This window comes from Aquarana catesbeiana, linkage group LG01, assembly GCF_042186555.1.
Source record: "Aquarana catesbeiana isolate 2022-GZ linkage group LG01, ASM4218655v1, whole genome shotgun sequence".
Lineage (NCBI taxonomy): Eukaryota > Metazoa > Chordata > Amphibia > Anura > Ranidae > Aquarana > Aquarana catesbeiana.
The window spans coordinates 604,175,653-604,319,831 of NC_133324.1; the positions used below are offsets into that span (position 1 = coordinate 604,175,653).

Below are 144,179 nucleotides of genomic sequence, written 5' to 3' on the forward strand. Positions count from 1 at the left end.
TATCTTTCACAATATAAAAAAGAATTGGTCTAACTTTACTGTTGTCTTATTTTTTTTTCCAAAAAAAGTGCGTTTGTAAGACTGCTGCGCAAATACGGTGTGAAAAAAAGTATTGCAATGACCGCCATTTTATTCTCTAGGGTGTAAGAAAAAACAAAATAATATCTAATGTTTGGGGGTTCTAAGTAATTTTCTAGCAAAAAAAACTGTTTTAAACATGTAAACACCTAAAATCCAAAACGAGGCTGGTCTTTAAGTGGTTAACCCTTTTGATCTCCTTGATGAAAAAAGAAAAAATTCAATTCATGACAAGATCACCAGTGCCCAGTCATCTCCACCAATTAAAAAATATCTTTACCACCACTTTCAATGCTTCCATCTTTTGACCCTGCTAAACTTTTCTGACACCCACCACCCCACCACCTGACCCCTGTATCCTATTCCTTTACAACTACTCTAATGACCCAATTTGTCTTTTCAATGCCCTTACTCACATCTTCAACCTCTCTCTATTGGCATCTACCCTTCCCCTCTAAAACATATACTGGTCATGCTCATACCTAAAAAGCCCTCACCGAACCTCACCAGCCTGAACACCACAAGACTTATTTCCTTGCCCCCATTTACCTGCATAATCCCAGAACACCTAGCCTACAATAGTCTGAGCTGCTGCCTCACTAATAACTTTCTCAACCCCTTACAGTCTGGCTCTAACCAACAACAAGCGCTGCTAAATAACAGCTGCTAAAACGCCAGTCGATTTTGCAGTGCTTTAGAGGAGTGCTTTTTTTTAAGGTCACGTGACAATGTGATCTTAAAAAAAAAAAAAAAAAAAAAAAAAAAAAAGTAAAGTAGTTTTGCGGCGATTTCGAAACGATTTTAAGCACTGCCCATTCATTCCAATGGGCAGGGGCATTTTTGGAGCGCTTTTTACAGTGCTCCAAACATGCTTCCAAGATGCTGCTTAAAGGACTTTCTACCACCCCAGTGTGAAAGCACCCATTCAAATTAATTTTTTTCAGACGCTATTTTTAGTGTCAAAACGCCTGACCTGAAAATTGCCTCAGTGTGAAAGGGGTCTTAAAGCAAATGGCTTTTTAGTACTCTATTAGACTTTTCTGCTGCATTTGACACAGTTGACTACTTGCTTTATCAAAAAACACACACCCCTCTACTCCCTTGGCTTCCAAGGCTTGCTCCTTTCTGGTTTTTCTATCCAAGTGCCACAACTGCCACCTACAAATGTACCGTCTCCTCTCCTCTTTCTGAAGGGGGTCCCCCCCCAAGGCTCTGTTCTTACACCCCTGCCATTTTATTCAAATCTCCTCGGCTCTCCCCTTCAGTCCCCTGCACATCATTAGCCACATACGTCGATGTAAGTTGGCACAATGGCATGGATGGGCAAATGGGCGTACAAGTACATCCCCTTTAAATCGCGGCATTGTGGGCGGGCGCGCGCCACGTACTCCGTGACCATGCCAGAAATCATGTCAAGGAGCGTCAGAACGGGGAGATGCCTATGTAAACAAGGCATTTCCCTGTTCTGCCTAGTGACATGACAGATCTACTGCTCCCTGTCATCGGGTGCAGTGATAGCTGTCATGTCAGGGGTAGCCCATCCCCCCCACAGTTAGAATCACTCCCTAGGACACACTTAACCCCTTGATCGCCCCCTAGTGTTTAACCCCTTCCCTGCCAGTGTCTTTTACACAGTAATCAGTGCATTTTATAGCGCTGATCGCTGTATAAATGACAATGATCCCAAAATAGTGTCAAAAGTGTCCGATGTGTCCGCTAGAATGTCGAAGTCACGATAAAAATCGCAGATCGCCATTACTAATAATAATAAAAAAAAAATTTAGAATAAAAATGCCATAAATCTATCCCCTATTTTGTAGAGACGCTATAACTTTTGCGCAAACCAATCAATATACGCTTATTGCGTTATTTTTACCAAAAATATGTAGAAGAATACATATCGGCCTAAAAGAGAAATTTTTTTTAATATATTTTGGCGGGATCTATTTATTATAGCAAAAAGTAAAAAATATTGCTTTTTTTCCCCAAAATTATCACTTTTTTTTGTTTATAGCGCAAAAAATAAAAACCGCAGAGGTGATCAAATACCACCAAAAGAAAGTTCCATTTGTGGGAAAAAAAAAAAAAAAAAAGACGATGTCAATTTTGTTTGGGTGCAACGTCGCGCAATTGTCAGTTAAAGCGCCGTATCGCAAAAAGTGCTCTGGTCAGGAAGGGGGTAAACCCTTCCGGGGATGAAGCGGTTAATTTAGATCACTAATTTACTAACTGACATAAGCATGGATGTCACACTTTCTAAAACTCAAATTTTTCTAATTGAGCTCATATTATTTATCATTGGGCACCTTAACCTATGATAACACATAATAGTTGTGTAGGGGCCCTTACACACTGTCAACTTACAAACCACATCTGAACTTACAGACCACATGTGAACATCATCAAGCGACAGAAGAACATGGTTTACAAGCCACTGGTTTTTGACTACTACACATGACGACTTCAGAATAATAAGTGATTAAATGCCATGTCAAATATAGTTTTATTATTCATCTACATTTATTGTCATTTGTCAAATACAACATATGTAGTGTAAATAAAGACAGAAGAGACATTAACACATTAAATTCAATATAATCCAATATTCACTTTACAAGAAAATAAAATGAGTTACAAAGACCAAAAACATGAAGCATTGTGTCAAAATGGGCATCATATGTATATTTACATTACTGTGAAATTAGTCAAATATATAGTGTATTTCATTTACATATGAAAATACAGCTTGTATATGTTATTTTAGAAAAATAAAAAAAGGAATCGCATTCCCAAAAAAACACAAAAGGTGTACACAAGCATGTAGTCTCTTTGAAGCCTGGGAAACCTGAAGTCTGTAAAAGGCCTGAATTAGACTGTTTCTTAGTGAAATACTGATGTAATCTTAAAGAAGAACTCCAGGCAAACGCCTATTAATCCTTGCGGTTATGTTTAAAAGTTACGTCTAATGGATCCAATGGCTTGGATCTCTGCCCATTCTTGTAAATTTACAATTTCTTTCAGCTGATAAAGTATAGCTCATTCTATGGTTCAACAAGTACAAGCCATTCTGTGACTGGGGCAATAAGAGAGGAGGAGCAGATAAATAACAATGTGGGAGAACTACAAAGCCAGAAGTATATGGTGTACTATACACCTGAATGAAAAGTATAAAGTTTACAAGAATGAGCAGAGATCTTGGCTGATACACCATATTTGAGGCAACTTTTTTTCTTACAGAACAGTAAGGACTAAAAGCCACTTGCCTGGTGTAACTCAACTGGAACAACTGTTCACTTATGTTTATGGTATATATGTGTATAAAAAAAAAAAAAAAAATCAACGTACACTCACAAGCACTCTTTCGTACATTTCAAAGAACCTTAAGAGGTGTCCACATTTTGTAAACCCCACAGGAAATTTCTCATGGTTTAAAAGAGCACCAGCCTGTTTATTTAACCTTTGCATGATATAGGTCAGGTGCTTCTATAGGAGGGTTGCAGGAAGGGGAATGCTTGCTACCACTTAAAGGCCTATTTACCCAGGCTTTATCATAAAAATGTTATGTAAAGAGCAATGCTTACAACAAGCACTGCTACACTCTCTAGCACTTCAAAACAGATAGCCTCTGATGGCACAATGGCAAAATGGCCTCTATGATGTAAACTACATAAGTAACATGTAGTAGCGATGTTGAATAAGCATACAATGCTATAGTTGTGTGAGACTAATAGCTACCACAGGCCACTTGTGTAGTTTACACCACAGTATAATTTTTGTTATCTGTAGTAAAGGTTTGCTACTATTAGCAACTAATCCCTAGGGATTGTAGCAGATTCAATAGACAAGTATGGTAAAAGCGGCGTTTGATGTTCCGTTTTTTTTTTTTAACTTCTGAAATTCCCAGGCTTGCAAAGTATTAAACAGAAAGGCAACTACATACTCCTAAAAAGGGAAGGGGATACAAGGCCACATGGTCACAATTGGGTGGGAACAAAAGAAAAAACAGGGAAGAGTCCTGTTACAGGATCACCACTTTAAAATTTCTAAAGTTTTGATAATTTGCAGTGATAGGTCATCTTTAATTTATTATAATGCTGACTTTTAAGCATTATATAACATTTCGGTCAAACGCTAGATAAATGTTTCTTTATTTGCAAATAACTAGGTTTCAGATACATCAGGTGAAAACTATAAGCAACATTTTCACCGAAACACTACACAATATACCACTTTTTGAGCATTTCATACATACTAATTTGTAGGTCATTTTCCAAACTACTGCATGAGCTCTAAAGCTTTGAAGGGTTGTGTTCAAAAGACACTTTGTGTGTTCTGCTGTCCTGAGTTCTGTTCATATGGTTAACACAGCTGAGCAGTTTCTGCAAAAAAGGAAGCCGTGCTTTTTTCACTTCGTCCACATGCACACCTATTTTTCACTCAGAATAGCAATCCATAAAATGCAAATGTGGCAGCTAAGTTCCTAGCACTCATAGAAACACAGTGCCCATGCACACAAGCCCATGGGCTACCCATAGGCTTGAAATGACAGTCAGAAGATTTGACCACTAAACCACCACCATGGAACAATTATGACACTGACTCGCATGCTTAATGTGTATGGGGGTATACAGGGCCGGGACAAGGGGTGGGCAAGAGGGGCAGCTGTACTGGGCACTATAGTATCATGTGAGGTGGGAGAGGGTGCCACTAGGAGATGAAGTGGATTTGTGTTGCAAGGGGGATAAGCATTTTCTAGGAGGGCAAATTTGGGGGGGGGGGGGGGTCGAGAAGATGTGTACTAGAAGGGGACATTTCATTGGTAGAGGTTGTGTGCTAGGAGGAGGCGACTTTATTTGGGGGGGGGGGGGGGCATTTGAGCTGGGGGCAAAGACTTGTGTTAAGAGGAAAGATTTCAGCAGGGGGGCAGAGGGGGAATTTATACTTAGGTGGTAAGCATGCAGATTAGTGCTCAGTGTTTTTGTGCGCAGTTTGGCATGTGTGCTCTGGGCTCTAGATGACCTTGTCCCGGCACTGGAGGTATATGCCAATCAATCAAGCATTATCTTAAGAACAATGACCAATAGTCTGGGAAAATCTTTTGACAGATTGAGTCTCAGAAATTGGTTGGTCAAAGGGGAGGTCTTCAAAGGTTACAGAACAATCATAAGTATATGATTGTTCCTCCAATCGCCAATCTTCTCAGATCTATGGGCACCTTTAGAAAAACCTGTGGCCTCTATTATTACTTAGATCAACATGTTACCTGCTTTATTCACAGAAGCCACTAGGCTGATATACATTAAAATAAAATGGTTATAAAAAAAAAAGATATAGTTAAGCTGGATAAGGCTTAAATATACCAGCTGTTTTATGGACCAGACGCCAAACACAAAAAACACAAATAAGCATCAACAGAGGAACAGGGAGGATTGTGGAAAGGCAGGTTCAGATATACTAAGGCACTGAATTGTTAAACTGGTTCTTTAAATGCCAAAAAGGAGCCAGGAAAACAAAAAACAAAAAAACAAAAAAAACAAAACAAAACAAAAAAAGACACTGAGCAAAGACCAGCACAAATCTATCGCGTTACAGATACTTTAGTCAACAGTCCTTATCTGTTTAAAAATGACAACTAAAAAAATACAAATATCCATAACTGGATTCTAAAAGGCACCACAGCAAAAACTAAAAGGGGCCTGCCCAAATTCAGCACAATCAAGTCTCCCAAATAAAAGGCAAAACCCCCTTGTGCTTTGCCTACAAGATGCTTTGGTATCTAAACAAGTCAGAACAGCCATGACTGAGCATCCACCACTTTAAAGGGAATCTACAATGGGTTTTCTTTTCTTCTTATATGTGTATTAAATACTATGTTTAAAAACTGCATCGCTTTCCATAAAAAAAAAAAAATTAAATTAAAAACAAAAATACCTTTACACTGGGTACCTTAACTGTTCATTATTCACACATTTTTTTCTATTTGAGCTGCACAGCCATGTACGTATATATATGTATGCATGCATGCTTGGAGGCAACCCCTACCAGTATTGATAAGGCAGCTGGAAAACCTGCTTTGAGTCCATGTTTTTGTCCCTGGACCAGTTTAGGATAGCTGGTTATGCACCTTAGAACATCCCAGGGTGCTCGAGCCATTACTATGTGCACTACAAATAATGCTAGCACTGCCTGGGACTTCTCATAACCATCTCACAAATGTGATTCCATGGCAGCAAATGCACTCACTGGACGGGGCAATGGCAGCTTGGTGGGACTCACCCCTGAAGGCCCCTAGTAGGAAAAATTTAACTAGTTTCAGAGAGGCACACAAGGAGGTTTTTCTGGCTGGGAAAAATAGCAGGCATCTTGGCTTTTGTTTGCTCTTAGGTAGGAATTTTTAATAAAATAGCATGGTTGACAGGTGGTTTGCCATAATCAGAGAAATATGCCAGCTCACTACACTCCTTTTTGTTTATTTTTGCATAATACAGTATTTTAAAAGACTATATAATAAATACCCTACAAAAACAAAAAGATTTTGACAGTAAGGTTTGCTCCATCCAGCTAATTGGCATCAATAAAAGGATCTAAAAAAACAAAACAAAAAAAAAAACAAAAAAACAAAAGCAAAAAAAAAAACACACCACAGAAACGTGTCCTGAAGATAAACCAATAATAAAGATATTGTGATGTTACTGAGTGTTGTAATCTACTTGGCATTGCTCACCACACAAGTTATCTGCCAAATCATGCCCTGCTCTCAGTTATGTCAATTTATTAAAATGTGTTGTGCTGGTGATGTGAAGCACTATGTAATATAAGGACAATTCAAGTTAAAAGCTAGAGTGCAGTGTTGGCCTGGATACCAAGAAGAGTCGAAATGACTATTTTTACAAGTAATTAATGTTTCATCTTTGTTTTAACGGTTTTAGTTAAAAGTGATTTTTAAAATCACATTCAGTTCTTTGCACTGGCTCTAGGCAACAAACGACTTCCCTAATGTTGCAGGCATACAGAGTTTTCATAGTTGCTGTTTTTTGCAGCTATAAACCCAAGTAATTACGGTATGTCTTAGAGATTTTACACCCGTAAGACACACAGTGCCACAAATCAAGACCACATAGTTTAAAGAGGAAGTAAACCCTAATGGATTTTACTTCCTCTTTTTCCCCCTGCAAAGTAAAAGCTTCATGGGCTAGTATGCATTGCATTATGTGCCACTTACCTGCAAACAAAGCCTGCGATGTCCCCGCTGGTGACCGCATGCATTATCGCCCCTCTTCCTTTCCGGGGTCACGGACTCTGGCTCTGTGACTGGCCTGAGTCACATGACCACACTCCTGCGCATGCACGCAGGAGCCATCAGTCATGGCACTTGCTAGTGAAGGAATGACACGGAGGACCGTTTCTTCAAAGCGCATGTGCCGATGACATCATCGGGGCACTACAAGATAAATATCTCCTAAAAAAAAGGCGCACGTTTGGGAGATATTTACAGTACCTATGGGTAAGCCTTACCTATTAGGTACAACTTCCGCATTGGGGGTATACAACCACTTTAAGTTCAGTATTTGTGACTGGCCAATCAGCTGCTTTTCTGATGAGGTCCCTTGCCCACTCATGACTGCTGGCAAGTACAAATACTAAATATATTATATAATTTAATTCACACAATACACTAACCATCATGTTGAGAAATCAATTTTTTCGCACTATAGATTCCCTTTAAACAGATAAAATAAACTTTCATTTGCAAGAATATAAGCCAGTGTCATGCCAGAAGTGTACAGTACATGCTCCTAAAGGCTGACAAAAGTGTAATAAGCAGATGTTACCAGAGATATAGGCAGAGAAAATCCTTCAATAAGTTGTCACATCTTTGTTAATGAGCATAAAAACAGTGTCATTTCATACTCTTGGCAAGCACACGCCGCAGACTACACTACTTAATAGAATATCATGAGCTATTATTTTTATGTACAGTAATTTTGTATCATTAGATCTCCAATCACAGCCATGCATTGCAGGTACTTATTTTATTGTGTTTAAAAGCAGTATGATTTGGCAAAAAAATGCCCAGTTCAAAATAACGAGGTAACAGAGCCATGGTGCAGTTAGGAACCCAACAACGTACCTAACTGAATTAGGAGAATGGAAAGCCTGAGCTATAATTCCTAAAGCTTCCAAAAATAAATGGAAACATCTCCTAGAATCTAACTCAGAACTCAGAAATGTATTTAGGAGTGAAAAAATGTAAGGTAAAAAAGGATAAAATTAGCACATAGCACACGTCTGGAGTGAGATTGTCAGGAATGCGGTGACGTCACATTTGTCCCATGCCAAACTTCGCTTTTCAGGACTCAAACACTGAACTTCAATGAATGGCAGAGTTCTTCCAAAACACGTGTCATGTGTGGCAGAGGCACTAAATTCACAGAGTTCTTGTTTGAGGCAGGTGTGCCTTCAAACATGAGGTGATTCCATTACGGGGAGCAATAAGGCGCTGGCAACTTTTTTTGCATTACACGTCCTGCAGGGAGTGGTTCAGCTCCACACGTTCCCTCTTCACCGGCGTCTCGCCGGATGCATCGTCACTGCCTAGTTCACTCATGTTGTCTGTAAAAAACGGAGAGAGACCATAAATAAAACTACAAAAAAAATAAAATAAATAAAGCCACTTCCACTAATCTCTATTTACCAATAAAGCATCAACACAGATGAAATACAGCTCCTAGAAAAATATGTATCCGCTTTGTATATTTTCATGTTTTATCATCATAGAACATAAATGGTTAATTTCATTTTAGTTAAGTAAAAACATGTGTCTGCAATGTGACCTAAATTAACAAAAAAAAAAAAAAAACACAAAACAAACTAATTACTTCTTGCATAGACAGTCTTAAAATGACACCCCAAAATTAATGGCACAGCCAATTCTTTTCCAAAATCATATAATAGAGGAGATCACCTGTGTAAGGAATAGGTTTTATTTATTGAGAGGATCCAACTTGTGTGAGTCAGTATCATAACCTACATCACGAGGACAACTCGATGACAAGAATTTGCCAGCCTCCATGGTAAGAATGGCGAGGCTATACATACAGCTGTAGCTTGAGAGCTTCACCAATAATTGCTTTATTGGAGAGAGTGGTAAAATAAAGTCATTGTTAACTAAAACTCACATCAAAGCTTGCCTGTAGCTTGCCAGAAGGCAACAGGGGGACTCTGAAAATACGAAGAAATAATCTTAGGATCTGATGAGACCAAAAGGCGAGTTTTTTGGCCATCAGAATAAGGCCTCATTTACACAGGCGTACCTTTGCAAACATCCGTGTGAAGGGCCATCTTTGCCCACGTGGAATGCACAGGTGTTCTGAGCATCTGCATGCAGACAGTCTAATACATGGCTATTTGGACGTTGCGGCTGCACGCCCAATTTGTCAGCCATGCGAGTGTGTGTCCCTGAATGCACACCATATGTGTCCGAGGACATGCACCTACACGAATGTCAAATTGGGACCAGCAGCTGTGGGGCTATACGTGAATAGGACTGCCTAAATGCAGACACTAAGAACACCCTGCGTGGGCAAAGATGGCCTTTGCACGGGTGTACGCATCAGTATGCACCTGTGAATGTGGCCTAAGCACCACATACTGCACATCATCAAGCCAAGCGTGGTCGTGACATCATGCTTTATTTATTTATTTCAGTTACTTATATAGCGCCATCAATTTACGCAGCGCTTTACATATACATTGTACATTCACATCAGTCCCTACCCTCAAGGAGCTTACAATCTAAGGTCCCTAACTCACATTCATACATACTAGGGACAATTTAGACAGGATCCAATTAACCTACCAGCCTGTCTTTGGAGTGTGGGAGGAAACCGGAGTACCCGGAGGAAACCCATGCAGGCACAGGGAGAACATGCAAACTCCAGGCAGGTAGTGTCGTGGTTGGGATTCAAACCAGTGACCCTGCTTACTACTAGGCGAAAGTGCTATCCACTAGACCAACGTGCCCCCTATGCTTTAAGATTCTTCCACGTGGAAGGCTTGTGAGGGTAGAATGACAGCAGAAAAATACAGAGAAAAGCATGAGAATACCTGATGCAGCCGGATTTAAACATGAAACAATGGAAGACATTTTGTATTCCGGTAAAACAATGACCCCCAAGTATAAAGCCAAAACTACAAAAAAGTAAAAAGGCTTAAAAGCCCAAGAGGAAAAAAAAAAAAAAAAAAAGTGTGGTGTCCCAAAATCTTTGGATCAGAGTACGAATTCCAATCAACTTCCAAATCAGATCGGGGCCCAGAGTGAACAAGGGAGGCAAGACAATTTGCAAAGTATCACTGACCATTGCACATCCTGGGAAATGGACCAGCACATTGGCAAATTTTCATAAGGATCCAAACTTCCGATACAGAAGCAACTGAAATCCATGCACACACATTAATATCCCGCCATTGTGACTTGCTACGTGGAGCAAGCATGAAAAAATAGCTTGTTTTGGGAAGGCAAGACAAGGCTGTGAAACCGCTATCACAGCATACAATACCTCCAGCCACCACTAGAGGAAGACACATACAAAATCTACCTGTCATACAGACAGATGCAAATTTTGCATACAATCTAGTGAACTCTAATGCAGGTCATAGATGTGATTTTCTTGCTCGATTTCCCCATTAACACAGTCAGTCTTGATGGGGGAATACCTCCCACAGCGCTATTGTGTTCTCCCGACTAGGGGGAAGGGGCACGGGGAGCCGTCCCTGCTGGGATAGCGGCTATAGCCGCTGGCAATAATCGCATGTAAAAATCTGACATGCTGGTTCAACCCAAGTCAATTGATCGACTTGGGTACAATCAGCCTGCTTATAGATGGTTCAAATCTCAGCCGGTCCCTGATGAACTGGCCGAGATTTGAACCATCTATGGCTGGCTTAAGCCTGCATGCACACCTTGAAGTGTAAACTAAACCCAGGACCCTGTATTCACTATATCTTTTCTCCCACAGTACACAGAACATGGAAATGGAATTATTTTAGTAATTTTTTTTTTTTAGTAAATATAAACTGCTAAATACCTTTTCTCAGCAGTTACAGCAGTCATGTGACTTCTATCAGTGTGTGGTTAAAGCTTGTAGGAGTGGTTTTCATTCTCCTCTGACTGTCCTATGAGGCTGCAGGACCCCTGACCTTTTATGTCTGGGCAGTGCTGATTGGCCCTGTGCTGATCACATGCACTCTCCCAAGAGAAAAAACAAAACAAAAAAACAAAAAACAAAACTCTAGCTATACACACCAAACTGACCATGTGCAGAGTAACTCCATATCGGGAGATGAATTGGGTACAGTAAAAGAAGGGGAGGATCAGAGAACACAGTATCAAAACAGCCTCTTTACGCAATGTGGAGGATTAACCCCTTAGGTTCCACAGCGAGTATAACAAGCATGCTTTACTGCATAAACAGACTGATTTTACTATTGTGGGTTTAGTAACAATTTAAGGTTCACACCAATGCATTTTTCATGCTTTTTGCAGAAATGCAGAGTATTTTTTTAAACATGGATTCCAATGGAACATGTTCAAATAAATGCACTTTTGTGCCTCTGCGTTTTTGGAAAGGGTCAGGGATTTGAAGCGCAAAACCATGCTTTTTTTGGTTTATTAGATTTCAATGGAGAAGCTGCAGAAAAGCATGTAGTGTGTTTTTAAATCTGCCCAACAAAAAATTTAACCGAAAAAAAACTAACAAAAAAAACGCAAAACCCACAGCAAAAAGCACTGCAGAAATTCTCAATAGCAACATGCATAGATGGGAATCGAGCTTAAAGAGGGATTAGTTTTCAGTTTAAAATGAAAGCAAGTGAAAGTGCCTAGTTCTCGTGAGAAGTGTAAAAAATATAAATCTAATATGACTCCATGTTCTATGACAATAAAACATGAAAACGTCAAAAGGGTAAATAATTTCAATAGAAACCCTACACTCCCTCAGTACTCAGACCAATCTACTGTGCAAAATTCCAAAGTGTTCAAAAGAAGAAAGAGCTAACCAATGAGAAAAATTACGATCAAAGCAGCTGTTGGAATATGTGTCGATTCTGCACATTGTGGAGTGTTTGCGTGGCAACAATAAAGTATATTTAACAGTGGTGAGTACTGGAGTTTACTTCTTTTGTACACCTAAGATTACGGTTATCAGAGCATCAGGGCTGCATCACATGAGCCCATTTAAAGGTAATCCAAATTTGCAGAAATATGGGGGGTGTTCTTGCTGCCCATCTGAAAAAAAAAGCAAGTTACCTAATGGTTTCTGGCCTTAACAATGATGTAAAATCCAGGTAAAGCCAACTATACAAATTTCAGATCTACCAACTACTATGGTAATGGCCTGTATGCCTGGACACACATTGAAAGGATTTTTTTTAGATTTGTCCTCATTACATAATTTTGGTGAATTTAAAGAAGATTATACAATCAGATTGTAGTGTTTATGGCCACAAGTAATGAATTCCAAGTATTGAATTTGTATCAACACAACAGCCAGGAAACAAAGTATATTCAAAAGAACAGTTCAAGGCCAGTCTGTTTTTTTCCAGTACAAGCTTTCTTTAAAGAGGAAAAATGTAGCTTCCGTTATAGGCCTTATGTATTATGCTGATGCATATCCATGATCTTTATTTTTAACCCGCACTATACTGTGTTAACATTCAGTATTGCACTTTCGTTTTCCTTTCGGAACAAAGTCAGCTTAACCTGAAGATTTTCTTTTCACCAAATGCCTGATGCTCTTAAAGCTCAACTTACCTTTATCCATTGCTATCGGAGACATAGTAGACAGGTCACTGAACTACAAGAGATAAAAATACAGTTACATTAGTATATAATCTAAAAACACATGTGCTACACAAAAAAGATAACCATTTGAAAATCTGTGAACTCACCTCGCCCATCACTGCAATAGGTGTCTCTCCTGTTGCCTGAGCCACTCTGTGCTCTACTAAGTAGAACATGTACTCATCATACAGCAATCGGATTAAGTGGAAGGATCCAAAACTGGCAGCACTGCGCAGGGTGAGATCCCGGATAACCATTGAACTGTAAGAGAAAAGAAGTTAGGAAAGTTTGAAGAATGTTAGGCTCACAGAATGAATACTTAAAGTGGAACTTCATCCAAACATTTTCCCTTTTGTTATAGATAGAATGGCAATCATTTCCATAAGGAGATATTAGTAATGGCAGCTTCCATATTTTCTTATAAGCAAGGCAATGAAATACATTACCCTAACACAGTGGTAAATTATGATGATCCAAGATCAAATCTGAAATGAAAAAACTGTATGTGGCCATTTTAAAACTACATAACCAGAACAGCTGGGTTCCTACCAGAAATGCAACAAACATAGGCCACTAGCAGGGGAAACGGAAGGGGCTGGCACGTCCATATTGGCGAAAGCACCTTTAGACCCCTTTCACACTGAGGCATTTTTCAGGTGCTTTTGGGCTAAAAATAGCACCTGTAAAGCGCCTGAAAAACGCCTCCCCTGCAGTCCCAGTGTGAAAGCCCGAGTGCTTTCACACTGGGGCACTGCATTGGCAGGACGTTGAAAAAAGTTCTGCAAGCAGCATCTTTGGGTTGGTGGAGAAACTGTGTATACATCGTTCCTGCCCATTAAAATGAATGGGCACCGCTGCCGATGCACCCGCAAAGCGCTTCGGCACCACATGGGCGCAATTAACCCTTTATTGGGCCGCTAGCGGGGTGAAAAGTGCTCCGCTAGCGGGCCGAATAGCACCGCTAAAATGATGGTAAAGACCTAACTTGCGGCGTTTTACTGTCAGCGCCCACCCGCCCCAGTGTGAAAGCAGCCTTACAAAGATGTCCCAGTCTGAGCCTCAAGAAAAGAGTGATATTACATTTAAAGGCCAATTCTATATAAGAGAACTTTTCCATATGCATCTATTTATGTATTCATATGTGGTCAACCTAAATGTAGAAAACTATAAAATTTTAGAGCATGGTAACGATTATCCTCTAACCTGTAAAAAGACCACTTTAACAGAAATTGTCTGGCAGCCTTTGGAAAACTGGGACTCCCTTCGTAAGGCTTCAGCACCTGGGTGACTACATTATCCAACCAATTTGCCCACTGGTCCAACGAGCTCTGCTGCTGCAGGGTTAACTTGAAGTCTTGTTCCAGCTTCTGAACCATGCCTTCCTCACACTGGCATACCCAGGATGCCTGTTCCTGTAAGCAGCAAAGACGGAACAATGGCATAAGTAAACTCATTTTTAATATAGGATTCATAAAAAAAAAAAAAAAAAAAAAAAAAAAAAAAAAACCAGAACTGTACCGTTCATGGCAAACAATAAAAACATGATGGATTTTAGCAGGCATAATGTACAGGAGAGGAGTCTGGGAGATTTCAAAGTGTTCAGTATTTGCTGGAAAGGCAAGCGGATGGTATGATGGTGGCCAGTTTATGCAGGAGTTGGGTTATAATGGCAGGCTATACATGTAGGGTAGGAGAAGGGAGCATATGATGGCTGCCAGTATGTACAGGAGAGGAGTGTAGAGAGTATGACAGCAGGCAATATATGACGAAGTGGCGTGCAGACAGTAGGATGGTGGGCAGTAAGTGCAGGCTATGAGGACAGCCAGGAGAGGAGTATGAAGGCAGGCAGCATGGGCAGGAGAGGAGTATGAAGGCAGGCAGCATGTGCAGAAGTGTAGTGCAGATAGGATGGCGGGCAGTATGTGTAGGAGGGGGGAGAACTGATGATAGCATGGTGGGAAGTCTGTGTGGAGGGAGGACTTGTTAGGATAGGAAACATTTTGTTATTATTTGGTATATTATCTTTAAATTTGAACTGTGGTTGCAGGTGCTCTTTGGAGACATTAGTGCTTATCAAATCTCCCAATGCCCCATCTGGGCTAATCAATTACAGATTCAGAACAGAGTCCCTGATCTGTAGCTGAACTGGCTCTTATTACCAGCACACTAAAAAGGAGAACCTAGAAGTACTTAGGAGCTGAGCACCTGCAGGTTCTGTGGTTGCAGAGGACATTGGGTTTATGCACTGCTGTGCCTGGTGGGCAGTAATCAGAAACACAATACATGTGGCAGTTTTTTTTTCAGAGAAAGTGGCGTTTCTGACCACTTTCCTTTTCCAAACTTTATTCAACACATTAGACACACTTTCTAATACAATCTTGGCAACAATGCTTTTTAAAAGAATAAAATCTATCTGTAACAGTTATTAAAATGGTTGTAAACCTCAGTCATGAAATCTGAACAAAGCACATACATTATATGTCTGTAGTATATACTTGTCTCTTTTCAAAGCTCCGAGTGTCTTATCTCTGGAGCTTTGTTCATCTGTTATCAGCATGTGTCCCTTCTGACAAGTTGTCCCGACACCAGAGATAAAATGGCAACGGGGAGGAGAGATCAGCACACAGCTTGTCTATTCACAACACAGCTCTGTATGTTCCTTGCCATGTGTGGAGGGGGCGTGTTCCTTTCCTCCAATCAGCTTTCACACACTGTACAAGAGCTCTAACTGCAGCTCTCTGCCCCCTCCTCTGTGATACTGACAGATGCATAAGGATTTTCAGCAATATGAAGGGATGTAGAAACAAGAAGACTGCAGATGAACAAGTAAAACTTATGTAGGAGGATTTGTTTAATCTCGGTGTATCATCTGAAGCTATTTACTGGGTATATAAGAGGGTTGTCCTGGAAAGAGTTGAGCTTTTTCCATTTGATGCAATGAGGCTGTTCAGTGATCTACAGTTTTCAGCGCCTTCAGGTCTGTAGAAAAGACAATGACTTTAGGTTTTAGCCTTTATCAGAGATCACCAGTGCTAAAAATACACGTTGGACGAGATAATGCTCAGGGTCCTTCTGAAAATAAATATGCATCTTTAGCAGTATCTACTGATACCAGCGGTCTGCCTATGGATTGCAAATTTCAGACTTTGAACAACCCTCAGTTCTATTGGAAGGTAAATGAGCTGCCTGATATACGTCACTGAGTCATATTCGAGTTCAACTGTTTACCAACATCCCTCAACCCAAAAGGGATGAAACAGAAAGAAAATTTAAAAATCAAAAACCATATAAGAGATAAATCAGTTCAGTTATTTACCTGAACGTTTGCAAAATCTACTCTGTTAAGATCACTGAGCATCTGATTGATTTGTGATGTATTTTGCAAAACCGCACGGGCAGCTTGTGCCAAATGATTTAAGGAGGTATATCGACGCAGAGTCTGGGCAAAGGCACTGACAACACCAACCTACAAAAAAAAAAAAAAAAAAAAATACAATATATAATAAAAAGGTATCAATTTACTGTTGATTACTTTAGGAAAATATTTTTGATATACCTTTGCCTGGACTATTTGCTGGGGAAAATCAGTCATGGCATTTGTTAGCCATCCTTCCAGACTCTTTGCAAAATTCCGTATTGCCTGGGTCAGAGTACCTAAAAAAGGAAAGAACGTGCAACCCAAACATTTAATTTAAAAAGTCATTAGAATACCAAAACAGTTGTATGAATTCTTGATAAAAGGTCCCTTTTACACAGGACAGATCTGTTTTTTTTTTCAGCAGGGAATTTGCCCACTGATCCCCTGCTGAGGTGAGAGCAGGTGGATGACAGGTCCCAGGCACAGACACAGCCTGCACAATGGGCAGTCGAATGTTAACGGACCAGTTATCCATTTATACCTGACTACCCTCCGATGCAATCTGGCCAGAGGTGAACCCCTTTCGTTTGTTTTTGCTGGATCGGATTGGAGGTAGGCAGGTTTAAACAGTATGCCTGAGAAACAGACAGGAGGACCCAATCAGACCGCTAATGTGAAAGGGGCCACACTCCACTAATAATTCTCTCAAAAGCTCCATCAAGTTAGATATCTGTATAGGAATCCCAGCTTCGCCCACCAGGCTTCCCTCTCACCACTGGGTACTTTCAGAGTGGGAAATAAGTCACTTGCAAGGCAATATCATGGTCACTGATTGTAAGGAAGGGGAAACTCTGCTAAGGTGTTCATTGAGATATAAAAAATAAATAATTTAAAAAAGGGGTTGTAAACCCTTAAGGTTTTTCACCTTAATGCATTCTGTGCATTAAGGTGAAAAACCTTCTGTATTTTAGCAACCCTCAGAGACCCCCCTTTTACTTACCTGAACCCGATCGTTCCAGTGTCAGGGACGAGCACAGCAGCTCCAGCCGCTGTCTCGGATCGTCATTGGATAGATTGATAGCAGCAGGAGCTATTGACTCCAACTGCTGTCAATCAAATGCAGTGACACGGGAGCCAGGGGGCAGGGCCGAGTCTGGCTGTCTGTCAATGGACGCAGCTCTGTTTTGGCAGCTCTGTTCTTTTTGTTATTTAAAAAAAAAAAAAAAAAAACGAACCTTAACAACCCCTTTAAGAGGCATGTGAGTGATTTAAATCACCAGTGTCTGCTCAACACTGAAATATCAGTTTGAAGACTTTCGAACATGTTTTAGATTGTAAAACAGGAAAGAACAACTGGCTTTCTAAATAACATTTAATAAAAATCTTTTTTTTGGTATTAACTGCATAGGACTTTACATCGTACCTAGAGGGGAATGTCCAAATTTTGCTGGTGAGTAAAGTTTATTTCAACGTCTAAATATTTCTGTCCATTAAATATATAGCTGATAATTTGTAGAATTTGAATAGCTGACTAGACACAGTGGATGCTTCAAAAGCTTGACGTGGGTAAAGAAAAGAGCCAATGAATCCTACTTACACGGTTACAGATCTTACAAAGGATATTGTGGGCCAGTTCCCGCCAGAACACAGTGCAGGAAACCAGTGTTCCATGCGAGTTTCCTGCACTGCATTCAAAATGCACTGGGTGCATAATCTGCTGTGGATGTCAATGTATTCCTAGTGACACCCAAACACAGATCACAAATGCAATGCGTTTGTCTGCAACAGATCGCATGGTACCACAGTTTAGTGCGTTTGTTTTTCGTATCAAAATCAGTAACCATTTAAAAAAAAAAAAAAAATTATAGTGTCTCGCTTTTCCTAACCTGAAATAGGAACTCTACAAAAGATTCAAAGCAGTACTGGAAAATTTTGACTGGAACATGAGACTATACCTTGCTTTAGGCAAGTCTTATGGAAGATAGTTTGATAAATTAGAACTGTGAATAGGAACAGGAGAGAACATAACCATAATTATATGTATGCTCAACTTTGCCAGTCCTTTGGAAAAGGGATTCCAGAGGTAGCAAGAGAACATTTACTTTATCCTCAAGTAATGCCAGAGAATGTATAGACAACCATAACCCTGGAGTAAGGATGAGGAATGCAGTGCACTTTTAAAAGTAGTGCCTCTAGATTTTAGAAAAACAAAAATTACAGAAGATATTGACCAGACGCTACCCAAAAAATAAAAACAAAAAAGGTTTGAACAAAGTACAAAACTATGTACTATGAACAGCACCCAGTTATCTATAGGGGTATTTAAAGGGGATCACTGCCCTTTAAGCTTAGCCACACAGAAATTATATTAATCTAAAATGAATTAGTTTATTTAAAAAAGTAGTATTTATATTACAGTAGGCATAATTTAGATTTGTTTCAAAATAAAAAATAAAAAGTTTAATCCAAAATAAAGTTTCTATATCAGTTTCAGCTCTGCTAATTGTACTTTTACATTCTAGTCATGAGGCCCTCTAGTGGAGAAAAATAGTAGAAGATTCAAATTTGAACTGTGTAAAGAGATACTGTTTATAATCTTCATAATCTCAGCATGGTTTTTGAAAAGGAATGTGCAGTTATTTATTTGATATATTTTTACCAGCAAGCAGACTCGACCCTTTTTCTTGTTCTACTCTGTTGGCATTTTCAATTTCATCCCCCCGCCCCCCAATACACTGATACCACTGCTTGGAAATGCTTACAGAAAAGCGTTTGTGACACATCAAAATCAGCCAAGTGCGGGATACATTTCTTAAAGCAGTATTAAACCCAAAATAAAGTGCATTATATTGTAGCTACCATTTCTTAGATGTGATTGCTACATTCATTTGCTTTTTTAAGCTTTTCATCTATTTTCATCTGGTGATCTGGCCAGTAAGTAAGTGTGCTTAAAACGATCATCTTTTATGTACAACCTCAATCCCAAAATGTAAAAGAAAAAAAACGGGTTGCTGTAACTGTTCATAAAGTGTTAGCTGGAGTTTGGCTTCATTTTGTTAGTGTAGCTAAATCTGGTAGTCCATCTAAAATCCCCCCCCCCAAGACTGATAAAATCCCCCCCCCCCCCCAAGACTGACAATGGTGCGGTCCAAAGATGACCCCTTTGCTCCTTCCGTCACCAACACAGGTGTTTTAGGCTACTTTCACACTGGGGCCGCCCCACGTTAGTGGTAAAGCACCGCTCATTTTAGCGGTGCTTTTTGGCTGCTAGCAGGGTGCTTTTAACCCCCGCTAGCGGCCTAAGAAGGGGTTAAAACTGCCTGAGTTGCGGCACTTCTGAAGCGCTGCCCATGCATTCCAATAGGCAGAGGCGGTTTAGGAGCGCTGTATACAGAACTTACAAACCGCCCTTAAAGATGCTGCTCCCGCAAGCGCACCGCCCCAGTGTGAAAGCACTCGGGCTTTCACACTGCGGTGCATGGGAGGCGCTGAAAAGCGCCTTCAGTGTGAAAGTAGCCTTACTGGCTGGATCACCAGGTAAAAACATAGGGAAGAAAGCCTAAGAAAAGAAAAAAAAAACCAGAGGCAGTCACCACATCTAATGATTGGTTAGCTGCAATAAATTACATTTTTGGTTTAGTACACCCTAAATCCCCCACTCACCTGTGGTGGCAGAGGCAGATGGCTCTCCAACCGTATCAAAACTGGTGACCCCAATACCAATCTGTCTACTCATGACTAAATGTTATTTAATAAGCGCATATATAAAAAAAAAAAAATGGTACCCAAGATCAGCCTTTTGCCTCCATGTACCCCCTTTTGTTTCCTTTTCTTTTTTGTATATTTAAGTTGAAATCCCCAAACATTATTCTTTTAAAAATTGCTCTATACATTTCAAATAATGTGCATCTTTGCTTTGTACTCACTTGGGACAGGCCGCAAAACATCTGGAATTAGAATTTCCACTAGCGCTTGATATAGAATGTGGTCACAGCCCCTCATCCACCTCATAATAGGCTCATATTTACACAGAACCATCAGTATCTCCTTGGGGATGACGGCTTCCTGCTCCTCCTCACTGTGTTAGAAGACAAGGTATTAGTCAATAAAATGTCAGTGTGATCTGCTATTAAAGTTCTAGTAACCAGCAGCAAAATCAAGACAATGCATCTCTTTGAGCGATTTCAGACAAAAAGCAACAAAACAACGTGGTTGATAAATACATTGAATGAAAGTGCCAGGAGGAGCTTCGCTGGCATAAGGCTGTTTTTTCATTTTCACTCTACTATGCTATGTATGAAATGCTGCAGAAGAAGCCATACACATGGGTATGAAAGAAGAAGAAAACAGGATTTTGGTACTTCATGTAAAAAACTTTTCTTAATGTATATTGAGGGACACAGGAATCTAGGAATTCGTAGGTCCCAGTCACACTTGCGGACGTGGCTGTTTGAGATGGAAGACCCAGTGGCGTTTCTATGAGATTAGCAGCAGAGAAGAAGCTCCATTGAAAGCAATTCGAGGCTGACAACTCCCACAGCTATTCGCAGCCAGTCCAATGGAATCGCTCATGCAGCGACTACCTGCAAATGATCGGCCCTGGACACAGAGTATGCTAACAGGGGCTGGCTTTTCTGTTTGCCAGTGCTCCAACCTCCTGAAAGCAGCATAAAATACTAAAAATTGCTACATTCCTGTGTCCCTTATTGAACAATAAGAAAAAATTTCTGTCCTTGTACTCTGCAGTTAGACTTATGGGGGCACTGCAAAAACATAGCAATCCAACTTAGCAAGAATTGTTGCTCTCACAAAATTGTACATCTTAATAAAAGGCCTCTTTAAAAAACTGTCCTATTAGAGAGAGATATAGATTTATATCTATATAGATATTTTTTTATATACTAGGAACATGTTAGTGATCTTATAGTGTATTCAAAAGGTTCAATTTTTTTTGTTAACCTCTTAAAGACCAGCCACCGCAGTTATACTGTGCGATGCAGGAGCTGATGCCCGCCGGCCACCCGCGATCGCTCCTGAGAGACAGAACAGAGATCTGTCAATGTAAACAGACAGATCTCCGTTCTGTCTCGGGAGGAGAGACAGATCTTCTGCTCTTAAAGATTAGAAACAGCGATCGGTCTCCTCCTCCAGGCAGTCCCCCCCCAGTTAGAATACACATGAGGGAACACACTTAACCCCTTTATCACCCCCTAGTGTTAACCCCTTCCCCGGCAGTGACATTTATACAGTAAATGGGTGCCCCCATGGAATGCGGCTCTCTCCGTGGGGGCACCAGGAGCGCCGCTGAGGGACCCCAGAAGAGGAGGGCCGCGCTGTGCAAAACCCTTGCACAAAAGGCACAAAGGTGGCAAGTTTTTTGTTCTTTTTTTAAATAACAAAGACGAACCTTAACAAACCCTTTAAGACGCATGTGGGTGATTTAAAATCACCAGTGTCTGCTCAACACTGAAATATCAGTTTGAAGACTTTCAAACACGTTTTAGATTGTAAAACAGGAAAGGACAACTGGCTTTCTAAATAACATTTAATAAAAATCTTTTTTGGTATTAACTGCACAGGACTTTACATCGTACCTAGTGGGGAATGTCCAAATTTTGCTGGGGTAAAGTTTATTTCAACATCAGTCTAAATATTTCTGTCCATTAAATATATAGCTGATAATTTGTAGAATTTTAATAGCTGACTAGACACTAGACATAAGACACAGTGGATGATTCAAAAGCTTGAAGTGGGTAAAGCAAAGCCAATGAAGGTAATGAATCCTACTTACACGGTTACAGATCTTACAAGGATATTGTGGGCCAGTTCACGCCAGAACGCAGTGCAGGAAACCAGTATTCCATGCGAGTTTCCTGCACTGCATTCAAAATGCATTTGGTGTAGAGGTCGACCGATATATCGGCCGGCCGATGATATTTGGCGATTTTTACTTAATCGGCATCGGCCGATTGTGCTGATAAAAAAAGGCCGATTGTAACTTCAGCCATGACTTGCAAATGACTTCTGTAATAGAAGTCAATGCAAGTTGCCTGTGGAGAGGATTCTCTCCTCCTCTGGGCAGCCTGCCAAGTCTGATAAGAAAGATACATTTGTATCTTTTCAAGTTCTTTTATCAATAGACTGAACTCTGCGTGTAGAAGCTCTCAGTTTAACCATTTAAAGACTCAATCTTTTCTGACACTTGTTGCTTACAGGTAAAAATCCTGTATTTTCTGCTAGAAAATCCCTTAGAACCCCCAAACATTATATATATTTTTTTTAGCAGAGACCCTAGGGAATAAAATGGTGGTTGTTGCAATATTTTATGTCACACGGTATTTGCGCAGCGGTCTTTCAAACGCAATTTTTTAAAAAAAATACAGTAATGAATTAAAAAAAAAAAAAAAACTAAGCAGTAAAGTTAGCCCATTTTTTTTCGTCCAAAAGTTTTGATTACCTGTTTTTGTGTATTTAAATATTTAAGATAGTTTTTTTTTTTTCTAAATTATACTTACAAGTGAACTGATCGGAGGTTTGTTTTGTTTAATGTTTAAATGTAAAAAATTTTCTGTATCACTTATTACTTAAGGCTGCTTTCACACTGGAGCGGGCAGGAGTTGATGGTAAAACGCTGCTAGCTTTAGCGGCGCTTTACCGTCATTTTAGAGGTGCTATTCGGCTGCTAGCGGGGCGCTTCTAACCCAGCTAGCGGCCGAGGAAGGGGTTAAATGCGCCCCTGAAGCGCCGCTGCCAAAACGCTTTGCAGGCGCTTCGGCAGTGGTGCGCATTCATTTCAATGGGCAGGAGTGGTGGAGGAGCGGTATACACCGCTCCAAAGATGCTGCTCGCAGGACTTTTTTTTTACATCCTGCCAGCGCATCGCCTCAGTGTGACAGCACTCAGGATATCACACTGAGACTGCAGGGGAGCCGTTTTACAGGCACTTTACAGGCGCTCTTTTTAGCCCAAAAGCGCCTGAAAAATGCCCCAGTGTGAAAGGGGTCTAACTGTTAGATTTTATGAGATGAAGGGAAAAAAAAAAAAAAAAAAAAAAAAAAAAAATCGGTCAAATATATCGGCCCAAAAAATCGGCATCACATATCGGCCATCGGCCACCGCGATTTCTAAATATCGGCATCGGCCAGTGAAAACCCCATATCGGTCGACCTCTAATTTGGTGCATAATCTGCTGTGGATGTCAATGTATTCCTAGTGACACCCAAACACAGATCACAAATGCAATGCGTTTTCCTGCAACAGATCGCATGGTACCACAGTTAAGTGCGTTTGTTTTTCGTATCAAAAAAAAAAAAAATTATAGTGTCTCGCTTTTCCTAACCTGAAATAGATAGGAACTCTAAAAAAGATTCAAAGCAGTACTGGAAAATTTTGACTGGAACATGAGACTATGCCTTGCTTTAGGCAAGTCTTATGGAAGATAGTTTGATAAATTAGAACTGTGAATAGGAACAGGAGAGAACATAACCATAATTATATGTATGCTCAACTTTGCCAGTCCTTTGGAAAAGGGATTCCAGAGGTAGCAAGAGAACATTTACTTTATCCTCAAGTAATGCCAGAGAATGTATAGACAACCATAACCCTGGAGTAAGGATGAGGAATGCAGTGCACTTTTAAAAGTAGTGCCTCTAGATTTTAGAAAAACAAGATTACAGAAGATATTGACCAGACGCTACCCAAAAAATAAAAAAAAATGGTTTGAACAAAGTACAAAACTATGTTAAAGCCCACAGCACCCAGTTATCTATAGGGGTATTTAAAGGGGATCACTGCCCTTAAAGATCAGCGACCGCAGTTATACTGTGCGACGTCTGAGCCGATGTGCGTGGCCGGCGGTCGCGTTGCCCGCAGGCTACCCGCGATCACTCCTGACAGAGACAGAACGGAGATCGGTCAGTGTAAACAGACAGATCTGCTGCTCTTAAAGATTAGAAACAGCGATCGGTCTCCTCCTCCAGGCATTCCCATACCCATGAGGCATACCAATACACATGAGGGAACACACTTAACCTCTTGATCGCCCCTAGTGTTCACCCCTTCCCTGGCAGTGACATTTATACAGTAACCAGTGGCTATTTTTAGCTCTGATCGCTGTATAAATGTCAATGGTCCCAAAAAAGTGTCCGATCTGTCTGCCGCAATGTCGCAGTCCCGCTAAAAATAGCTGATCACCGCCATTACTAGTAAAAAAAAATAATAATAATGAAAATGCTATAAATCTTATATTTTGTAGATGCGTTAACTTTTGCGCAAACCAATCAATATACGATTATTGAGATTTTTTTTACCAAAAATATGTAGATGAAAAAAGTAAAAAAATAAATAAATAAAAAATAATTCTTTATTATAGCAAAAAGTAAAAAATATTGTTTGTTTTTTTTTCAAAATAGTCGCTTTTTTTGGTTTATATCGCAAAAATAAAAACCACAGAGGTGATCAAATACCCCCAAAAGAAAGCTCTATTTGTGGGGAAAAAAGACGTCAATTTTGTTTGGGTACAACGTCACAAGACTGCAACGCAATTGTCAGTTAAAGCGATGCAGTGCCGTATTGCAAAAAATGGCCTGGTCATCAAGGGGGCAAATCCTTCCGGTCCTTAATTGGTTAAAATAAACACCTCATACTTACCTGCTCCGTGCAATGGTTTTGCACAGAGCAGCCCCGATCCTCCTCTTCTTGGCCCCCCCCACCAGTGCTCCTGGCCCCTCCCCCTTGAGAAGTGCTGCTTGCTCTGGAGGCACTCATGCGTGCTCGCTCCTGAACCACCTCTGTTTCTATGGGACACACAATGCATGGCTCCCACTGCTGTCTCAGCCAATGAGGAGCGAGAGACCCGTGAGAGCCGCTGCTCTCATGCACATTGCTGGATTGGGATTGAGCTTGGGTAAGTATTAGGGGCTGCGGGGGAAGATGCACACTGAAGACTCTTTTTACCTTCATGCATAGAATGCATGAAGGTAAAAGAAAACCTTCACCCTTTAAAAGGGTTTTAATACCATTGATGTTCCCAGTAGGGAAATAACCACCCCCCCCCCCCCCCCCCCAGCCCACTCCCCATCCCAAAAACTGCCATCAATAAGCTTTAAAAAAATAAATAAAAAATTATATATATCAGCAGTACTCCAAACCTTAACTTCTTTGGCTGTATAGATTGAATGTCAGCAAAACGACTGCATACAACATTTTTCCACCCAAAAACCCGCCCTCCTTGATACGTTTAACCACTCCTGGCTTGCTTATGTATATATATATATATATATATATATATATATATATATATATATATATATATATATATATATATCCCCCAGTGTTTCATTTTGCCTTTATCAGTTTTCAGCATGCAGGATAAAATGCTAAAGATTACTGCAGGGTTTACAGCCACATTATATGAGGTTGACTGTCAGATGGGACACACAATATAAAGAAACTGAGTGCAGACCATTGCTATGTTTGCTTTTATAGGATACTATATATCATTGTTTGTCTGTGATGATTTTAGTATTACTACAGATGTATCATTTGTGTCCCCATTGGAAAGATTTCCCCTCCCTTTCAGCCCCAGTGGACACCAGCCATCGTAACAGAACGGGAGGGTAAATCTCTACATCTAAGAAAAAAAAAAAAAAAAAAAACCACACACAACACACACCTTTTAATAAAGAGACTACTCTGCTCATAATCAAATGAAGTGGCTTTCTCACCTTGATAATGCTGTTGAGCCATCCGGAGAAGACGGTTTAGAGTTCCAGAAAGCCAGCCACAATTTCTCAATATATTGGAACTGTAGATTCATCACCACATCTACAGTTGCCTGTAGGATTAAAAAAAATATAAGCGTTGCATCACTGGTCTCTGGATAAAATAAATTTATACCCCAATAATGTTTACCCCCCTGCTTTGTTTTTTTATACACAATGTTCTGGAGGACAACACCTGTGTTACAAAGTAATTTTAGTGACAAAAGCTACCATTAATGCTGTGTAGAGGTAAGGGCTTACTGGGAACACATTTCCCTAAATATTGTCAAATGCATTTAACTCTTTTACTGCTGGAGCCATTTTTCTTCCCATTTTTTTGCACACATTAAAATGCACATTTCAGGCCTGAAGATTACCTAAAACCTCCAAAACATCTATTAAAAGCAGAGACCACATGGCATAAAATGGCAGAGGTTGTAATTTTTTTATTGTTTTATTTCACACAACATATTGTGCTACGGTTTACCAAATCTATAATTTCAGTAAATGCAAAAACAAAAATATAATACACACATTTTTTTTTTTAACAAACTATAAAAGATGGGGTTGCATGGAGTAAACGGATATCATATTTCAAGCTTCAAAACTACACGGAACCATCAAATGGCAAAAAACTATGGTACACAAAATTGTCCATAGGCGACGGTTTAAAAGCTTTTACAAAAATGTTCCGAGTCAGGGCTGTTGAGCCTTATGTGATGTACTTGACTGTTTCTCATTCTATGAAAATTCTATAAAATGTTAAAAAAAAAAAAAAAAGTGCCTTTACAACTCATTATTTTAGAGTCAACAGTGAATGATGGCTTTGGAATTATTGCTCTCACTTGGTGTGTGTCCAGATACACAATTGTCATTTTTATACACTTGCGCACCCAAAGCATGCTTTTCTGTTTATATTATTAGGTATGTATGTGGGGATGGAGGCTTAAAAATTTTGGGGTGTTGTGTTTATTTTCTTAAACTTTTTTTTAAATGTTTTACTTAAAACTTTATTGCTATCACAAGGGGATTGATAAGCCCCCGTGAATATAGCATAGTGCACACGTGACAGGTTCTATTTAGGGAGACATCATCCCTACTGTCCCCTCTGCACCCTGCTAAAGTCGATTGAGCATAGACTGTGCCTAATCTTCTTCCCTGGCCATAGAAGCTGTAGTGTGATAGCTCTGAACCCGGAAGTGCATTCCCCACAGTGTAGAAGTGATCGAGCGGATTTACAACTGCCCAAATCTAGAAAAAGGTAGACAAATTCCTTTAAAAAAAAAAAAAAAAAAAAAAGGAAGCATTGAATGTACCTGAATGTGACTTGGCATTTGCCCCTGCAGTCTCTGTATAGCAGAGCTCACACCTGATCTATGTGAACTCACATCCTCCCGCCTTCTAGTTCCCCATGTGTGTCGGTGCTGTCAGTCAGTGTGCTATATCACTTGCCACTGATTTCTCACTTGGGTGCACAGTCAAAGCACATTCACATCCCAGTATGGATCCTGAACCATATTTTAAGGAACACTGTGGTTGATTTACCAAAACTGGAGGTAACAATATGGTGCAGTTATGCATAGTAACCAATACGCTTCCATTTTTTTTTATAAAAGTGAATAAGCTAAAGTTAGAAGCAGATTGGCTACAAAGCATGCTGCACCAGATTTTGCACTCTCCAGTTTTAGTAAATCAACCTCACTGCTCTAAGCTATGGCGTACACAGAAACATTGCTAAGATGGGCACTACAGCGTTAAGGCAGCAATGAATGTCAAGTTTACTGTCATAAAGAAAGCAGAGATTCTGCTGTAAGCCTATATTGGTACAGTTCCTTATTCATCTAAAAGGAAAATAAAATTCATACCACAAATCCAAATTTGCAATGAACAGGACTGTTACTCACCTCACAGTGTCGTCGGTACATAAGCTGCAAATTCTTTACATCAGACATAGTAATGCCATCAGGTAGCATCAGACCACCCAGATCTGGATCAGGAAAGTCTGGGAACACATGGGAGGTATCTATGCAATAAGAAAATAATAAGATGTGAATATTAGTGAATTTTTCCTCATTCATCCACCATTTTTATTTAGTCAAGGGTCTACACATGCAAACATAAGTGTACACTACCTATGAATTGCTGGTGGTGCTGGCTCTGAGCAGCAACGGACTGCTCTGGAGAGGTGTGCTGGCTGCCGAGCGAGGTATCCATCATGCCATCTGTCTTGTGTGTAGGTCTGTACCTGAGCATTGCAAACAGATAAATGATTTAACACCCAAGTAGCAATACTCCCGTTCCATCAAGAAGGTTATTACTTTTGCAAAACAATAAAATCTTACCGAATATAATGAACAGTTGTCTGGTGCAGTTCCAGACTTGGAAACCCTCTGCTTTCAAGCAGGTTTCTAACCCTGGCACTATGCCACATATATTGGGCCCCTGGTATAAGAGGGGTGTTGCCCCTCCAGCATAAAAAAAAAAAATACAATCTTCTTTTATGGTAGAAGTGCGAAAGAACCAAATACAAAAAAGGTGGCATTTCCACTTTGATACCTGGTGATTAACTATTTGAAAAAAAAAAAAAAAGCCATTCGTGGGCCCCTTTCACATCGTGCAATTAGCACACACTGAAATCCAGTGGCTAGAATCTACAGATCCCTGCTGCTGCAATGATAGGTGTATGTCAAAAGTTTCACACACAATGCCATGAAAGGCTGATGGTGGCTGAAGCGATCTAGGATTGTTCGCACATTCAGGAATTTCCTGCGTTAGGGACAGATGATCACGGCTGGACAGTGTCAGCCTGCACCCAGCTATGTCCATTTGTCCGTAACTGCAGCTATTTGCGCACACCTGTCATTCTAGCTGCAGGTATTCGCATAAGAGAATGTATAGCCACAAAAACACCCTGACCATTCTAGTCTAAAAAGAGGCAATGAGAAATACTGTTGGCATTCAATCTATAAAGGTTTCACCCTCCATTAGAAAAGCTGTATTTCAACAACATAAAAAAAACTTTATTTCTGAACAGGCAAGACCAAAGCGCTTGCAAACCTTTGTTTCTGATGGATTGGCTGCTGCCTCATTGCCATATACTGCATATCTTCTTGAAGCCTGTTAAGTGGGGAATCAGGTTTCAACCGGATGCCATAATAGTGGTATTTGGAGTTACCCCTGTCACACAAAAAAAAAAAAAAAAAAAAAAAAAAAAAAAAAAAAGTTTAGGTAATAGATAGATGTAACATGAAGTATTTTGGAGGTTAAAAAGTAAAAATATATCATTTCAGCGAGTACATCGTTTATGTAATTTTGTACGTGAATTTTACATGCTTTTCAACATTTTTGTTGATGTATTAAATCTTTTTGGGATTGATTATAGATTATTGCGAGAGGCAGCAAATAACTGCTACTACAACTGCCTAGCTATTTAAGTTGTTGAGCTATCAGCCGCACAATGGGTGCATTGCTTTCAATGAGGTTAATTTACTAAAGACAAAAGGACAGGCATTTAACTAAAGGTAAATGAGAAGTAGCACTTTACAAGGAAAATTTCCCCCGATCTTAATGAATAAGGTGAATTTCTGCGGATTTCCATCATCCAATCACGTGCAAGCAAAAATGCTGGGTTTTTTTTTGTTTCTCCTTGCATGTGATTGCATATTCTTTGAAAAGTGAAATTTCATCACATTAACTAAGCTCTGGAGAAAATCCCCTTGCACGTGCAACTTCTTTTGCAAAGCCACTAGCCTATTTGGTAGGGTTGGCGATACTAAGCATTTGCATGAATATCAGTACTTATGCAAATGCACAGATACTAAAAACTGATACCTTCAGGCTCGGTTCTTTCAGCTGTCAGCGGGTTTCCACCGCTGACAGCTGAAATGTAAACAAAAGAATGCCGGCAATTATCAGTTTTTAAGGAGCGGGGCCACTGCATCCTTAACCGATGACTTATTCAGCTGTCAGCAGGGTTCCCCTGCTGACAGCTTAAGTGTGAACAAAATCAGGGGTGGACTGGCCATTCGAGCACTTGGGCTTTGCCTGAGGGCACAGGGCCAGTAGAGGGCCCCATGACAGAAAAGGTCAGCGCCCATGGATACAGCAGCTGAGGTGTGGTATGACAGATTCCCCCCTCCCCTGGTCCATCTAGATCCTGGGGCTCTACCTAAGACTGCCCTGACAGCTCAGTGAGTGGGAGGATGTGACGGATCGGCTCTCCTTCTCCCTGCTGACAGTCAAAAGGAAAGCAGCACCAATCCCAGGCCATCGCAGCCACTTACCCCTGGCCACCTGGGACTTTAGCAGTCCCAGTGATGGTAGCGGTGCTCCGGGGGAAGAAAAAGGGGAGGAGGAGCAGGCAGACACATTGTACACGGATGTTCTCCCTCCTAAAACAGGACTTACAGGTGAGGCTCTGTAGATAACCATGATTGGTGCATGTCTCAGGAGCAAGGAGGCGAGAAGCATCAATTAATACAATAAGGCCAATTGTAGTGCTGAAAGAAGAGAAGGATGGGGCACACTGATGGAGACCCCCCTCCTCCCTGCTCCTCTTCTTCTTGATCTCCCTAATTGCTGGCAATAGGTATCGGTAATGGGTACTCACGCTTCTTGCTAAAAGTGGATTTGATGCATCCCTACTATTTGCCTTTAGTAAATCGACCTTCATGTGTCTACCTACACCGAGTTGCATTGTGAGAAGACAAAACAAAAGCTTAGCATAAACCATTTTTTTTAAAGGTACTGATGTCATCTTATATATTTGTACACTGTAATTATTTCCACTCTTATACAAGTTTTCTGGGTGAAAACCGCAATCTGTGTAAATCGATCCTCCTGATCAGACATTATAATGAATGCTACATATACCAAACCGGTTCAAATAGCATCAGTGTCTTGCGTTCTAAGGCTCTGCAATGCATTGCACCTTTCCATTGTTTTAGAAATGATGGCTGACATTGTATAGCCACTAAACAAACTTTTGGTGTGCCAAGTAAAACCATTCACACCATGGATTAGCCTATAGTACACAGTTAACCAAAATAATAACTTCTTTGTTATCAAGACTGGTTTGCCCCAGACAATGACCTTTAAACAAAATTAGTACAAATCCAGCCAAAAGAAATAAGCCCACTTTAACAGGATACCTGTAGTGTAAGAAATATGGGGGCTGGCAGTGCTAACCCCCATTTTATTTTTTCCACAACAGCAGCAAGATTTACATTTGGAGTCGTGGAGAAACAGTATTCCAAATATAATATAAAAGTCAGCCTCCCTACATTTTACCCATATATAAATGAATTACTTGCAATTCCCCATAAAGTGGTACATATCAACACTGGGGAAAGCTATAAAGCTCCTCCTATCCAGTTACAATATGCTAACCTGGTGCCAAGGCGTCTCGTTCGCAGTCCCATAAACACCGAGCGTATTAGTTTACCAAATGAAGCTGCATTAACTGGATCCAGCTTGTGCTCCTGGCAATGCCGTAAATAATGGTTGTACAATGAACTTCTGGGAAGGCTAACACCGTCTGCTGTCTCATAGTTATCCAACAGCCATTGAAGCTAAAAGAAAGAATCATCAGGCAATTAAATAAACAGAAAAGTAATAGGCCTGTATCACACAACAGATCTTTATCCTTACCAACATAGACCATTGTCTCAAATCATGCTTTTGCAGCATTAAAGCAGAACTAAACCAGTCGTTTTAATGGTTTCCCAAAACAGCATTCAAGGCACGGCATGATGTGTACATATGCTCTCAACCAAACTGTCAAGCCATGAAATAGCTGGTGTCACAACTGATCACGTGTGGCGCACCATGGCAACTGCAGATTAAAGCAAAGGCTAAGATGGCAGCTTCCTTGGCTGTAAAGGATTGGAGGGTTTAGTTCTACTTTAAGGCTGGGTTCACAGATGGGCAGTGCGAATTGAAGATCTGTTTTCACAGCTAATTGACAAAGTAGTTGTTCAGTGTTTCACATCAGTTTTTGATCAGGATCAGGTCAGGATTGCATCAGTATTAGGTCAGGTTTATATCAGGATTTTATCCTGTTCACAACGGAATGTATCTGCGAATCAGATGCGTTCCCATAGAAGATAATGTGCTTGCAATTCGCACCGCGATGCCCAGAAAATGCAACTTTTTTGGGCAATGCGGAGTGCGAATGCAACACACATATGTGAACCAGCCTCTTTCAAATGAACGTATTTTAAAATGTCATGCGAATTGGATGCAGTGTAAGCAGCATCCAATTCGCATAGGTGTGAACCCAGCCTCAAGCTGAAGTTTAGTTTATTAGTGGGAACTACAGCACCAAAACACATAGGTTATGTTTAATGGTGTGTATCCTATAACCTGCAGACAGCTGCTTTTGCTAAAAAATCGTTTCTGAAGTGCCTCCTCATTGCTGCCGAATACAGTCCTGAGAGCCAGTCATCTGTTGCTTAACTGCAGAGAAACGTTGCACCACCCTCCTTCCCCCTTCATCATTCAAAAAAACTCCTATTATTGTCCCCACTATGTGCTGCATTCTGTGAATGGGCGGTGGGGGTCTTGTTATTCAACTGCTCCAAAGCCCATTGACAGAACATGATGTATTGTGGGAGTATAGCAAGACAATTTCTGTGAATGGAGGAGAGGGCAGAAGGATGTCTCAACATTTCTTGGTAGCAGCAGCTGCAGTTCATTCTCACAGAACCAGAAGGACAGTATCCAGTGGCAGTAAGGAGGTGCCTGAAATTATTTGGAATACACACCATTACATTATGGCGCTGCATCACAAAAAATAGATACTAAACCTCAACTTTAAAGCATTTGTTAACCCAAGAGAAAAAAAAAAAAAAAGGATTTTGCTCCTTTAAAGCATGTTATATGACACAGTGCTTGTCTTGTGTCATTTGGCCCCCTGTAACACCTTAAAAAACCTGGCAGATCCTGCCAGTTTCTCCCCACCCCTCTGACCACGGTGTATCATGGGCGCTGAGCCCTTACACCCTGGTCAGTTTATGTGCCTCCATTATCAGCAGCATGCTATCTGCTCTCCTCTCTGCTCCTGTGTCCTCCACCCCCCCCTCCCTGTTTGTGTGTGAGCCGCCACTCCTGCCGCACCATCAGCACTGTCTCCTATTGCAGTGTGCCCCTCTGTGAATGATTTATAAATACAAATGCTGCTAATACCTCATTTAAGAGCAGAGATTGCGACCACATGACCAGTCAGCTCTCTCCTCCTCTCGACTGACATCAGCAGAGAAATCTCAGCCCCACCCACTGCATCTCTCAGAGGAAGAAAGGAGAAAGCTGGTTGGTCATGTGATCGCAATCGCGGCAGTGAAATGAGGTATTTGCAGCATTTATTTTTATAAATCACACACACACACACACACACACACACACACACAGGAGGATACTACAATAGGAGGCAGTGCTGATATTGTATACAGGTTAGAGTGGCTTAACAACCACTTTAAGCAGCCAAAAGGAAGAAAATCAAGATTCTTAGGACTTGCAATAACAGAGCAGTTAGCCTACTAAATAGAACAGTGATGATCCAGCAAGACTGTCACTGTTAAAAACCGTGGCAGCATGCTTGCAGAAAATTTGCATACTGCATGTAATGGAACGCATCATGGGTCCTTATGCCTAACAAAAACTAAAATCAGTTTTAAAACTTTATAAACATTTTCCAAGATTATGTAAGGGATTGAGGATTCTCTCAGTTGGCCAATGGGACCCACCAATAAGTTGTTTGGGTTTGCTTTTAAATTACAACCCAGGATCGGCAAGTGGTTTAGTTATCACAGCTAGCAGACAGCCTTTTTATTCTGGGAACAGTAAAGATAACTGAAAAGAACTGGCTGCATTTATCGACAAAGCTGATTATTCTAATAAAGTTTAACAATAATAATCATCAAAACCCCACCTATTGTACTCAAACAATAAAATTGGAATTTAAAAATTAAAAGAGATAACATCTTTGGTGTGCTATTTCCTTTAAATGTGTACTCTTTGATCATAGACTGTTAGGCTGAAAAGGACACAAGTCCCATACATCATAGGGTTATAAACATGCACACTCAAAGCTCCTATCACAAGCAGAGGACTTTGCGAGCAGACTCAAGTTAGAGGTGAACTTACATGGCTGTTGAGCAAGCTGCTTTTGTGAGAGGTGATGCCTTCATTTTTTTGTAGATTTTCAATCGCCATTTCAAGCTACAGAGAGAGCATGCAAAAAACAGAGGAAATGTCAGACAAAGAGCCCTGGTTATGTGCATCTGGAAAGGTGAACTGGTGTTGAAAGCTTTGTTGGCTCTGTGACATGCGCCAAAAGATTTAGAAGAATCTAAGTATGATTACAGTAGAAGCAGGGAGATGCATGATACACATACAATATGTTACAAGGAGACAAACTAGTAAAAATAAAATTGGATTATAGCAAGTGAACTGTTCCCCTTTATGAGAGTTCCAAAGATAGTTTTAAATATCCAAGTGGACGGTGCTGCCCCCTCTACACTATGGTTAGGATATGCGAATTAAATGACATTATTAATTACCAGCTGCCCCTTTTTAAGGTGTAATACACCATTGGTTGTTCAGAGAAAATGGGTAAAGGAAGGCAATTGCTGGCAGGATCCCTGCAGTTTGCCACTAAGGCCCCTTTCACACTTGTGCGACTTTTTCTGCGACGTTGGACATCAGAGTTGCATGACAAGTCGTACCCCATGATATCTGTGCAACTTCAAGTCGCACCGACTTCAAAGTAGTCCCTGTACTACTTTGGTCCAACTTTGATGCGAGTTGAGGTCCACAGACCTCAAGTTTACACAGGCATTCCCTGAAATCGCATCAAAATCTCAGCTGCAAAATCACAGCAAAATTATAGTAAAATTGCACAACTTTCAAGTTGCGGTAGTGTGAAAGGGGCCTTAAGGGATATAGCACACCAATATTGGATGCTACCCATATCCCACACCAAGTGCCTTCCTTAGCCATTTTGGCCAACCAAAGATAGCTTTGTTTTTACGTAAATAAGTGTAACCACACAAGAAACAAGATTTTCAGATTTAAAAAAAAAATAAAAATTTAAAAATCCAAAATGTAAAATTATTGTTCAATTATATATTTCTAGTTACTTTACAAATAAGAAACATTACAAGAAAAAAAAAAAAAAACAGCCAAAAGCATAAAGTGACACATACTGTAATCCTGTTTTGTCAGGGACCTTTATTTCTCCTAAGACCCCTTTCACACTGGGGCGGTTTGCAGGCGTTATTGCGCTAAAAATACCGCCTGCAAACTGCCCCAAAACAGCCTCCGCTGTTTGTTCAGTGTGAAAGCCCGAGGGCTTTCACACTGAAGCGGTGCGCTGGCAGGAGAAGAAAAAATCTCCTGCCAGCCGCATCTTTGGAGCGGTGAATTCACCGCTCCTGCCCATTGAAATCAATGGGACAGCGCGGCTATACCGCGGCTATAGCCGCGCTATACGAGTGGTTTTAACCCTTTTTCGGCCGCCAGCAAGGGGGTTAAAACCGCACCGCTAGCGGCCAAATACCGCGGTAAAACAGCGCTAAAAATAGCGCTGTTTTACCGCCGACGCCCCCTACCGCCCCAGTGTGAAAGCAGCCTAAGAGATTAGTTACAAAACTGAATATTCTAGTGTTATTTTTTTTTAGACCTCTATACACTAGGGTTCAAGTGCATTTTTTTTTTAAACTAAACGATTGAAAATAATAATGAAAAAAAATTCTAAATTCTGAGAATCTTGGTAACAAGCAGTTTGTATATGGTCTGAAATAACTAATCTTTTGCAAGATCTCTTTTCCTGATAATCAGTGTAAAATGTGAAAATATACTATAGTTTACGCCTATAGACAGATTCACAAGCTGGTTTTGATATCTCTTGCAGACTCCAGTAGAGGGCTTTATCACTCACCTTGGAGTCTTATGCCTCCTACTACAACAGGGGAGCCGAAAAAGAGACAGTTTCAAAACTCCTGCTGTGTGTTTCATATAAAATAAAAGTAAAAAAAGAAAAGAGAAACTTCTGCGCCAACCCAACAAACCAATAAAAGTGAAAATAAAATGTAGTGAAACAATAAGCAGCCAACACCAACAATTAGACAAATTGTGACAATAAATAAAGAAACAAAAAAGTGTAGCGCTATACTGTATCAGTTAGCAGCATCAAAAATGTGCTAGGGTGACGAACAGTGTATATCAAAAGTTATATTAGACCATATGCGAAAGTACAGTGAACCATTAAGAAATCTAATATTCCAAAAGGGACATCTGTTCACATATCAGCTATACTTATCGGTTAACACCATCACAATGTGTCAGGATGACAAACAGTGTGTATCAACAATTGAATTAATATTTGACCTCATACAAGAGGATAGTACATCCGTGAGAAATCCAATATTCAAAAGAGGACCTCTGTTAGCATATCCTCTATAATAAAACAATGTGAATCAAATGTGCATCACACAAATTAAAAATCATACATAAGCATGTGTGGATAAGAGTAAATAATAAGTCTCTGAGGTGGGGACAGTTCATATAATCAAATGGAGACTTCTTGGAGCATAGGTATCTATCTCAAAATGACATTTGTTGCTGGATTCCTCCAGTGATCAGCCTGGTGTAATAATATAAAATGCCCTTACCGGACGCGGTGGACTCACAGGCCGTACAGCGGTGAGTCATACGAGCTTGAACCGTGTACCACGGTAGAGTTATAGTTGTTCCTGGTCCACCATCAGATGATCTTGATAGAAAACTCCAATCATAAACGGTCTCCCGGTTCGTCCTCCAACACTCACTTTGGTCTCCGACAATTCAGGACAGGGACAATAGGAGAAGAAAGGCTCCACATAGTGTGAATTCCGAAAGGATTTTATTGCATAAAAAATTCCAGCATAAAAAATTCCAGATAAAAGCAAAATTTATAAAAACATGAAAAAATGTAGTAAGCGCAGTAGATAAATGGTTTGAGGTAGCGTCCTACACCCGACGCGTTTCGTCTGAGAAGACATCAACTGGGGTACAGCTCACCTCTCATCTTCTGCGCTATTTAATAAAAAGTGCTCGAAATTGCATTGGGGACACCTGTGCGGCGTGACTTCCGGGTTTGCATCACATGGGGATATTTTTAGTCAGCTGACTATCTATCTAACCTATCACCAGATGGCTTCCAGATCCAAACCAAACCTCGGTTTGGATCGTCCATATAGCCAATTAGAATCAGGCGATGTGGACATGTGATCACCGCGCTCGCGCGTCACAACCTTATGACGCGGAGCGCAGTACATTCCTCCTGGCTGGCTGGCTATTCTTAGACCTATGCGTCACCGCGTATCTACGCGGTGACGTCATGCGTCGAAACATCCCTCTCATTTAATTGCAATGCATCTAGCAAAGAAGGACCGCTCATCGCGCAGGCGCAACAGCGCGAGACGTCTCATCCACCTGAAACTTCCAAAGACCGGCGCTGCAAATAGGCACCAATTGGAGACGTTTCCTTACTCCGTCAGCCACTCATATTGTTCCTTGTGTTTACCAGGATAATCAGACACAAATCGAATAGATTGTTTGACATCCAAAAACAATAAAATCATTGGGGCATCGGAGTAATATAAATGCACAGACCAATGGAATCATCGAGGGGAATTTTTAAATGTGGAACCATAATAGTCACGACACACATGTTAACCCCTATTTACGGTCATCCATCATAGATGTTTTAAATAATACCGTTATCTTAAAGATATTATATTATATTTAGTACAATATTTAAGTAAGTAAGTATAATCCAAAAGAGGGGAGGAAGGGAAAGAAAAGGGAGGAATAATCCCAAACCAAACAACGAAACGAACAGTCGTTATTAAAGGAATTGGTTATTATAGATTTAGTATAGTAGAGATAGCAGAATCTAATGGAGATAACAGAATCTGATCCTCAATAGGATACCTACGGACAATCTAAAAAATATATATAAATGTCTGGGTAAAACAAATAGAAGAGGGGAACATAGTAAGAATCATTAGGACTGATTAATAAACGCATTGATATCCCACTCGATGTTTAAACCGTGGGGTACATAGCATTTAATTTGGTGTATCCACCAAGTTTCAAGTTTCGAGACCCCCCTTATGCTAGATTCTCCTCTCCAGTGTGGAATAAACCGATCTATGACCTGGAAAATGGTCCCTGCTGGGTTACGGTCATGATGTAGTGCATAATGTTTTGGAACACTATGGTTAGTTTTACCTTTTTTGATTGCTGTAATGTGTTCCTTTACCCTAGTGGTGAAATTCCGTATTGTCCGACCAATATATTGTTTTTTACACGGGCATGTAATGAGGTATACAATATATGGGGTTTTGCATGTAGCAAATTGTTTCATTTTATATTCTTTGCCTGTGGTGGTGGAGTTGAAAATTTCTATTTTCCGCGCCTGACACACATTCCATTTGCACACTGTACATCTTCTGCAAGGATAGAATCCCTTAATGTCATGAAAGAATGATATCTTATTTGGGGGATCTATCACATTAGGTGCGATTTGTCCCTTAATTGATGGAGCACCCCTGAATATAGTCGCCGCCTGTTCAGGTAGCACTGGGCCCAGAATGGTATCACTTTTCAATATTTTCCAATGTTTTTTAATAATGTCTCTAACTTGTTTGTATTGGGTGGAGAAATTCGTAAGGAAAGACCACTTATGTTTAGAATCTCCGTGTTTTATAGGTTTTTCTGATTGAGCAACCAATAGAGAGGCCCGGTCCATTTGGGCTACCTGTAGGATCTCCTTAGAAATAAGGGAATTATCATAACCGTTTTCGCAGAAACGTGTTTTTAAAATTTCAGCTTGTAGGAAGTAGTCCGAAAGGTGAGAACAATTTCTCCTTATTCTCACCAGCTGGCTTTTTGGAATGGATTTAAGCCATAACTCATGATGGCAGCTATCGGTCGGAATGTATCCATTCCGATCCGTAGCCTTGAAATATGTTTTAGTTTCCAAAAGTCCATTATTGGATATGATCTCTAAATCCAAAAAATGAATCCTGGACGAGCTGGCTTCGTATGTCAAATGGATGCCTCTCCGGTTTGCATTCAAGGTAGTAATAAATGCATCCAAAGAGTCCATGCTCCCCCTCCATAGGAGGAGGATGTCGTCTATGTACCTCACCCACAGAGCTAGCTCCGGGGGTTTTAAAGCATAGACGACATCCTCCTCCCATTTAGCCATGAAGATGTTCGCCAGGCTGGGAGCAAATTTTGCTCCCATGGCCACTCCCTTTGTTTGTAGGTAAAATTGGTCATTGTACCAAAAATAATTAGCACATGTGGCAAATTTGAGTAGATCCATAATGAACTTTCTTTGTGTTCGGGGGATATTACCCTCTCGAGAGAAAACACTCAACTGCTTCCAGGCCCTGCGTTTGGGGTATAGATGTATATAAGGACGTGACGTCCGCGGTGGCTAGTATTATATTCCTAGTGTCTGTGACTTTCTGTAATTTCATAATAGTATCTCTGGTGTCCTTTAGAAAGGAAGGAACAGCTTGAACTATCGGTTGGAGGAAAAAAATCGATGTATTTCCCTACCCGGGAAGTTACAGAATTAATGCCGCTGATAATCGGACGTCCTGGCGGGTTAGTCGCATTTTTATGTACTTTCGGCAGATAATACATGATAGGAATACGTGGTGCCACTGGTACTAAAAAGTGTTTTTCTTTTTTATTTATAATACCCAATTGTGACCCAGTATCTACCAGGTCCATTAGTTTCTTTTTATATTCTAACGTTGGGTTTTTTTGGAGGCGGCGGTATGTCTCCACATCACCAAGGATCCTAGTCATCTCATTGTGGTAATCACTTTTGTCAAGGATAACCACCCCTCCTCCCTTATCCGCAGAACGGATGATGAGGTTCTTTCTTTCACACAGTGACTTTAATCCTATTTTAAACTTTGGGTCATTATATATCCTTTTGGGGGGAAGATCTTCAAGATCTTTCAAAACTAGGTCTCTGAATACTTTAATTGGAGGTGCTATAGGAGCTGGAGGGTTGAATAAAGATGGATTGCTCAATCCTGAATGTACAGTGTGGGTATTAGTCTGTGAACAAAGTGGTCTACTTGAATTTGACATAATATACCTTTGAATGTTTAATTTACGCACGTACTTCTGTACGTCAATAAAGGCAGAAAACTTGTTCAGTTTTTTAGGGGGGGCAAACTTTAAACCTTTCTCTAAAACAACCCTTTCAGCTTCCGAAAAGGTTGTTTTACTCAGATTAAAGATGCCTTTGTTTTCTATACCCGCTTTCTTTTTACGGGCGCGGCCTCCCCCCTCTGGTGCCCCGTTTTGTTCTCCATAGTGTGGGGGGGCCTTCGTTCTGTTTGCGAAAACCCTCCATCCTTGGAGCCCTAGGGAACCGTTGATTGTAATTATACGGGGACCTTTCTGGGTAGTCATTATCCCTGGTTCTATAGGAGTAATGAGAATTGTAATTCTTGTTTTGTTCCTCTCTCAGGAGAGAACCTGTTATAGGTCCGAAGGGGTGTCCTTTGGGGATATGGTTCATAGTGATAGTAATCATCATGACCCCTATATCCACCTTGTGGTGAGGAGTCACGGGGACCCTGTTCGTTGTATGAAACACGGTCGTCGTTCTCCTACTTTTGCCCCTACCTCTTTTGCCTCTACCCCTATTTTGGGGGCTGGACTCCTATACTGATATTTGGGTGTATGGGGGTCAGGTGGATAATGACCATGTGACCATCCCTTTTAGATAGGGGGAGGGCCACAGTTGTTTCCAAGGCCCTTGTATTGGATGATGTTGTCACCTCCATCCTATTAGGTTCCATAGACCCCAACGGTCTGTTCCTTGTTTTGCCAAATGAATACATTCCTGTTTTATAGTCATTCATATCTCTACTATATTTTTTTTGTTTTTTAGTTTTTTGTTCCCGTTCCTCTTTTTCTAGATGGTTTTTTAAATTTGTAGATAAATTGATGTATTCTGCTGTGGGCCTCTCTATTGTTGCTCAATCAGAAAAACCTATAAAACACGGAGATTCTAAACATAAGTGGTCTTTCCTTACGAATTTCTCCACCAATACAAACAAGTTAGAGACATTATTAAAAAACATTGGAAAATATTGAAAAGTGATACCATTCTGGGCCCAGTGCTACCTGAACAGGCGGCGACTATATTCAGGGGTGCTCCATCAATTAAGGGACAAATCGCACCTAATGTGATAGATCCCCCAAATAAGATATCATTCTTTCATGACATTAAGGGATTCTATCCTTGCAGAAGATGTACAGTGTGCAAATGGAATGTGTGTCAGGCGCGGAAAATAGAAATTTTCAACTCCACCACCACAGGCAAAGAATATAAAATGAAACAATTTGCTACATGCAAAACCCCATATATTGTATACCTCATTACATGCCCGTGTAAAAAACAATATATGGTCGGACAATACGGAATTTCACCACTAGGGTAAGGAACACATTACAGCAATCAAAAAAGGTAAAACTAACCATAGTGTTCCAAACATTTATGCACTACATCATGACCGTAACCCAGCAGGGACCATTTTCCAGGTCATAGATCGGTTTATTCCACACTGGAGAGGAGAATCTAGCATAAGGGGGGTCTCGAAACTTGAAACTTGGTGGATACACCAAATTAAATGCTATGTACCCCACGGTTTAAACATCGAGTGGGATATCAATGCGTTTATTAATCAGTCCTAATGATTCTTACTATGTTCCCCTCTTCTATTTGTTTTACCCAGACATTTATATATATTTTTTAGATTGTCCGTAGGTATCCTATTGAGGATCAGATTCTGTTATCTCCATTAGATTCTGCTATCTCTACTATACTAAATCTATAATAACCAATTCCTTTAATAACGACTGTTCGTTTCGTTGTTTGGTTTGGGATTATTCCTCCCTTTTCTTTCCCTTCCTCCCCTCTTTTGGATTATACTTACTTACTTAAATATTGTTACTAAATATAATATAATTCTTTAAGATAACGGTATTATTTAAAACATCTATGATGGATGACCGTAAATAGGGTTAACATGTGTGTCCGTGACTATTATGGTTCCACATTTAAAAATTCCCCTCGATGATTCCATTGGTCTGTGCATTTATATTACTCCGATGCCCCAATGATTTTATTGTTTTTGGATGTCAAACAATCTATTCGATTTGTGTCTGATTATCCTGGTAAACACAAGGAACAATATGAGTGGCTGACGGAGTAAGGAAACGTCTCCAATTGGTGCCTATTTGCAGCGCCGGTCTTTGGAAGTTTCAGGTGGATGAGACGTCTCGCGCTGTTGCGCCTGCGCGATGAGCGGTCCTTCTTTGCTAGATGCATTGCAATTAAATGAGAGGGATGTTTCGACGCATGACGTCACCGCGTAGATACGCGGTGACGCATAGGTCTAAGAATAGCCAGCCAGCCAGGAGGAATGTACTGCGCTCCGCGTCATAAGGTTGTGACGCGCGAGCGCGGTGATCACATGTCCACATCGCCTGATTCTAATTGGCTATATGGACGATCCAAACCGAGGTTTGGTTTGGATCTGGAAGCCATCTGGTGATAGGTTAGATAGATAGTCAGCTGACTAAAAATATCCCCATGTGATGCAAACCCGGAAGTCACGCCGCACAGGTGTCCCCAATGCAATTTCGAGCACTTTTTATTAAATAGCGCAGAAGATGAGAGGTGAGCTGTACCCCAGTTGATGTCTTCTCAGACGAAACGCGTCAGGTGTAGGACGCTACCTCAAACCATTTATCTACTGCGCTTACTACATTTTTTCATGTTTTTATAAATTTTGCTTTTATCGGAATTTTTTATGCTGGAATTTTTTATGCAATAAAATCCTTTCGGAATTCACACTATGTGGAGCCTTTCTTCTCCTATTGTCCCTGTCCTGAATTGTCGGAGACCAAAGTGAGTGTTGGAGGACGAACCGGGAGACCGTTTATGATTGGAGTTTTCTATCAAGATCATCTGATGGTGGACCAGGAACAACTATAACTCTACCGTGGTACACGGTTCAAGCTCGTATGACTCACCGCTGTACGGCCTGTGAGTCCACCGCGTCCGGTAAGGGCATTTTATATTATTACACCAGGCTGATCACTGGAGGAATCCAGCAACAAATGTCATTTTGAGATAGATACCTATGCTCCAAGAAGTCTCCATTTGATTATATGAACTGTCCCCACCTCAGAGACTTATTATTTACTCTTATCCACACATGCTTATGTATGATTTTTAATTTGTGTGATGCACATTTGATTCACATTGTTTTATTATAGAGGATATGCTAACAGAGGTCCTCTTTTGAATATTGGATTTCTCACGGATGTACTATCCTCTTGTATGAGGTCAAATATTAATTCAATTGTTGATACACACTGTTTGTCATCCTGACACATTGTGATGGTGTTAACCGATAAGTATAGCTGATATGTGAACAGATGTCCCTTTTGGAATATTAGATTTCTTAATGGTTCACTGTACTTTCGCATATGGTCTAATATAACTTTTGATATACACTGTTCGTCACCCTAGCACATTTTTGATGCTGCTAACTGATACAGTATAGCGCTACACTTTTTTGTTTCTTTATATAAAATAAAAGTAATGATAATTTAAAAAAAAAAAAAAAATTATATATATTTGTTTATATATGTTTTAGAGTCCAAATCCAGCCCAATCCCCCCTCATGGATATAGTGGGGAAGGGTTAGCAACATTTTGAGTTACTGTCAATATTTATGTTCCCTTTGGGAACACATGCCCTAACTTCAGACAAGAAATGAAATTACATCTCCCCATGGAAAACACCTGACAGAGGTTCCAAGTCTTCCCCAATCTATAGCAATACATATAAAGTAATAATAAACAAATAGATTTACAGTGTTTGCAACACAATTTTTTTTTTTTTATAATTAATAATAAATAATAATAATATCCTATATCTTTAAGGCATGCTGTATAGCACAGTGCACGTGTTATGTAATTTTTCCCTTCTCATCTTGTAAAAAACCTGGTTGATCCTGGCAGTTCCTGTGTCCCCCTGTCTGTGCTGACCACGGTAATCATGGCTGCTGATCCATGGTTACTGTGGTCAGGTTATTTGCCTCCGTCATTCCACTGCTCTGCTCCAAAGTCTCCTCCCTCTCCCTCCCTGTCAACGTGAGAGCGCCCCACCCGCCACTATTTACTGTGTACTGCAGAACTACATGTACCCCCGTCTGGTTTAGGCTGGCATCAACAATAGTGTATGATTGATTAAAATGAAGAGCTAAATACCTTTTGCCACACACTGCCACTGTGCAGTCATGTGATCCCCTGTGCTGGCTGACTGACGTCACAGGGGAATCTCAGTCCCTCCCGCTTCTGTCCATAGATCGGGGAAGACCAGCAGAGGGGGAGCACGCGATTGCACAGCTGTGCCTTTAGAAAAGCTATTTAGCCTTTTCATTTAAACAGAAACACTTAAACCATTGTTAATTGCAGTCTAAACCAGAGGGGGTACATGTAAAGCCCTACAGTGACTTTACAAACCCTCTTACACGTCAACATCTACGAACGCAGAAAGCGATTTTGTAATTTGCAATCATAGGCTTGAAGTGAACCAAAAAAAAAAAAAAAAAAAAAAAATCAGGATTAAAATCCACTGCTCATCAGTTATGGAGGTTCTACCGAGATGATGAATAAATTGGATAGACATTGTAACTTATTTTAATCTATTTTTAGGTCATGCTTGCTAAGGTTTAAAAAGTATGAGAAAAAAAAAAAAAAAAAAAAAAAAAAAAAAAAAAGGACCATACCCCATTTCGTGTTCTGCATAGACAACAAGCTCACACTAACCAAACCACATATTAAATCCCATTTGTGTGAAAAATTCCAGGACTATCATGTTTATGACTGCTACACATATTCTTCTATACATACAGCAAAAAAAATAGCCAGTGATATGGACAGTCAGTTGCAGGTTCATGCAGGGTACATTATGATATAATCAGAAGTGTGATGGATTATATTTTCTAATGCCTCGTACACACGGTCGGACTTTACGGCACACTTTGCCCGGCGGACTTTGACGGACTTTCTGAATGAACAGACTTGCCTACACACAATCAACCAAAGTCTGTTGAATTCGTACGTGATGACGTACGACCGGACTAAAATAAGGAAGTTCATAGCCAGTAGCCAATAGCTGCCCTAGCGTGGCTTTTTGTCCGTCGAACTAGCATACAGACGAGCAGACTTTTCGACCGGACTCGAGTTCGACGTATAGATTTAAAAACATGTTTCAAATCTAAGTCCGTCCAACTTTTGAGCAAACAAAGTCCGCTGGAGCCCACACACGATTGAATTGTCCGACGAAATCCCGTCCGCCGGGCAAAGTCTGCCGTAAAGTCCGCTCGTGTGTACGCGGTGTAAGTTCAACTCCAGCTAAAACTTTTTATTTTTTTTGCATATACAGGCATACCTCACTTTTAAGTACACAATGGGTTTCTATGCAGAAGTGAGCCTGATTTTGCACTTTCCAACAATAGTAAATAAAGACCATTGTGTACTTAAAAGTGGGGTATGCCTGTACAAGTTTGGATAGATGGATAAGTGTTAGAGCCACTGCCAAGTGTCTTGACATGATATTCTTTATTGCCTACCCCGGTAATCATGGTCACTGGGACCAAAACTGAGGGAGTATAATCTCCCTATGAAGGAAACTCAAACAGGAATATAAACCTGATAGAGGTTTTACAAATGAAAGCAAAATTATGAAATGTTTCTTATGCTGTTATGTGCTCCTGTTAGAGAGATTTCACTTGCTGCCAACCATAACTGGAACAGTAAATTATAATAAAGCATTGTAGTATTTCTGGGACAAGGTAGTCCCCTTTCTCAAGATGACACAGTATAGCACCATTCTGTAGGTCACCTTGAGAAATATGACCATCATGTTCCCGAAACATTACGCTGGTTTCTATAGATTACCAGTAACGCAAAAAAACTAAAATCTGGCCTGTAGCCATTTTTCAGCAATTAAAACCTGAGAGAATGTTTAACCCTCTCTCACGCCAAGTTACCTTTAGCAATTTAAACCTCAACTATAAGCAAAGTAGATAACAGACAAAATACCAATTTAGACATCCTATACGTACCGTGGCAGGAGAAGAACGTGATGTATGAGACAAAGAATGGCGAGAATTGTCTAGGCCACCATGGATCAGGTATGCTCCAGAGCTAGAGATGATTTGGCTCCCACCCACATCCATGGCAATGCCCACCATACTGTGGGAAGGAATGGCAGTGGGAGTAGAAACTACAGTGGTCACTTGGGCACCTCCACCCTGGGAATCAAAATATGAGGCAACACTACTGGGAGCATATATCTGAGCTTCTGCATTGTAGGAATAGGTTGTCCGTCTGTGCAAATAAAATAGAAAGGAAAAATAAATCCAAATTAAACATTTACAGAAAAAAAAAAAAAAATTAGACAAGTACCCTCACAAAGACTTTTTAACAAATACTTGTTTCATTGTACAGGATATGCACAATGAACACCACTGGACGTATCCATCAAGGTAAAAAAAAAAAATACAATGGTAGCCTGATACCTCATTGGTTACTGCAGAGCACTGCACCCCACACTGCTTTATTGAAGCGGTAGTAAACACTCATACCCGAAAATACACAGAATGAAGTTCATCAAGTTGCTTTAAATCAAAGCGCCGCATATGGAAAATATATGACGGCTTCTTACTTGTAATAAGATTGTATTTGATAAAGCTCTTTTTTTCTTTTGCATCCGCTGCCATACTGACTTCTGTCTTCCGTGTTCATTACTGTTCTTACTTGCGCCCTTATTCCCTTTCCATGCCCCTAATCTCGTGCGTGCGCAGTACTTATCAAGCCAAGCGCTTATTGCCGGGCTAAGTTTCAGCTTGAGAATGGGAAACAGTCTCGTGGGAGAGTTGACGTCAGGCAAAGGAAACGACGTAGCCCTGGCATGTAAACACCATTTTTCTGGCAAGAAGAGCCTGCTGGAAAAATGGGACTAACTGCGCATGCGCCGATTATGTCATTGATTAGAAAAAGACAGATTACACAGAAAGGGATAAGGTAGAAAGCGTTTTACACAGAGCAACAAGTTCACTAGATAGGAAAGCTTGATATGGTGGAAATAGCACAGGATGGGTTTACTACTGCTTTAAATCACCATGCACATTAATTGAACAGTATCGAATTTGGCAGACAATTCAAAAAAGGTTGGACAAAATTTGTAAAAAAATAAAAATAAAATAAGGAACTGCAGTAGATATTTAACAACTGTGAAGCTTTGTAAAATGTTCACATTTTATTGTCATACCAATCACAAATCTTGCTAGACATCTTCTAGTTAGCAATCCCCACAACCTGCCTTATTGCTAAGACATGATAACTGTTGGAAGCTCAAGCTCCCAGCTTTACAGGAGCAAACACAGATGATCTTTGAATCCTAGCAACAAGGCAGGATGTTGGGAAACTGGAAGTTTTTTCGGACTGGCTATCAGGGGGTCTAAATGGCCTACAGGTATGACAAATGGAATGAACATTTTACAAAGCTGCACAGTCTAAAGCCGGCCATACACAGTTCGAATACTGAACTGGCCGAGATTCTATCCATGTATGGGCAGGATGAATGTACAACCAGCCTGTCGGATTTTACATGCAATTATTGCTAGCCGCTGTTACAGTCACAAGCAATAATCACTGGCTCCGCAACAGGGATTCCCCTTGTCAACACTGTCTGTGTTGATGTGGGAAGCAAGCAAAATCTCTTTTCTGCAACCCGCGGTTGCAGAAAAGAAATTCACTCAGTCTATGGCCGGCCTAACGTCTACTGAGGCTCCTTGACTGCATAGGCTATTTTCTGGAAAACAGAAACTTAGCTTTTAATGAATCAAACATATTAGCGCAACTGGCATAGACAACCTCCCCTTTTCAATTATCATGAATTTCTAAAACTGACAAATCATCCTGCATAATTTTAACTTGATCTGCTCTATCAGCTTCTATAGGTTATAAGAAAAAAAATAGAAGATAAAAAACCACCCACACATTTGACTCACATTGCTCCATTGGCGTACACAGTGTCTCCTTCCACGTACTGCACCTGTGCTGGATAGACATGCTGAACAGTCTGAACCTGTTAAAAGAAGATTAAAATTTATGATCAGAGGGACTGAAAAAAACTACCATTTTCAAGGCATTAAAAAAAAAAAAAAAAAATATATATATATATATATATATATATATATATATATATATATATATATATATATATATATATATATATATATATATATATATATAATAATAATAATAATAATAATAGATCAATACAAATTAGGATTTAATTTACACTTATAACCCATTGTGTTTTATAAAGTTGTATTTCCTGACTAGGTAACACTCTGCCCCCAGGACTCATAGGGGTTCATGTATGAAAAACGTACCAAAGAGGATATTTTACAGTTGCCCATAGCAGCGAGTTTTCAGACGCTTTTTTTTTTTTTTTTTTTTTTTTTTTAAGCAAAAAGGTTAAAAAAATAAATAAATAGGATTTTTTGCTACTGGCAACATTTAATGACAAATACATCAACTGCAAAAATTTTTGTGTTGACATGACGCCTTATTTTGACAAAAATAAAAAAATAAAAACACATTTTATAGATTTCTTTAGGAAATACATAAGATAGACACATGCAATAGAACAAAGTCATGCAATTGGACAAGGTTGTAATGTTAGAAGCAGCCCATTTCTCCCTTGTGAGCTTAAGGTTTGCATGGTAAAACAATTTTAAGGTTAAAGCATTCAAAACAGCAATATTATTGTTAAACAGAAAATTCATATGCATTACATTATAGGCATAAGGAAATTCATATGCAATGAGGTGTCATTCACACCTTGGTGTATTGCATTAAGACAGCCTATTCAAATGAACAGGAAACCAATGCACTAAAGTGTCAAAAAAAAAAAAAAAAAAAAAAAAAAGAAGAAAAGCACACGACAATGCACAAAATGCACATGCATTCCCTTAATGCATTTATATACTATTAAAAAAGCATATAACCTGCGTTGCATTACTGCAACACGAAAAAAATTAAAAAGTAGCTACTGGACTTTTAATATTAAAACACTTACCTGTCCAGGGTTCCCGCGATGTCGGCACTCCAGTCGATGTTTGGATCAGCTCTCAGGTGCTGCCACCGCCATTCATGTTAAAGGTAAACTGGCAGTGAAGCCTTTCGGCTTCACAGCTGACTCCCTACTGCGCATGCACATAGCGTGCTGCGCTTTCTTACTGGCCAGATGGTGGGGGGGGGAGGCCGAACTTCCGAGGACCGGCACCGTGGCACTGTCTACCTGAAGTGGGGACAGGGACTTGTCAAAAACAGGTCTCCTCCCCCCCTGAAAGTTGCCAAATGTGGCACCGGAAGGGGGGAGCATATAAGCAGAGGTTCCACTTTTGGGTGGAACGCCGCTTTAAATGCGAAATACATATATTTTTAAATTACAACTAAACAGCCTAATAAATGTCAGTTTAACAGACCTCTTTGTGAGGAAATTGAAATGCTAAAACATAATGATCTGGTAAGGGTCCCGTATATGAGGTTTAATTTGGATTTTACTGCCAGTTCACACCAAAATTGCACAGAACACTCTCCACATTCCCTCGCTATTCAGTGTGATGTGATTTTCGGCCCATTCATTTGAATGGGCTGAAATCGCACTGAAAGTGGCGAGTGCACTGCAACTGGATCACATAGTACTGCAATATCATTTTGTGCAGGCAAATGCACTGGGTTTGCGGTCTGGGATGTCATTAGGAATCCGATACTTGCAGCAGATCGCACACCCAGTGTGTTGTGAGTGCAGTGCAGGAAACGCACATGGACCATGTTCAGATGTGAGCGAGCACTTAAAGTGGAACTAAACCCAGCAATTTATTTAAAACTAGAAATGTTTGTTAAGAAGTGGACTGTCAACACCAAGATAGTTTGCTGCAGGGTTTTCTTTTGCATTCTGCCTGCTAGCACAAGTGAGGTGTATGCTGCATTTAAAGTGGTTGTAAACCATAGACACAGTGGAGTGGATTTACTAAAACTGGAGAGTGAAAAAATCTGGTGCAGTTGTGCACGATAGCCAATCAGCGTCTAACGTCAGTTTGTTCAGTTAAGTTTTGACGAAAAAATAAAAATAAAAAACACCTGAAATCTGATTGGTTTCTATGTTGAACTGCACCAGATTTTGCACTCTCCAGTTTTAGAGAATCAACCCCACTAGTTATTGGTTTCAATTAAGAGCACCAAGGTGTGTGGGTGTGTGTATGTGTGTATATATATATATATATATACACACACACACACACACACACACATACATATATATCTCTCTATCAATCAAAAGCCACAGTGTATATATTAAGACAAACAGTGCAGCGTGATTATACAATTATTGCATGTATACCATATCTCCGTGAAGGAAAATATAAAAAAAAAAAAAAAAAAAAAAAAAAAAGTGTAAAAAAGTTCAATCAGAAATACAAATAAAATATAAGTTTCCAATTAAAATCCAGATCGCATGAAAAGCGCATTCCTCAGTTCATGGGGATCAGAAATCGCAAAAAGAAAAATCGCAGGAAAGAAAAAACGTTCCTTTGGTGCATCACATCAAGATGAAAAGATGAAAGGTGAAGGGACACTTCCAAGCCACCAATAGTTCCGAGAAAGTAGTTCTAGATGTACTCTTACCGAACGTGTTGGACCTCCTATATAGTGAGGTCATACAAGCCTGCAGATATAGCCCTCTGCGGGGACAGATAGGTACCGATGTTCTGGTCCTGCTCATAGGCGCCATCACTGAGAGATGTTTTCACTGCTGCAGCGTCAGGAGGAAGACTCACTCCCCACAGGATCCGTGGACGGTAAGAAAAAAAACTCCAATAGTGTAGTATATTGTAAGGAGTTTATTGCCTCAATTGACCAATGGTCATGTACAAAATTAGAAAATAAAAAAACGTTAAAAAGCCAACATAAAATATAGGCTGAACGCCGGTGCAAAGTAACGTAGGATACGTGATGGCAAGCACTGCGTGGCCACGCCCTACATGTTTCGTCATACGTGACGTCTTCAATGGGGCACGGGCGACGCAATGAACCATCACCTTTTATAAAACAAATTACAACCAAGCCTCGTTTTCGCAATGACCAGTTGCACAACAATTAAAGAAATAAGGTGTATGGATATTTAAAGATAAAATGTATGTGCAGAAACTAGGTTTGTCTTGTGGGATTCTTGTGCCTGGTGTATATATATATATATATATATATATATATTTCTATTCTTTAGGGTAACAATGTAGTGGGTAGCACTCTCACCTAGCAGTAAGAAGGGTCGCTGGTTCGTATCCCGACCATGACACTACCTGCCTGGAGTTTGCATGTTCTCCCTGTGTCTGCGTGGGTTTCCTCCGGGTACTCCGGTTTCCTCCCACACTCCAAAGACATGCTGGTAGGTTAATTGGATCCTGTCTAAATTGGCCCTAGTATGTATGAATGTGAGTTAGGGACCTTAGATTGTAAGCTCCTTGAGGGTGTAGGGACTGATGTGAATGTATAATGTATATGTAAAGCGCTGCATAAATTGACGGCGCTATACAAGTACCTGAAATAAATAAACAATTGTAAAGGGGGATATCAGGGCTGGATATGGCTGTCAGTCCTATATTTAAATATATCATGTTTTAAATATATCTCCTGATTTTATTTTCCGTTTAACATTTTGAAAAAAAATTTTAATGCCAATCTCTTAGAGCCCTTGCACACTGGGGTGGTTTGCAGGCGCTATTGCGCTAATAATAGCGCCTGCAAACCGCCCCGAAAGTGCCGCTGCTTTCATTCCAGTGTGAAAGCCCCGAGGGCTTGCACACTGGAGCGATGCGCTGGCAGGACGGTAAAAAAAGTCCTGCCAGCAGCATCTTCGGAGCGGTGTGTATACCACTCCTTTACCGCTCCTGCCCATTGAAATCAATGGGACGGCGCGGCTATACCGCCGGCAAAACGCCTCTGCAGAGGCGCTTTGCGGAGGTATTTAACCCTTTCTCGGCCGCTAGCGGGGGGTAAAACCGCCCCGCTAGCGGCCGCATACCGACGGTAAAACGCCGCTAATAATAGCGGCATTTTACCGCCGACGCCGCCCCCCGCCCCAGTGTGCAAGGGCTCTTAAGAGTCATTATATTTTGACTATTATATTCGCTGCAATAAAGCGCAGTTTAGTAGTGTAGAGTCAATCCTTTTATATACTATATATATTGCGCATAACATTTATATAAGGATGCATAATAAGAAAACTAAGCTTATATCTAGTATGAGCATCATCCTATATATAAAGTGTTTAATACCGACATTGTTTTTTTTCTAGTTTTTAAGTCTTGCTATTTTTATTTAACTTCCGTAGTTACATATCTGAGCATTTCCTGTTTACATCCACGATCCGCCCTTGTATGCGGTTCCCAATGATAGCCAGGTCGAGGCTTGGTATCCCTCTGCGCATGCCCAGTTGTGTAACTGGTCATTGCGAAAACGAGGCTTGGTTGTAATTTGTTTTATAAAAGGTGATGGTTCATTGCGTCGCCCGTGCCCCGTTGAAGACGTCACGTATGACGAAACATGTAGGGCGTGGCCACGCAGTACTTGCCATCACGTATCCTATGTTATTTTGCACGGGTGTTCAGCCTATATTTTATGCCGGCTTTTTAACGTTTTTTATTTTCTAATTTTGTACATGACCATTGGTCAATTGAGGCAATAAACTCCTTACAATATACTACACTATTGGAGTTTTCATTCCCTTTTTTTCTTACCGTCCACGGATCCTGTGGGGAGTGAGTCTCCCTCCTGACGCTGCAGCAGTAAAAACATCTCTCAGTGGTGGCGCCTATGAGCAGGACCAAAACATCGGTACCTATCTGTCCCCGCAGAGGGCTATATCTACAGGCTTGTATGACCTCGCTATATAGGAGGTCCAACACGTTCGGTAAGAGTACATCTATAACTACTTTCTCGGAACTATTGGTGGCTTGGAAGTGTCCCTTCACCTTTCATCTTTTTATCTTGATGTGATGCACCAAAGGAACGTTTTTTCTTTCCTGCGATTTTCTTTTTGCGATTCTGATCCCCATGAACTGAGGAATGCGCTTTTCATGCGATCTGGATTTCAGTTGGAAACCTATAATTTATTTGCATTTCTGATTGAACTTTTTTTACACTCTTTTTTTATATTTTCCTTTACGGAGATATGGTATACATGCAATAATTGTATAATCACGCTGCACTGTTGTTTGTCTTAATATATACACTGTGGCTTTTAGTATTGCTCTGAGGAGTTTTTACTTGTAAACTTTAAACTTATATGGTATATCTATGCAAGCGCACAATGTTTGATATATATATGGTTTTTGCACTTCACAGATATTTGAGGTAATTTGTTGCAGCTGCATTTTTATAAATATTTGTTTTTTTTTGCTCATTAGCGCAGGTTTCCTTTTTAAAATTTTCTCTCGATTTACTAAAGCAGCCTTTCTCAACCTTTCAACACAGGAACCCTTGAAATAACTTTCCGGTCAATTTTAGTCATCTAAAATCTAGGGCTGTTACCGTTTAAAATTTTCGTATTCGATGAATCATTTTTTTTTTAATCTATTAATTTTGATTAATTATAAAACGCACATACAGATCCTGGATAAATCTATGTAAAAAATGAGTTTTGTCCAGTATGGCATAGAATGAGAATAGGATGCATTTGCTCATATTGTCCATCTGAAGGAGAACTTATTTTAAATTTCAATCATTTTCCTGCAGTATTTGTAATTCATTGAACCTGATGAATAATTCGTTTTTTTTATGACTGAGGACTCCTCCACTGGTACACCGCTGTTTTAGCTCCCCAGGTCTCAGCAGTCCAGGAAGACTGAACCCCCTGGGTGGTGTGTCAACAGGAAGCGAGGTCGGTGGAGCGCAACACGCACAGCGCCTGATCGCCCAACACTTCCTAATGGCTAGATAGCAAATGACGCCAATCACAGAAGGACAAACCTCCGTGATGACGCATCGGCCGGAAATGATGTCGGTGGAACGCAACGCAACGTCAATGTCCGTGACATCACCGGATCTCCGACGGAACTCCCTGAAGCCGGCGGAGAGGTGAGTACTGATCAAAAGAATTTTGATAAATCAAAAAAATTAATCGATTAATCAAGGAATTAATAGTTAAATTTCCACAGCCCTACTAAAATCTAATGGGTAGAGTTAAATTGTAATGCATTATTTAAGCATTTCTTTACAATTTCCAAACTCATTATATACTGCTGGAGTGAAAAATCGAATGTGTTATGGTATTGAGGTATGAACATGTGCTATAGACCAGTGTTAATTTTGACACCAAAATTCAATTTAGTTTTAGTCTAAGGCTACTTTCAGACTGGGGCAGGCAGGCGTCGGAGCTTTACCGTCGTTTTAGCAGCGCTAAAAGTGTTAAAACCGCCCGCAATGCGGCGCTGCCCCATTGATTTCAATGGGAAGGGGTGCTTTAGGAGTGGTGAATACACCACTCCTATAGCGCTGCAAAGATGCAGCTTGCAGGACTTTGACCGTCCTGCAAGCGCACCGCTCCAGTGTGAAAGCTTTAGGGCTTTCACACTGAAGACACAGAAGAGGCACTTTACATGCGCTATTTTTAGCGCTGTAGTGCCTGTAAAGTGCCTCAGTGTGAAAGTAGCCTTAGTCTTTTGACTAAAAATGGCATTTTAGTTTTAGTCTTGACTAAGATGCCATTTTAGTTTTAGTCATCTCAATTGTTTTTTAGTCGACAAAATTAACATGGCATGGAACCCTGGTTGAGAAACACTGTACTAAAGCTAGAGAGTGCAAAATTAGCCACATTTCTGCATAGAAACCAATCAGCTTCCAGGTTTTATTGCCAAAGCTTAATTTAATGAAGCCGATTGGTTTCCATGCAGAAATGTGGCTAATTTTGAGAGGAGGGAACTCCAGCAGACAGCCTCAGCTCTGTTCCTGTGTGAAGGGGTATGTCCCTTCCCTGCAATCAGCTGCCCAAACTCTCCTCGCTGAGCTCTGCAGAGTAACTTTAGCTCTCTGCCAGCTCAGACAATCTTTATGAATTCTGCACTTTGAACAGCTGTAGAGAAGAGAAGACTGCAGATAAACAGGTAAAAGGTATGCAGGAGGATTTGTTTCATTAGTGTATCACTTGAGGCCAGTCACTTCACTGGGTATATGCAACTATTTACACCACTTTAAAGGCATACCTCTGGAGATAACAGCCACAGTTACCAATGTGCTTACATCAGCTTTCAACTGAGATTTCAAGCCCCTAAATACTGGTGTCATAGCTAAATTACATCTTCAGCAGCTGAAAATCTCGATAGAGGTTTAGAAGCAAAAAGAAGGGTTTAGTTCTGCTTTAAATGCAGTCTGTGCTCCCTGGATTTTAATTTTCCAGCTTTATCAGACAGCCTGGACAAAAAAGATGGGGGGACATCTTCCTCTTGGGAATATAGGCAAATACTGACCGAAGTTCTAACCCTTGTTCACACTTTTAGCTGGATTTGAACTAGACTTTATGCATAACAAAAGTTTTCATTTTCAGCAACGAATGCATTTACACCAGCACAGCATAATGTGTACTGAGAGTACATAAGGCTGTTGTAAGCACCCCACTAATTATGTACACTTAACCTGCAATCAGGTCTATAAAAGCCATTGTCCAGATGCCATTGTCCAAAATCCATACTGGTAGAAATTCAGTCGCCACAACAGAACTTCACCATTTTGTCCCTGCACAAACACTTGTTTATTTACTTTTAGAGGCGGTTATTAAAAGCTGGGACTTTAAAACATCTTTTCGACTATTTTCGACTAGGAGAGAGACATTGCGATAAATCAGCATTGTGGCTTTAATGCTTTTTTTTAACAAGAAAACAGGGGTAAAAAGCACAAAAATACATAAATCTTCAGTGCAAACCGTGGTAAGCGTGCTAGCAGGACTTTGGATACTTCAGATAAGACAGGCAGGCAGTATGATTAGTAGCAGCCAGACTCCATGCTTAGACCATCTGAGGCCTGTTACCTGCTGCTGTATCTGGTGAGCTCTTTGCACACCTTGACCATGTGCCCCTTTGGGAGCAGAGCCAGATGACTGAGACAAGCTCCTCTGGAAGGAAAAAGTGATTAACAGAAAAGTAGAGATGGCCAAAGACCATTTTACTTCTACAAAGGTAATAAGACACTTAAATAATTATTTCTATGTACGCAGATAGCGGCCATACAATACAAATCTACCAATTACTGGTCAACTAAAGCCTAGTACACACTCCTTTTTGAGAAAAAAAAATAAAAACAAACCCTGAAGAGCTCGGGAGTGAGATCCTGTACCAACAATCCGAAGTTAGTACAGCGATCTCCCCACTGAGCTATTGTGTCCCGACAGTGGGATGGCCTCCCCCCGCCAGAACACACCGGTCAGCGCTCTCAGCCATTGTCTGAGAGTGCTGATCGGCGGACCTTTTTCGGTCATGCCCCTTTGATGTTCAGCCAGCTTCCGATGGACCTGCTGCCATACACACAGGCCGAAATGTTGGCAGGTTTCTATTGAACCAGCAAATACCGCCCAATTTGTGTGTACTAGGCTTTAGTACACAGGTTAAGCCCACAGGAAGGGGCATCAGCTGTGTTAGACATAGGCGTATTTAGACCAGTCTATACATTAGAGAAAATGGGTCAAACACAAGGCCTGCAAGATGAATTTGGCCCTAGCACCTCCCTTGTAGCAGCGGCTCCCCTCTAGTCTCAGCAGTCGGCAGTCGGCCATCCTCTGCACTTTCTGCTTTCTAGCTCTGTCCCCAGCTTCTTCCTGGCAGCAGCACAAGGTAAGGGGGTGCTCTGTGATACTGTGATAGAAGGGATGGTGTGTGTGTGTGTGTGTGTGTGTGTGTGTGTGTGTGTGGGGGGGGGGGGGTCTTGACATCTAGTCTTACAGATACAACTGGCCCTTTGAGGGCAACCATAATGCTGATGCGACCCATGATGAAACAGAGTTTGACACCCCTGCATTAGAGGGTGGGCCAATGTGCAGAAATGAACAAACTGCCTCCACGTCTGACTTGGCTGAGCGTACAGGTTTATGCTATAGAGGTGGGACAGGAAGCCACTGCCAGAAGCCTTATAAGCCTCACAGAAGTTATAACGGGAAGCGCAGTACATAATTCCAATGACCGATAAGCACCCCAAGATGCAAGCCAAAAGCTGTATACTAAGCTTAATGGATACATTCAAACAAGCATATGGTTAGGAGTTTTGTTTCCTCTTTTTTGCATAGTTGGAACCGTTGCCTGCAATAGACCCTGGATGGTTTCCCATCAGAAGGTCATAGAGATGGGCTGTATTTTATGTTCAAGCCACAATGCCAGCAGAGGGTGCTGCTAAATTAATAATTATATTTTTTTTTTTATATATATATATATATATATATATATATATATATATATATATATATATATATATATATATATCTATATAGATCTATATAGATCTATATCTATATATCGATATCGATATCGATATCGATATATATATATATATATATATATATATAAAATTAAATTATATCTATATATTTATATCTGGAAACTGGTTGAAGTCATGAAATATAGGAGCTGCATGAATGGATAACCCTCCAAGCTACTATGCAGGAATTTTTCACTGAAATTCCATTTAACTACAGCATAAAGATTGGGGGCAAGGTACAGCACTATAATGTAGATAGATGCACACCAAGGATCTTCAATTACGTCCAAATGCTTTTTTATTCAAGAAAGATCATATCACAAAACAGCGTAATGCAATGTTTCGGAGTCGCGCAGGCCCCTTCGTCATCACATGCCCGGCTAAGGGGTCCTGCGTGGCTCCGAAACGTTGCATTACAATATTTTGTGATGTGATCTTTCGTCAATAAAAAAACATTTGAATGTAAATGAAGAGCCCTGGTGTCCTGGAAAATATCTAAATTATCGTGTATGTTCCAGTATTCAGCTGGCGGTCGCTACAGCACCTGGTTTCTTAAGAGCTCATTCCAGGAATGTGTGCGATGGGAATATTGTCTGTGTAAGTTACACACTATAAGGTCAGTCAGCGAGTAAGGCGTCATTCACACAGGTGTACTATAGTGTACACCCTTGCAATCACCATGCTTGCCCACAGGAGGATGCACAGGGAGTCCTATTCATGACAATTGGGAGGCAGCAGCTACAACAGTTATGTGGGTACACATGTAACTGTTACTATTTTTAAATGACTTACCAAGATGTCTCAAATATTTTTTTTAAATCATGTTAGGAAAGCCAGAACCTAAGTTAGAGTCTTCTTTTTGACCCAAATCTAGGGTTACAGCTAATCTATAATGTTGTCCTGGCTAATGTCCAATCACTGTAGACCTTTGATGATCAACATCAAATCAGTAGGGAACATTTTACCTGCTGGGAGGCCGGTACTGGCTGAACTACAGGTGCCTGGGCTGACGCAGACGTCCGTAGAGCGACCGAGGTCGCAGAATCTGAGCCACTGTCTGAACTTTGCATGCTGATGCCTGTATAAGAAACCAGAAAACATAGCCATTAAAATCAACACTTTATCAAATTAGGATCCATTTGTGCTAAAAGACAAATATAAAAAGGCACTTTTATTCATAGCCACTATTCCCATCAATGTCTAGCTACAGTATGTGTCACTGCAGTCTGTCCATTTGCACGATATCTGCTTAGAAATGGGAGGCAAATCCCTCGACTTATTACATAGTACAGGTTTGTGAACCCCAAGAATTGTTCTTGAGGCTAAAGTGGAGAATAAAAAAGGACTGAACAAGAACAATCTTTCAATTACAGGTTATTTTATCATTTAAACTGCTGTGGGATGATTTAAACTCTTCAGTTATACACAATAATTCCCAATGATTTTTTGCACTACAAGAAAATCTATATATTTCAAGTCTGTGCTGTGGCTGCAGACAGCTATATAAATAAGTCTGTATAAATAGAGAGAGAGAGAGAGAGAGCAGAGTTTACAGCTAAGTGTCGGAGAGTGCAAGTCAGACTATGTTTAATCAGCAGAAAAACAGATGCAGATGCTCCATGTGTAAAGCACGGCCTGCCTTGCTTGGCTCTGTTTGCTCTCCCCTGGATTGTTGCTCTGCAAACAACGGTTGCTAGAAGCAACTGCAGTCCACTCCCATCTCCATGAGCTGGTTGCTGAGCAACGCAGAGATTACATCCCAAACTAAACAATACGCCACTCCACTCCCCCCCCCTCTCTTACTGCGTGCCGCTCTGCTCTCTACCATTAACCAGGCAATGTGTCATCTATTATACCAGACTGAGGGAAAAGGGGGGTGGAGGACAGATAATGTTTATTCCGGTTCTCTGCTACAATGAACTACTAGCGACTGTTTCTCATTTCTCAATTAACAAGCATAATGGATCCCAGAATCTGCAACGTACTAGGAGACCTAAACAGATCTGAAAATGAACAGTATGACATTACTAATAATAATTTAAAAAAAAAAAGTTAATGCTTCTGTGGAAAATAATATCTGTTGTGTATTCAAGGTTCTAATAGTTATTACTGGCTAAATATTTGTGCAAATTTTTCCCTCTTACTAACTCGCAAAAACAACAGGATTATACAGATGTCTACTACCCTTTAATGAGAAGTATGGACTTCTTAAAATAAAAATGTATACTCACATAGATGGATGCATTATCAATCTGAAGCTGCATCCTTCCCCCACCGGCTCTAAGACTGAGAACCGAGCGAACAGCGGTCTTTGATTGCTCGGTTCTCAGCCTTTGAACCAGTGGGGGATAGATGCAGCATCCGATTCTCAGCCTTTGAAAAAGTGGGGGATAGATGCAGCATCGGATTCTCAGCCTTTGAAAAGTGGGGGATAGATGCAGCATCGGATTCTCAGCCTTTGAAAAGTGGGGGATAGATGCAGCATCGGATTCTCAGCCTTTGAAAAGTGGGGGATAGATGCAGCATCGGATTCCCAGCCTTTGAGCCAGTGGGGGAATAGATGCAGCATCGGATTCTCAGCCTTCAGTGAGTAGAGAGCCTGTGACTGTCAGTAACCGTCTCTCCGCTCTGCCCCTCGAGTGGTGAGAGCAGCTCGCCGAGAGCCAGCTGCTGGTCCAGTCATTGGGGTGGATCCCGGCCATATGGTTGGGATCTTTTCAAAGCCTGACTGGCCCTGTGATCTCAGCCGTGGTTGCAGGAAAGAAAATCTAATCATCTATGGTCTGCCTAAAACCTGAAACACACGAGCCGAAAGTCGGGAGACATTGGCCGGCAGCCGACCGACTCACGCTCAGTGCTCTAATGGCAGAGAGCATTGACCGGAGTGTCTAGGCTTTACAGCTCACTTAAATAATGCCTCTATCCTCCTGAAAAGTGATGAAATTAAAAGCAATTGTGATAGGTATACCTGCATGCCTTGGTAGGACTAAATACACACTAGTAGTTTTTTTATTTTATTTAGCTCAACCCTGCAGGGCTGAACGTAAAAAAACAACCTCACAGCTCAGGAGGAGCCGCTGTACTAACTACAGGCGGTCCCCGGGTTACAAACAAGATGGGGTCTGTAGGTTTGTTCTTAAGTTGAATGTTCGGAACAGGTACATTTTTTAAGTGTAGCTCCAGACAAAAAAAAAAAATATTTTTAAGCTTTTTGGATAGCATAGGGAAGGGTTAACACCCCTGTAACGTTTGTTTTGCGGTCTGTGCCCCTGTTCAGAAGATTTCACCTCACTTTCTGTCCCAATGATAATTGGATTTTGAAAATTTTGGGTTGTTGTGATAAAGCATCAGTGGAGGTTCCTTTTTCCCCATAATAACTCTTACAGGAATGAATTTCCCTTCCTAGGGGGTAGATTTCCTCTCACTTCCTGTTGTCTCCCTCCGTTTGTAAGTAGGAGTCGTTTGTAAGTCAGATGTTTGTAACTAGGGGACCGCCTGCATCTGACGTTAGTACAGCGATCTCCCCATACGGTGCTATTGTGTTCTGCCTGGGGGGCCATCCCCCAGTCAGAACACTCTGGGTCAGCGCTCTCAGCCATTGGCTGAAGGCACCAATCGGTAGACCTTTTTTGGTTATGCCCCTTCAACAGAAGCCGGCCGAATGGTCGGCTTCGGTCGGACCGATTTCAGTACATACAGGTCGAATGTTGGCCGGTTTCTATTGATCCAGCCGATGCCGCCCGACATTCGGCCTGTGTGTACTAGGCTTAAAGCCAGGAAAGCGTGAAAAGAGGTCAATTATTGCTTATTGTACAAAGATATTCTAACGTGGCCTGGACACATTTGTTGGTGCCCCTAGAAAAGCTTAATAATTGGATCTTAACCATTTTTTGGTAATAAGTACCACAGGTCTTCAATCAGCCTATTTAAATGGAGAAAAGTAGTTGTTGCTGTTTGGCATCATGGTGTACACCACACTGAACATAGACCAAAAAAAGCAAGCAAAAAAAAAAATTGTAGACTGGCACAGATAAAGATCCTTTCCAAGAAGCTTGGAATCGGTCAATACAGTTGCAAATATAATTAGGAATTTTAAGGTCCATGGGAATGTAGCCAACTTCAGTGCATGTAGCACATAGAAGAAGAAAAACATCCACAGATTGAACAGAAGGATAGTGCAAATGGTAGACAAAGTAAGGAAAACTGCCAAAGCGATATAAGGTGAACTCCAAGGTCAAAGTAAATCAGTGTCCTATCGCTCCACCCATCAATTTTTGAGCGACAGTAGGTTCAAAGGAAATAGATCCAGGAGGACTGCACTGTTGAAAGAAAGCATAAACAAGGCGGGCTAGAATTTGCTATAATGCATACCGACAAGACACAGAAAATTAAGCTCCATCGGTGCTCAACTGCTGTTAAGAACTGGCTCTAATATAGATCTGTGAAGTCACGGTTTTCTCTGAGTTCATTCAAGTTTTATCCTGTGTTGAACCATGAGGATTGCCCCCAAAAACACAAGCGTTGTTTTTATACGACAACTTTTCACCAACAATTAAAATGATCTTGGCCCCTTCTTTTCCAATTTTGGTCTGGCACTCCTTTTTGTAATTCTATGGTTTAAGCTATCATTGGTTGGCCATCAAGGGAAGCCTTGCCGTACGGGAGCCACCTCGCCATTGGGCTTGTGTGAAGTTTTCCTTCATCTGACTATACATGCAAGTCTAAAAGTTCCCAGCACCTCGAAGTAGGTTGTTCTGAATTTGTATAAAGAAGACATTCCCAACCCAGGTCACTGTCTTTTATCACCAGCTCATATTTCTGGGGTAACTTTTCAGTCTATAGAGTTTTGAAATTTTTAATAAACCAGACCGATCAATTTTGGCATTACAGTTTGTAGTGTATATTCTTGTCTACACTGAAGGTAGCAATAAACCGAAAAGACTAGTGTATCCCAAGCCATAGGGGATTTATCCACCGATTGTAATGATAATTTGGCGTCCTCACTAGGGGTTGCCGTTAAAGCTCATAATCAGCCGCTGTGCAGCATAAAAGGAATTTTAAGAATGTGTTCTCACAGGAGTGTAGAAAGGAAAATAAGGGAACAAAAACCCTTCCAGAGCATGGCAAGTTGAAACATGTTAAAGAAAGGTAAAGATTACCCTTAACTCATTCAACACTAAAGACAATTGCACATTAATGCAAACTTAGACATTTGGCAAACGTTTACTAAAGACTCCATAGCAACGTAAAGTATTAGTATATCTATTGCCTTTTCCTCCATTTCTCTTCACCATCTTTCTCCATAGTCTCAACCCACCTTCCTTCACAATAACCCCCACCCCATCCACCCTCTTGTAGGAGAATGTGGAGGTAAAGTTTGACAGTTAAAAAAAAAAAAACAAAGGTTGCAATAGACACAAGCAATGTGATCAGAAGGTGTGTATATGATAAAGCAGGAGATAAATGAAGGCAAATTTTATGTTTGCTAATGTTTTAGTAGAGTTGAGGTGAAAAAGGAAAAGTAGATATGGGTTATACAGGATACAGCTTTTCTTATTAGTACACTCAGTAGTATTAGAGAAGGAGAAAAGCCCCCTTTCCAATACACTGTTCAAAAGCCGGGAGGCTAGACATAAAGGTTTTTAACCACTTAAGCTCCAGAAGGATTTACCCCCTTCCTGACCATGCCATTTTTTGCGATACAGCACTGCGTTACTTACAATTGCGCAGTCGTGCAACGCTGTACTCAAATAAAATGTATGCTTTTTTTCCCCCCCACAAATAAAGCTTTCTTTTGGTGATATTTGATCACCTCTGTGGTTTATTTTTTGCGCTATAAACACATAAAAGGAAAATTAAAAAAAAAAAAAACACACTATATATTTTTTATAAAACATACCCAATCATTTTTTATTTTTTTTTTAAATCAAATTTCTTCATGAATTTAGGCCAATATGTATTCTGCTACATGTTTTTTTTTTTTTTTTTTTTTTTTTTTACCAAAAACCCCAATAAGCGCATATTGACTAGTTTGCGCAAAAGTTATAGCGTTTGCAAACTATGGGATATTTTTATATAATTTTTATTGTTTTTTTATTAGTAATGGCAGCGATCAGCGACTTCTAGCAGGACTGCAACATTGCAGAAGACAAATTCGGACACTTTTGACACTTTTTTTGGGGACAAGTGACTAGTGCTAAAAAATATGCACTGTCATTGTACTAATGACACTGTCAGGGAAGGGGTTAACATCAGGGGCAATCAAAGTGTTAAATGTGTCCCTAGGGGGTGCTTTCAAACTGTGTGGGGGGTGCTTGTACTGTAAGAAGACAGAGATCAGTGTTCAGCTTAGCAGAAACACAAGATCTCGGTCTTCTGTCACAGAACAGCGATCTGCCTTGTCTACATAGACAGACCGCAGTTCTGTCTGCCTCGGGAACGATCGGCGGTTCCCGACAGACTTCGGGGCCGCCGGACCCGCTGAATGGCTCCCACTGTGTCCAATCATAGCGGGAGCGGGTCACTGGCGGCGAGTATGCGCGCCCTAGACCCATAAGGGAAAAAAAAAAAAAAAAAAAAAAATACATCAAGTACAGGTCCGCGATTCCGCACTAAAGGCCGCCCTGCTGCAGTCCCTTAAGCGGTTAACAATGGAATAAGCAAAGACAACTATAGCTTAGTACACACTATGGCTACTTACACAGGGATTCAGTGCAAAAATGAATATAAGATTATGCCGCGTTTGCGGTGCGGTTTTTTTAAAGGGCACGTGACTCAAAAACCACACCAAAAAACGCATCGCGGTGCGGTTTTTCCATATTCTTCATGACTTTCAATGAGAAGATGAGTTTTTGGTGCTCTAAAAAAAAAAAAAAATGCCACAAGCTGGATTTTTTTTTTTCACCGCAATGGGTGCGCACCACCCCAGTGTTAACACATTCATTGATTTAAAAGGAAAGCATTTTTCTTGAGCTTTTCCAGGCGCTTTTTTTTTTTTTTTTTTTTTAAACACAAAAGCATGTGAAAAACTCCTCAGTGTGAAAGCAGACTATTCGTTTTTTTTCGTTCAACCCAAAGGGCTGAATATAAAAAATGGTCTGAAGAGCTAGGGAGGAGATTCTGTACCAACTAGCTAGTACAGCGCTCTACCCCCCTGAGCTATTGTGTTTTGACAGGGGGACACCCTGCCCCCTCCCCTCAGAACACACCGGTTAGCGCTCTCAGCCCTTGGCTGATCGGATGCCGATTGGCAGACTTTTTTCAGTCATGCTACTTCGACAGAAGCTGGACTGGCTGCATGTCATCTGGTTTCTATTGAACCTGCAGATATCGCCCGATACTCAGCCCATGTGTACGGCCCTTATGGCTTCAGAAATACTACCAAAAATCTGGGGACTGGATGAGAAATTCTGGAGAATATATTAATCTTAAGCCTCGCACGCACCAGCTTTTTTTTTGTATACTAGTCTCATATCAAAAACAAAGTTACTAGCATTATGAAAATTCTTGTACAACAGAATACAACTTCCCACAATAATGTAAAGTATTCTTTTATTTCTGAGCACTTGTGGTCTTGTTCACGCGGTTTTTTTTTTGGTTTTTTTTATGGACAAATACTGTACTGATTAAAACAAAAAGCATTCGTCCTGTTATCTTGCAAGATACTTTAGGATGAACTGTCTCAAAAGCTGTCTACTAACGATCAGATTTGGACAATTCCCCCAAAAGCTGTATTTTTTATCCAATTTTCTCATCGTGTGTACTATGCATTGGGAGGGTAGCAAAAAAAAAAAAAAAAAAAAAAAAGAAGAAGAAAAGGTTGTTTTCTTTTTTTTACAATTTTAGAAAAGAGTTGCAAGAACGGGGGGGGGGGGCAGGTTGAGGGGCGCTCAGAAGCCCACCCATCCACCAGCTCCTTTCTCCCTAGGCAGATCCAGCGTTAAGGGCTGGGCCGTCCGCCCGCTTCTCCCGGTGTTCCTGCCAGGTGGGGGGGGGGGGGGGGGGCGTTGATCGGCCGCCCGCCAGCTCCTTTCTTCCCATGCACATCTTGCTCCATGTGGGAGCCGCCCGCTTCTCCGGGTGTTCATGGGGGGGGTGTGATCAGCCACCCACCTGCTCCTCTCTTCCCCCAATTAGTATCACTGCAGCACAGTCACAGAGGACATCAGACCTGCACACAGCAGTCATGGCAACGGCCAGACAAGAGGTGACAGGTCTGTTGTGGCTTGCAGTAGATGTACCATGCTGGATTGTTATCAGTTATCATTATCAATTTACATTGTGGTTTTTAGTCGCATGTCATACTCAAAGTTTACATAAGGTCACTTTCATTGTCAGCAGGGCTTGGCAAGACGGGGAGGATGTAAACCACATATATTGCTGCTTTTACTTGGTTATTTTGTTTCTTTGGTCGGTGTTTATCATAGCGTTTCTGCCCCAGGAGTTCTGTCATAGCGTTTTCGGTCGCAGCGTTCGACCTCGGCATTTCTGTCAGAGGCGCTTTGCCGGCGGTATAGCCGCGCTGTCCCATTGATTTCAATGGGCAGGAGCAGTGAAGGAGCGGTATGGGCCTTTCACACTGGAATCAAAGCAGCGGCATTTTCAGGTTGGTTTGCATGCGCTATTAGCGCAATAGCGCCTGAAAACCGCCCCAGTGTGAAAGGGCCCTCAGCGTTTCTGCCCCAGGATTTCTGTCATTTCATTTCTGCCTCAGCGTTTCAGTTTTCAGCATTTCTGTCATAGTGTTGCTGTTATAGCGTTTCTGTCCCAGGATTTTTGTCATTGCATTTTTGCTTCAGCATCTACAGGCAAGTCTCAGCGTTTCTGTTATAGTGTTTCTTCCCCAGGAATTCTGCCTCAGTGTTCAGTTTCACCGTTTCTGTCATAGTGTTGCTGTCTCTGCGTTTCTGCCCCAGGATTTCTGTCATGGCATTTCTGCCTCAGGATTTCTGGCATTTCTGCCTCAGCGTTCTGTCATAGCGTTTCTGCCCCAGGATTTCTGTCATGGCATTTCTGCCTCAGCGGTTCAGACTCCGCGTTCAGTATCAGCATTTCTGTCATAGCGTTGCTGTCCTTGCGTTTCTGCCCCAGGATTTATTTCATAGAGTTTCTGCCTCAGCGTTCAGTCCCAGCATTTCTGTCACAGCCTTTCAGCCTCAGCGTTTCTCAGAGGGGCGTTGTTGTTCAGTCACGGCATATACTTCGGTAGCTGTTTTTATCTTCGTTGTTTGTCATGTCTCATTGTATCTTTGTTCATGTTTGTACCTGGGTCAGTTAGCTAGGGCTCACATGTCGGGATCTATCACATCTACAGATCCATACGGGCTGAGGTTTCCTTTGTTAATTGTTGACCACAATCTTCTCGCCCGTATACCATACGTCATACGATGCACGTTCATTCACACCTGTACAACCACCCACCACGGTCTGTGGGTACACGAGCCCTGAGTTTCAGTTTAATTACCTGTCTCTGCGCTGCAGGTTACTCGGGCTCACTTCCCACTTACAGGAGCGTGGTGGTGGTGGTGGTGGGGGGGGTCCGTCATCAGGTTTATTTACGCACAGTGGTCTTGACATTTCTGGTCACGTTCTCATACTTAGGAAGACACAGAGGGGCGTTGTTGTTCTCATGTCTGGTTGTCTCATTTCTGTAGTTTGTGTTCTCAGGTTGGGCTGTATTGGCATCCATACTGACATCAACCATGCTTGCACTCACTTCCATCAGTCCTGCCCATTGTTAAGGCTAGTTGATTGGTGCAGATGGCGTTTCACCACTGGGCTCACCCTTGGGTCAGAAGCAGTCGTCAATTTTCTTTCAGTTGACGTCCTGTTGCAGAGGCCCTGGTTACCGCCCAGGGATTTATAGTCTCTCTCAGTGTGTGTACTAAGCCACGTCCCCTTGACGGTCCTTAAGTGGTAGGCTTGGGCAAACGTCATCATGATTCTGCATTCCACCCTCGGCTCTGATCTCGTCTAGGACATTGCCTGGAGAACTGCTCAGGGACATCAGTCCAGTCACTTTGGGTACGACGTTATAATGCCATGGGACTCATTTCCCCAGGATGGAGTCTGGCCCTCCTTCCTCGGTTCAGGATTCAGACTCGGTTGTTAGGTTTCAGGCTGAAGCACAACCCGATCGAATCAGGTGGAACCAGTGTTCCGTCTCTGGCATGGTTTCTCCATGTTCGAGGATGCTTATTGCCATAGCGCATGGGCCTTATCCGCCTACTCCATCACATCCATCAGGTATCCAGCATTTCGAACTCCTGCCAGTTGCCTTCTGCACTCACCCTATTACTTCCCCATACAAAGTATGGGTAGGCCAGGGGTTGGGGGGCATTTCAATGAGCTACTTCACTGTTGTCCGTGTGAAGTATTTCGTTCTATCATTTTGCAGGGGCTCCTCAGGCCAGCCCTTGCTCCCTTTCCCCCACGTATCCTCTCATTCACAAGCGGTTCATTCTCATGTCTGGGTTGTCTCGGGCATCAGGCTCATCCAATCTTTCAGGGGACGTTTAGTTGGGTTCTGGGTAGCTTCACAGGTTCTATAGGGGGTTACTTCTCATCACCAAGTCAGGAGTCGGTAGTTTTCTCCTGTCATAGCGGATACTTACCAGATACATACTGTTGCCATCCGGGCGCACGCTACTCCACTTAATGGATTGTTACCTTCCCTTCTTCACCTAAATTTGGTGTATTTTTGCCCTCTTTTCAGGCATACTGACCAGTCAGGCCAAGGCACACCTCAGGCCTTGGTTATTAGGAGTATCGCATTTCACACTTGAAGACTTGGACTACAAGTGAAAGGCTGGTCGGAGGCTAGCCTGCATTTGTGGGAGGAGTCTGAGAGGGCTATTTAAGCCTCCTCCTCTGTCAGGGCCGGTGTTGTCGGCGGTTCTGGGTTCCCTCCCACCCGTTTCCCCTAGCCTTCATACATACTCCTAGTACTTTTTTTTTTTATTCTTTACTTTCAGGGTATGCCCCCTTTTCAGGCATACCTCAGGCCTTGGTTATTAGGAGTATCGCATTTCACACTTGAAGACTCTGACTACAAATATAGTAAAGAACATACTTTCAATAAGTCTTAAACACCAGTGGTTACATTGCCCGTTTTTGGAAGCCCGGTGATATTCTCTGTGGGAAACACTGTGCATCGTGCAGAACAGTGCCAAAAGCCAACCATATGCTTCAGTGTGATTTGCCGCTGGAGCCAAAGACAAAACGTGATTGGCAGCTATAACACCCATTGGGAACGGTTCATCCCACTGCTAGCTCAGTCTATTCAAGAATTTTACACACTTTTGCTGAGCCATAGTAAGAGATAACTTGGCAAACACTCATACAACCCATGTGTGTATACTCAGATTTCAACAGCATATACATGTATATTTTGATGCACACCAATGATATCGCATGCCCATCAACCCCCAAAAAATAAAAAATAAAAACTGCTAAAACCACATCTATGGGAGGCAATGCAGAATACGGTCAGTACTAAATAATGCAAAAAGATGGATTGTGTTACAATAAATATTTGATGTATAGATAGGTGTCATAATGCAGTGGCCTGGGAAAATACCCTGTAGTTACATCCCTATTAGATCCTGAAAAGAATAAAGGATGACAATTTTATGTGACTACACAGCATATGGTTCTACAGTTTGTCTTGCAACTCCACATCCATTGACCTGATGAGGTGCATCACAACAGTTTAGAAAGCTTGGATAAGCTTAGCTTATATCTGTAACTTGTTATTGCTCAATGGCAATCAGAGAACACGGAGATAAACCTGAAAGTAGTCAAGACTACTTCTGTTCAGTCTGCTTCACACAGACTCTTCTTAATATGCGGAAATATGAAAAACTATTTTGCTTAGCAAAGTCTTGTGATCCATCCTGGCCAGACAGCTCACTATACAATGAATAAGCAAAATCACCGCTATTGAAGGGGATTCACCAAGTAGTAAAGTTGAACCAAGAGTAGATCAGTGATCTTCTTGGGTGTGCAGTGTCAGAGGAGTAAAATACAATAGCAACTCAGCAATATTACAAATACTTTGGCAGCTTCTAAGGCAGTAGTTATCAACCTTTCAGACATCACGGAGCACGAAACTCAATTTTGAATCCCGTGGACCCCGAAATTTACATGCCTTATGCACACAATGCTCCAGCTCTCCGCCCCCTCCCTCTGGATCACACTGCTGCCTTTTATATATACACACACACACACACACAATGCTCTGGCTCTCTGCCTCCCACCCCCCAATCACACTGATGCCTTATACATATAATGCGTTGGCTCTCTGCCCCCTGGATCAAACCGCTGCATTATACATACAATGCTCTGACACAGACACATTATTGGATCTCACCTCCTTATCCATCCATGTGCTCAAGCTCTGTGCTCCCTCCCACAGTCTGATCAGCACTGCCACTGGAAGACCTCCTCCTTCACTGCTCTCTGCACTACTCCTGGTGCCCCTCTCTGAGTTCACAGGAGCCGGAACTACAGAGGAGGCATCGTGTATCAATGCGCGCCGTCAGTACTGACTGTCAGCACACATTGAGAACAACACTAGAAACAAGTATCAAGGAGTCCAACCAAAAACTTTCAAAGTTGACCTGTCATGTCAGAAATAGTGAACTTACCACTGCAGACCTCCTAAAATGTTAGTCGAGTGGCCGTTACCCTTACCAACTCTCTTCAGCACTTTCTGGTTCACTGACCCAGAACGATTAAGTCAGAAAAAGTTCATTCTTGTTCTGCTTCTTTTCTCCAGATCAATGATATTGGAGTGAGGGGGTCAACATGACTAGCAATTTTAGAAGAAAATGCCATCAATAGCAACCTTCACGATTTACTTAGGTCAGGTTTCTTTTAAATGAACATCTCAGTCAAAACTGAAAATTGGAGCTTTAGATATACATGCAGTGAAAAACACCCCATCTTCTCAGTGGTTTAAATCCTAAACGCCCGTTTGCAATGTGATGTGCAAATATATTCTTTCTGTATGGACCAAAAAAAATGGACATGTGTTAACGTGTGACAACACATAGTAACACAAAGTGCAAAAATGAACATGTCTGAATGGGCCCTATGGGTTTCACCTAAGCATACGTGCAATGTGATCTGCTTTTGAATACATTCTGGACTGTAACATGTATACCTTTGTCTATTATATTTTGCTAATATGATGTATAATTGTTTGGCAAATAAAAACCTTTAAAAAAAAAAAAAAAAAAAAAAAAAAAAAAAAAAAGCATACGTGCAATGTACCAATCCACCATAGTCATGGTCACTTTTGTTTAAGGGAAAGTGCCATAATGCTTGCAAAATTAGTTGTTCAGAAATGTATGTCCAAATTCCTTGTATGCATTTGAGTCACATCCTCTATCATTTTCATGCATACAAATGTGTCTTTACCTGCTCTTCCCCACACAGATACCTTATTTGTAAAACGAAACAAGGGGGGGGGGGGGAGCCTCTCTAAGTGTAGTATTAAAACAGTATCATTTATTGCACAAGATTAAAAACACTTACAAGATATAAGTGGGAATCATGCTCATCATAAGTATGTAGTCCTGGCAGTTCTACTGCTTCCCATAGGCTCCTCGCACGATCCGGGTACCTGGGAAAGGTTCTGGTGTGATGTTGTGCTGAATAGCTGTACATTCAGGAAAACCAGGAAGTAGTCAGCTCCATGCTGTCCAGCTTGAAGCGGAAGAGGAAATGATGTGGAATGTGGCCAGTAGAAGGAGCTGTGCGCTCAGAGCGAGTAGTCTTTCATTCCACAGAGACAGTCCTGACCCCTTCCTCCCACCCCCTGCTGGTACATACTTATGATGAGCATTACTCCCACTTATATCTTGTAAGTGTTTTTAACCTTGTGCAATAAATGATATGGTTTTAATACTACACTTAGAGGTGCCCCCCAACCCCCCCCCCCCGTTTTGTTTATGTGTTTTGCAGAATTGCTGGACACACTGAGGATGGCTGCCTCTTTTTAAAATCACCCCCTTATCGTGGTTCAACTTTGTTTTTACCTAAAGACTGACTAATCAAATGTAGATTATTACAAACTAAGAGCATTGCCTCCTGGAGCGCCAGATACCCAATTTACCTTCACTTGGATACCTTATTTGTGGGTGTTACTTAGAGCACAACTGTCATATACTGGATCTCTGCTTCTACAAGACCAAAAAGTAGAAGATTAAGTGATATTTGCATTTTGGATCCTAGAGGGTTGTGTCAGCTAAAGAACATAGTGAGGCTTCTTCTGTTTGTAATGCAGGAAATGTATTCTCCAAACACAACCACTGTAGGCTTCTCACTATAACATATGATGAATCAGTACCAACATTTTTTCCTAACCACCAGTTAAAGGGAGATAGTGTTATAATGAACACGAGTCAGGAAGCACTGCGTCACTGAACATGAGAGAAGCTCTATGAGGGTACATAACTCTGAAGTGGAGTGGACTTTTTGCATGACATCAAGTTCACCAGTTGGTTTTATCTTTTGCTTGCAAGTGCTCTTTAAAGGTTTAAAGGCCCACTGAAAGCATTTATTTGCATCTGTGTACCCTTCCATAAGTCCACTGCAATGACATAATGCTCTTGAAGTCGTACCCCATGAATGTACTTTTTTTCTTGGGCAGTCCATAGGACCCCATCATTGGTAAAAAAAAAAAAAAAAAAAAAAAAAAAAAGGGATATATAATACAGCAAGGATGGATGAATCTCCAGCAGCTCCTACTATGTTCTGATAGCAGCAGCTATCAGATTACCTGAAGCCTTTCGGCTTCAGATGGTTCCCTACTGCACATGCGCGAAGCGCGCTGCTCTTTCTAATTTAATTGGCCCCGCGGTGGAAGAAGGAGGAGCCGAAACTTCTGTGGGACCACGCTGCAGCACCATCTCCGGAAGTAGGGAGAGGGACCTGCCAAGAACGGGTACCCGTTGCCCCCTCCCCCTTGAAAGGTGCCAAATGTGGCACCGGAGTAGGGGGGAGCAAATAAGTGGAAGTTACACTTTTAGGTGGAACTTCGCTATAAAATCAGTGATTTTTCTCTAGAAAATTACTTAGAACCCCCAAAACAGCGGTCGTTGCAATATTTTATGTCACACTGCATTTGTGCAGTGGTCTTTAAAAAGCAATATTTTTGGGGGGGAAAAAAGAATACACTTCACTGAATAAAAAAAAAAAAAAAAAAAAAAAAAAAAAAAAACCACAACAGTAAAGTTAGCCCAATTTTTTGTAGAATGTGAAAGATGTTACGCCATGAATTGTGATCATTAAACTAAACAAAAAAATTGTGATTCCCATTTTATCCAGAATCGTGCAGCTCACATGGTACAAAGCCTCAACTAAACCCACAGTATTAAAGGATCGATATAGACAGATCAACTAAACCCACAGTATTAAAGGATCGATATAGCTATAGATATATATTACATTAATTTAGGCCACAAAAAAAAAAAAGGAAGGCGGTCATATTGACTATAGAATACTGCAAAAAATGTATTTCACATTATCCCAATGTCTTCAAAAAGGAAGAAAAAGACAGCGCAAACTTTTATCAACATAGGTTTCACCCATTGTAGAATTTAAACATATTGGGCCCTTTAATAACATTTACTCCACACACCAAACAACCATCAAAAACTCCAAACAACCATCAAAAATACAAAACTGCTGGGATGCCGCTGCAAACAGACAGCAGGGAGTCAGATTTAAAAACGCGCTCGCCTCTTTGTCAGGCAAAAAAAATTCCACGGTCGGATTTAGAAGTTAAATATGTTGAAGGGGGAGTGAAGTGATGCCGAATACAAGCGTGTTACTCTAACCAGTAGGTGTCTCTGCTCAGTGATATACACGGGAAGTCCCCTTGTGTTTAGAATGGGAACCATGGAGACCAGAGTTAAATATGAAAACACAGTGATGCCGGCGTATTTTAAATAGCGCCTGGAGGCATTAGGATACAGGTGGCGCGGAGGAGGTTTATAGCTTGTATCTTCGAGAAAAACAAATATCTGCCCGCATAGACCTTAACCCTTTCAGGGTCTGAATAGGTCATCACATATTTATTTCTTTTTTTTTTTTTTTTTTTATAATAAAATAAAAAAGCGTTCCAGTGTTTAAAATCTAGATATTTATGGGAAAAAAAAAAAAAAAAATTAAAAAACACCACTCACCAGACAGAAATGATAAAGACAAACAAACATACGATTTAGCATTTTTTTTTTTTTTTTTTTTGTTAATGACGAAAAATAACAAAAATCCTGCAACTGTATCCCGCGAAGCTACGCGCCTGACAGATTCAAACTGGACAAGGGTGGGTGTTCCGTCTGTCATGTGACTCACATAGGCAGAGCAATCTTTAGCTCAAGAAAAATAATCTTGTGATTAAAATAAAAAGTATGCAATTTGTTTTTCCCTTTGACATCACCCTAAGCTCCCATTCGCACTATGGGGTTGATTTAACCGGAGAGTGGAGTGCAAAATCTGATGCAGCTGTGCATGGTAGCCAATCAGCTTCTTCAAATAAAGGGTTACTAAACCCACAACAGTAAAATCAGTCTGCATATGCAGTAAAGCATGCTTGTTATACCCACTGTGGAACCTAAGGGGTTAATCCTCCGTGTTATGTAAAAAGGCTGTTTGATCCCATTGTCTCTGATCCTCCCCTTCTTCCACTGGCCCCCAACCATCTCCTGATAAGACAACCTTTGGAGTCACTCTGCACATGCCCAGTTTGGTGTATATTGCCAGAGAGTTTTTTTTCCCCTTTTTGGGAGGGTGCATATGATCAGCACTGTCCAGACAGAGGGTCAGGGATCCTGCAGCCTCATAGGACAGTCATAGTAGAATGAAAACTCCTCCTACAAGCTTTAACCAGGACACTGATAGAAGTCACAAGACTGCTATATACTGCTGATGTGATAAGGTATTTAGCAATTTACTAAAACCATTGCATTTCCATGTTCGATGTACTGTGGGAGACCAGATATAGTGAATGCAGGGTCCTGAGTTTAGTAACACTTCAAGCTTTGACAATAAAAGCTGCAGGCATCACCCCGGTACAACCACTGGAAGCAATATCGGTACTATCAGCAAGTTTGTTACCAGTTCTTGCATCGCTCCTCTCCCGCAGGCAGTTCACACAGCCTTGTGCGAACCACTTCAGGTGTCATTAACAAAGTTATTGACACCCCAAGTTTAGTTCACAGCGCGGGAATCGGATCGCATAGGTGAGAACACCCATGCGATCCGATTCTAGTGCGGGGAAAAACAAGTCCCTGCACTATTTTCTGTGTGAATCCAATGCGACTTCAGCCATACAACTGTATGGCTGAACTTGCATTGCTCAGAGATCGCATTTGAGCGACACCTGCAGTGCAGGTGCGAATCACATGCGATCTCTGAGATCGTAGCAGCGTGAACCCAGGCTTAATAACAACATGTTATTACATTTTTACTCCAGGAGGTAAATAATGAGTTTGGTAATTCTAGAGACATGCATTACAATTTAAAGTGGATGTAAACCCAATGTCATCCTTTCTAAACTACTGCCATAGGGGTTATCTATAAGGATATACATGCCTCCTGCATGTATCTTTACCTGTCAAATGTCTCTCCTCTGTCTGTTATTAGACCCGGAAAACTGCATATTCTGTGGGTGGGTCTGTTGTCTGGAGCTCGGTGGGTGGAGTCGTGATGTCAGTAGACTCCCCGCCCACCTCTACACTCCCCTTGTCAATATGCATTTTCTCCTGTGTATTTCTTACACTGAACTTCTGCTATGATCTCTAACATCCAGTGAAAAGACAGGAAAGTAACCACATGACTTCAGCATGCCAAATCATGCTGAGGTGTGGAACAGCCAATCCTTGCAGAGCTGCTGAAGAAAGGAGTGGGGGTGGGAATTAAAAAATAATGCCTGTGTCTTAGGCTAGTGCACAAGATATGTAAATCACCTGTCACTCACAGCAAGGGGGAGGATTTGACAAAGTTTTTCTCCGTTTGTCAAGATTTATCTCACTGAAGAATAAAAGAGGATTGCTCAGAGCTGGATTAACTCTGTGTGGCAAGACTGGGCTCAAATGATAGGAAATCTTATACTCTACATCAGGGATATGCATTTAGCGGACCTCCAGCTGTTGCAGAACTACAAGTTCCATGAGGCATAGCAAGACTCGGACAGCCACAAGCATGACACAGAGGCAGAGGCATGATGGGACATGTAGTTTTGCAACAGCTGGAGGTCCGCTAATTGCATATCCCTGCTCTACATTATGACATCAAAAAAAAAAAAAATATATATTTTTTTTGGTTTTACATCCACTTTGACTACACCCATTAGATTTCGGCCGACTCCAATGTACTGTACATTTAAATAGGACTAAAACAAGTCAGATGACTAAAATACGATTAAAACAAAAAAAAAAAAAAAAAAAAAAAAAAAAGGCATTTTAGACAAAAGGCTATGACTAAAACTAAATGAAAATTTGACGTCAAAATTAACACTGGCATGTAGGCTGGTGTGAATGCAGGTCCACCTGTTAGTTTTTAGGCGGACCTGATCGGACCCTCCAGTCTCCCCTATGGAGCAATGGATGTGCGCCAACATCTGCGGCTGCGGCTGCTGCTATCCGATCCTGTCCACAAAATCCAGACGGATGGTGGTCCCATTTTCCATTCGTCTGGGGGATCAGATTGGATGCGATCGAATGAAAATGGATAGGCGGTCCCTTTTTACCCAATTTCCCCATAGAGGAGAGCTGGACTGTATCTGCTGATCCCCGCTGAGCAGGCAGGTGACAGGTCCGTCTCCACTCATTGTGCAGAGCGGAGATGGACCCATCATCCGTCTGCTCAGCAGAGTGATCCCCCAAAGAGCAAGCGGATTCTGTTCCATGGAGGTGCCCATGTGAAAGGGGCCTTACTGATGGGACATAGAGCTGATTATGTTCACAGTTGTTTCTGACAATAAACCTTGCCAAGCAGTAGTGATGGGATAGACCTGGTCTACCAACTGAAATGACACAACGGTCTTATTACAGAGCTGCAAATTGATATACGCTGTGCACTTTGCAGAAGGCATTCACATGCTTGAGCCGCCCTACTTGTATTTATGGTCAAGCCAAATTTAGAGTTGCCATACTTCTACACAGCCTTAATGTAAAATATTAAATATAGACTCAGGAGTACTGAAAAAAAAAAAAAAAAGTCCCCAAGCTATAGAAAAAACAAAAAACAAAAAAAAAAACAAAACAAAAACACATAACACACACATATAAAAGCATGACCATCATGGATTACCAGTATGAAAAAAAGGTGTCGGAATGGCTGATAACCAGCCTAATGTGACAAGAGGAATTTGAATCACTGCACGATGCAGGAAAATACATGCCACAACGCATGATAAAGAAGAACAAAATTGCGTGCATTTTGACAACGCAAAGCGTGATTCCAGTCTATTATACAGAAAACATCTGTGTGCCTCTCCGATTTTACTTGGTTAATAGGACTTTTCCATGACTTTAGGGCCAAGCTCCACCAAATGCCATTCCGTGTCTGGAGTGGTCAGTCTTACTGGAACATAGGATGGCAAATAGTGGTGTTTTGACATGATCTCAGGGGAAAATAATGCCTTAGCAGCAAAGTGAACCTAAATCAGAGAGGAGCACAGAGGAGACTTTTCTATATAATTAAATAATTAGTATTTAGCCATACATGCTTACAGGCGGGACTTTAGATGATGCCAGATAGGCCCTTTTAGTGCTGGTCTTCATTTAAAACAGTTGTAAAGTCTATTTTTTTTAATTAAATACACATGTTTATATGTACCTGCTCTGTGCAAGGGTTTTCCACAGAGCAGCCCCTTAAAGCCTCTTCTGGGGTCCCCCACCAGTGCTCTCTGATCCTCCTCTGCTGTGTGTACCCCATAGCAATGGGGGTACATGTGCATCGATGGCCACGCTGCGCGTGTCTCGGCCCCCAGCTTCCTCCTCGCAGGATTTGACTGACAGCTGCTGGAGCCAATGGCTCCTGCCACTCTCAGCAAAACCTGTGAGAGCAGAGAGGAAAGAGAAGACCTGCAGCCGGGCACAGCGCTGGATCAATGGATGAGTCAGGTAAGTGTTGGGGGGGAGAACAGACAACGAAAAGGTTTTTACCTTAAGGAGAAGTACAGCCCAAGCTCGTGTGGCTGTACTTCTCCTGTGGATGACAGGGTGCAGTTCATTCCGCACTCCTGTGACCCATTTTAAGCTGACAGCAGGCCGAAGCCTGCTGTCGGCTGACATCACAGGGCCAGTCCAGGCTGGGGAAAGATCGTGACCATATGGTCAGGATCCACCCACATGCCTGGACGGGCACCCGGCTGAGAGGGAGCACTGAGAACCGAGTGATGCTGCATCCACCTAGGCAAGTACGATTCTGACATTTTCCCCCCCCCATACTTCTCTTAATGCAGAGAATGCAATTTAGGTAAAAAACAAAAAAACACACCTTTAGAATTTAGAACCTCTAACTGCAAATAATTTCTATGCAATTAGTGCGAGAAACCCACACTCCATGTGAATTTCCCGCATTGCGTTCAAAACACACTACACTTGATTGGCAGTGGGTGCCAGTGTTGACTTAACAACACCCTAAACACAGATTGCATTTGCCTGCACCTGATCGCATGGTGCAGTAGTACCTACCGTGTGATCTGGTTTCTGTGCGTGTTATAAAAGTAGGAAATGCACTACTTTTGGTGTTTTCTATCACAATTTCAGCCCATTCAAAATGAGTTTGTGTACACAATTAGGCTGGTAGGGGGCGAGAAAGTGGTTGCAGGAAAGAAATTTGCTCTGTGTATGGCCATCCTCTTTAAATTTTCCATACCAGGCCTATTCTGGCACTCCTTGCCTACATGTAAAAATCATCATCTTTTTGCTAGAAAATTACTCAGAACTCCCAAACATTATATATGCTTTTATTTCGGAGACCCTATGGAATAAAATGGCGGTCATTGCAACTTTTTATGTCACACGGTATTTGCACAGCAATTTTTCAAACACTTTAAAAATAAAAAATAAACGTTTCATTAATTAATTAAAAAACAAACACTAAAGTTAGCCACTTTTTTTGTATAACGTGAAAAATGTTACGTCGAGTAAATAGATACCAAACATGTTACACTTTAAAATTGCGCACACTAGTGGAATGGCGCCAAACTTCGGTACTTAAATCTCCATAGGTGACGTTTTAACATTTTTTACAGGTTACCAGCTTAGCGTTACAGAGGAGATCTCTGGATAGAATTGTTGCTCTCGCTCTAACGTTCTCAGCGATACCTCACATGTGTGGTCTGAACGCCGTTTACATATTTGAGTGCGACATACAAATGCGTATGATTGGTGGACTTTAAATTTTTTTCTTTATTGTTTATTTTATTTTTTTTTTTACACTTTCCCTTTAAATTTTTTTTTTTTTTTTTAATCACTTTTATTCCTATTACAAGGAATAGGGCATGACAGGTCCTCTTTATGGGAGAGATGTCTGTTCTATAAAACCCCAGATCTCTCCTCTAGGCAGGAAAGAAGGAGATAAAAAAAATAAAAAAAAATAAAAAATGATCTCGACCTTTCCAGCCAGCAGTGTTTACATCTGCAGATCTGGACATGACATCATAACGTCGCACCTGGGCCAGACTGCCAGGGATCATCTGGTCCCCGGTATTCTCTATGGTAAACTTCAGCTGCCGGCAGATTCCTTCTTCAGCACTGGCATGGGTGAGCCGGTAGAAGCACCAGATGTCGGAGGGAGGGGGGACGTCCCCTCCCGACACCTGTAAAAACAATCCAGCGGCTGAACAGGCACCATTCAGATATCTCCACTCAAAGTCCAGGACGTCATATGACGGCCTTGGGTGGGAAGTGGTTAAATAAAGTCTGTCAAATGTTACACACCCAACTTTGAATGCTTTATTGAACAGTGTAAAAAAGAAATACACAACTGTGTGTTCATTTTTTTTTTTCCTTCTGATTAGTTAGGCGCACTGCAAAGTGGATAGGAAATGGGCTTCCTGCACACAGGACGTGAAAAAAAAAAAAAAAAAAAAAAAAAAAAACAACCAGCGCTGCTGTCAGGAAAAAGCAGTGCACAAAACGTGCTTTTAATCAGTGTTGAATAATGTTTATGAGCGTCTTTGCACGTTACATAAAAACACTCCCCTTGCTATTTTGTCATGTAAAAATGCCTATAAAACACCAAACGCGCCTAAACGCTGTAGCAAGCTTTTAGCCCTGGCTCACATTGATGCTACTCTGAAATTGCGCTACTTCACTTGACGTAGCGCAATTTCAAAGTAGCAAGGTCAGCACCATTTCAGGTGCTACTTAATAGACATCTGTGTGGCTTCATGCACAGATGTCTATTGAAGTCGCACCTGAAATCGGCAAAAGTAGTACAGAAACTTTGCAAATCTGTGTGGCGCCGCAAAAATCAGTGTCGCACTAATTGGAACAGTGCCATTGCCTCCAATAGGCTGTGACTTGTCATTCGATTAGATCTCTCAAATCGCATTACAAATTGCTCCAATTTGAACCTAGGCTTAGCCGTGTTTAGGTGCGTTTAACGTTTTTACAGAAAAACCGCCTCTGCTCCAGGACGCACAGGCCTTTTTTTTTTTTTTTTCAGCATCTCTAAACGCTTATGCCTCCAAACTCCTCTAAAATTGTATGTGTAAATGGACACATGGGCTAACACATACGCTAAATGACCCTAAAAGCAGCTGCCAAAAAGTCCTGTGTGCATGAGGGCCTAAGTAGTTCCGGAAGTGTCAGATTTTACTCTACACAGACTCCACTGCCACTAGGTCATGGCTCCTAACAAGGCACTGAGCCTGACAGAGGGAAATAATTGCAGACAGCTGTAGTTATTGCACTGTCATTATGCAGCCCTGACAGTTCCAGAGGGACCGTTCTATTCCAGCTCGTCCTGTTTTCGGCCTCTGTGCTATCAGTATCCAGAGCAAGGTTTTGCATCGAGCCACGGCCATCAACAGAAATGTTAAAAGATTAAACATATGTGTGGTGTTCCCTACCATTTCCTTTGGGTATGAAACGTTTCATCAACCTGTCCCTTTTCCTGAGAAACCTTCATCAATTGTTCATAAGCATTTTTACCTACCTCTGAATAAGTACTATATCTAAAACTAGGGTAGGAGGTGTCAACCACCATTCTACCTGCAGACCAACAGAAGTTCAGGGATCTGCTAGCTGTGCTCCTTGGCGAGAATAACTCTAAAGGGATAATTGAGGTTGTAAGGGAGTCGCACAACAACACACATTAGTTGGCTGGAGTGCCAAAGACTTTAAACATCAGATTTAGAGGGCTAGAGGTCACCTAAAGTCAGAGGAGCTGCCCTTTACACTAATAACCTAGCACTGTAGTTAAGAGGATAATAAACAACTACAGGCAGTCCCCGAGTTACAAACGGCCTCAAATGCCGGTCACTTGTGCTCCACTCTGGTCCTGGATACCCCCAGGCACATCCCATACTGCAGTACTACATGTATTGCATGGCCAGAAGAGCCCCAGATAACATAACAAGCGCCCGGAACACCCCACATCCATGCACGTTACACTCACGAATGCAGTGTCCAGACTGGAAGTTACACTTACAAATGCAGTGCTGCGACTTATGAACAAACCTACAGTCCCTATTGTGTTCGTAACTCGGGGACTTCCTGTAGAGGGCCCTGGGATTTGATATTTTTAGCAAATCAGGAGACAGTATGATAAGCCAAACAGTTGACAAGATAGTAAGTGTCAGACTTCAAAGGATCTTTATCCTCTAACTCTCAATTTGTACAGCCGTGTATTAGAATAGCTGAAATGTAATGCGGGCAACACCAAGGTACCAGCATATACCCTTGTCTTACATCACTAGTCCACCATGACACTCCAAAAAGGTTCATCTCTACATTTTCAAGAGCTGGCTTACCCTTTCCTGCAAATCCCTGGTCAAGTGGTGGCAAACCTCAATGTCCAATAGCTACTTTCTTGGCAGATAGGCATATCGGGGATCTCAGGGTATTGCATACATGGGACTGAGAATTTACACTAGATGCTATTTTACCAAAAGGAAAGGGTTACACCAGGGCTTTCGAACCTGCGGTCCAAGGACACCAATGAATGTTGATTTACTTTTTTAAAAATTTTTTGTAAAAATGAGTTTACACTCCGAGAACATCTGCGACCGAAGAGAGATTTGACAGCGGGGAAAAAAAAAAAAAAAAAAAGAAGGACGGACATACATTTCATTAGGGTACGTCGTCAAATAACCGCACAACTGTGAGTTAAAGTAACTCAGTGCCGTATTGCAAAAAGTGGCCTGGTCAGGAAGGGGGTAAAACCTTCCGGAGCAGAAGTGGTTAAAGTGTTACTAAACCTAGGACCCTGCATTCACTATATCTGGTCTCCAACAATACAAGAACATGGAAATGCAAATATTTTAGTAACTATAAACTGCTAAATACCTTTTCTCATCAACAGTATATAGCAGTCTTCTGACTTCTATGATTGTCTGGGTATAGCTTGTAGGAGGATTTTTCATTCTACTCTGACTGTACTATGAGGATGCATGACCCCTGACCCTCTGTCTGGGACAGTGCTGATTGGTCCTGTGCCAATAACATGCACTCTCCCAAGAAAAAAAAAAAAAAAAAAAAAAAAAACACCACGCACACACCACACACCTCTAGCAATTCACACCAAACTGAGCATGTGCAGAGTGCCTCCAAGCCTCCAAGGCTCTGTACTATCAGCAGATGGATTGGAGACAGTAAATGAAGGGGAGGATCAGAAAAGACAGGGTCAAACAGCCTTTTACACAATGCAGAGTATTAACCCCTTAGGTTCCACAGTGGGTATAACGAGCATGCTTTACTGCATATACACACTGATTTTACTGTTGTGGGTTTAGTAATACTTTAAGCACTTCCAATGTGCAATAGGTTATTTCACATACAGACAAAAGAAGTTTTGCTCAAGAACTACACATTTACATTGCTATAGCAAGGACAGTAGGGAAGAGAGAGAGCCAAAAGAAAACCTATCTGCTAAGCCACATTTACCTGGACTGTTGACCACATTTTTAACCCTTTCCTTTCTACCATCCTTTCAACTCTTCGCCTTGGACCGCTGACCAAGTTTGTGGGCTCTATCCAGTCCAGCAGCTTTTCTCACAAGAAACTGTCTTTTTGAATAAGCATTCCCATCAGCTTTTCTCAATCGGAGTCTAGCACTCTACAATTTTGTAGTATCAACCAACCTTCCTAAATTATTGAGAAAGACAGCTCAAAAGAATGGATGTCTTGATGCAACTTTTTGAAAGGATTAAAATGTAACCTAGCCATTTATAAAACACCAAAGACCAAAAATAGCTCAAACCAGTTTACAGAATGAGAGCTGCTTATGGTATGGGTATTGGAGCCTTACTTGAGAAAACCTGTGTCCTTTGTGTAAAGCCTCGTACACACACACACAATCGGATTTTCCACAGACAAAACCTCAGACTCTTGTCCGAAGGGGTGTGCCTGGATTTTGTCTTGCATACAAACGTCAAGGAATTGTCGGCCAACAAACACGAATGTAGTGATGTACTACGTGTTTTTTCGGCTCACCCTTTGGGCTCCTTCTACTAACACGAAATTAACAGAAGTTTGGCGAGTGTTGATTTGCGCTTTTCATTTTGTTTCCGTTCGTCAACCAGACATGTTGCGGAATTGGAGGAGAGAACGTGTTTTTTTTTTTTTTTTTTATGCCTTGGAGTTATTGCTTCCCCCCTACCCCCCAAGTCCAGTTCAGGAACAGAAGGAAGAGGATTTCTTGGACCAAAAATTGTTTGATTTATTAATGGTGACCAATTATGTCATATGCCTTTGCTGCGGGAGCTCCAGGAGAATAATCCGGATAATTTTCAGGATTATCTCCGAATGACGGACCCCTGCTTTCACTAACACTTGGCATTGTTGACCCCCTATATTAAGGAGCAGGACACATGCATGTGGCTTTTATTTTATTTTTTGGTTGAATAATAAATGATTTGATATATTTTCTATATTTTTGGATGCACTTTTTTGTTAAGGTCTATTGGCAGATAACATGTCTAATTTTATTTGTTTTCACATTAAAAAAATTGTGTACAATAATACTTGGCTATGTGTTTTACTTCAAATGACAGTTTGGGAGTGGGCAGTTACATAAAAAAAAAAAAAAAAAAAAAATACAATGTAAAATTAACAAGGGACACCAACATAGTTGTATCTTTGAGCTTAAAAACTACAGGATAATGGTGTTGTGGTAACTTGCACCAAAAAAAAAAACAAGCATAATATTATTCTTGATATCACTAGAAAAAGAAAGCCTTTGAAAATTAGTTTGCAATAACTCCATCAGTATCACCAGCAAAGCAGCTTCATTATTATCCCATTAAAGAAGAGAATTGTGCGCTGCATTTTGAAATTTCATAATTTGCCACGTCATAAATGTTAATTTTCCAATATGAACGCTAGTTTACAAGAACGACTGCTTCCGGCTCATCCTTGCTTCCGAGGATGCGTGTTTGTACTTTGGACTTTTGTACACATGCTCGGAAAATCCGACAACAATTGTCCGATGGACAGTACACACGGTCAGATTCTCCGCCAACAGCCTGTCATCACACAATTCCAGTTGGAAAATCCTATCGTGTGTACGTGGCTTAAGACCCTGCAGTCCACACAAGACTTTTGGCCAGATATTTCATCAAACCATTATGTGCTAGTTTTGAAAAGCACACAAGCTGCCATTCCTGGTCTCCATCTAAAAATGATAGTTACCTAGGTTATGTTTGGCTGTAATCAATTTGATTCACAAACGCCTTGTACAAGCATTGCTATACATTTTCGGGTTGTTGAAAGTAAAATATGCACAAGACACTAGTGTTGTGGTGTGAACAAGACACATAGAAAACAGCCGATTTCTTTGTGCCCTTGCAAAGACATATCTCTGCACATGGTGTAAAAGAGGTCTCAAAAAAGGGAATGCATAAGCATGTCAGCCAGGGAATCAACACTTTCAAAATGAGAGGTGGGCAATGGCAATCTCAGATATTAAGGCTGGCCATAAACGGATGAAAATCCATCTGGTTTAGCAAGAACCGGGCGAATTTTGATCCATCTATGGGCAGGCAGGTTGTACTGAAGCCGAGCCATCAAATCAACTTCAGTACAACCAGCCTGTCAGGCTTTTCTTGTGCAATCACTGCCGATGGCCATAGCCACCAGCGATGATCATCGTTTTCTGACAGCGGGGTAACCTCATGCTGTCAGAATACAATAGTGCAGAGGGAGGGATTCCCTTATTAACACTGAATGTGTTAATGGGGGGTGGGGGGGCGAGGTATTTTCCTTCCTGCACTTAAAAGAAAATTGCATAATCCATGGGTTGCATAAGCCTGCTACTGAAAATAAATACAGACAGAGGAACTTAAATTTGACAGTGGATTTAGTTTTCCAACCTGCAACAGGGGAGTTGGCTTTGCACCGTGAAATTCCTATGAAAAACCTATCATGAGTGACACCAATAACATATGTGGTGAGGGAGTACCAGGCTTGACCCATGAGATTTACACAATGACACAAATGCTGGCTGCAGTTTCCATAGCAACACCACAAGAACAATGTCACTTGGGGTAACTTTGCATCACAACAAGATAATGCAGAGAGTGTTCACTGCCCAAAGGGATATAAAATGACCACTTTGTTAACTGTGGCACCAGTTAGCCCAGGGATAGGCAACTTTGGCACTCCAGCAGTTGTGGAACTACTAGTTTCATGAGGCACCGCAAGACAGACAGCTACAGGCAAGTCTCCAGTCACCATGGGATTTGTAGTTAACACACAGCTTACGTGCCAAAGATATTTACTCTTGGCCAATCTACCCAACCTACCTTTTTATCTCACAAGAGGAATATATGAACAAGCATTTCCACTAAGATCATTCGGATCAGAAGACAAAATTACAGTCAACTGTTTTCCTGCATTATATAGAACATGGTCAAGGCTACAACCATGGGTCTGCCTTGTATTTTTCTCTCCAATGGGTATGATAAAAGTTTTCCGCTTTTGTGTTATAAAACCCAAAATAAAAAAGTAATATTGCAGCTTAACAATCATTAAATATGGTGGCTGCATTAGTTTACCTTTTTTATCCTTTTTATCCTTTATTTTCACTTGGTGATCTGGCCAGTAACACTCCCTGTCTTAGGCCGGCCATATACGGTTCAGCAGGAACCGGCCAAGATTGGAACCATTAATGGGTAGGCTGAATGTAACAAATTGATTGATCAACTTGGGTACAACCAACCTACCAGATTCTCTTGCGATTATCTCTAGGAGCTGTTATATTGGCGCTAGCGATAACCACTGTATTCTCCCGGTGGGGATGGCTTCCCCAGCCAGAAGACAATGGCTCGGAAGGAGGGATTCCCCCATCAACACTGCCTGTGTTGCAGGAAAGAACTTCACTCCGTGTATGGCCGGCCTTAAGGTGTCTCGACTCTGGATGGAAAAGCGACAGAGACAAGTTTGGTCAGCAGCATTATCAATCTGGGGAGAGGGTAGTGTTGGACATGCTAGCAGATTTAGAAAGGACTTGACTAATAAATGAAAGCTCCTTCATAAGCAGTTACAGCTGTTTTTTTCCCCCTTTTGGGATAAAGGCTTTACATAAATACTGATTATTGTAAGCTCCCCTGTCAGTGTTAAATGGTCTTTCTAAACCTCTAATTGCGACTTTTACAAGACAAGTTAAAAGGAAGTTGAAAAATAGGTGAAAATGAAAAGCCCCTTCCATCAGGGTGGCCTGATCGGTTTTAACTGTCACTTTTTAGGTGGACTCGATCGGATCATCCTCTAAGGAGCGGCGAATGTCAAAGGACATGTGTTCATTGACACCCGCCGATTCAATCCGCCTGTCCATTAAATACAGACAGACAGATGGGGATCCGTTCCCCATCATCCATCTGGCGGATCAGATTGGGTGACTGATGGAAACAGACGGTCCGTTTCCATCCGACCTCCCATAGAGGAGAGCGGGCTGTGTGTCACCACTCTGCATAAGCGGAGAAGACACGGACCTGTCTTTGGCCTGCTCAGTGGGGATTAGCGGACAGGTTCCTCGCCGAGCAGGCAGATTTGCAGGTGAAGTCTGCCTGTCTGAAAGGGGCCTAAAATCTAAAAAAAGAACAAATGCAACCACCCCATTCAAAGTGGAACTAATCCCTACTATCATATCTGGCGTTTTGGGATCTTGGGCAGAAACGCTGCGAATCTGCCTACGATTCCAAGTCGCACGGCAATCAATAGTGGCAAAACACACCATGTGTGTTGGGTGCCATTGATTTTCAATCTCACCTAAATGTGGTGCAGTTTTGCTGTGCTAAGTCACGCGGCAAACAGCACTGCGCAAAGCTTTTTGCCCCCTAAAAAGGAGCAGGAGCTTCTTTTCGGCGACAAGCTTTGCACAATGCCGCACGACAATCGCGCCAAAACCGCACCGTGTTTAGGTACCATTGACAATAAACGACACCCAAACATGCATGGGGCGTTTTGCCACTACTGCAGTGCGCTTTGGGATTGCAAGCAGAACGGCAGCGATACTGTCCGAGATCCCAAAATGCCAGATGTGAACGTCGCCATCTTAGCCTCTGTTTGATCTGCAGTTGCCATGGTGCTGCACATTGATCAGTTATGACACAAGCCTTTTGATGGCTTGACAGTTCAGTTAGTAACTGACAGTTGCCCTTTAAGTTAAGTTATTTACTGCATGCCCTAAATGTAACTGCTTTTGGAAACAAAGTAATGGATTTAGTTCCGCTTTAAAAATTGGAAAGCTTCTTTGTTACACCATTTTAAATTATATTACGCGCTATATGAATACAACGGCTAAAGGAATCTTATTGCATCGGATCTAGGAAGGACGAGACCCTCACAGAGCTGTTATTTAAAAACTGCTCCGATGCCATCACAATCTTATAACAAATAGATGACTTTATTGTGAACCAAAAGAGCTTGGGCTGAGTTCTCGCTTCCTGCTATCGCTACAATACAGCTCAGATGTTGCCAATGCACATAGCAAAGCCGAGTTGTGATGTATCCAAGGGCAACAAAAATAAACAACCCTCGCTTGTCGATCTAAAGAGGCTGTGGAAAACACAGGATGACGCCAGGAAGTTACAAAAAAAAAAAAAAAGGGGGGGGAGGGGGGGGCCAGGGGATTGTGCTAAACATATAAATAATAATATAGTACTATCAATACACACCCTCAACATGAAACCAAGAGGACAGAAAGATTAGATGGATAAAACAGAGACGATCGCTCCCAAATTACTATAAACAAATTTCAAGGGGATGCCCGGGAAATTTGCGACTACCGGAAAGCTCTTGGTCATAGTGAGCTCCCAGCTGAATGGAACAGGTGTGAGAAATAAGATGACATCTGCTCATTCGGATGGCAGAAAAATACAACAATATGATGTACTGCGGGACGTGTCCGATTTCTGCTCCTATGAACTTTACCCTGCATGGCTCCTGTCAGTACAAAGTGACTGCATCAGAGTGCTGTACTCCCCCCTTCAGGCCTCATTTACACCTGTGGCTGGGGGGGGTCAGTAAAAACAAGCTGCATTTTTACCCTCCCCAACTGCTAAGGCAGCCATACTAGGGAACATGACGTGGGATCAACGCTTAGCAAAAATGACCCCCATAGCACGTTCAGCAGCCGCCTGCCGGAAGAGAGCCCCGTTACATAAATAGGACCGTGACGCAACAACCTCACAACCGCATGCAATGCACAAGGCTGCAGCACAGCAGTTTGGTCTTTTAGGGTATAAAAGAAGCAGTGAGGAGGCAAAACAAATCCTCTCCACTGCCTTTAGAGTGCCCCCTGAAAAGTGGGCCATTTGACGGGCCACTCTTTAGAGAGCTGCCACTATTGTAAATAAGCCCCAAGGCTTCTTTACTGCACCACATGCAGTCACAGACATTATTAAAGCAGAACTTCACTCTGAATGGGAAGTTCCGCCTAATTCCTTCCTTCCCCCTCCTAAGGAACTTTTTTTGGGGGGGGGAGGAGGCAAGTACCTGGTTTTGACAGGTACCCACTCCCACTTTCGGATGGATTGCCTAGGCTAGTGACGGCAAACCTTGACATCCCAGATGTTTTGGAACTACATTTCCCATGATGCTCATGCACTCTGCAGTGTAGTTGAGCATCATGGGAAATGTAGTTTCAAGGCATCTGGAGTGCCAAGGTTTGCCATCACTGGCCTAGACGACTACCAAAGGTTCTCCAGCCCCCCCACGTGCAACCTTCTGGGACACATCACAGGTCCTTGAAGGCTGTGGCACCATTCACACAGCTCATGCGCAGTGGGAAGCCGGCTGTGAAGCTGTAAGGAGTCGCAACTGCCCTCCCACAGTTAACATGCCACTGCTGGGGATCCTGAAGACCAGGGAAGAACCAGCCTGGGGGGGACACTGGATCCTTGGACAGGTAAGCGTCCTTAAATTGGTTGTAAACTTTAGACATGACATATGAACAAAGCATAGCCGTCTATAGTGTGCAATTGTCTCAATTAAGAGATATAAGCGTCATTTCTGTCTGCTGTATCGTTCCTCTGCTATCAGCATGAATCACTTCTGTTTTCCTGACACCAAAAGAAAAAAGGTGACAGGGGCGGGACCTCCAGCTGATTGACAGCCTCAGCTCTGTTCCTGTGTGTGTGGTGGGTCCCTTCCCTCCAGTGAGCTCTCTGAGCTCTGCAGAGTGTAACTTCAGCTCTTCGCCCCTTTTTTCTGACACCACAGACAAAACCTATAAATTCAGCACTTTGAATAAATGTAGAGAAAAGAAGACTGCAGATAAACAGGTACAACTTATGTAGGAGGATTGGTTTCATTTCTGTATCACCTGAGGATAGTCCCTTCACTGGGTATATGTAAAGGTTTACAACCACTTTTCAATTAAAAGTCAGCAGCTACAGTATTTTTAGCTCCTGACTTAATTTTTCAAACAGGGTGAAAAACCTCTTAGAGGCTGCATCTGTGGCGGTGCGTCCATAAGGGCGCACGGGCGCCACCCCCTCTCTCCAGCCACCCCCTCTCTATCACTGATCGATTAGTGCATTGCATGAATCTATCCATGGCCGCCACTGCCACCCCCTTTTCGGGCGCCTGAATTACAGCGGCGGGGGGGTGTTTTTGAAGCACCTGATTAGAACCATAGGCTCTAATAGACGTCAAAAAAGGTAAACAGTGAGCGCCATGCTTGGCGCTTGCAGTTCACCCTGCTGTGTTAGAAAAGCAAATTAATATTTGCTTTCCTAACACGGACCTGCCTCTCCGTCAATCAGGTGCTCGGGTCTGTTACCCATCACCTGATTGGCTGAAACGACAGGTGCTGTGACTGGACGCCTATCAGGCGTCCAATCATAGGAGAAGACGGGAGAAGAAGACATCGAGGACATTGCTCGCTGCAGTCACCTGCTTCCCCACCGAGAGGAAAGTGCTGTGATGGCACAGTGGTGGTGTTTGATGGGCACAGTGAGGCTGCAATTGATGGCTTTTTTTCAGAATTTTTCAGTTTGTTTGCGCCCCCCCAGCCCAAAAGTTTGAGCACCAGCCGCTACTGGGCTGCATTCACACGTATCATTTTCAGGCATTTTTTTTTAGGGCGTTTTTGGAGGTCCAGAGTTCACCAAATGTGAAAAGCAGTAGAACGCCTGTAATCTGCCTAAAAAGAAGCTCATGTACTTTGAGCTTCAGGCGTTTTGCTTCAGTCGACAGAACGTCCAGATGTGAACAGGGACCATTGAAATGAGTGATGGGATTCACTATTCATCCTACCATTTACATTACAATCTATCCATACAGTCAACTTTCAATACACCAAAACTATGTAAAAGGAGAATCTATGTACTTGCTGGTAGGTCTACAAGAAACTGTGCCATCAGAATGAATATATATATATATATATATATATATATATATATATATATATATATATATATATATATATATACACATATACATATACACACATACACACACACACACTTTTTTTTTTTTTTTAGATTTAACAAAACTATGTAATGGGAGGATAAACCAAACAATCCATTGCATTTACAGAAAATTCATTGCATCAGCTGATGGCAGATCTAAAAGGAGATTGGTGACCATACACTACACAATTTGATTGTACAATCCCTTATAGCTCTACCACCAACTATAAAATGCAAGGACCAGCACATTGGATAAATACTGAACTGGTTATGATTGTATACATATTACATCATTTTACATCTAGAGAAGACTCTGCAGCGACAATACAATTAGACCAGAAGATGTATGGTCAGCCTTAGGCCCCTTTCACACTACTGTGACTTCAAGGTTGCGCGATTTCAGGGAATGCCTGTGTAACGCGGCATCAAAGTTGGACCAAAGTAGTGCAGGGACTACTTTGAAGTCGGCACAACTGGAAGTTGTACTAATATGAATGGTCGTCACTGGAAATCATGGGGAACGACTTGTCGTACAAGTGTGAAAGGGGCCTAAGGCTGCCCATACACTATGTAATCTGAATGGACACTCTCTGTACTGTTCCCTTTAGGTTCAGGTCGCACTGTTGCAATCCAATTTATAGCGCGATTATGTAGTGCAACTGGTGGTTTGTATATTCTATTGGGCCAAAATCTAAATCAAAAGTAGTCAAGGAACCTTTACCAAAATTATGCCATGCGGAGTTGCATTGATGTGAACGGGCGCTTTCCATTCCCATACGATTCTGTGCGGCTCAAGTCGCTTCTGAAATCGCAGTAGTGTTAACGGAGCCTTCGTTTCCAAAAACTACGTAATACAAAATCAAACCTAAACATTCTATTCCATTCGTATCCAATCAGGAAGACCCTTGCACTACATAGCTGTTGGTAGATCTAAAGCTGGATACACACTATACAATTTTCTTTAGATTTACCAAAACCATAAAACATGAGGTCAAACCTAAACACTTTCAAATTTGGATGCAATCAGGCAGGCCCTGGTACTAAAGCCCCATAACACACTATACAATTTTCTGTAGATTTGTTTTCCTTAACCATATAATATGAGGTCAAACCTTAAGAGTTTCAATTTGTAAGCAATCAGGTAGGCCCTTGTACTACATGGTTTTGGTAAATCTAAAGGAAATCTGACAACAAAAAGTTGTATAGCGTGTATGGGGTCTAATGGCCCGTACACACGATCTGAATATCGTAGGACAGATCGAAGACCGTTCTCGCTTAATAGTCGCAAGTTGAAATAGAATAGCTAAATAAAGTCACGAAAATTCTCGAACGACAGACAAAAAAAAAAAAAAAACGTAAGTGATGTCATGTGTTGTAATGTATTTGTATTTTCAGACGACAACTATGCTGACTAAACGAAAATCGTACGATCTGGAATCACACGAGGAAAATTATCGGGTATGTCCGATCTAATAATATCGGATGAACGGTCGTGATCGGCTGTCGAAAGTAGTGTACACACGATCCGAATATCATAAAATCCTTCCTCGGACGACCGTTTTCCTACCATATTCGGATCGTGTGTACGGGCCATTAATCTAAAGGAAATCAAACAACAAAAGTTGGATGGTGTGTATCCAGCTTTAGGGTCACCATACAACCTTTCTACAATGAACTTTAGATTTACCAAAAGCAAAGACATACCTATCCTAGATGATCGATTTGTATCTAACCAGGAAGGCCCTTAAATGATGTAGCTGTTTGCAGATCTAAAAGGGGATTGTACAGATTGTAAAGTGTATGGTGATCTTAAAGGTGATTGTACCGTGTATGGTGATCTTAAAGGGGATTGTACAATCAGATTGTAAAGTGTATGGTAATCTTAAAGGTGACTGTACCGTGTATGGTGATCTTAAAGGGGACTGTACCATCAGATTGTAAAGTGTATGGCGATCTTAAAGGCGATTGTACCATCAGATTGTAAAGGGTATGGTGATCTTAAAGGCGATTGTACCGTGTATGGAGGGGATTGTACAATCAGGTCTTGACAAGTCCAGTACACATTGGAAAGGGAGTGATGTCAGGGTGACCCTGAGAAGGGGGTCTGGTAGGTGGGATGCCCCCCTGAGATCTGAACCCAATATAAACAGATATAGTCGCTGCTATGGCAACCACTAAACTTTAGCAGCGCTATAAAAGTTGCCCTCTACCTATTGGTTGATGTCCAGGCCATGGCTAAGTGGAAGCAGCTGCTGTTGTCTGTGTGTGTTTGTGTGTATGTGTGTGGTAATGAGCGATGTGTATATGTGTAGAGATGATTGGATAGGACATCCGGCGGCAGGAAGGTTTAATAGACAGAAAGCGGCCGAGTACTCCATTGCTCCCATCTACTTCCCTTGCCCTCCCAACCTTGTGGCAGGCTGGGCTGTACGGGTGAGCGCTTCACCTGCGTCCGGCTGGATGCCTGCTGATGTGAAAGTTGTGGGCCCCGCGGTCTCCGGGCTGCTCCTCCGGCCACTGCTGATCGTGTGTCTCCGGTTGGCAAGTAACAGTCTCCACGGCTACAGTCACTATGGCGCCGGGGGTCTCGAGGCAACAGTTGCTATCCTCTCCCTCTGACGTCACCCACGCCTTTTCCCCTGCCCACTTTTCCCTCCCGTTGCCTCCCCATTGGCTCCTCGGGACGTGACGACAAGACGTTCGTCAAATAGCGGCGAGCCAGTTAAAAAAAAGGGGGGGGCGCCCCTCCCGACGCTCACCCTGCTCTCGGTATCAGTTCTCCTTGACACGGAAGAAGGGCGGGGCTTCGGTCTCGGCGCCGGCTGTGGCGCGCAGCGGCGATTGGCTGGGGGTGGGGGAAGGGCGGTTACTAGGGTAACCGCCAAACTCCGTGCAAGCCGAAGCGCCGAATTATTGTGTCGTTCCGCGCCGTTTGGGAAGTGACTGGTGAGGGTAATCCTCCAGGCTTGTTCTAATAGGCCCTGTGGGGAGAGGGGTTGGGTGTGACGTTCTTGGCTATCACTCGGTGGACAGGCTGTGTGGTTTACCTCATAACTTTCACAGACCCCTTTCATACCTCAGCGTTTTGTAGCTCCAATACTCTCAGGGAGAAAAAAAAAAAATCAATTATTCTCTATGGTGGTGGTTCATATCTCCACTCAAAATAGTTTTGGAGCTACCTTGGTAGCTGGATTCAGGCAGGTTTTTGAAACCCAATAGCAACCGATGATGTAACATGATAGTTTTTTTTCCATTGGCTAAAACAAAAACCGTCAAAGCTCCAAAACGATCGGAAAAAGGTTCACGATTGCCCGAAATAAAGCGACATTCAGGTGCAAATGCAACTTTAATAGCCCGTACACACGATCGGAAAATCGCTCTCCCTCTGGCCAATCAGCGGGCGACCGTGCCTCTGGCGGCACGTGCCCCCCACTGCCAATTGTCAAAATCACATACAGGTTCGTGATTTCATGCAATAGAGCAGCCTTACCACAGTCTGTGTACGGCAGGCGGTCGGGAACTGGTTAATGTCCCATACGCAGGATCGGAAAATCCATATGAAAAATACCGCTTTCGAATCGATCGTACGATAATCTGATCGTTAGTACATCGCTCGTATGCAAAATTATCCGATGTGACGAGCATGAAAATTTTTCCTCATACGATACCAGAACGTACAATTTTTTGTTTAACCACTTCAGCCCCGGAAGGATTACCCCACTTCATGACCAGGCCGTTTTTTGCGATACGGCACTGCGTTGCTTTAACTGAAAATTGCGAGGTCGTGCGACACTACCCAAATAAAATTGATGTCCTTTTTTTTTTTCCCACAAATAGAGCTTTCTTTTGGTGGGATTTGATAATTTCCTGCGGTTTTTACTTTTTGCGCTTTAACCACTTCATCCCCAGAAGGATTTACCTGCTTTCTGACCAGGCCATTTTTTGCGATACGGCACTGCATAGATTTAACTGACAATTGCTCTGTCGTGCGACGTTGTACTCAAACAAAATTGATTTCCTTTTTTTGCCCACAAATAGCTTTCTTTTGGTGGTATTTGATCACCTCCGCACTTTTTATTTTTTGCGCTATAAACAAAAAAAGAGCGACATTTTTAAAAAAAAAAACAATATTTTTTACTTTTTGCTATAATAAATATCTCCCCAAAAAAGTGAAAAAAAAAAAAACAAATTTATTCCTCAGTTTAGGCCAATATGTATTTTTCTACATGTTTTTGGTTAAAATTAGTGTATATTGATTCGTTATCACGTCTACAATATAGGGAATAGATTTATGGCATTTTATTTTACTAGTCGTGGCGGTGATCTGCCATTTTTAGCAGGACTGCGACAGTGCGGCAGACAGATTGGACACTTGACACTTTTTCGGGACCAGTGACTTTTATACAGCAATCAGTGCTATATAGCACTGATTACTGTATAACTGACACTGGCTGGAAGGGGTTAACACCAGGGGCGATTAAATGGTTAAATGTTCCCTAGGGAGGTGCTTTCTAACTGTGTGGGGGCATTGTACTGACAGGGAGTAGAGAGCGATCACTGTTCCTAATCGCTAGGAATAGACGCTCACACTCTACTTCCCTGACAGAACAGGGATCTGTCTTTTTACATTGACAGAATCCCCGTTCTGCCTCTCTGTGGCACGATCGTCGGTGGCTGGCAGACATGGAGTCTGCCGGACCCGCTGATTGGCTCCCCCACTAGCGAATGGGCACACGCGCACCCACAGATCGTCGTGTATGTGCCCGACATACAATGACGGCGATTCACGCAGGAGAGCCAACCTGCCACAGTACAACAGCGGCGGCTGGTCGGGAACCAGTTAATAGCCCGTACCACACGATCAGAAAATCGCTCCCCCTGTGGCCATTCAGCGTGTGATTGCGCCCCAGCCCCCCCCAGTGGCTATTGACAAAATCACGTACAGTATGTGTACAGCAGGCGGTCAGAAACTGGTTAATGTCCCATACACACAATCAGATAATCGTATGAAAAATACCGCTTTCAAAGCGATCGTACGGTAATCTGATCGTTAGTACACACCTTTGGGGAGCCGATGAAGGTAATTTATGTGAAATTATCCGATGTGGCAAGCACAATAACATTTCTTATACGACACCAGATTGTACGATTTTTGTTTAACCACTTCAGCCCCGGAAGGTTTACCCCACTTCATGACCAGGCCGTTTTTTGCGATACGGCACTGCATTATTTTAACCACTTCAGCCCTGGAAGGTTTACCCCTCTTCCTGACCAGGCCATTTTTTTTGATACAGCACTGTGTTGCTTTAACTGACGATTGTGTGATGCTGTACCCAAATAAAATTGATGTCCCTTTTTCCCTACAAATAAAGCTTTCTTTTAGTGGTATTTGATCACTTCCTGCGGTTTTAATTTTTTTCGCTATAAAAAAAAAAAAAAAGACAATTTTGAAGAAAAAAAACACATTTTTGTTTTTACCTTTTGCAATAAAAAATACCCTGTAAAAAAATTTAAATTTATTCATCAGTTTAGGCCAATATGTATTCTGCTATATGTTTGAAGTAAAGAAAAATACCAATAAGCGTATATTGATTGGTTTGCGCAAAAGTTATAGCGTCTACAAGCTACAGGATAGATTCATGGAATTTTTTTTTTTAACTAGTAATGGTGGCGATCAGCGATTTTTTTTTTTTCAGGACTGCGACATTGCGGCGGACAAATCGGACACCTAACTTTTCACACTTTTTGGGGACCAGTGACACTAATATAGTGATCTGCGGAAAAAAAATAAAAAATTCACTGTACCAATGACACTGGCAGGGAAGGAGTTAACTTTAGGGCCGATCAAAGGGTTAAGTGTGTCCCTAGGGGGTGCTTTCTAACTGTGTGAGGAGTGCTTTGACTGGGGAAAGATGGAGATCTGTGTTCCTGCTTAGCAGAAACACAAGATCTCTATCTTCCCTCTAACAGAACGGCGATCTGCCTTGTTTACAGGCAGAACGCTGTTTTGCCTCACCTCAGAAGGACGCAATGTCCACTGGACCTGCTGATTGGCTCCTACTGTGTCCAATCACAGCGGGAGCGAGTCGCCAACAGCACGCGCTCCCCAGACCCTGTGCTGAAATCGATGAGATTCTGCCCACAATTCCAAATTGCGTAAAAAATGCAGAAGGCGTTTGTGATGCTATTCTTAATGGCACCCCAATTGTGGCAGGACAAAACACGGCAAAATCAAGCAAACAAAATTGCGGGATGCCTGTCATCCAAAGTTCTTTTGGGCAATGCGTCCCATGATTTGGGTGCCATTAAGAAGTAATGGCATTGCCAACACGTTGGAATGGCAGCAATTTCACTCGCGATTCTAAACGCCTAGGTGTGAATGTAGCCTCAGTAAATGCTTCTTTTTCGATCTGAAACTAGAATGCAAAAAAAAAACCACACAATTATTCGTCCGATAATCTCATCGTGTGTACCAGGCATAAGGCCCGTACACATGATAAGCAAACCGTAAGAGGAACATTCGGTCGATTACCTGTTCATTTGTATTAGTGATGCACCAAATTTTTGGCCGCCGAAACATATGGGCCGAAGATGGCCTTTTCGGCAAAATGCCGAAAAGGAAATCTCGCCGAAAATGGGGGCGGGCCCCGTCCCTGGTGCTGCCCATTACAATGGTGTCCTTCTGGGGTGGCGCGCCGCAGTCCTCTCCTCTCCTCCTCCCCTCCCTCCCTCCTCACCGCGATCTCCGTTTTGTCACGGAGCTTAACTACACAGACCGCAGTAACAATGTTCCGCCTCCTGTAACAGACGGCACACTGATCCAATGGTGGGACATTGAATCAGTGTGACGTGACTGCAGGAGGCGGAACATAGTTACTGCGACCCGGGCAATTCAAATGCAGCTCCGTGACACACGGAGATCGCCGCGCTTCGAGAACTGGCAAGCTGCATGACGGGCACTGGCAGGCTGCATGACGGGCACTGGCAAGCTGCATGACGGGCACTGGCAAGCTGCATGACGGGCACTGGCAGGCTGCATGACGGGCACTGGCAGGCTACATGACAGGCACTGGCAAGCTGCATGATGGGCACAGGCAGGCTGCATCTTATGGGCACATGTGGGCTGCATCTGAGGGGCAAACGTGGGCTGCATCTGAGGGGTAAACGCGGGCTACATGACGGGCAGTCCGCAGTCTCTGACCCTCTCCTGTACTATGTCTGCAGTCTCTGACCATCTCCTCTACCATGTCCGCAGTCTCTGACCATCTCCTCTACCATGTCCGCAATCTCTGACCATCTCCTGTACCATGTCCCCAGTCTCTGACCATCTCCTGTACCATGTCCGCAGTCTCTGACCATCTCCTCTACCATGTCTGCAGTCTCTGACCATCTCCTGTACCATGTCCCCAGTCTCTGACCATCTCCTGTACCGTGTCCGCAAACCTCCCCCCCTCCGGTGTCACATTTGGCACCTTGCAGGGGGGAGGGGGGTGCAGATACCTGTCTAAGACAGGTATTTGCACCCACTTCCGGCATAGACTCCCATGGGAGTCTATGCCTCTTCCCGTCCCGACCGCACTGTCTGCTGGGAACACACAGCTCCCAGCAGAGAGTAGGGACGCGCAGCGCGACTCGCGCATGCGCAGTAGGGAACCGGGAAGTGAAGCCGCAACGCTTCACTTCCTGATTCCCTCACCTAGGATGGCGGCGGCAGCTGCCGAGAACCGAGCGGGTTCTCGGCGTCCCCTGCCGTTATCGCTGGACCCTGGGACAGGTAAGTGGCCATGTATTAAAAGTCAGCAGTTGCAGTATTTGTAGCTGCTGGCTTTTAATATTTTTTTATTTTTTTTGGGTGTGGGTGAACCCCCGCTTTAAGTGGATCCCAATAAACCTCACATATATACGCGTGCATAAGAATAGCATTAGGAAAAAAACCTCACGGGGTCCATCTACCATCAAAAACCTATTGTTCAAAAAATAGAAAATGTATATACATTTTATACATTAGAAAATGTGCAAAAATATATATATATATATATATATATATATAAAACCCAAAAACCAGCAAAGTCCAGTGACACATTTGTGTAGTCATAAACTGTAAAAGAAAAAAATCAGCATAAAGATATAAAATATATGTAAGAAAAATATATATAAATATTAGTGAAGTTCCAAATTAACCAACAAAAAAAAAAGTCCAAAGTGCTCAAGTGACTCTTGTGTTCAGAGAATCAAGTGACTTCTGTGCTCCCCCTGATGGGTCCCTACTCACCAGCTCCCTGCACCCCTGCAGGGGTAATGGGCATGTATAGAAAGCCTGGGATAGTTCCTGGTGTCCCTCCTAGTAGTCCGCATGTGGTATCTGTGGTCTGTAGGGCCTCAGGAGCTCACTCCACCCAGTAAGGGTATCCAAGGGAGTCTTCCTGGTCAATTTTCCCAAAGTTAATTCATCAGCTGTTCATAGTTAGATCCTCATAGAAAGAGATAGGGCTTCCATTGTGTAGTATTTAAAAAAATAGTATTTATTAAAAATTAAAAGCAAAAAGTGTCCCTGTGCAGGGAAACCTATAAGCACAATGAAACAGGCAATATGTAAAGGGCACTGGTTCGCAGATTGCGCTCCACCTGCATTCCAGACCCCTACTTCCGTACCGGAAATGACATAGTAGCGTAGCCACGACTTACGTGTTTTGTCATTGGACGTTATCAAATTAAAATGTACAGAAGGTATATAGATGATCTGATCATTATGTGGGATGGCACACCGGACAGTTTTAAAAGATTCCTTGGAGATCTAAATGCCAACAAATACGGAATCACCCTTACAGGCAAATGGGATTATCAGAAAATCGACTATCTGGATCTAGAGATTTTCAAAGTGGAGGACACCTTATGCACCTGGACTTTTTTTTAAAACAACTGACCAAAATAGATACATTCCCACGTCCAGTTGTCACCATCCTAAGTGGAAGTGTAATATCCCTAAGGGGCAACTATTAAGGATACGTAGGAACTGTAACTCAATGGTAGACTTTGATGCACAGGCTGATATCCTCATACAAAGATTTCACGAAAAAGGATATGTACTTGACAACCTTGTGAAGCTAAAACTGGAAATTATGAAAATGGATAGAAATAAAACTCCAGAAAAAAACTAACAATAAAGACAGCCAAAGGGATATAACTTTCATTACTGGGTTTACCGGTCAATACAAGGCCTTTGAACGTATTATGAAAAAATACTGGCCCATCCTAAAAGAGGATTGGGTGTTATCTAACATCCTGCCTAACAAACCAATATTCGTGTATAGAAAAGCACCTACCCTGAGGAACCATCTAGTGCATAATGTTATCGACCCTCCCAAACCGGTGAAAATCTTCCCTGACATGAAGGGGTTTTACAGATGTCAAAGATGTTTACCCTGTAAAGCTAGCAAAAACAACCGAGGAAGAAGGAATCTTTCAGGTCACTCACTGATCATAGAGAGTACCAGATAAAACATCTAATCACATGCCATAGTACCCATGTTACATACGTCATTGAATGTCCATGCCACCTCCAGTATGTAGGTCGAACAACTCGGCCTCTGTTTGTCCGCATAAGGGAGCACATTAAAAATATCAGAAATGGATTTCCAAAGCACAATCTATCTAGACACTTCGATGAAGTACACCAAAGGGATCCGAGTGGACTCATTCTATGGTATTGATTTTGTTAAAGACCACTGGAGAGGAGGAAATAAGCAAACCTTAATCTCCAGGAATTAAACCACTTGGATATACCAGCTAGGATCACTTGCCCCCAAAGGGCTCAACCTAGATATAGATTTGAACTGCTTTATAGCCAACCCTTAACCTTCTATAATAGGGGGCACGTGCACTCTTCAATTTGCTCTCTTTCCCTTCCCACGATCTTAACACCAAGTTTTACTAGGTAGTATCTGGGTTTGGTCAGGAGGTGTGGGTTGCAGTACCATAGGCAACCACCGGGGACCTACACATTATAATCTCTCCAACAATGGAGATACTCATTTTTCATACTGGGCTAATATCCAGGCATATATATGAGTATACCCCTGTGGCTCTTAGACCCACAGCGCTTATTACCCCCCGATCTACTATGTACATCAACATCTGCCTAAGATTTGAGGCCTATCCCAATCCCTTTTTACTAATTCCCCTCTTTATGTACATCTCCTGTTTGATTGTAGGGGGCTGATTTTAGACCACAAACCCCCCCTTTAACACAAGGACTGTGACTTAATCATACGTACTGGTACCTAATCTGATTGGAATGGGCTTTTCTTATGAACTGTTTTTAAAGGTTTACTGGGTAATATCTGGGTTTGTCCACGAGCTGCAGTATGCAGTACCTAGGTAGACCACATGGGACCTGTTCATGATCCCCATTGCCCACCATTGCACTTATGTTCACCCTTGGATGTGTATCCGGGCATATGCATGCTTATGTGTGTGGTATTCATGATTAATATTATACATAAAAGTATGGGTTTAGATTTTCCTATCGACAATGATGTCAATCAATTGGTTTCCAGTGGTAGCTTCCCCAGTTGTATCATGTTTGTGACCATATTTGTTTTCTCTCCCTACCCATGATCCTCATTCCAAGTTTAACTAGATAGTATCTGGGCTTGGTTAGGAGGTGTGGGTTGCAGTACCATAGGTAACCACTGGGGACCTACACATAATCTCCCCAGCAATGGAGATACTCAGTTCTTATACTGGGCTATTATCCAGGCATACATATGAGAATATCCCTGTGGCTCTCAGACCCACAGTGTTCAGCTCTTTCCGATTTACTATGCACATCAACACCTGCCTAAGATTTGAGGCTTATATCAATCCCTTTATCAATTTCACTTTATATGTAGATATTTTGTTTTGTTGGAGGAGGCTGTTTCTAAACTACAAACCCTCCCCCCTTCTAACACAAGTAGTGTGACTCAATTATTAGTACTGGTACATAATCTGACCATAATGGGTTTTTCCTGATGAACTGTTTTTCCTAAGGTTTTACTGGGTAATATCTGGGTTTGTTCATGAGCTGTACTTTGTAGCACCTAGGACGACCACATGGGACTTGTTTATAATCCCTTTTGTTCACTATTGCACTTATGTTTACCCTTGAAAGTTATCCGGGTATATGCATGCTATATATGTGTTATTCATGATTGTATACCACCATTGTATTTATGTCTGGCATATTTACTATAAGACGAGCGCAGATGCAGAGGGGCGTTTTTTTTCTATAGAACTTGTTCTTTTTGATTGGAGGGACTATGGCGACAGTGTGCGCGCGCATTATGCTTCCCCATAGAGGTTTCTCACACACCTTTTTTCCATCTGGTTAATGTTTGCTGTTATTGGTTACTTTTTGTGGGAGGGGGAGGAGCCCTGTATGTGCGCTCGTCTTATTAGATGTGACAACTAGTATGCTGGCACCGCCTTTGATAACGTCCAATGACGAAATGCGTAAGGCGTGGCTACGCTACTACGTCATTTCCGGTACGGAAGTAGGGGGCTGGAACGCAGGTGGAGCGCAAGCTGCGAACCAGTGCCCTTTACATATTGCCTGTTTCATTGTGCTTATAGGTTTCCCTGCACAGGGACATTTTTTGTTTTTGCTTTTAATTTGTAATAAATACTATTTTTTAAATACTACACAATGGAAACCCTATCTCTTTCTATGAGGATCTAACTATGAACAGCTGACGAATTAACTTTGGGAAAAGTGACCAGGAAGACTCCCTTGGATACCCTTACTGGGTGGAGTAAGCTGCTGAGGCCCTACAGACCACAGATACCACATGCGGACTACGAGGAGAGATACCAGGAACTATCCCAGGCTATTAATACATGCCCATTACCCCTGCAGGGGTGCAGGGAGCTGGTGAGTAGGGACCCATCAGGGGGAGCACAGAAGTCACTTGATTCTCTGAACACAAGAGTCACTTAAGCACTTTGGAGGTTTTTTTTTTTTTATTTTTGCTGGTTAATTTGGAACTTCACTAATATTTATATATATTTTTCTTATATATATTTTATATTTTTCATATTTATGCTGATTTTTTCTTTTATGGTTTATAACTACACATATGTGTCACTGGACTTTGCCGGGTTTTGGGTTTTATATATATATATATGTAGCGCTGGTAGATTTGCAATGTACCGCAGGTTAGGTAAATTTAGTGAATTGTGTGTTAGGAAGGCTAAAAGTTCGCCTCTGTTCCAGCTTGGCTGACGTTGTGTGTACTTCCGTGCTGACCGGTTGGTGTCGCTGTTACCACTGGTCAGTGTTGGAAAGGCAACGCGTCGAAGTGTATAGATGCTCCTCTGTCTCGGAGACAAGCTCGGTGGAGGTGGTCCTCCGAGTTGCATTCTGGGAAGAGAGTATTTATGGGACAGACGCCATGTTCTGGGGTTCGTTTTACAGCCACCTGCTGTCCCTCCTGGCCCACAGGTATGCGTTAAGGAGCTACCTTGTGGTCCTCCGATCGGGAGGCCCACGATGCTGCGGCGCAGGGGTGGGTCCAGAGGCTTGTCACCGCGGCCGAGGAATGGTCCTAAGCTGTCGGTCCTGTGTGACGAAGCTGGACGGCCGAGGAGATCCCAGGGGAGGACCCGTCTTGGAGAGATCACGCAGCGTGCTGGTCTATAGAGGGGCCTGGTGACTCGGTCGAAGGACGTATCCAAAAGAAGTAACTATACAGCATAGTGTTGCCGGTTCGACTTAAAGGTTCAGGCACTGTGACTGACTTTCACTGCAGAGAAAATCTGATACATCCTGTGGCAGAGGATCGTGCGGATTTACCCCCCCCAAATGAGTCTGTGGCAGAGACTTTTGATTTGTGCTGCGTACTGGCTGCTAGACCGGTGAGAGAGGCCTATCCAGACGAGCAAGGAGTGTGTCCCACAAGGGGAGTGCATTCCGCCTAGTTATCTGAATTCTACCAGAACATTTGTCGCTAAGATTCTATAAGAAGATATTTGAGTTTCTCCTGAAAGTTTCCTTTTCCGCCTCTTTCCTGCTACTTCCTAAAGTTTGTTTGTTCAATAAAACATTGAAAACGTACTCCAGTGTTGGTGCGTGTGTCGTCTAGCAGTAAACTCAACGGAACCCCTAGACCCGGTGACGGTGAAACCAAGGGAAGCAAAGTGAAGGTAACAGACCCGCTTTTAAACCAGCAGCTCCACCGTGAGTATTGCTACATAGATTTTTGCACATTTTATAATGTATAAAATGTATATACATTTTCTATTTTTTGGACAATAGATTTTTCATGGTATATGGACCCCATGAGTTTTTTTTTTTTCTTAATGCTATTCTTATGCACGCATATATATGTGAGGTTTATTGGGATCCACTTAATATTTATTTTTATTTATGTATTGTATCATTTTTTCCATTTTTCCTTTCTTGCATGCATTGGTATGGATGCACAGAGCCTGCATTATCAGGGCAACTAACCCTCCCGTACATGCAGTCACCACTGGCATGCACATTGCCACTATAATTATCCTTATATGTTAGCCAGTAGGTAGCGCCACCAACCCCACACCTGCACATCATTACTTTCTTCAGTTGCATCTCAGGGACTGATTAGGGGAGGCTACAACCTGTTATAATATTGTTGTAATATTCTTGCTATCCCGAGTGCGGAGTTTTTTTCTATATAAAAAGTCTACACACCCCTGTTAAAATGTCAGGCTTCTGTTATGTAAAAAGAGACAAAGAATTCATTTCAGAACTTTTTCCACCTTTAAAAACCACTTCAATCCCGGAGGATTTGGCTGGCCAAAGACCAGAGCACTTTTTGCGATTTGGCACTGCGTCGCTTTAACTGACAATTGCACGGTCGTGCAACGTGGCTCCAAAACAAAATTGATGTCCTTTTTTTCCCCACAAATAGAGCTTTCTTTTGGTGGTATTTGGTCACTTCTGCAGTTTTTATTTTTTGCACTATAAACAAAAAAAGAGCGACAATTTTGAAAAAAAAGCAATATTTTTTGCTATAATAAATATTCCCAAAAAATATATAAAAATTTTTTTTTTCCCTCAGTTTAGGCCGATATGTATTCTTCTACATATTTTTGGTAAAAAAAAAATCCCAATAAGCGTTTATTGATTGGTTTGCGCAAACGTTATAGCGTCTACAAAATAGGGGATAGATTTATGGCATTTTTATTCTTTTTTTTTTTTACTAGTAATGGCGGCGATCAGCATTTTTTATCCAGACTGTGACATTATGGCGCACAGATCGGACTCTTTTGGCGCTATTTTGGGACCATTCATATTTATACAGCGATCAGTGTGATTAAAAAGCATTGATTACTGTGTAAATGTGACTGGCAGTGAAGGGGTTAACCAGGAAGGGGCGCTGCAGGGCTTAAGTGTGTCCTAGGGAGTGATTCTAACTGTGGGGGGGAGGGACTATGTGTGACACTACACTGATCACCACTCCCGATTACAGGGAGTTGTGATCAGTGTCCTGTCACTAGGGCAGAACGGGGAAATGCTTGTTTACATTAGCATTTCCCCATTCTTCCTCTCCGTGAGATGATTGCGGGTATCCCTGCGTACATCGAGTCCGCGGGACCCGTGGTCGGAGCTCGTGGTGGCGCGCGCACGCGCGCCTGCTATCCAAGCCTCGCGAGATCATGTAATATAACGTGATTTTGCGCAGCGGAGCCAACCGGCTGGTCTGCAACCGGTTAATGTGACCTATAAACTGTACAACAAATCTTTTAACGGGGGGGGGGATTAAAAATAAATAACTAAAATAATAGGGTTGCATAAGTGTGCACACCCTCTTATAACTGGGGATGTAGCTGTGTTCAGAATTAAGCAATCATATTCAAACTCATGTTAAATAGGAGTCTGGCAGGAAAAGCATGTCCGTGCAGCAGGAATTGCACGGCATACATGCACACTCACCGTGCGCCTGTCACTAACACTGGCGCCAAAGGGGCTATTTAAACTGCGTGCACCAAGGACTCTTTGCTGTTTGGTCTGCAGCTTCTGTGTGTTCTGACCTGTTACCTGTGCTGACCTCTGATCTTGATCCAGCTTGTTCTCACTAATGCTGTTTGCATGATACCCTGACCCCGGCTTGTTTTGTGGACTTCTCTGTTTATCTGCCCGAACGTTACCGACCGGGCTTGCCTGACCCTGCACCTGCTCATCCAGCCTGTCACAACTCTGCAAATCGCATCTGGTTCCTGCTCCAGCTGTGATCCCAGCCTGCCACGGCTCTGGTTTGCCTAAACCACCACCAAGCCTGCCTGCTGCACATCCGTCCACGGATGACCAGCCATACAGACTACTGGACTGATCTCAGGTACTCCTACGTCACGGTGCTTCTGTGACTGCTGTCTCACCTTCAGTGACCCACAAGCCGGTGTGGTACGAGAGGCTCTCCTCTACACATCAGGCTCACAAACCAGGTACGTAACAGTCAGTACACCCCTGTCATCATTTAAAGTGCCTCTGATTAACCCCAAATAAAGTTCAGCTGTTCTAGTAGGTCTTTCCTGACATTTTCTTAGTCACATCCTACAGCAAAAGCCATAGTCCGCAGAGAGCTTCCAAAGCATCAGTCAGGAGAAGGCTACAACAGATTTTCCAAGGCATTAGATATACCATGGAACACAGTAGAGACAGTCATCATCAAGTGGAGAAAATGTGGCACAACAATGACATTACCAAGAACTGGACGTAAATTGATGAAAAGGCAAGAAGAAAACTGGTCAGGGAGGCTGCCAAGAGGCCTATAGCAACAGTAAAGGAGCTGGAGGAATATCTGGCAAGTACTGGCAGTGTGGCACATGTGATAACAATCTCCTGTATTCTTCATATGTCTGGGCTAAGAGAGACTGGCAAGATGGGAGCTTTTTCATATGAAGAAAAACATCCAAGTCCTGCTGACATTTGCAAAAACACATCTGAAGTCTCCTAAAAGCATATGGGAAATGTGTTATGGTCTGATGAAACCAGTGACGTAACTAGAACCTTCAGGGCCCCAGTGCAAGAAACCATGAAGGGCACCCCTGAACCCCAGCCAGGGCACTTCCCTCCGAGCCCGGTGGTGGAACTCCAGGGCCCAGTCGCAAGTATGACCTTTGTGAGCCTTGTAGTCCCCCCACTGGTATCAGTAGTTTTTTTATTTTTTAGGAGCCCCGTTGGGGGGGCTTTGGTGAAATATCAGGGGTCTAAATGGACTTATAATGTTCCACCTTTGACACAGAGAAGAAGACTGAGAACACAGCCCCCAATCTCCTCTACAGCCTCAGCTACACAGAATGAATGGACAGGAATAGCTTTGTACAGAGCTTCCTATCCATTTAAAAAAACAAAGCATAGTAAATGGTTTACTATGCAACAGTTATGAATGGCCAGAGTCAGCGATCGGTACAGATCACTGACACTTAATTCAGAAAAAGAAGGGGCCAGTAAATTACACATTTACCGGCCCATTTCCCACTCTACGTGCTGACAGATCCCCCACAGCAGCCAGCGGGAGAGGGGATGAGGGAAACTGGCAGAGCCAACGAGGAGAGGGTCCGGAAAAGAGCACATGGGCTGGAGAGCACACCGTGCTGGTACTGCTTTACCCACACCCATCTCCAGTGAACCCACACTGGTACTGCTAGCCCCCTGTCTGTCCTCCAGCCTCCCCACACTGGTACTGCTCCCCCCCCCCCGGCGTCCAGTAACCCCTGCTGCTACACCCCCCAAATCCCTATGTGGCTGTTGATTTGGATTTCCTCTGTGTGTTCTGCCCCCTCCCCCATCCTGGCACCCTAGAGTAGCAGCCAGCATGGTCTGGAGATGGGGTTCCTGTTCTTAGAGGGGGTGGGTCCCTGTTCCTAAAGGAGAAGGGGTCCCTTTCCCCAGGTGAGAAGGGGTCCCTTTCCCCAGGTGAGAAGGGGTCCCTTTCCCCAGGTGAGAAGGGGTCCCTGTCCCAGGTGAGAAGGGGTCCCTGTCCCCAGGTGAGAAGCGGGTCCTATCCCCAGGGGAGATGGAGTGGGGTATGGGATTATGTGTGGGGGATATGGGGTCGTCTCACTCACCATGTTCCAAGTCTTGCAGCAAAAGGAAGGCCTGAATTATGGCTTTTTTAAAATCTTTTTTTTGAAACCCTCTATTGTGGAAGTAGAAACTTTCCTCCGGTGACATCTTTGATGAATTTGTCAAGTGCCTCACCAAGGAAATGCCCTGCTTCAGAGGGCAAATGTGTAAAGCGTCTTTTATAGGCATCTTCAGCTGAGCCATATTCTGCACGTGTGATGAGAAATCAGAGCCATTCTGGAGATTGGTGTCATGACTACTGCATCCGCAAAAGAGAGCAAGGCAATTGCTCAGCCACTGTACAGTGGTGAAATACAAGATTGTGTTGGTTGTTCATTGTCAAAATAACTTTGGTTTGAAATTAGAAATTGCAGCAATAGCTGGTTTCAGAGCTGGGCCTGCAAGGATAGAGCCTTTAAGAGCATCTCAAGCTTTCTCTCAGCAGAACAAAGAACCATCTTCTATAGGTACAGATGTTCCACTTTTTTGTGAACTCTTTTTCTCTAATCGTCTTCCAGGGCAGCATTCGAGAGAGAGGCTTCTCCTCCCTGAAACAGGAAACACATTAGTCCACCATTATAAATTTCACAGTCTTACCTGCGTGCCTCAGTTGTTTGTGTTTCCTCCGGACCCACAGGAGCTGCAAAGAAACGTTTGTTATTTTACTTGTCTCTGTGCTAGTTGCAGGAGACCCCCTGCCAGCATCCCATCCAGCCCAGCAGGGCTTGGGAGGGCGAGCAGGAGCAACAAATTTGAGCAAACTTGCTCTGCCTGAGATTTCACCCCTACAGAGGGGTCTACAATCATCCCCCCAAGCTGTAAAAATACACTTTGCAATTCCCCCCATACCATTTTGCCATGCTTGTGGATGGACTTGCTGCAGCTTCCATCTTTCTCCAGGTGTCAAGCAAGACATCGCAGTGTGGCAGAGGTAGTGGGTGCACGGATGCTTTACCCCCTGACCACAGGCCGCCGCCGAACGGGTAGGTGTCCCACAGCTTCCACTTTCTCTTCTATGGGGTGGATCCGGTTCCGGTTGGCAGCCATTTTCCCGGGGTCTTGAGACTTCTAGGAGATAACAGAGCGGGGCACTTCCGGGAGGCGGAAATTTCAAATAGAAAAATATTTTTTTTAAAAATGTATTTAAAAAGCAGCAGAGTCCCACTCCCTAATGAAAACCCAGGAAGGAGGACACCAGCAGTAACGGCACGTGCAGGTATATCCACCAACCTGCATGGGGTCAGCTGTGGGCGGGGCTGGAGCTTAAGCAGGAAGCGGTTAAAAAGGCTCCTCTAAGCAGAGGATCCTGGTGGCTGACCATGTCTGACACATCTCCACCCTGCCCTGCAGATCCTGCAAGCCAGGACAGCTCCAAGGTAAGCCAGAATACTCCAGGGTCACCTCTGTCTTAACCTCACTGCGAAACTGCCTACTTACAGGCAACTTTTAACCGCCTACCTCTAGGGGACCTTTTTGTGCTTGATTTCAGGCAAGGACCCCAGAGGATTCGGACGAATCCAAACAATCCGAATCGGAGGATGGACTTTGCTCAGACTCTGATGAAGCTCCAGCTTCAGAGGGCAACTTATTTCTCTCAGAAGACACGTATAGCCTTCTAAAAGCTATAGCCGACACGCTAGGTATTAAAGAACAAAAAGCTGCAGAGCTCACACTTCATGACAAGATGTATAAAGGGCTACAACCCAGGAAACCTAGAACATTTCCTGTACACCAACCTCTTAAAGATATAGTCAAAAAAGAGTGGGAAGACTCTTCATACCAGCTGCAGTCAAGCGCAGATATCCATTTGCAGAGACAGACACCAAAACTTGGGCTAAATGCCCCAAAGTGGATGCCTCTCTGGCAAGAGTCACAAATAAATCTGATTTAGCTCTTGACGTCGCGGGTACCTTAACAACTTCAGCCTCGGAAGGATTTACCCCCTTCCTGACCCTGCACTGCATCGCTTTAACTGCTAATTTCGCGGTCATGCAATGCTGTACCCAAACGAAATTTGTGTCCTTTTCTTCCCACAAATAGAGCTTTCTTTTGATGGTATTTGATCACCTCTGCGGTTTTTATTTTTTGCGCTATAAACGGAAAAAGACCGAAAATTTTGAAAAAAAATGATATTTTCTACTTTTTGTTATAAAAAAAATCCAATAAACTCAATTTTAGTCACACATTTAGGCCAAAATGTATTCGGCCACATGTCTTTGGTAAAAAAAATGTTAATAAGCGTATATTTATTGGTTTGCGCAAAAGTTATAGCGTCTACAAACTAGGGTACATTTTCTGGAATTTACACAGCTTTTAGTTTATGACTGCCTATGTCATTTCTTGAGGTGCTAAAATGGCAGGGCAGTACAACCCCCCCCCAAATGACCCCATTTTGGAAAGTAGACACCCCAAGGAAATTGCTGAGAGGCATGTTGAGCCCATTGAATATTAATTTTTTTGTCCCAAGTGATTGAATAATGACAAAAAAAAAAAAATTTACAAAAAGTTGTCACTAAATGATATATTGCTCACACAGGGCATGGGCATATGTGGAATTGCACCCCAAAATACATTCAGCTGCTTCTCCTGAGTACGGGGATACCACATGTGTGGGACTTTTTGGGAGCCTAGCCGCGTACGGAGCCCCGAAAACCAATCACCGCCTTCAGGATTTCTAAGGGCGTAAATTTTTTATTTCACTCTTCACTGCCTATCACAGTTTCTCCAAAGTGAGAATTTTGCAGCTCTCATTTGTTTTTGAAAATGAAGAAAGACAAGAAAAAAATTTTTTTTTTTTCTTTTTTCAATTTTCAAAACTTTGTGACAAAAAGTGAGGTCTGCAAAATACTCACTATACCTCTCAGCAAATAGCTTGGGGTGTCTACTTTCCAAAATAGGGTCATTTGGGGGGTTTTGTGCCACCTGGGCATTCCATGGCCTCTGAAACTGTGAGGCAGTGAAGAGTGAAATAAAAAATGTATGCCCTTAGAAAGCCTGAAGGCGGTGCTTGGTTTTCGGGGTCCCGTACACGCGGCTAGGCTCCCAAAAGGTCTCACACATGTGGTATCCCCGTACTGAGGAGAAGCAACAGAATGTATTTTGGGGTGTAATTTCACATATTCCCATGGCATGTTTGATCAATATATCATTTAGTGACAACTTTGTGCAAAAAAAAAAATTTGTCTTTTTCTTGTGTCACAATATAAAATATTCCATGGACTAGACATGCCTCTCAGCAAATAGCTTGGGGTGTCTACTTTCCAAAATGGGGTCATTTGGGGGGGGTTTGAACTGTCCTGGCATTTTATGCACAACATTTAGAAGCTTATGTCACACATCACCCACTCTTCTAACCACTTGAAGACAAAGCCCTTTCTGCTGACACTTTTTGTTTACATGAAAAAATTATTTTTTTTTGCAAGAAAATTACTTTGAACCCCCAAACATTATATATATATATTTTTAAGCAAATGCCCTACAGATTAAAATGGTGGGTGTTTAATTTTTTTTTTTTTCACACAGTATTTGCGCAGCGATTTTTCAAACGCATTTTTTTGGGAAAAAACACACTTTTTAAAAAATTTTAATGCACTAAAACACACTATATTGCCCAATGTTTGATGAAATAAAAAAGATGCTCTTAGGCCGAGTACATGAATACCAAACATGACATGCTTTAAAATTGCGCACAAACGTGCAGTAGCGACAAACTAAATACATGTTTAAAAGCCTTTACAGGTTACCACTTTAGATTTACAGAGGAGGTCTACTGCTAAGATTACTGCCCTCGATCTGACCTTCGCGGTGATACCTCACATGCATGGTGCAATTGCTGTTCACATTTGACGCCAGACCGACGCTTGCGTTTGCCTTAGTGTGAGAGCAGGGGGGGACAAGTGTGCTTTTTTTTTTTTTTTTGCTTTTTTATTTTTATTGTTATCTCAGGGAATGTAAATATCCCCTATGATAGCAATAGGTAGTGACAGGTACTCTTTTTTGAAAAAATTGGGGTCTATTAGACTCTAGATCTCTCCTCTGCCCTCAAAGCATCTGACCACACCAAGATCGGTGTGATAAAATGCTTTCTCAATTTCCCAATGGCGCTGTTTACATCCAGCGAAATCTAAGTCATGAAATGCTCGTAGCTTCCGGTTTCTTAGGCCATAGAGATGTTTGGAGCCACTCTGGTCTCTGATCAGCTCTATGGTCAGCTGGCTGAATCACCGGCTGCATTCTCAGGTTCCCTGTTGAGACAGGAGAGCCAGAGAAAAACACGCAAGATGGTGGGGGGGGCATTCCCTCCCACTGCTTGTAAAAGCAGTCTAGAGGCTAATTAGCTGCTAGGATTGCTTTTACATGAAAGCCGACCGCTGGCTGAAAAGAATGATACCAAGATGATACCTAAACCTGCATCATCATTCTGGTATAACCACTCAAAGTCGTGAATGGCGTACCTGAAGACAAAAAAATGGTTAACAGTAAAATACAGTAAACGGTAAAGTATAAAAAATTGCATACCTGAAAAGCAAACATGATAAAACATAATAACAATAAAACATTGCAGAATAGAATACAGTAAAAAAAGAGCAGAACAATAGAAAGAGAGAGAACAATAAAACAACAACTATTTTTTTTATTCTATATATTTTTTTGTGGTTTTTTTTTTACACTTTTTTTTGTAACTGTAACTTTTATAACTGTAAGCGGTTCCAGGTTTGGGTCTCTCAAAATGCGATGGCATCTTGGGAGACCCTGTGAAAGTGTGCCTAGTCTGTGAAATGCTGTACGCTACGCTAATACTCAACTAGTGAATGGTAGCATTCAAAACATTCACCAATGCAAAGACCAGGATTGTCAGGATAGAAGCGAAAATAATAGCGGGTGTCACGCCTATATCCGCGCTTGCTGCAGACACGACATCTTTTTTGGGGGGGTTCGTTGGGTAGGGGTACACGGGAGGACATAAAGAAAATGCCTGTCATGCAGCCGACTGCATTTGGTTGGGGATGTGAATGGGGGAAGTACGGGCGCTGCAGAAGTGGTGGGTTCCCAATTATTAGGATTGGCGAATGCAGCAGGAAGGGCATTATGGGCACGACGGGCCTGTTTGTCTTCTTGGTGGCAGAGAGACACTACTTGTGCTTGCCACCTCACCAGCTTGAACTGCTCTTATGGGACTCGCCACGTCACCAAGTGTCACTGCAGTGCTGGTTTGACTATGACTGGGGTGTACTAGGCCGCTGGTGCTTGCCAGTTCCCCAAAACGCTACCAAAAAAACTGTTAGCAATCGCAGGGATCAGGCCTGACTCTGCGAACCCTGCAGTTATGTGTTTAGTGTTTTGTAAGTGACAGTGATCGATCGATACTGTACTTGGGTGGGCTGGGCTGGGCCGGGCGGAGGGGCAAAACGCAGGTGCTAGCAGGTATCTGGGCTGATCCCGCTAACACTGCGTTTTTGGGAACCCTAAACTGCTGGGGACGCTAGTATAGATCTGATCGGATCAGATATTGATCCATTCAGATACTATACCACTAAGGGAGGCGTATGCTGCGTGCGTGGGTGTTAGCGGTATTGGCGCTAACCTGACGCTGCCTGGGGCGATGCATATCACCGCCGGGCGTTCAGGGGGTAAACGTTTATAAGGTAATAAACGGCGGGTGCCCTAACCAGCATCACCCGTAACAGTTATACGGTAATCACTGGTGAAAGGGTTAACTAGGGGGCAATCAAGGGGTTAAAACCTTTATTAGGTAGTATATGGGGGTCCCTGACGCTATAAAACGCTGACGGCGAACCTATATATTTACCTCCCTAACTAGAGTCACCAGTGACACTAATACAGCGATCAGAAAAATGATTGCTTGATGACACTGGCGACGGGGGGTGATCAAGGGGTTAAAACTTTATTAGGGGGTGTTAGGGGGGTACCCTATACCTAAAGGGGGCCTAACACTAACTGCCCTACCACATTAACTGTCACAAACTGGCACCAATGCAGTAAGCAGAAAAAAAAAAACAGCTTGGTGTCAGTGTGACGGGGGGGGGGGGGGGAGGGGTGATGGGGGGTGTAATGTGTGCCTGGCATGTTCTACTGTGTGTGTGTTTTACACTCACTCGGATGTCTTCTCTCCTCGGCGCCGGAACGGAAAATACCAAGTCGAGGAGGGATGACATCATTTCCTCTGCTGCTGTTTACTATACAGCAGCAGAGGAATGATTCCATTGGTCGGGAGGGGGTGGCCACGAATGGATGGCGTCCCCCTCACCTCCGATCGCCGGGGGAGAAATGCTGACTGCCTCGGGCACCGGGGGACCCCCCCGCCCTTGGGAGGCAGATCACATACATTCTGCCTGCCCGTGCCATTCTGCCGACCTATATCGTCGTGAGGCGGTCGGCAACTGGTTAAGCAACTCCATGGATAAGAAAATAGAAGCCCTTTTAAAGAGGGCCTGGGAAGCAGGGGCTGTGAACCTAAATCCAGCAATAGCTTCCACCTGCACTTCCTGCACCTTACTAATCTGGTTAACCCAGCTACAAGAACTACTGGAAAGTGACACACCTAGGGAAGAATTAATAAAAAACATCCCTACACTGATCTAAGCGGTAGCTTTTATAGCAGATCCCTCAGCTGAAACCGTTATGCCGCGTACACACGGTCGGACTTTTCGTCTACAAAAGTCCAACGGACGCTGACGGACTAAAGCTGGCTGGTAATCCGATCGTGTGTGGGCTTCTCCGGACTTTCAACGGACTTTTTCAGCCTCAAATCCGACGGACTTTAGATTTGAAACATGCTTCAAATCTTTCCGACGGACTCGAGTCCGGTCGAAAAATCCGCTCGTCTGTATGCTAGTCTGACGGACAAAAACCCACGCTAGGGCAGCTATTGGCTACTGGCTATCAACTTCCTTATTTTAGTCCGGTGTACGTCATCACGTAAGAATTCGACGGACTTTTGTGTGATCGTGTGTAGGCAAGTCTGTTCGTTAGAAAGTCTGCCGCAAGTCCGTCGAAAGTCCGTCGAAAGTCTGTCGGACAGGCTGTCGGACTTTTGTAGCTGAAAAGTCCGACCGTGTGTACGCCCCATTAGAATATCTGCAAGGGCCACAGTGCTACTCAACTCGGCCTGAAGAGCCCTGTGGCTGAAGTCTTGGGAAGGTGATATCCCTTCTAAGAACAGACTGTGCAGAATTTTATTCACTGGAGACCTACTGTTCGGGCCTGGACTAGAAACGGTACTAGACAGGACCGCAGCAAAGAACAAGGGTTTTCCCCAAACCAAAAAGAAGCAAGCGAAGACACCCTTTTGGCAATTCAAAAAGTTCAACAAGCTGGGAGCAAAGAAGCGCTGGGGACAACAAAACAAAAAAGGCATGGGTGAATTCATCCTCAAGCCTCCTAACCCAAAGAACAAAAAACACAGCTTTTTCCCACCAATGGATGGAAGCAGCAAAAAAAAATTCATCATATGCACCATAACGGATGGCTACGCCACAGAATTTTCCGCCCGCCCCCCAACCAAGTACCTAATAACCATGCTACCAAAGGACGAAGATTGGGCAAAGGCCTTTCTAGAGTCCCTGGAGAATCTACTAGATCAGAAAGTGATTTGCCATGTACCTCAAGAAGAGGAACAAAGGGGGTTTTATTCCCCTATCTTTGCAAAGAAAAAACTGTCAGGCAAGCTAAGGCTCATACTGAACCTCAAGCTACTCAACAGAGGAATAAAATACAAAATATTCAGAATGGAGTCTATTTACTCGATCAGAAACATCCTGCCACGGGAGACATTTATGGCGACAATAGACCTACAGGATGCCTACCTACATGTCCCCATAAAGGAGGATCATCAAAAATTCCTGAGGTTCGCAATAGAAGGGCCAGCAACCACTCTGCGCCTGCAACATACAGCTCTCCCTTTCGGCATCTCTTCAGCACCCAGAACCTTCTCAACGATAATGGCAGAAGCGCTAAAAGGTCTAAGACAATGATCTACTGTTCTTTGCAGATTCAGCAGAAACTCTAGAGAACAACCTATGCACAAGTATGTCCTATCTGCAAAACCTGGGGTGAATAGTGAATGCAGAAAAATCACAGATGACCCCAAGCCAGAGAGTGGTGTATCTGGGCTGTGTCCTAGACTCCAGCCTAACCAAAACTTTCCTAACAGAACAAAAGAATGAAAAAATAACACAGGCAGTAACCTCTCTAAGAGGGACCAATGCCATTACAATCAGACAAGGAATGGCAGTACTAGGGTTGAAGATGTCCTCAATCCCAGCCATCACCTGGGCGCAGATTCACATGAGACCTCTACAGAATTACATTCTGTCCCAGTGGGATGGCAGCCACTCATCCCTAGACAAGTCCATTCCTGCCCCGGTCACAGTCAAACACTCAAATGGTGGCTCAATCTGCTTTGATACATCGAAGGGCGCAAATGGTCTCAATCTGACCCAGTCAGGATCACCACCGATGCCAGCACACTAGGCTGGGGGGCATATATGGAGGGCCTCTGCACACAGGGAAAATGGAGTTCCAGATGGTCCTAAGCCTCCTCAAATACGAGAGAGCTAAAAGCTGTGGGGGAAGCATTAAAAGCATTCAAACCAGCAATAGGGGAGGGGAGAGATGTAAAAGTACAATCGGACAACGCCACGACAGTGGCATACCTAAACAAGCAAGGAGGGACAAAATCCCAAAGCTTTATGAGGCTGACGGAAACAATCCTGCTATGGGGAGAATCAAACATAAGGTCAATATCGGGTATCCACCTGAAAGGAACAGACAATGCCCTGGCAGATTTCCTGAGCCGGAAGACCATAAAACAGACGTGGTCACTGAACCAAACAACCTTCGCACAAATCACTCAAACGTGGGGGGTACCCAAGGTAGATCTGTTCGCCTCCAAAGCAAACGCAAAATCACCAACATTCTTTTCACTGGATCCCACAGATGGCAACAGCAGAGTAGATGACTTCAGCCAAAGCTGGGGATGGCAACTGTGTTATGCATTCCCTCCAACTGCCATAATACCAAGAGTGATTCAAAAAATAAAGATAGATAGAGCAACGGTCATACTAATAGCACCCCACTGGCCACAAAGGGCATGGTTCAGCCACTTAAAGAACCTCAGCATCCAACCTCAATTGACACTGATGGACCGGCCAGATCTCTTATAACAGGGCCCAGTCAACCATCCAAACTACAGAATCCTGAAGCTTTCGGCTTGGTTACTGAAAGGTAAGACTTCAGAACAAAGGGCTGTCAGACAAGGTGATCAATACCATCCTAGACAGCAGGAAACCCGTGACTAGGGCAAGCTACGAGAAAGTGAGGAAAAAGTTTGTCTCCTGGAACAAAAACAAACCGATTCCCAATAGAGGGATAATCCCAACAATTCTGGACTTCCTGCAAGATGGAGCAGAAAAAAACATCTCCCAAGGCATGCTGAAGGTACAAGTGGCAGCACTCTCCTCGTTCATGGACATCAGACTCGCAGAGGATCCGCTGATAAAACGATTCCTAATGTCACTTAAAAGAGCTAGACCGGCTAAAATGAATAGAACCCCAACTTGGGACATGTCCACGGTGCTTAGAGGGTTTCTCAATCCTCCATTTGAACCGATGGAAGATAGCTCAGACAAAAACCTCACACTAAAAACGGCACTTCTTGTGGCCCTAGTATCGGCCAGAAGAGAGAGCGAAATCCAAGCCCTGTCTATGATGAAACCATACTGCCTAATACATATAAACAAAATAATTCTCTTGCCAGACCTGGTCTTTCTACCCAAGGTCTCTTCAACATTCCATAGAACCCAAAATATCATCATCCCTTCGCTTCCAAAAACTATGGACAGCAAAAAAAGAGACACTTACAACAAACTAGATGTAAGAAACACACTCATAACATACCTCGAAAGAACGAAGGATTGGCAAAGAACGACCTCTCTTTTTGTACTCTATGCGGGAGTTAACAAAGGGAAGCAGGCATCCAAGAATACCATCAGCAGATGGGTAAGAATGGCCATACAGATGACCTCTGAGGCACAAAACCTCACCCCTCCAGATGGGATCAGAGCACACACAACCAGAGCCTGGGCAACTTCGGTTGCAGAGGAAGCAGGGGCAACTCCGGAGCAGATCTGCAGGGCAGCGACATGGTCGAGCTTCAGTACCTTCGCAAAGCACTATCGTATAGACCAGCTGTCTGACCAAGACCAGGCATTTGGTCGCAAGGTGCTCCAGTCTCTATCCCCACCCTAGTAAGTATTGCTTGATACATCCTCTTGGATGCTGCCCTGGAAGACGATTCGAGAAAATAGTTAGGTACCTGATAACTCTTCTAAGAAGTCTTCCAGGGCAGCACTAGTTCCCACCCTTAAAACCACAAATACCAGGTACAATGGGGGAGCTTTACGCTTACTGAGATTTCCTTCGGTGCTTTAATACAACTGAGGCACGCAGGTAAGACTGTGAAATTTATAATGGTGGACTAATGCATTTCCTGTTTCAGGGAGGAGGAGCCTATCTCTCGGATGCTGCCCTGGAAGACTTCTTAGAAAAAGAGTTACCAGGCACCTAACTCTATTTTCCACTAGCTAGAGCTCTGAAATGATTTTCAGAGGGGCGAAAATCTTTTTTGCACTGACTCAGTCTTCAAATATTCTATTTGTTCATGAATGGGGAATGTCTCTTTGGACACCCCCCTCCCAAAGAGGCATGACAAGACAGCAGTGAGCATATCAACTTTGGCAGGCATATTGCTTGAAGCTGTAACAGGTCTATAGGAGCCTGAGAGTAAGAAATCTGCTGCCCACTCTAACTGCTTCTGTGTCCTCTTCATTCTCCTCAGTCTACTACTTCTACACCAAGCATATTGAGATCCAGATCAGGTAGAGACAGTGGAGATAGAAAAGGAGCATGGGGCTTTTGAGCCCAGGACAGTGGTGACTGTAGTAAAGCTGTCAGTTATTGAAAAATTGTGACATTGTTGCAGAAAAGTCTGCTTTAGTGCCGGTTCACACTGGGGCGACCTGTTAGGCGACTTAGCTGCCTGACAAGTCGCGCTCCATGCAGTGCAGTGGAACTATTCTAATGGGAGCGACTCAAGTCGCTCCAACTTAGAAAAAGGTTCCTGTACTACTTGGGGGTGACTTCGGAGTGGCTTGCATTGACTTCTATTAAAGAAGTCGTTTGCAAGCTGCGCTGGGCGGCTTCAGAGTTGGACAGCCATCTCCAAAAGCGCCTATAGCATTTGCAGTGTTAGTGAAGCATTTATAAAGTGTTAGATGGGCGCTGTGGGAGAGCAAGTGAAGATTCCTGTACCCCAGAATGCACTGGGAAATAATAGAGAACTAGGACAGAGACAAAATGTGAAAACAAATCCAGACAATCACATTGTCTGATTTTTTTTGAAAGAATTTATTTGCAAATTATGGTGGAAAATAAGTATTTTGTCAATATCAAAAGTTCATCTCAATACTTTGTTATATATCCTTTGTTGGCAATGACAGAGGTCAAACTTTTTCTGTAAGTCTTCACAAGGTTGTCACACACTGTTGCTGGTATGTTGGCCCATTCCTCCATGCAAATCACCTCTAGAGCAGTGATGTTTTGGGGCTGTCGCTGGGCAACACGGACTTTCAACTCCCTCCAAAGGTTTTCTATGGGGTTGAGATCTGAAGACTGGCTAGGCCACTCCAGGACCTTGAAATGCTTCTTACGAAGCCACTCCTTCGTTGCCCGGGCGGTGTGTTTTGAGATCATTGTCATGCTGAAAGACCCAGTCACGTTTCATCTTCAATGCCCTTGCTGATGGGAGGAGGTTTGCACTCAAAATCTCACGATACATGGCCCCATTTATTCTTTCATGTACACGGATCAGTCGTCCTGTTCCCTTTGCAGAGAAACAGCCCCAAAGCATGATGTTGCCACCCCCATGCTTCACAGTAGGTATGATGTTCTTTGGTTGCAACTCAGCATTCTCTCTCCTCCAAACACGACGAGTGTTTCTACCAAACCGTTCTACTTTGGTTTCATCTGACCATATGACATTCTCCCAATCCTCTTCTGGATCATCCAAATGCTCTCTAGCAAACCTCTGACCGGCCCGGACATGTACTGGCTTAAGCAGGGGGACACGTCTGGCACTGCAGGATCTGAGTCCCTGGCGGCGTAGTGTGTTACTGATGGTAGCCTTTGTTACGTTGGTCCCAGCTCTCTGCACTAGGTCCCCCGTGTGGTTCTGGGATTTTTGCTCATTTTGTGATCATTTTGACCCCACGGGGTGAGATCTTGCGTGGAGCCCCAGATCGAGGGAGATTATCAGTGGTCTTGTATGTCTTCCATTTTCTAATTATTGCTCCCACAGTTGATTTCTTCACACCAAGCTGCTTGCCTATTGCAGATTCAGTCTTCCCAGCATGGTGCAGGTCTACAATTTTGTTTCTGGTGTCCTTCGACAGCTCTTTGGTCTTCACCATAGTGGAGTTTGGAGTGCGACTGTTTGAGGTTGTGGACAGGTGTCTTTTATACTGATAACAAGTTCAAACAGGTGCCATTAATACAGGTAATGAGTGGAGGAAAGAGGAGCCTCTTAAAGAAGAAGATACAGGTCTGTGAGAGCCAGAAATCTTGCTTGTTTGTAGGTGACCAAATACTTATTTTCCACCATAATTTGCAAATAAATTATTTAAAAAATCAGACAATGTGATTGTCTGGATTTGTTTCCACATTTTGTCTCTCATAGTTGAGGTATACCTATGATGACAATTACAGGCCTCTCTCATCTTTTTAAGTGGGAGAACTTGCACAATTGGTGGCTGACTAAATACTTTTTTGCCCCACTGTATATTGCAGTGCAGTTTTACTGCAGTATATTGTAGTGTGTCAGTGGAGTATGTCTGTGTAGTGAGTACTCAAGTGCACCAAATACCAATTTCTATTTATTAAAGTGCATCCACGTACACATTTCCCCATCTTTATTACATTTTTTTAATAAGCCCCTCCTTGCATCATGTCTGGGAGGCCAACAAGGAGAGGCAGACATTCTCATGGCACTGTGAGGGGGCTAACAGCGTCTGTGTACACAGGCAAAGGTGGACGTGGTCGCTACTTTATCCCTTCACATTATGTGATGTTGGACCTGAAACTCCTTTTCATACATTTTTGTTTTTCATACCTTTTGCTCGGCGGAAGCCACAGAACAGTTCACCCAGATGCTCACTTTAATTTGTGAGCTTAGTCCTATGTTATGTATCGTTATGCAGCAAAGTTTCGCCCCCATACTTACTTCTGATAACCTGGGCTGGAATGCTGTAACGTTTCTTCTTTTTGTCAAAGCCTTTTCATTTACAGCTGAGAAGTGCCTGCAGACACTGTATTTTGGGCTATGTTCCCACTGGTCTGATTGCACTTCTTATACGGGTTGGTCTCAGTTGCTCACGAGTTTACAGTTAGGGTATTATGCCCGCACAAGTTGGGGACAGTGTTGGGCAGGGTGGGGGGAAAGGTTACTTTTATTGGTTAGGAGAACATTGTCACAATGTCTACAGGTAAATGTCAAATGGTACAGCAAACAATGTAGGGTATCACTATGTATTTTTTCTGTGTGCTGTTCGAGTGAGGGGAGAGGACACACTGTTATTACCAAGAACCCTGGAGAATTAATAATTTATTCACAAAATCTATGGCCTCCCTAAAAGTCCTCGCCTGGAACGTCAGGGGCTTAAACGTTACAACTTAAAAGATCTGCCGTGTTCTCCTTTTTGAAGAAACAGCACGCTGACATAATTATTCTCACAGAAACCCATATAGAAGGCCGCCTCCATGTGGCTCTTAAACGCCCCTGGGTCGGGTGTGCATATCGCTCTTCATACACCTCCCACTTCAGGGGAGTCACTGTACTTGTTGCCAAATCTGTCTACTTTAAGCTCCAGGGTTCTAGGACTGATCCGTCTGGTTTGTATTCCTACATGCGGTAGTTTACAGGGATCCCCTGTTACTATTAGCAATGTATATACCTCCGTCATTTACCTCTACACTGGTATCTGAGGGTCTGGACTATATGACTTTACATCCAGCTGTCCCAGTAATCTGGTTAGGGGACTTTAACATGACTATTAACCCCAGCCTTGACAGACTGCAGGTCCCACCGCCTCCACTTGCTTTGCCCCTATCCACCAGATTTGCGAAGCTCATTGAAAGCTTCGGGCCTCACTGACACATGGGGATCTGTGCACCCAGATGCTCAGGCCTACTCGTGCTTCTCCTCCTCCAATCGCACGGCCTCTAGAATAGATTTAATTCTAATTTCTCATTCACTGCTTCCCAGACTGCAGGATGCGGGTATCTTACCAAGATCAGTCTCGGACCATAACCCCTGTTGGTCCACCCTAACATTACCCTATAACCGACCACCTGCTGCTTGAAGATTGAATCCCTTCTGGCTTACATTGCTGCCTTTAAATTACATGTCAAATCTACCCTGGTTGCACGCATAAATAGTTGAAAACGAGCTTCTGCGGCTGATCTGGAGAAAGCGACAGCGGATCTAACTAGAGCAGAACAGGAATTTCTACATGATCCCTCAGCGGAGAGAGCTGCTACACTTAAGCGGCATTCCAAGGCGGTCACGCAGATGCAATACGAGAAATCGAAACGCAAATTATTCTTTAGCAAACAAAACCTTTTTGAACATGGTGAAAAGGCCGGTAAGTTACTAGCCTACCTGGTGCATTGCGAGGACCGCCCTGCTGTAGTTATTTCACTTAGCTCTGATGATGGCACGATGATACTAGAACCCAGAAGAGTCACTGAGATATTCAGGGGCTTCTACACCAACCTATACACCTTGACAGTAGGAGATGCTCACCCAGCCACTGAATCTTTTCTAGACGAGATACAACTACCACATCTTACGAAGCAACAGATGACGGATCTTGATAGACCCCTCTCCACGGAGGAAATAGCTGAAGCCATAGTGGCCTTCCCCCGTTCCAAGTCACCAGGTTCTGATGGACTCCCGGTTGAACTTTATTCGACATACTCTGAGTTTCTAGTCCCTAGACTCCACAAACTATACAATCACATTGTCGAGACCTCCACTCTGCCCTCCTCAATGTGTGAAGCCACGATAGTTTTAATCCCCAAACCTAGTAAGGACCCACATCGTCCAGAATCATATCGCCCAATATCCCTATTGCAAGTTGATGTCAAGGTCCTTGCTAAGATCCTAGCTACCTGCCTCAACATGGTTATTCTTTCCCTTATACATGATGACCAAGTGGGTTTCATGCCGGGAAGGAATACCTCCTTTAATTTGAGGAGACTATTCATTAATCTGCAGACACAACATGACAATACGGGTACAAGAATGATAGTTGACTCTGTCGAATGGACCTACCTATGGGCATGCTTGGAACAGTTTGGTATAGGACCTCGGTTCATAAAGTGGGTTCAACTACTATACCAGAGCCCAGTAGCCAGGGTTATAGCTAATGGCTGGACATCCGATCAGTTTGCCCTTACCAGAGGCACACGCCAGGGGTGTCCCCTCTCCCCTTTGTTAAAAGCACTGGCAGCAGAACCCTTATCGGTGTCCTTGCGATCCAACCCATACATAGCGGGACTCCGAATAGGGCCCATAACTGAGATAGTCAGCACCTACGCCGACGACACATTGCTATACATTGACGGATCGACAGACGCACTCCAAAAGGCCTTAGCCACAATAGAACGATTTGGCTCTTTCTCGGGACTAAAAATCAACTGGGACAAATCACAAATACTCCCATTAGATAGTTTCCCAGAGACCCAGGTGCAGGCTCAACTCTCTCTACAGAGAGTTGATTGTATTAAATATCTGGGTATACACGTTACCAGGACACCAGCGGACTATATTAAACTAAATGTACAACCTCTCTTTGATAAGCTCAAGCACAAGACTCAAACTTGGGCAAGATTGCCGTTGAGGGTCATGGGGCGCATCAACCTTGTTAAAATGGTGTTGTTACCCAAAATCTTATATATACTGTGGCACTCCCTGGTATATCTGGTGCTTCGGCACTTCAAGGCAATGGAAGTTATCCTTAAAACATTCATATGGGGGAAAAGTAGGCATAAACTTCCATGGCACAAATTGAAGAACCCTACTGATTTAGGAGGGACAGCACTACCTGACCTCAATATGTATTATATGGCAGCACAACTATCTCAACTGTTCCATATTGAGAAAACTGATAGAGCAAGATTCTTAACATTCTTTGCCCCAATTGGTCCCACTCAACCAGGGACCGCAAAATCTAAACTTAACCAAAGACAGAACATCTTTATTACATCACTACAGACGTATTTGGGACATAATGATGACCAAAATGCAACCACCATCACTGCATGAACACACTCCCCTTTGGTTTAACCTTGACCTGCCAGAGTTTCGCTCCTTATCAGACTCGGGACTATGGAGATCCAGAGGCGTATACTACCTATGCCACTTGGTCTCCAATGGTGATCTAAAACAATTCGATATGCTAAGAGACGAATTTGGACTCCCGGCTTCGCTATTTTTCCGTTATCTTCAGCTTCGTCATGCTGTTAGAATGCAATTCTCAGCAGGTTTTACCCCACTTGAAGTGAACCCCTTTGTGGCCGTAATATGTAGCTCGGATCCCAAAAAACTGATATCTACATTCTATAATATGTTACTCACGCCCTCGGTGAGCCGGTCAGCTTATGCACTAAAGGGTAGGTGGGAGGAAAATGTTTGGGCACTCAAAGATGAGGAATGGAGTGAAGCCCCAGACCATTGCAAACTGGTATCCCCCAAATTGTCAGATCGCCTCACACAGATATACATCACCCATCGGGCATACCTTACCCTAACTAGAGTGTCGAGGTGCAGACAGGACCAAACCCCCAATTGTCCTATGTGCATTCAGGCTTTGGGCACATTCTACCATCTGATCTGGGATTGTCCTAAGATACAGGGCTTTTGGCCACCTGTAGTCCAATTCCTGCACGACACCATGGGCTCCCTCATCACATTAAACCCCAAATCGTGCCTACTAGGCTTATACCCAGAACCAGACATCAACAAATTCATTAAGATATTCCTAAATGAAACGTTGTTCTCTGCTAGAAAAACCATAGCGAAACAGTGGATGAGGCCTACCCCATCTAAGTTTAAAATGTGGCTAATGGAAGTAAATAATGGTTTAAAATACAAAAAACTCATTTATCTACATAGAGGTTGTCCTTCCAAATATGGTAAAATTTGGAATAAGTGGTTACAAGCCCCGGAGACTATATAATGAAGCCCCCTTCCTATACTTGTTTTTGTATACAAATTGGATATTTCACCAAAAAGTAGACAGTTGTTGCCAGCATCCCTAATACAAAATTGCATATTGGGGGTCCCCCATAGGGAGGTTGGGACTTTAAGGGCAACAAAATATCATAAAGGAAACAGTAAATTTAAAATTGATATATTTTATTTATTTAGTCAATGATTAAAAAGTCAGTGCATAAAAATTTTTGCAGCTGACTCATTACTGACAACAATGACATAGAAAAAATGGGATGTCAAAATACAAAATAACAACACTTATGGTCTCCTAAAAGAATACAAATATCAATGTACAAATACAGTTTGATCTCTCCTTGGAACAGAGAAAAGAAGAGAGCCCGACGCGTTTCAGGAATTAATCCTTTCTTCAGGGGCTTGTTGTATGTAGAAACAGGTGCACATCTATAAAAGAAACAAATCATCAGGGTTGAACAATGTAAGGACAGGAGATAAGAGGAGCATCGATGAGGTAAGGAAGACAAGTTGGCCATAAAAATTGTATTTTGACATCCCCTTTTTTCTATGTCATTGTTGTCAGTAATGAGTCAGCTGCAACAATTTTATGCACTGACTTTTTAATCATTGACTAAATAAATAAAATATATCAATTTTAAATTTACTGTTTCCTTTATGATATTTTGTTGCCCTTAAAGTCCCAACCTCCCTATGGGGGACCCCCAATATGCAGTGTTTTTGTATACAAATTGCAGAGTTCCTAATATCACTCTCAGTGGAGTCAGAACCATGAGAAGGATGAATATTTGCTGTACCATGCAAGCTGTTTCTATATTTTCTGCCGTATTACCCTGCACTGTAAACGCCCTATTATTTCTAATTGCAATCTCCTTTCTACATGGGATGTCTTCTTCTTTTATGCCTCATGATGTAATTATTGTCACTCTTACTGACATTTACTGTGATAATGTTCTTCCTGTATACTTTATTGACTGTACCAATAAAAGCCGGTTGAATGTAAAAAAAAAAAAAAAAAAAATGGACGTGGTCCGTCCTTAAGCAGGGCATCATTTCCTCTGTTCAGTGATGTTGCCCGTGCTATACAGCCACAGCATGCAGAGGAGGTGGTGGACTGGCTTACTAAACCATCCTCGTTCCAAGCAGAGACTAGTGCGCAGTCCACCGCAGCTGCATCCTGCTTTTTCTGCCTCATTGTCCTCAGCTACTCCTGCCATAGCCCCAGATTCAGGCATGAAGGAGTCAGCTGAGTTATTTGATCTTAGCATCAGCCACTTGCGCCTTGACGATGCACAGCCATTACTTGATTCAGATCCTGGTTCTGAGGTTGAGGAAGGTAGGAACATGAGCCTACAGAGAAGGCAGAACACTGGTAAACAACAAATTGGCAATCATGTTCCCCTAGCCGCAGCGTATTGCCAAGTTGGCTTCAGTGATGATGAGGATGAAGGGGATGATGATGATGAGGTCACTGACGCGACTTGGGTGCCAGATAAAGCAGAGGAGGAAAGTGAGGGTGAGGTACAACCCCAACGAGGCAGCCATCATGGAAGAGTAGAGAGCAGCCGCCCTATTCCACCAGATTGTGGAACTGTTATCTCCCGGCCCACTTCCCACAGCTCAGCTGTCTGGGCCTTTTTTAGCACATGTGCAGCCGATCGCACTGTTGCAATTTGCCTCAAGCAGATCAATAGTGGCAAAATCACCAGCCATTTGGGTGCCACATACTTGACAAGGCATTTAATCTCCCACCACTCAGCCCATTGGCAAGAGCACCTGAAAGTCACACAAAATGGACACAATTCTGCTCCTCCTCACATGAGCCGAACACCCCCTGGTTCGGTTCACACCAGAACCTGCGAACGGACCGAAAATTTGCGCAAACTTTAGAACCCCATTGAAGTTTATGGGACTCGAACGTTCAAAATCAAAGGTGCTAAATTTAAAGGCTAATTTGCATGGTATTGTCCTAAAAAGGGTTTGGGGACCCGGGTCCTGCCCCAGGGGTCATGTATCAATGCAAAAAAAAAGTTTTAAAATGGCCATTTTTTCGGGAGCAGTGATTTTAATGATGCTTAAAGTGAAAAAAAAGGTGAAATATTCCTTTAAATATCGTACCTGGGGGTGTCTATAGTATACCTGTAAAGTGGCGCGTGTTTCCTGTGCTTAGAACAGTCCCTGCGGGGGGCGTGGCCTGACGAGGCATGTGAGCAGACCTGCTGCACGGAGCTCCCGCTGAGAATCCTGCCTAATATCCTTTCCTCACCACCGAAATCGCCCGTTTTTGCCCCAAAGAGCTACCTGGTACCTCCTGGAGACATCCGGTGCTGACAGGTGATCGATTGGTGCTGATGATGACCCGGGGGAACAGAATGGAGACCGAGGCCTGGGAGTCCCAAGCTGACCAAGATGGCGCCGGCCGGCCTCAGCCTCCTAAAGCACAGCGCGGCCTGGAAAAGAAATCCGAACAGGGGGGTAAGTCCAGCAAACTCCCTAAAGGCAAGGAACAACCCAGGGACATGCTTTATTATACTCAAAAGCTGGCCGGACATTCTAATTCCCCTCTGCCTGACTCCCCCCAGCCTAACAGGGAAGATACAAGCATGCTAGATGACACAGTGCCATTAGATCTGCAGCAGGATCTCATGTCTGATCCATCTGACTCCCCCTCAGAAGACAGTGTACAGCCTTCTTTGAGTGAAATCCTGCATGCTGTGCATAAATGCACTGCCTCAGTTGATGATTTGAAGGAGAAATTTGGGGGCCTGAAAGAAACAGTATCTCTTATGCGCCAAGATTTGCAAAAAATCAGGGAAAGAACCACAGCAGTGGAGGGCCGGGTGAGTGACGTGGAGGACCAGTTGCCCCCCCTTCACAGAGATGTCAGGATGGCCACACAAAACGCCTTTCAAGCCCTTAATAAAACTGACGAAATCGAGAACCGTCTGCGACGCAATAATGTGCGCATAGTGGGACTCCCTGAAAAAGTGGAAGGACGTGACCCCACTACTTTCATTGAGGAATGGCTGCAGGAAGTCTTTGGCAAAGAAGCTTTCTCTCCCATCTACACAGTGGAAAGGGCCCATAGAATACCCCCACGCCCTCTTCCCCCTGGGAACCCCCCAAGATCAATGCTGGCCAGGCTCCTGAATTACAAGGACCGTGAGGTGATACTGAAACTGGCCAGGGAAAAAGGCAGCATTAAACACAATGGCACTAAAGTCTCTTTTTACCCGGATTTCTCCGCCGAGGTACAACGCAGGAGGTCAAAATTTATGGAAGTGAAAAAGAGGCTACAAAGGCTGCAGCTATCCTACGCAATGATGTTCCCGGCTAGGTTGAGAGTAACGGCAAACGGACAGAACCACTTTTTTGAAAATGCGCAAGATGCAACATCATGGTTAGACCAGAATGAGCAAGATATACGCCACCAGGGTCGTGAAGAAAGAGCCGGATAAACCAGAGAGGACAGAAGAAATGCGAGAGAAAGCAGGGCGTCCATTTTCCTGTTTATGTTTTTCAATCAGAAGAGGAACTTTACCAATTGCATACGCAGCGAGTGACTACCACTGGAAATATTGTTATATTTTTTTCATCCAGTTATTTCCACTTGAAGCACAGACCCTCACAGGGGACGTCACCGTGCAGAACAAGTAGAAGATACTTGAAGCCATGGGATACATGGCCAATGTTTCATTGCTCTGTTGGCATCCACAATCAGGACAGATCACGTAGCCCGCAGTTTCGGGACGGCTCTGAAGGTATGCGCCACAGCGTGGCGGGACCCAGGGCCCTCAACACAGTCTGTTCCTACTTTTGTTTTGTTTTTTTTCACTGTTTTGCCGCGCAGTTGCGCGAGAATATCCACCCTTCCAGAACACCTAGCTTCCATTGGGACAACCTTTTATTGAAAAAATGTTTTTTGATGCAACACATTCTAATGCTCATGGGTAACCATATAACCAGATCAGCTCTGACTTCCAGAAGAATCTCCCTTAAATGTATTTTTGAATATGTGCAATGGTATCCACGCCCATAGTATCATGGAATGTGCGCGGAGTGAATGACCCTTTAAAAAGGGTCATGATCTCCTCTGGTTTGCGCAAGTTCCATCCGGCTATTATTGCCCTTCAGGAGACACATCTCCTGAGGGATAATGTGGGCTGCCTGCAGTATGCCTGGGTGGGCAAATCCTATCACTCCACTCATACCGCCTACTCTCGTGGGGTGAGTGTATTGATACACAAAGCTCTGGCATACCAGGAACTGGACTCGCTAGTGGATAGTGCTGGCAGATATGTTTTCATTTACTGTAAACTGTATACCTTAGCACTGATTATAGCCTTTATATATATCCCACCCCCGTTTTCACGGGAGGTACTACAGCTTTTGCTGATGTACCTGGCGGGCAAACCTGATGTCCCACTGTTAATCATGGGAGACCTTAACTGCTACCTTGACCCAAAATTGGATAGGCACCCCCCAGTCCATTCTCCTGGGGGTGGGAGGGGCACGGCACTCAGCCGCCTAGTTACGGAACTGGGCTGGACAGATTTTTGGCGCATTCGCAACCCTAATATAAAGCAGTTTTCATGCTTCTCCAAAACTCACGGATCCCTGTCCCGTATAGACCTTAGTATAGGCACTCCTAATTTGCTAGAATACATCTCTAAGATAGAATACTTCCCTCGGGGAGTATCTGACCATTCACCTGTGGCTGTATGGCTGAGTGCCCAACCTCCTACCTCACTACCTAAGGCGCCATGGAAACTCAACGCCTTCTGGCTGAAACTAACTCCCCAGAACGAATTTCTAATCAAATAGAATTATTTTTCAACTCCCATAAACACTTAACAGATACAATTCAAACATGGGAAGCCTTTAATGCATACCTCAGGGGAATATTTATTGCTGAAATAGCCATGGTCAAGAGAAATTCCTCGGCACTACTGGAACAGGTTGGAGATCAGGTGCGCCAGTTGGAGCTTGCCTATGTTACTAACCCTACAGAGTCTGCGAGGGAGGCGTGGATTTCGGCCCAGGAGTCACTGGACCGCTTGAGATCCTCCGCCGCAGAACGCAAAAGGTTCTTTAGCAAACAGGCATTTTATGAAGAAGGGGAAAAAACGGGACGCCTATTGGCAAAAATAGCCAGGTCCCAGCAGCTGTCTCCAACGGTCGGGGCGATTCGCACGACCGGTGGAAAGGTAGTTAATGGCCTGGATCAAGTTTTATCAGAGCTAACATCCTTTTACAAGGATCTTTATGGGGCGAGGGATGACTACACGGATGGTGAGCTAGAGGCATACCTTTCAGGGATTGATCTGCCCTCTCTATCTGAAGAGGCTAGGCAATCACTGGAAGCACCCCTGACGTTGGAAGAGCTACAACATGCGGCATGTTCCTTCCCTACGTGCAAGGCTCCTGGGGAGGACGGTATCCCCATGGAGGTTTTCACCCAATATGGTGAGTGGATAATGCCGCAGCTACTAGAAGTGTTTAATGACTCGCTTAAAAAAGGCAGCTTGCCGACCTCCATGACTAGAGCCAATATAATTTTATTGTTGAAACCTGGTAAGGATCCGGTTGACCCGGGCTCATACAGGCCTATTTCGCTACTGCAAAGTGATGTTAAAATCCTGGCTAAGGCCCTGGCGCTTAGGGTCAACCGGTTCATTGACTCCATAATACACCCCGACCAGGCTGGATTTATGCCGCAAAAGTCCACTGCCACCAACCTCAGACGCCTATTTTTAAATATGCAGCTGCAGCCAGATAATGAAGGAAGCAGGGCTCTGCTCTCCCTGGACGCCAATAAGGCGTTTGACAGTGTAGGTTGGAGATACCTATGGGCGGTACTATCAAAGCTTGGGTTTGGAAGTCGCTTTATAGCATGGGTCAAACTGTTATATGCTTCCCCAAAGGCGACTATCAGGATGACAGGCAGGATGTCACATACGTTTGCTCTGGGCAGGGGCACAAGGCAGGGATGCCCCCTGTCTCCCCTGCTCTTTGCCATCGCCATCGAGCCGTTGGCGGCTGCGGTAAGAGCTAGTCAGCAGATTACGGGCTTTAAATATGGGAACCTCCACGAAAAGATTATGCTATATGCTGACGACATGATGCTTTTCCTGGGGGATACCACAGCGTCCTTAGCGGAGGTGACAAGAATCATCACTGGGTTCGGTTATTTTTCTGGCCTGACAATTAATTGGTCTAAGTCAGCTTTGATGTTGCTGGACGAGGGGGGTGAGGTGAATCTACCGGACTCCTGCTCGGTTCCGGTAACGTCATCATTCAAATACCTAGGCATACAAATTTCACCTAAAATAGCGGAATACTGCCCCCTAAACATACACCCCTTGCTATCCAGATTTAGAGACAAAATCAACACATGGAACAGGCTCAAACTGTCACTAGCGGGCAAAGCAAATTTAAAAAAAATGATTTTAATGCCGCAATTACTTTACTTTTTACACAACTCCCCAATAGTAATACACTTAAAGATTTTTAGGGTGGTTAACACTCTCTTCCGCAAATTGCTGTGGAATTCAGGCACACCAAGAATTAAGCTGGAACAGCTGCAACACCCTAAGGACAGCGGAGGACTGGCAGTACCCAACCCTTGGCTGTACTACATAGCAGCTCAGTTGCAGCAGTTGGTGGGCTCCATGAACCGGGACCCTCCTAGCTCATCGGCGCAGTTAATGCTGATTGGGACAGGAGCGGAAACAATCCCGCTAGGCCTTGAGGCCCAATTGTTTCACAAATCCAATAAACTAACGCCTACTCTTACTTTAATACAGAAAGTCTGGAACAAGGGAAGGCAGCTGCAGGAGGTAACAGGCTTCACAGAATACAGCCCAATATGGGGGAATCTTTCATATGTAGAGCTAGCAAAGCTGCAACAGGGTCCCAGATGGCGCTCATTTGGTATTATCCTTTTATCCCACATATTTAGCAATGGCAAGCTGCTGACGTTTTCAGAGCTACAAAATAAATACAACCTCCCAAATACCATGTATTATTCATATATCCAACTCAAACACGCGGTGGACACACAAGGAAGTGCTACTCCCTGGACATTGTCCACCACCCCTATCTTTCATCTGATACAGTCCAGCACAGAAACTAAAGGTTTTATTTCATATTGCTATCAAATGCTACTGATGCAACTTTTGAAAACACACCCGCCCAGGGCACCGTCCCTATGGGAGCAGGCCGTAGGCCCAATTACGGGAGATCAATGGGAAGAAATTTTACAATCTGTTAATATATGCTCTCTCAACGTGGCCCAAAAGGTATCCCAACTGTATATAATACTTAGAGTGCATTACACCCCACTTAAACTATACAATATGGGCAGGAGGACTGATCCTTTATGTAGCAGATGTGAGCGGCACCGGGGGGACCTCATTCACCTACTGTGGAGATGTCCAAAACTCCATAGGTACTGGAGTGAGGTTATGGAAACACTTAACCGAGTGTTCCAGACCACCATTCCCCTTGACCCAATTCACTGCATCCTAGGAGTCCTAGAGGATATTGTCCCGGAAGAGATGACTAGAATAGCACTCACTAGGGCACTATTCCAGGCACGCAAACTTATACTGCTTGGCTGGAAATCGACCTCGCCACCATCAGTGAAATCATGGATTACTCATATGGGCAACACCTTAATTATGGAAAAACACATTTACCAACACAGAGGCAGCTCCAATAGATTCGAAAGGATCTGGGCACCATGGTTAGACACCCCTGGACTGAGTCCTAGGGAGCTGGTAATGTCCAGACTAATGCAATGTCTCGGGGGGGGCCCATGAGGTTTTATTGATGGTTAGTGACCATAAAGTAATAGAGCATTGAAATATTTCAGGATTTTTGGTGATAAATGATGATTGGAATGTAATAGTAAATAATGATATGTTGTTGCATGATGTATGTACAATGGAAGCTATGTATGGAAATTTGTTCAATAAACACCTTTTTGATTTAAAAAAAAAAAAAAAAAAAAGAACAGTCCCTGCACAAAATGACATTTTTAAAGGAATAAAAGTAATTTAAAACTGCTTGCGGCTTTAATGTAATGTCGGGTCCCGGCAATATGGATGAAAATCAGTGAGACAAATGGCATGGGTACCCCCAGTCCAATACCAGGCCCTTTGGGTCTTGTATGGATATTAGGGGAACCCCGCACCCAAATTAAACAAAGGAAAGGCGTGGGGCCCCCAGGCCCTATATACTCTGAACAGCAGTATACAGGCAGTGCAAACAAGACAGGGACTGTAGGTTTGTTGTTAAGTAGAATCTGTAATTTTGAACTGGTACATTTTTAAAGTGTAGCTCCAGCCAAAAAATCAATTTTTAACCTTTTTGGAAAACAGGGAAGGGTTATCACCCCTGTAACATTTGTTTTGCCGTCTGTGCACCTCTTCAGAAGATTTCACCTCACTTTCTGTCCCAATGACAAATGTTTTTTGACAATTTGGGGTTTTTAGTGAAACAAGGATTGGTGATAAAGCATCGGTGGAGAGGAGACACCTTTTTTACCATATTAACTCTTCCGGGAGAGAATTTCCCTTCCTAGGGGTAGATTTCATCTCAGTTCCTGTTGTCTCCTTCCATTTGCAAGTAGGAGTCGTTTGTAAGTTGGATGTTTGAAAATAGGGGCCTGCCCTATATACTCTGAAGAAATTGCGGCCTTAGGTGTTGGTGTTGCCACAACACTGTAAGCCCTCACAGTTACTCTTGGTGGGTGCAGGAACGGGCTCTGCTGTGAAATATTAGATCAAGAATTGTAATTACATGCCCCTGTTGAACAGGGTCAGAAAAATTGGGCCTTTGGTGGTGGTGCTGGTGCCGCAACACTGTAAGTCCTCACAGTTACTCTTGGTGGGCGCAGAAATGGGCCCTGCTGTGAAATATTAGATCAAGAATTGTAATTACATGCACCTGTTGAACGGGGCAGAAAAATTGGGCATTTGGTGGTGGTGGTGGTGTTGCCACAACACTAAGTCCTCACAGTTACTCTTGGTGGGTGCAGAAAGGGGCCCTGCTGTGAAATATTAGATCAAGAATTGTAATTACATGTCCCTGTTGAACAGGGGCAGAAAAACTGGGCCTTTGGTAGTGGTGGTGCTGGTGCCACAACACTGTAAGTCCTCACAGTTACTCTTGGTGGGTGCAGAAACGGGCCCTGCTGTGAAATATTAGATCAAGAATTGTAATTACATGTCCCTGTTGTACAGGGGCAGAAAAATTGGGCCTTAGGCACTGGTGCCACAACACTGCAACCCCTCACAGATACTCTAGTTGGAGCGCAGGAATGAGCCCTCCTGCAAAATATTGAATCAAAAGTTGTAATTACACGCCCCTGTTAAACAGGGGCTGAAAAATTGGGCCTTAGGCACTGGTGCTGGTGCCACAACACTGCAACCCCTCATAGATACTCTAGTTGGAGCGCAGGAACGACCCTTGTTGCAAAGTATTGCATCAAACATTGTAATTACACGCCCCTGTTAAACAGGGGCTGAAAAATTGGGCCTTAGGCACTGGTGCCACAACACTGCAACCCCTCACAAATACTCTAGTTGAGCGCAGCAACAAACCCTCCTTGCAAAATATTGCATCAAAAATTGTAATTACACGCCCCTGTCAAACAGGGGCCGAAAAATTGGGCCTTAGCCACTGGTGGCGGCGCCCAGAACCAAAAATATTCTTACAAGCTATCAGCATGATCATTGAGGAGGAAGAGGATAGTCACTCAGCATAGGCAGTCTTGAAGGGATTTGACATTTCAAAAAAAATTATTCGGTTACATCAGCATCAGGTGCTTGGTAGCTGGTGGTGATCCAAGACTGATTCATTTTTATGAAGGTCAGTCGATCGACCGAGTCGGTGGACAGGTGCACCCTGTGATTGGTTACAAAGCCTCCAGCAGCACTGAATGTGCGTTCCGAAAGAACGCTGGATGCAGGACAGACCAGTAGCTCAATTGCATACTGTGCAAGCTCTGGCCAGTGATCCGTCCTCAAGACCCAGTAACCCAGAGGATTTTCGGTGGGAAAGGTGTCCAAGTCAGATCTTGCCCCTAGGTATTCCTGCACCATGTAAAACAGACGCTGGCGATGGTTGCTGGAACCGATCATACCTTGGGGCTGCGGACTAAAAAATTGTCTGAACGCATCGGTCAGACGGCCACCTTCTCCACCGCTCCTTCTTTGACCAAAGCCTCAGCAACACGTTGTCCAGGAACAGGAGTTTGTAACCTCCCAGTCTCTGGGAACGCGTTGCACAGACCTTTCTGCAAGGCCTCCTGGAGATGTTTCATCCTCTGCTCCCTCTGCGACGGCAAGATAAGGTCCGCTACCTTACCCTTGTAACGTGGAACAAGGAGGGTTGCCAGCCAGTATTGATCCCTCTCCTTGATACGAGGATCCTTCCGCAGGCTTTGCAGGATCAGGGAGGCCATGCAGCGTAGGTTTGCTGAGGCATTCGGTCCGGAGTCCTCTGGGTCACTAAGGACGACATGATCCGCAGCCACCTCCTCCCAGCCACGTACAAGTCCATGGGTTTCTTGGGACTGTAAATGATCCCTTAAAGACTGCTGCTGATGCTGAGTGCCAGGCTCCACCTCCATGCTGACACAATCCTCCTCTTCCTCCTCCTCCTCTTCCTGTGTGATCGGCGGGCACGCAGGAACACTGTCTGGATAAAGAGAGCTAAGGAAGTCCTCCTCTTCCTGCCTCTGTTCTGCCTCAAGTGCCCTGTCCATTATTCCACGCAGCATGTGCTCCAACAGGTGGACAAGGGGGACAGTGTCACTGATGCATGCACTGTCCCTGCTCACCATCCTCGTGGCATCCTCAAATGGTGACAGGACAGTGCATGCATCCCTGATCATGGCCCACTGGCGTGGGGAAAAAAAAACAAGCTCCCCTGACCCTGTCCTGGTGCCATAGTCGCACAGATACTCATTGATGGCCCCCTGCTGCGTGTGCAGCCGCTGCAGCATAACCAACGTTGAGTTCCACCTGGTGGGCATGTCACAGATTAGGCAGTTCTTGGGCAGGTTAAATTCTTTTTGGAGGTCAGCCAGCCGAGCACTGGCATTATATGACCTGCGGAAATGCACACAGACTTTCCTGGCCTGCCTCAGGACATCCTGTAAGCCCGGGTACCTGCCCAAGAACTGCTGCATCACCAAGTTAAGGACGTGAGCCAAACAGAGCACATGGGTCAGTTGTCGCTGTCAGAGGGCGGAGAGGAGATTGGTGCCATTGTCGTAAACCACCATACCTGCCTTAAGCTGGCGTGGCGTCAACCCCCTCTGAAACTGCCCCAGTGTGGCTCCTGTCCCCCAAGCACACCAGCTCAAGCACCGCATGGCATCTTTTGGCCTGCGTGCTTGCGTAGTCCCTACGGAGCACCGCTGGTTCCGAAGACAAATCAGCACAGGAAGAGGCCATGGAGGAAGAAGAAGAGGAGGGGGCGGAGGAGAGAGGTGTGGCAGTATCACTACTAATAGTATTTTGGAGGCACAGTGGCGGAACAACCTCCAACACTACTGCACTCTGTCCTGCATCCTTCCCAGCTGCCAGAATAGTCACCCAGTGCACGGTGAAAGATAGGTAACGTCCCTGTCCATGCCTGCTGGACCATTAGTACCGTTGACCGCCCTGTCCAGCGAGGCCAAGACATTGCCTTCCACATGCCGGTAGAGAGCCGGAATCGCCTTCCGTGAGAAAAAGTGCCATTTGGGAACCTGCCACTGAGGAACCGCACATTCCACAAACTCACGGAAGGGGGCAGATTCTACCAACTGAAAAGGCAGCAGTTGAAGTGCTAGCAATTTAGCCAAGCTAGAATTCAACCGCTGGGCATGTGGATGGCTGGGAGCGAACTTCTTACGGCGGTGCAGCAGCTGAGGCAAATTTGCCTGGTACAATCTGACGTCGGTGTACCGATAGCAAATTGCCCCCAAGTACTTGGCTGTGACACACCTAATTCTACACACTCATTCCTCTCAGTGCAGGTCTCAGAGAGGACTGAAGGTATAGTGGGGTTGGAGATCCCAGCTGATGAGGAGCAAGGAGAGGTCCTCTTTGTTCTTTGGTGTGGGTCTTTTAGGTACGCTTGCCAACTAACTGCATGGCAGGTCAACATATGTCTGGTCAAGCATGTGGTGCCCAAGCGGGAGATGTTTTGGCCATGCGAGATACGCTTGAGACATATGTTGCAAATAGCAGCAGTGGGATCTGATGCACTCGTCTCAAAAAAGGCCCACACCAAAGAACTTTTGGAATAATGCGAAGAGACACATGCAGAGCTCTGCGGTGTGATGTAGTCGGTGTGCTACCCTTAAGCTGGCCCCTGGAGGGCATCCTGCCTCGTTGGTGATGTGCCTCCTCCTCCTCTCTCCTATCAGGCACCCACATGGAGTCAGTGACCTCATCACTGGAGCAAAGCTGGCAGTATGCTGCAGCTGGGGGAACATGACTGCCAGATTGCTGTCTTTCTTGGGCACCCCCTCTCTCTGGACTCACATTACTGCCTTCCTCTAGCTGGGTACCATCATCGGAGCCTTCAAAACGCTGGGCATCCTCCTGGAGCATGTACCCAACACTGTGGTCAAAGGGAAGAGGCCGCGTTGGCAGCTGCTTTGACAAAGTACCCTGACCCTGGGTGAGAGAGGATGAGGAGGATGAGGACGGCTCAAGTCTTCCGCATGTTGCGGCTCAACACGGCCAGCTGCCGAAAAAAAGGACAAGCGTATCCCACGGCCACGTGCTGATGAGGATGCACCATCACGACCAGCACTGTTACCTCTAGACACAGAGCCTGCTTGCCCTCTTTTATTGGCTTGTGACTGTCTGCCTCTCCTTGTTGGCCTTCCAGACATACTAATGGCCTGCAGTGAGATGTAGCTGCACAAAGCTGGGATGTATATATATATATACTGATACTGCAGCTAGCAGAATCAACTGCCTGCCTGTAGTATTATTAGTATGAGAACACCAGCAATGATCTTCAGGTAGTTTTAGGTGCACACTGTGCAGAGGACACAGTACACTAACTGTAAATACTGTAGCTGCCTGCCTGTGGTATTAATAGGAGCAGAACAACAGCAATTTTCTTCAGGTAGCTTTAGGTGCACACTGTGCAGAGGACACAGTACACTATCTGTAAATACTGTAGCTGCCTGCCTGTGGTATTAATAGGATCAGAAGAACACCACTAATTTTCTTCAGGTAGCTTTAGGTGCACACTGTGCAGAGGACACAGTACACTAACTGTAAATACTGTAGCTGTCTGCCTGTGGTATTAATATGAGCAGAACAACAGCACATGTCTCCAGGTAGCTTTAGGTGCACACTGTGCAGAGGACGCACTACACTAACTTCAAATACTATAGCTGCCTGCCTGTGGTATTAATAGGATCAGAAGAACACCACTAATTTTCTTCAGGTAGCTTTAGGTGCACACTGTGCAGAGGACACAGTACACTAACTGTAAATACTGTAGCTGCCTGCCTGTGGTATTAATAGGATCAAAAGAACACCACTAATTTTCTTCAGGTAGCTTTAGGTGCACACTGTGCAGAGGACACAGTACACTAACTGTAAATACTGTAGCTGTCTGCCTGTGGTATTAATAGGAGCAGAACAACAGCAATTGTCTCCAGGTAGCTTTAGGTGCACACTGTGCAGAGGACGCACTACACTAACTTCAAATACTGTAGCTGCCTGCCTGTGGTATTAATAGGATCAGAAGAACACCACTAATTTTCTTCAGGTAGCTTTAGGTGCACACTGTGCAGAGGACACAGTACACTAACTGTAAATACTGTTGCTGTCTGCCCCTGTTGAAGTCCATGTGGACGAAACGCGTCAGGTGAGCCTTACTCTTTCCTACACTTGATTTTATTGTTGATTATTGGTTATATCCAATAAAATACGTAATTTGATCTGCACTATTGGCGTCCTATCTATCTTTTTGGGAACCATCCATGCTCTGGAGAATTGTTTGTGGCGGAGAATTCCCCCTCGGCCTTCTGATTGGACAGTCGTGACGTGGACCATAGAGGATAGATCCCCCTCGAGATCCGGGATTTCCAGGACCAACCATCGTCCAACCATCGTCCATTAAGGATCTCAGAGCCTGTTTGATTCGGTGTCACCGGCATCCGAATCCACTCCTGCTGGTAAGCGTATTCCATCTATTCACTTCCCATGATCGTACAACTCATGATATACAAGAGAAGATTTCTACATCAGTCCAACATTCATATTTAGCCTATGTTTGGGACTCTCTTGTATCAGATTCATAGCCATACATTGGGACTTTACTATATCCCGTCTAATATTCAATTTTTTGGTATTATGCTTCATGTGTTACAGCTATGTATATATTGGTAATGGTCACCATGTCTGATGTGCCTTTTACCATTGGTTATCATTTTTAGCGCTGCATTTCACTTTTACTTTTATTATAATCTTACCTGTAGGGAAAAATAATGAAGAGAGTGTTTACTACCACTTTAAGTAGCAAAGCCCCTGTGGACTGTGCACTGTCTGTCTGTTCTGTAAGGGTTTATACAGAATTTCTAACATTTACATCTACCATAGTATGGGACACATCCTCCCTGCTGTCTTCTATTCTTTATTCCCCTCAGGCGAATTACCTACATTTCTTCACTGATCGGCTCTCCTCTACCCGCACCTCTTCAGTGCGAATAGAGGAAAAAGTTGATAAATGGCACTTCCTGGTTACGATGTGACCAGCTGTGATTGGACACAGTTGATCACGTGGTAAAGAGCCTATGTCATTGTCAGAAACCATGAATCAGACCGAGACACAAGTGCAGTTAAAATCACACTAGTTTAATAATAATAAAAGGTAAACAGAGCAATGTAGTCAAATCATAGCCAGGGTTCGGTAACTGGGACGGATAGTCAAGGAAGCCAGGACATCAGGGAGCCAGAGATCAGTGTACTTCAGGAAATCAGGAAACCGGAGATTCAGCGTAGTGGAACAGCAAGCAGGATCAGGAACCAGAAGGGACGTCAGCCAAGCAAGTCTTCAACAGGTACACAGGAGAGAGTATCTGGATGTGTTGACCAAGGAGAAGGCAGAGGGGGACTGAACTGAACAGCTTAAGTAACCAGCAAGACTCACAAACAGAATATCATCATCAAGTGAGTCACTGTGGAAAAGATTGGAGCTGGCGATTGACTGACAGCTGAGCGGCCTGCTCTAAAAAGAAAGGGCTGAGCCCAGCCCTGACGGTACCCTCTCCTCAACGACCCCTCCCCCTCGGAGGACCACCAGGTTTGAGGGGAAAACATCTATGGAAAGCACGAAGGAGGACCGGGGCATGTACGTCCAAAGATGAGACCCAAGAGCGTTCCTCCGGACAGTACCCTTTCCAATGCACCAGGTAGTGTATGCACCAACGAACCTACGGGAGTCAACAATGGACTGTACTTCATACTCCTCATGGTTCTCAACCTGTACTGGGTGAGGAAGTAGCACTGAGGTGGTAAAGTGGTTGCAGACCAAAGGTTTTAAAGGGGAGACATGGAATACATTTGAGATACCCATATTAGAAGGAAGGTCTAAAGCGTAAACCACTGGTTTAATCCTGGAGAGAATACAGAAAGGCCCAATAAACCAAGGTGCCAACTTCAGTGAGGGAACACTGAGTCGGAAGTTGCGAGATGACAGCCAGACCCTGTCCCCAACCTGGTAGGAAGGCACAGGCAGGCGTCTGCGGTCAGCATGGAGTCTGTACCTATCATTGGCATGTTGCAAAGCCTCCTGGACTTGTGCACAAGTGGAATGAAAAGCACGGAGATGCTCCTCTAACGCAGGTATGTTCTGCGGAACAAATGAGTCAGGCAACGTGGAAGGTTTGAAACTATAGTTTGCCATAAATGGGGACAATTGGGAAGCAGAATTTAAGGCACTATTGTGAGCAAACTCCGCCCAAGGTAAGAGGTCTGACCAGTTGTTATGATGGTCAGAAATATAGCAATGTAGAAACTGTTCCAAGTACTGGTTGGCTCGTTCTGCTGCCCCGGGACACAAACTGAATACTCCTGTCCGAGACGATCACCTTGGGTAGCCCATGTAAGCAAAAGATCTCCCGAGCAAGAAACTGGAAGGCAGTTCTTTAGACATTGGCAAGTTCTTAAGTGGAATAAAATGAGACATCTTCGAGAACTGATCAACCACCATAAGGATAACTGTGTTGCCCTGAGAGTTAGGGACCTCCACAATGAAATCCATGGACAGGTGGGTCCAAGGTCTCTCCATTGGGTATGGGTTGTAGGAGGTCCACTGGAAGGTGTCATGGTGTCTTACTCTGAGCACACACGGAACAAGCAGCTATGAAGGCGGCTACATCAGCACGTAGACTAGACCACCAGAATTGTTGGAAAATGACCCAAAAGAGTTGATTTTTTTCCCAGGATGGCCATCAGCCTTAGGAGAATGGTAAGTCTGAAGCACGGGAGTACGGAGACTTTCGGGGACAAAACAGCAGTCACAGGATTTCTTAGGAGAGGCATGGACCTGAGCGGTAAGAATTTTGTCACCCAAAGGAGAAGTGAGACTGGGGTGAACCATAGCCAGAATACGATCAGGAGGAATCACAGGAACAGATTCCATCTTGGAATTCGAGGGAAAACTGTTGCAGGAAAGCGCCAGTGCTTACATTCTTAGTACCGGGTAAGAATGAGAATGTAATTAAAACTTGACAAGAAAAGAGCCCATCGCGCCCTTCTGGGAGAGAGGTGTTTAGCCTCAGACAAGAATGTGAGATTCTTTTGGTCAGTAAGAATGAGAACCGACACAGTGGTACCTTTTGGGGAGATGCGTCCATTCTTTAAGGGCTAAAATGATCTCTAACAACTCTCTGTCCCCAATCTCGTAATTGCATTCCGCAGGTGACAATTTCTTGGAAAAAAAATAGCCACAAGGATGCATAGCGCTCACAGAGGTAAGACGTTGAGACAGAAGGGCACCAACTCCAGTCTCAGAAGCATCAAATTCAAGGATAAAGGGTAACGTAGAATCAGGATGTGCCAACACAGGAGCAGAACCAAAGGCAGCCTTGAGACTCTCAAAGACCTTAATGGACTCCGGAGACCAACTCTGTGGGTTACCGTCCTTTCTGGTAAAATCAGTCAGGGGCTTGACCAGAGACAAGAAGTTACGAATAAACTTTCGATAATAAATGGCAAAGCCAAGAAAGCGTTGCAGAGGACGAATACCCATGGGTTGGGGCCACTGTAGGACTGCTGAAAGATTCTCTGGTTCCATCAAAAAACCGGCAGTGGAAATGACATAACCCAGGAATTTAGCCTGTTCACGATGGAACTCGCACTTCTCCAATTTACAATAGAAATTGTTCTCTCTCAGTTTCTGAAGCACACGACAGACATCTGTGTGGTGGCTCTCTAGGGACTTGGAAAAAATTAGGATATCGTTGAGATAAACCACCACACATAGCTGCAACAAATCTTCGAGGACATCGTTGATAAATTCTTGGAAAACTGCCTGAGCATTGCAAAGGCAAAATGGCATTATGAGGTACTCATCTGGTATTAAACGCATTGTTCCATTTGTCGCCCTCCTTAATCCTCACAAGATTGTATGCTCCTCACAAATCCAGCTTCATAAAAAACGTTGCTCCCTTGAGGCGGTCAAATAACTCCCTAATCAACGGAATTGGATAAGCATTCTTAATCGTGAAACAATTTAGACCCCTATAATCAATACAAGGTCTCAGTTCACCACTCTTCTTCTTCACAAAGAAGAAACCAGCAGGAGACGAGGACTTGCGGATGAATCGTCAAAAGTGTGTCTGCAACATACTCCTCCATGGCCTTCTCCTCCGAAACTGACAAAGGGTAAACCCGGCCACGAGGGGGTATGGCACCAGGTTGAAGGTCAATTGCGCAATCATATGACCGGTGTGGAGGCAAACTACTGGCTTGACCATTGTCAAAAACATCGCTAAAATCGGGTTACTCCTCCGTCAGGGAGGAGAGTAAAGAGGTAAATAGGGCCTTTGCCCCATTCTGGAAACATGTCTTGCTGCATTGTGGCGACCAGGAGGGAACCTCAGCACAAAGCCAATCAAAAGAGGGGTTGTGCCTCTGTAACCAAGGATAACCAATAACCAGCGGAAACTTAGGTGAGGAAATTACTTGGAATTGGATTATCTCATGGTGAAGAGCCCCTACGGCCATGAACAACGGAACAGTCTCCTGAGTCACATGGGCAGGCTGCAAAGGTCTCCCGTCAAGAGCCTCAATGGCAAGTGGAGTGGCATGAAGCTGCAGCAGAATCGAGTGCTTAGATACAAAGGCAGCATCAATAAACAGGCCTGCAGCCCCAGAGTCGATTAGGGCCTGTATCTCGACGAACAACTTAGACCAAGAAAGGATACCCGAGACCAGAGCTTATCCTTCAATCATAGCCAGAGTTCGGTAACTGGGATGGATAGTCAGACAAGCCAGGACGTCAGGGAGCCAGAGATCAGAGTACTTCAGGACATGCCAGGAAACCGGAGAATCGGCGTAGTGGAGCAGCAAGCAGGATCAGGAACCAGAAGAGACGTCAGCCAAGCAAGTCTTCAACAGGTACACAGGAGAGAGTCTCTGGATGTGTTGGCGAAGGCAGAGAAGGACTGAACTAAACAGCTTAAGTAACCAGCAGGACTGACGAACAGGATATCATCCTCAGGTGTGTCACTGTGGAAAAGATTGGAGCTGGCAATTAACCGAAAGCTGAGCGGCCTGCTCTGAGAAGGAAGGGCTGAGCCCAGCCCTGACAGTCATAGGCTCTTCACCAAGATTGGAGATGCAGTGTGTCAGAGCGACACACCGCACTACCGATCGCTGCGCGCCCTCAGCTTATCCTGCTG

General features: G+C 43.1%; 1 protein-coding gene and 2 non-coding genes across 4 annotated transcripts; all 3 read right to left on the minus strand.

Moving 5' to 3' along the window:
• Positions 1-4,897: 4,897 nt before the first annotated feature.
• Positions 4,898-93,594, minus strand: RFX2 (regulatory factor X2). 2 transcript variants are annotated; one of them, XM_073599026.1, is made up of 18 exons: positions 93,280-93,594; positions 58,699-58,811; positions 56,298-56,381; positions 48,217-48,293; positions 46,267-46,531; positions 34,181-34,255; positions 31,427-31,608; positions 29,096-29,215; positions 28,171-28,283; positions 27,943-28,061; positions 26,003-26,112; positions 20,204-20,355; positions 16,476-16,573; positions 16,236-16,385; positions 14,123-14,331; positions 13,027-13,180; positions 12,890-12,932; positions 4,898-8,691 (listed from the first exon to the last, which is right to left on the minus strand). In XM_073599026.1, exons 2-18 carry the CDS (start codon positions 58,801-58,803, stop codon positions 8,597-8,599), a joined length of 2,151 nt encoding a protein of 716 aa, XP_073455127.1. In that variant the 5' UTR covers positions 58,804-58,811; positions 93,280-93,594; the 3' UTR covers positions 4,898-8,596. The 2 variants fall into 2 exon arrangements, with proteins under 2 accessions (XP_073455127.1, XP_073455137.1); XM_073599036.1 differs by lacking the exon at positions 56,298-56,381 and having other exon boundaries at positions 93,280-93,591.
• LOC141125045 (small nucleolar RNA SNORA49) lies at positions 18,315-18,443 on the minus strand. The gene has a single exon (XR_012241346.1). It is a non-coding gene; the product is annotated as a small nucleolar RNA SNORA49 (small nucleolar RNA).
• LOC141125046 (small nucleolar RNA SNORA49) lies at positions 23,772-23,900 on the minus strand. Its single transcript, XR_012241347.1, has one exon. It is a non-coding gene; the product is annotated as a small nucleolar RNA SNORA49 (small nucleolar RNA).
• Positions 93,595-144,179: the final 50,585 nt, after the last annotated feature.

Coding starts and splice junctions, on each gene's coding strand:
- RFX2 (XM_073599026.1), bottom strand. CDS start 58,803: ATGCAAAGTTCAGACAGTGGCTCAGATTCTGCGACCTCGGTCGCTCTA. Junction 31,609..34,180: donor GCAGCTTGCTCAACAGCCAT/GTAAGTTCACCT, acceptor TCTTTCTTTTAG/CTTCAATGGCTGTTGGATAA. Junction 8,692..12,889: donor TCCGATAGCAATGGATAAAG/GTAAGTTGAGCT, acceptor CGTTTTTTACAG/ACAACATGAGTGAACTAGGC.